General features: G+C 37.2%; 9 protein-coding genes across 18 annotated transcripts; 2 read left to right on the top strand and 7 right to left on the bottom strand.

Moving 5' to 3' along the window:
- Positions 1-3,991: 3,991 nt before the first annotated feature.
- eogt (EGF domain-specific O-linked N-acetylglucosamine (GlcNAc) transferase) lies at positions 3,992-19,751 on the bottom strand. Its single transcript, XM_084100428.1, has 16 exons — positions 19,663-19,751; positions 14,216-14,457; positions 13,892-13,992; positions 12,336-12,444; positions 12,088-12,182; positions 11,856-11,960; positions 10,734-10,840; positions 10,533-10,636; positions 8,984-9,076; positions 8,823-8,894; positions 8,428-8,514; positions 7,256-7,324; positions 7,003-7,064; positions 6,801-6,920; positions 5,300-5,402; positions 3,992-4,918 (listed from the first exon to the last, which is right to left on the bottom strand). Exons 2-16 carry the CDS (start codon positions 14,411-14,413, stop codon positions 4,772-4,774), a joined length of 1,572 nt encoding a protein of 523 aa, XP_083956554.1. The 5' UTR covers positions 14,414-14,457; positions 19,663-19,751; the 3' UTR covers positions 3,992-4,771.
- A 1,036-nt stretch (positions 19,752-20,787) lies between these two features.
- tmf1 (TATA element modulatory factor 1) lies at positions 20,788-32,010 on the bottom strand. 4 transcript variants are annotated; one of them, XM_084101885.1, is made up of 17 exons: positions 31,478-32,010; positions 28,889-30,189; positions 28,224-28,327; positions 27,655-27,781; positions 27,454-27,559; positions 27,183-27,325; positions 26,871-27,037; positions 26,590-26,746; positions 26,230-26,322; positions 25,394-25,550; positions 25,079-25,271; positions 24,854-24,923; positions 24,676-24,768; positions 24,353-24,475; positions 24,096-24,251; positions 23,822-23,947; positions 20,788-21,636 (listed from the first exon to the last, which is right to left on the bottom strand). In XM_084101885.1, the coding sequence occupies exons 1-17, from the start codon at positions 31,611-31,613 to the stop codon at positions 21,496-21,498; spliced, it is 3,393 nt and encodes a 1,130-aa protein (XP_083958011.1). In that variant the 5' UTR covers positions 31,614-32,010; the 3' UTR covers positions 20,788-21,495. The 4 variants fall into 4 exon arrangements, with proteins under 4 accessions (XP_083958011.1, XP_083958009.1, XP_083958010.1 ...); XM_084101883.1 differs by having other exon boundaries at positions 28,868-30,189; positions 31,478-31,993; XM_084101884.1 differs by having other exon boundaries at positions 24,096-24,248; positions 28,868-30,189; positions 31,478-31,993.
- A 686-nt stretch (positions 32,011-32,696) lies between these two features.
- uba3 (ubiquitin-like modifier activating enzyme 3) lies at positions 32,697-41,145 on the bottom strand (the record flags this gene model as incomplete). Of its 3 annotated transcripts, XM_084101673.1 has the most annotated exons (18): positions 32,697-33,333; positions 33,439-33,493; positions 33,614-33,677; positions 35,600-35,700; positions 35,812-35,893; positions 35,982-36,018; positions 36,135-36,188; positions 37,661-37,774; positions 37,892-37,994; positions 38,077-38,232; positions 38,371-38,435; positions 38,602-38,645; positions 39,031-39,111; positions 39,199-39,281; positions 39,442-39,522; positions 40,170-40,290; positions 40,716-40,754; positions 40,888-40,948. In XM_084101673.1, 18 exons carry the CDS (start codon positions 40,905-40,907, stop codon positions 33,245-33,247), a joined length of 1,389 nt encoding a protein of 462 aa, XP_083957799.1. In that variant the 3' UTR covers positions 32,697-33,244. The 3 variants fall into 3 exon arrangements, with proteins under 3 accessions (XP_083957799.1, XP_083957800.1, XP_083957798.1); XM_084101674.1 differs by lacking the exon at positions 40,716-40,754 and having other exon boundaries at positions 40,888-41,145; XM_084101672.1 differs by lacking the exon at positions 40,888-40,948 and having other exon boundaries at positions 40,716-40,783.
- A 1,671-nt stretch (positions 41,146-42,816) lies between these two features.
- cishb (cytokine inducible SH2-containing protein b) lies at positions 42,817-47,779 on the bottom strand. Its single transcript, XM_084101567.1, has 3 exons — positions 47,260-47,779; positions 45,988-46,147; positions 42,817-44,660 (listed from the first exon to the last, which is right to left on the bottom strand). The coding sequence occupies exons 1-3, from the start codon at positions 47,269-47,271 to the stop codon at positions 44,185-44,187; spliced, it is 648 nt and encodes a 215-aa protein (XP_083957693.1). The 5' UTR covers positions 47,272-47,779; the 3' UTR covers positions 42,817-44,184.
- Positions 47,780-48,332: 553 nt separating this feature from the next.
- On the bottom strand, positions 48,333-57,186 carry twf2b (twinfilin actin-binding protein 2b). 4 transcript variants are annotated; one of them, XM_084101563.1, is made up of 11 exons: positions 57,065-57,186; positions 56,218-56,429; positions 55,376-55,453; positions 52,876-53,054; positions 52,636-52,731; positions 51,881-51,985; positions 51,625-51,666; positions 51,408-51,527; positions 50,467-50,617; positions 50,218-50,339; positions 48,333-48,834 (listed from the first exon to the last, which is right to left on the bottom strand). In XM_084101563.1, the coding sequence occupies exons 2-11, from the start codon at positions 56,240-56,242 to the stop codon at positions 48,667-48,669; spliced, it is 1,086 nt and encodes a 361-aa protein (XP_083957689.1). In that variant the 5' UTR covers positions 56,243-56,429; positions 57,065-57,186; the 3' UTR covers positions 48,333-48,666. The 4 variants fall into 4 exon arrangements, with proteins under 4 accessions (XP_083957689.1, XP_083957688.1, XP_083957687.1 ...); XM_084101561.1 differs by lacking the exon at positions 57,065-57,186 and adding an exon at positions 51,753-51,767 and having other exon boundaries at positions 48,418-48,834; positions 56,218-56,608; XM_084101564.1 differs by lacking the exon at positions 57,065-57,186 and adding an exon at positions 51,753-51,767 and having other exon boundaries at positions 48,418-48,834; positions 52,876-53,049; positions 56,218-56,270.
- A 741-nt stretch (positions 57,187-57,927) lies between these two features.
- rpusd4 (RNA pseudouridine synthase D4) lies at positions 57,928-62,689 on the top strand. Its single transcript, XM_084101566.1, has 7 exons — positions 57,928-58,291; positions 58,388-58,553; positions 58,801-59,005; positions 59,209-59,302; positions 60,528-60,678; positions 60,848-60,945; positions 62,210-62,689. The coding sequence occupies exons 1-7, from the start codon at positions 58,127-58,129 to the stop codon at positions 62,426-62,428; spliced, it is 1,098 nt and encodes a 365-aa protein (XP_083957692.1). The 5' UTR covers positions 57,928-58,126; the 3' UTR covers positions 62,429-62,689.
- Positions 62,690-64,484: 1,795 nt separating this feature from the next.
- LOC311074629 (THAP domain-containing protein 6-like) lies at positions 64,485-68,462 on the bottom strand. 2 transcript variants are annotated; one of them, XM_084101353.1, is made up of 6 exons: positions 68,271-68,462; positions 67,017-67,121; positions 66,476-66,668; positions 66,230-66,319; positions 65,264-65,745; positions 64,485-65,090 (listed from the first exon to the last, which is right to left on the bottom strand). In XM_084101353.1, exons 2-5 carry the CDS (start codon positions 67,094-67,096, stop codon positions 65,539-65,541), a joined length of 570 nt encoding a protein of 189 aa, XP_083957479.1. In that variant the 5' UTR covers positions 67,097-67,121; positions 68,271-68,462; the 3' UTR covers positions 64,485-65,090; positions 65,264-65,538. The 2 variants fall into 2 exon arrangements, with proteins under 2 accessions (XP_083957479.1, XP_083957480.1); XM_084101354.1 differs by lacking the exon at positions 68,271-68,462 and having other exon boundaries at positions 67,017-67,901.
- A 1,024-nt stretch (positions 68,463-69,486) lies between these two features.
- qrich1 (glutamine-rich 1) lies at positions 69,487-83,327 on the bottom strand. Its single transcript, XM_084101147.1, has 12 exons — positions 83,127-83,327; positions 81,628-81,904; positions 81,458-81,538; positions 77,973-78,098; positions 77,173-77,892; positions 76,850-77,009; positions 71,539-71,693; positions 71,320-71,434; positions 71,131-71,239; positions 70,903-71,054; positions 70,435-70,525; positions 69,487-70,352 (listed from the first exon to the last, which is right to left on the bottom strand). Exons 2-12 carry the CDS (start codon positions 81,874-81,876, stop codon positions 70,163-70,165), a joined length of 2,148 nt encoding a protein of 715 aa, XP_083957273.1. The 5' UTR covers positions 81,877-81,904; positions 83,127-83,327; the 3' UTR covers positions 69,487-70,162.
- Positions 83,328-87,934: 4,607 nt separating this feature from the next.
- On the top strand, positions 87,935-92,202 carry LOC311074950 (uncharacterized protein). The gene is made up of 4 exons (XM_084101994.1): positions 87,935-88,157; positions 89,005-89,907; positions 90,047-90,154; positions 90,270-92,202. The coding sequence occupies exons 2-4, from the start codon at positions 89,040-89,042 to the stop codon at positions 91,922-91,924; spliced, it is 2,631 nt and encodes an 876-aa protein (XP_083958120.1). The 5' UTR covers positions 87,935-88,157; positions 89,005-89,039; the 3' UTR covers positions 91,925-92,202.
- Positions 92,203-115,817: the final 23,615 nt, after the last annotated feature.

Below are 115,817 nucleotides of genomic sequence, written 5' to 3'. Positions count from 1 at the left end.
TTCTATCATGTGGCAAATGATTTTATCAATAGCCAATCACAGCCTGACACCCCTCAAAGTTGAGCCTGGCAGGTGAAATTAAATCTCCATCAACGGTTTCCATCATAAATACCAGTTCTGGATGCCCCTATACCATATCCTACACCAAAAGGTCATTTAGAGGTTTAACATCTGATACCCCTGACATTTTTTTTTTATTTTCTCATTATCGCACTACGTCTGACTTCAGAAGGGATATAAAAGTCCTGGGTTAAGCCAACTACACACCAACTATCCTTTGATATGCGTCTCCAATCCCCGGTCGTCTCGGCTAGGAAATTGGAATCTTTGTCTCCTTCATGTATATAAAAAAAAAAGAGAGATAAAAGGGGTATTCGGTACAACAAGAAATATAACCCATTTGAATCCTCATTTTAAAAGTACTGCCATTGCACTCAATATTCCATGCTATTTATTTTCACCATTGAACATCCTCTTCGGCCCGGACATTTACCTAATAAAATATTAACCACAAACAACCTTGTGAAGCTCTCTAGATGTTCGCTACTTGTTTTCAAGGACCTCGGGCAAAATTGCTGGCCAATTGCACTTTTGCAGAGAGAATGTAAGGAGTCATCACATGTTGTGGCGCCATGTGTAGAATATTTAGATGTGGCTATAGGCTAGTGTACAAGTGATGAAGTGAGAGAAGCACCTGTCTCGGTTGATCAGATCATCAAAGGTATATCAATTAATAAGCCTCCCATAAATGAACCTATTGTAAGTGCATGTGTCAAATATGTAACAGGGAATTGATAACTCCACATTATTCCACTTGTCATTGCATAATATTCTGTAATTTACATCTCTATGAGGAAAGGATAAATAAAATGTAGCCTATAATCTACTAAGCAACAAGGCAGCGACTACAATTGGACATTATGGAGTTCATTTCAGCACCACGGACAGCACACCTTGCTTTCACAATGGACTTCAGTCAAGCAAGTTGGTTGCTTCACAAGAACTGACAGCTCCAAGAATGAATGTTTTGCATATAACTTACAGCATTTAATGTACAACCGGCATATGAGAGAATACAAGTCGTAATAATGCTGACAGAGTCGAATTGGAGGAAAGGGCACAAATGTCTTTTATCAGAGAGCTTGTGTTATAGGATCCCCGCTGAGACTTCTTCCTTCTGAGATTGTTCTCTCGGAGGACTGAGCATTATGGAAATGTCTGATCATAACTTGAGGAATATTTCTTCCAACACAATCAATATTTCCACATTTATCCTCTGAAAGAGAATGTTTTCTTGCTTTGTGGGACGCCTGTAGAAGTGGGTATGTAAGATGAGCCGTTGGTAATTGATTTATTTCTGTTCAGTGGTGAGAATTTTTTTCTTCTTCTTCGTGAGATGAATCAGATTAAGCCACGTTGATACACGCAGGATAATGGATATTATGCATGAAGACAATGGAAATGGGTAATGGATGATAACAAACAAATCTAATCTCGGTTCCAAAGCAGGCAAGAATGGGAGAATCATAACCGAACAGTGCCGAAGGAACATTGCGTAGCACTCTGTCGAAAGTCAGAGCGAAAATTCATTTCCTGAAATATTGACACTAAGGGAAGAAGGATAAAAGAGACTGTGTGTCATATAGAGCCAAAAGACATCAGGGCCAGACAGGAAAGTTGGGCCCACAAACAGCCAGACATATTTTGGCAATAAATATAATTTTTTCATTAAATCATGCACTGCGTTTTTTGGGGGGTCATTAAAAGAGTCTCTAATGTGCAAACAGTGACAATAAAAAGCTAACACCAATGTGTTACTAAAGGCATCAACAAAAAACATTTTAATTTTTTTTATTTAATTTGTATTTATTTAGTAAATAATATGGAGGAAAAAAATAGTAATTTGTACTGATAAATATATTCAATATTAATACAAAATAAAAGCTATTATTTGTAATTTGTCTCTTTATATAATTTTAGATTTTATTTGCACATATTCTATTTAAAAATGTTACACATTGATCCTTTTACACTGTAAAAAGTGGTAACTTGCAATAACTACCATAAAGAGCTATTTCTACCTGACTTAATGCATAAAAAATTCCTTTGTTGGTATAAATCAATGTATTTACTTAGGGATGTTGACTAATATTTTTGACTTTAACAAAAACAGGTCATTTAAATGTTACCATTACCACTTTTTACTGATGTGATGTGTTTTGAGGTTTGTACACTGTAAAAATGTTCCACATATTTTAAATAAAAAACTTACATTCAGTTGCATGTAAACTTAGTTGTGCAAGTCATTTCAACTTAAATTATATAAAACTGACTTGAATCTTGTATAACTTATTAAAATGCTACATTATTTTGATGAGTTCATGTAAAAACATAATTTGCCATGACTTAGCCTACTAATCATGTTGTTTTTTACAACTTACTACTGAAAGTTAGATATCTGTAGGGGTATAATCAAAAATATACATATATTAAATTAAAAATTCTCTTTCTAATAAACACCTTATGTGTCATGACCTTGAGCAAAAGAAAAGCTAATGACTAAATGAACTAAAGCTGTCAACCCTGTTACTTCTTAAAGGCACAAATAAATACATTTAAAAACATTGAAATTTATCCTCAGATGACACCACCATGCTATTTATTTACTCTTATAATAATAATATAATAATTTAAATTAAGAAATTGACTTCATTTACCTTTCCGAAACAGAAAAGACATACATTTCGAGGAAGGAACTTTCATAATCATCATGTTTCCTCAGGGGTAAGAGCAGCGGCGCTCATTTACATGATGCAGTGTGTATGAGGAGGATACAGGGTTTGGGGAGCACATTTCTTCAGCAGAAGAGAGGGGAAGGAGGGCGGTAATAATTGCTCACTCCCAAACAATTCCACCAGTGACATCCCATTACTTTAAACACGACAAAATAAGGCCACCCGCGCGCGGAGAAAGAATTCACTGAATAAGACATGAAGGGAAAAGGCTGGCGTTATTAGCTGTGTGGGGTTCATCATTAGAAAGCACTGAGACGGAGAATAATCCTTCACGCGCGCGACTATAACTCTCCTGTTACTAGCAGTAATTACAGAGCAAGTGCAGCCCGCCGTTTGTAATAAACTGTCTGTGTTCGAGCACACACTCATTTAGCCTCTCTATAACAACCGAGAGACAATGAAAGCAACGTAACTTTATCATTTACCTCTGACAAGTGCGTATACGAGGTACAAGACTGTGAAAAACTGAAGTGAGAGAGCAGTAAGAAGATAATATCTAAAGTGATATATCGAAATAATGTCCTAAATATAAATATATAACGCCATGGATGGATTTCACAAACTTTAATAATCTTTCAGGTAGGATGAATGCAGCGTGTGAGAATGAGAGGGGACATCAGGGGTCATGGTGGAAACTCGAAAGAAATGAGAAGAATTATTAATGGTGTTGTACCGCCATCTAGCGGCCACAATATACAAGTGCAAGTGCGGGATTATTCTGTTATTCGGGACATTTATTTCATGTCTCAATCATATAATATTCATCTTAACATAATGGATAAAATATTACACTCACATTTTTTAAGATGGAAACCTTTTTGGAAATTAATTGTTTTATTTGATTACATTTAAATAAAAATACGGGCGTTTTGTAAATAAATTTTTTTATTATTATTATTATTATTATTATTATTTGTCATGTCTCTGGCTGCTATGCATACAACATGAAAAGCTGGCAATTTATTAAGAAATATTCCAGGTGTTTCTTAATTTTCCCCTAATTAAAATGTTTTGAATTAATATTGTTTCAATATATGTATTCAATTTCATTGGTTTTTCCTGTGTCCTCAAGTCCCCGGGTTTCAGCTTTGAGGTCACAGAGATTAATGGCAGTGACAGCACATCTCAAACCAGTGCACTTTTTGTCTGTCGTATAGAGTCTAACACTATGAAACACAGAGAGAACAGCAGAAATAAGTCAAGTTCTTGTAATGACTGATTTATGATAAAGGCACAATTTTAGTGATATCCATAAATAATGTTTTATGTATTTTTCATTATTTCTCAATGTATGTGAGAAAGATGAAATCTTGTACACAATTTTTTTTTTTTAAATAGCTTCATTTCATTTTCCAAATGCATACACATACAAAACAGATGTTTTCAAAAACAGAGTCAAAAAAATTAAATATCATCATAGGATTTCGATATAGGATTAGGATATACTTTGACTTCAACTCAAACCAGAACTTAAAATTATGATAATTTACAGAAACTTTTGCAACTGTTCAGAAACTTTATGAAGGGGTCTGAGGATAATAATACTGATAAAAAAAATGTAAGCAATACTGAACAAACATCTTAATGTGTGCAACAGGACTGCAGTAATGAATCCCTTAACATAGTTTTGTATTTACAAAATGACTACTTTAACTGGCCAAAGAAATAAAAAAGTAACTGACACTGTAATAAATATGAAGCTGAGGTCATCTCCCTTGCCTAAATGTATTAAAAGGCACAAAAAATGCCTTAAATATGGTTTGACTGTTATAAATAGTGCTACCAAACTATGTGGGTAGACTCAACATTAGTTCAGTACCCAAAGCCTCATCCCCTGTTTTATCTGAAAGTAAAATGTGCTTTCCCATATTAGCCATTTGCTTTTCGTTAGCATGGCTATAGGAGTATAAGAGTGCAGAGAGTTTGTTGGAGTGTGTTCATCTATCTCCTTGCAGAAGACCACCGTGTTTTACAGGTTACAGTTCATCTCGGGCTTGTCTCGCACGCCACTCCGGGTGCCGGGTCACATGTTCAGCCGCTAGAAGGACTAAATGCATGAACTCCTCTACGTCAAAAGTGTAGTTGGTGAACTTAGGATGTTCCCCAAGAGTAGGATGATGACCCTGAGACAGAACAAAATATTCGTCAATAATATACTGTAATATAATGTCAACATGGACCAAAACCTCTGAGGAATGTTTCCAGCACCTTGTTGAAAAATCAAGGTAGTTCTGAAGGCAAAACGGGGTCCAACCTGGTACTAGCAAGATTTACCAAATAAAGTGGCTGGTGGGTGTATATATATTCCTATTAGGGAATTAAAATTCTCTAATAGAAGGTTATGTAACTAGTTTAAAGGTACTAACATTACTCACACGAATGTGATTTTGGTAATGTATAAAGGAATACTGGAATTAAATGATATAAACTGGAATGAATCCAGGCAGTGGTGTACAGGTTTGGCTATGTGTGTGTGTGTGTGTGTGTATGTGTGCTCTCTTCACCTTATCCTGGGGGAACACTTTGTCCCTTTTCTGCCAAGTCATGTAATGGACTCCCCTCAGTCGGGCCAGATCACGGTAGCAGCTCTCATCTTGACAGTTGTACCTGTGGAATACAGAAAGAGGAATGTTTTATGTCCCAAACTTAGCAGGAAGTGGCCCACAAAGCCTCCGCAGACTCAGTTTGATGGATAACTGTTTAATTAGGCTGTATTTCACTGTCACACACACACACACAGACACAGTCAGATGCTTCCCTCCTCCGTAACACATTAAAAAGTACATTGTACAGCACAGAAGCTTGACTGCATCCACGCGAGTGTTGGGTAGATGCTTAACATGACATGGGTGTCAGATGCACACTGTGGAATACATATTAACACATGCAGATGGGTGTCACGGAAAAAAAGAGTCGTGATGTATTCATTTATCAGTGGTAAAACAGAAAGAAACTTTTTTTTTTAAGCAAGAATGCAACCAAATGTCCAAGATTGGTGGTGGTCAGGGGCTAAGATAAAGATTTAAAAAAGATAAAGTCTAAAGATAATATTTTAACAAGTTTAAGTTATTTGAAAACCTATTTTGATCAACCACATTGCTGTTTCTTCTTCAGTGTGTATGGTGGGGATGGTCCTTGTTTTAAGTTCCTGTTTTAAGTTTTAAGTACACTACCATTCAAATGGTTTGGATCAGTAAGATTTTTAAAAAAAATTAAAGAAATGAATAATTTTACTCAGCAAGGACACATTATATTGATCAAAAGTGACATTAAAGACATTTATAATGTTATTAAATATTTCTATTTCAAATAAATGCTATTCTTTTGAACTTTCTACTCATCAAAAAAACCTGAAAAATGAATCATGGTTTCCTGAGAAATATTAAGCAGCACAACTGTTTCTTAATCACCAAATCAGCATATTAGAACGATTTCTGAAGGATCATGTGACACCGAAGACTGAAAATTCAGCTTTGCCATCACAGGAATAAATTACACTTTCAAATTATTTTAAATTGTAATAATATTTCACAACATTAATTTTTTTAACTGTATTTTTGATCAAATAAATGCAGCCTGTGGGAGCATAAGAGACTCCTTTCAAAAACATTTAAAATTGAATGGTAATATTTTAAAAGTATTTATTGCAAAAGTATTTGATTTGTACAAAAAAAATAAAAATTAAAGTCATAATTAAGTCAAACTAAACACATCAGAAAACATAATGCATTTCTTCATAGGATGTCCCTCAACCATGCTATCACTTCTCACATTTGTCATTTATCACTCGCAATAAATGTTTCAACTTTTAACCTTTTTGGTTGTTTTAATACAATCAAGTGGTATAAACATTATTTAAACATCAGACTGTCACCAATAACTGTTTATATAAACTCTGAGGGTTTTAAAGTGACTCTAAAACTTAAAAGTGAAGTGGAGTGAAGAAGTATTTACATTCCTCAGACTGACAGCTCTATAGCACTTAGAAAGCAGAGAGTTACATACAATTCAAATATGACGGCCCAGTCGGGAAGAAAGAGGAGGTGGGTCAGTCCGGCTCCATGCATCCCAATGAAGATGTCAGAGTTGTGTGTGGCGTGGATCTGCTCCAGAAGCGGCATCTCTCTAAGAATACACACCAGCTTTCAATCACGCAAACACCAAAAAAATTGCTACATTTAAAAACAACAAAGACAGAATAACTCACTTGAATTTGTAATCCACCAGCTTGACCTCGAATAAAGGCACTGTCTTCAGGGCATTGATAAGCTGAACACACACATACACACAGCAGGGATTCAGAGGGTGATTAACGAGACCTCACACTCATGTGGACAGAGGCCAAGTAAATCGAGGCTTTTTACCAAGCAGGGGTCTTCAGCAAATAAGAGTTTAAATGGGCAGTTAAGGAAGCAGAGTGATAAATCAATGATGAGCAAAGAGAGAGATGGAGCATTCACCTCCTGCTGGTTTATTATCCTACGGTAGTCAGTGCTTCTTGCCAACAGAGTGACACGGACTTGGCCCACCTGACAGAGCAGAAGGACATCATAGATTTCATACATTTTTCAACACACATTTATATCTTAAGCTATATATTTTGTAACATATATAATCCATTTTCAAAATACATTCAGACATGACAATTTGTTGTTTAAACCTTTATTTAGGTGGGTAAAGAGGAAGTAAATGTCATAATATGTGTGATAAGAAAGAACTGGGCTCCCTCATGACAAAGAACATGTGAAGGAATAAATTGTACAACAGTGCCATCTAGTGGTAGATAGTATAATCATGACAATAAATAAACTATTTTAGTGTGTGACCTTAATTTAAACATTATTGCTAATCTTCCTACACAAAAGCCTAATAATGAAAATATGGCTATAAATATTATAATATTACAATTTAATATTTATGTATTTAAAAGTATAAGAATTAAAATTAATTTAATATTTATAATAAAACAATAAAGAATATAATATGAATGATAAAATAATGATTTAATAAGAAATCTAGTATTAAATAAAATATATATTATATAAAATTATAATTAATTTCTTTTTAAGAATTAAAATCAATTTTATATTTAAAATAAAATGAATAATAAAATATGAAAATTAATTAATATTAATAATTAATAATTATAAAATTATAAGAATTAAAAATATTATAAATGTTTGATATGTCTTTTTTGATATCTATATTTATTTGATAATGCCAGATTTCACTAGGAGGTTATGTGATTTTATGAGCATAACAATTTCCAAATTATCACAAGACACAGTTTATATAGTGCGTAAATTGTGTTTATAAATGTATGGATAAACAATTTACGAATTATATAATCTGTTTCCTGTGCTAATTTTGGCGTTTTTATGCTCATAACATCACACAACAATCTCTTTGTTAAATCACTCTTTCAAAAATCTCTTTTGTTTTTCAGACATTATCAAACACATATAGATATATTAGTATCTCATGCAGAGAGAATGATTGTCTTTCTATTATTAGAATACAGGAATCAAATCATGATCTGTGTGTGTGTATTGTATGATGCGTGTGCGTGTGCGTTTGCATGTGTGTGTGTGTGTGTGTGTGTGTGTGTGTGTGTGAGTTCAAGCATGTTTACCTTCGGTCCATCTTGTGGGACATTGAGTCGATAAAGGACATGCTGGGAAAACGCCTTGAACAGCCCCTTACTGTGGCAGTCAGAGATCTATCAAATTACACACATCTGTCAGTTAAATCTTCTCTTCATGTCATTTGCACACAGAAGGCAGAGGCACACAATCATTAATATGAGGATGATTTGAGCGGCAGCAACAGATGAGTTTAGTCTCACACAAAGCAAATACTCTATATCACATGCACAGCATCCGAAGATGTCACGCAGAGATGCATTAACACAGACAGAAGACAGCAGATGAACATGATGAGATGAACAAATTCTAAATGGAGGGAGGGGGGGGGGGGGGGGGGGGCACTTGAGAGCAACAGATGCACGCCAATTATAAGGATACGTACAAGAGGGGTGTTGTAGAAAAGGCCATATCGCATTCTTGGAAGGAGAGAGAAAAATGCGTCTCTAAAACACACCTGTGAAAAACACATACTTTTAAATAGCAGCAAAACACTGAGATGCTGATAAAAGTGTGAACTGGTGATGTGGTGTAAAAGTCTTTTACCCTTTTGGAGTCAAAGTTTTTGAGGTGAATGATGTCATAATATGTGAAAGCCTGCCACGTTTCACTGAACAGGTCTCCATATCCATACACACTCTGACAGACAAAACAACTCAATTAAATGCATTGAAGATTTTTTTTAAAAGTCCACCTGCAGTCAATCATTGTATCCCTTAAAACTCATCTTTGAAAATCAAAATGACAGTTAAATGTAACCTTTTTTTTTTTTTTTTACCAAATTTTTTAGATGCTCTTTGATACACTGCAGTTTTAAGGAGCAAATATTCAGCAATGGTATTGACTGATGAGTTACTGTATGATAGCGTTGTCTGCATATTCAAAATAGCCATCATGATCAGTCAAAAGTCATGCAATAACCAATTAATTAATCAGACAGGAACTAAGAGTCATTACCTTACCTAAATTTATCTTCTTAACTGGATTAGATTCGAATCCTTATTTTCCTAATCTCTCTTAATCTACGATTGAAACTAAAATCCAAAAGGACCATTCAAAGTCTGGACACACTGGCCACGTTCACACAGCAACAGAATGCATTTGAGTCCTTAATACGGTGACGTTCACACACAGTGACAACCGCATTTTGTAACCGAACTCACACCTGAAAAACTTGAGGACTCACGTACCGCATTCTCGCGCTCTGTGAACGGAACCGGACTGAACTGAACTGAACTGTCGCGAGGGAGCCGCTACGCGCTGCACAAATGCCTGTCTACCGTGTGCTGAGTTGTTTTCATGTGTGGTACAGCGAAGGAGTTATGAGCTGTGTGTCATCTGAAGGTTTTAGATCCACTCACTGATCTCCACCAGAGATCACGTTTTGCTCTACACGCGACTCAAATGCTCCGCAGCCTCCGCTCTCCACCCAGATTTAAACGCTGCTCTCGGTTAATAAAGATTTGACGGATTAACTTGCAACTCGATTGAACTCTTGTCGTGTCAAAAGTAATAAGACTTTTCAGTTTTATGGACGTCGCCATCTTTGATATTACTTGGTCACTATCATGGTTGAGAATACTGGCTTGACTCCCATTTAACGTTCATACAGACAGTATTCGAATTTGAGATGCTAGTGTAAGTTGCTGTGTGAATGGGACATTTCGAGACTCACACCTTCAAGTAAATGCGGTTGTCAAACGTTTCTCAAACAATTCTCAAGTACATAAATATATAATAATATTACAAGGTGGATTTAATTTTGCATTCCATTGTTTCATACAAAAAAAGTCTCCCTCTTTCTACACACCCCTTCATTTTCCCTCTTCCTCAGTTCCTCGCCCTTGAAATACCAGTGTCTGAACAATGGGCAGGATAAGGTTTTCTCGTAAGTCACTTTATTTTCAGCCCACTGTTTCCTTTTTATCTTTCTCTTTTAGGAACCGCACACCTCCTGAAACTGGCAGTCGGTTTAAACAACAAACCTTCCATCAGTGTTTGAAAGAAATGCTCTCTAAGCCCTCATGGTTGATGATTTACTGGAAGACATTAGAAGCAAAGAATGTTTGTGTGTTTAAGAGAGATGAACACTTACTGTGTCCCACATGACAATGTTTATGTCACGGCTGAAGGAATTGTTGATGTGCTGGGAGATGTAGAGGTTGACAAAGTCACAGAAATGATGGTACATGTTCACTCCTGCAAAAGACAGGAGAAGCATGCATTAAAAAAAAAAAAAAAAAAGCCTTTGTGATGACTTAACAAAAAGGTCCCTTAATTCCCACAGAAAAATGACCTGCATCCAGTTTCATGAAGACGGTTGGTCTGTCAATTATAACATCACAATGGCCATCGTCCTGGGGGTGGAAGTCGAGCTCTGAGTATGTCTGCAATTCAGCAAACCTGAGAGAGGAAAAACAAGACATGAACATAAAAGACTGTTTTATATCTTAAAACTTTAATATGGACCCTTGTCGCATTTCTGGGGTTCTCAGAAGCAGAAGTCGTCATAGTTGGGTAAACTTCTATAGCGGGGAATGAGAGACGACAACAAATATAATTTTTGTATTTCCATTTGCTCCAATAGCAAAAGAAAAAATCTGTGATAGAGTTTCCACGATTGAGTTTTGCGATAATGACAACTTGGGAAACGTATTATCACATTCTGTGAAAATGGTCAATTTTCCTGCAAACTATTTGAAAAAACTATTGAATGGATTTTAAAGATAGGAATATAGCTAAAAAAATGATATGGGTCACTTTTGTGGCACTTTCTGGAGGAGGTAGCCATTGATCACGGTCTACTTTTATTGTATGGAAAAGAGCAGCATGAACATTTTTTAAAATATCTCCTTTTGTGAACGAAAAATAAGGTAAGTAAATGATGTGAATGTCAAGAGACATTAGCAGATATATTCTACTGTTCAAATGTTTGGAATCAGAAAGATTTTTTCTAAATTTAAAATAACTGTTTTCTATTATAATATATTTTAGAATTAAATGTATTCCTGTGATGAGTCTTCAGTGTCACATGATCCTTCAGAAATTATTTTAATGTGCAGAGTTTGTGCTCTAGAAACATTTATTATTATTATCAATGTTGAAAACAGACCATGACAGATTGATTCTTTGATCAATAGAAAGTTCAAAAGAACAGCATTTATTAGAAATATATATATATATTTTGTATCATTATACATTTTATTGTCACTTTTGTGCAATTTAATGCATCTATAAAAGTAAAATAAAATAATACCAAGTATATTTTTTCAAAAGAAAAAAATCTTACTGATCCTATAGTAGTTAATCCATCTTGGTTTCTAAAAGTTTTGCCACATATGTTAAGAAATACATTAATGCAATAAATGTCCATGAAGTTTTTTATTTGGACATAAAAGTTATATATAAAGTTATTTACCAAGACTGAAGAGGACTCTTGTGTGCCCCTTCTGCAGCTAGTGCTTTACTATTAAGGCTGCAGTGACCACCGATCTCACCCTGTTCCAGGAAATCCTCTTTATACCTGCAGTGGCATAGAGAAAGAGAGATGGAGAGAGAGAGAGAGAAAGAAAGAGGACTCATTTAGACAGGAAGTTCTCGCAGTTCTGCCAGAGAGAAAACTAATTCACAGGGTTTTGCATTGCACTGACCTCTCGTGACCTCTGCGGGGACTCCTCAGGTCCAGGTACAGGTTTGTGGCCCTGCAGAACCGCATATGACTGGAGCACTTCAGAGAGGAATCACCCTTTTAAAAAAAGTTTCAAACTTGTATTTGCAAGTTTGTTCCCAGTATTGTTTGGACATGTTTAAAACAGCCCTTATGTCTTAAGCTCAGTGCTCATGCTCAAAGCTCTGGAGGACGGTAAAGACGAGGCAAATGAGACAGAGGTAGACTCACAGGACTCGACGGCTTGCACAATGTCTTCATCTCACTGAGACGCTCCCTCACGTAGCCAAAATCTGCCTGCTTCCAGAACAGTTCCTGTGCAGTCTGAATAGAGCCCGCCCTACAGAAAGAAGACAGACAGTGGCACAATGTGGAGTAGATAATAGAAGTCTTTGTATAGAAGGTAAAGTCCTTGAAGTGCTTGAGTGACACAGCGGAAAAACAGCGGTGTTCAAATGTTAGTAACTTGTGTTAGCTTAATATTAGCACTAGATTAAAGGAATTTCCACAGTGAATAGGGTTTGTAGTGCGAATTGAGAAAATATTTGTAAGACACGGATGCAAATAAACAGTTGAATTCAACAATGTTTCACACAATAGTTTATGGAACTACAGTTGACATGAATCTTCAAGTGAAGAAGATTTTATTTCTTAGAAAATAAATAAATTAAACCGTACATGAGAACATTATTATTTAGCATTATGTGCTGGAGCCTGCAGGAGAATGAAATGTCATATATGCGGTCATATATGGTGAAGAACTTTCTATTAATATATATATAGAATGTGTTACACATGGTGTTGCAAAGAATATCTATAGGATATATGGATATATATTGAGAACGGGGCAGAAATCTGGAGCTGCTCCCTGCAGGAAGCTGTTCGGATTCGTTTAATAAAGTGTAAATCTCTGGCATCAAAAATTCCACAATTTTGAGAAGTGATTTTTCACAAAGAGAGAAACCACAACACAAGCAGTGACATACTGTACTTCATCTGAAAATGTAATATAGATATTTAACTTGTTATTACACAAGCATAATTGGGTAACACTTCACAATAAAGTTCAATTTGTTAACATTGCATTTTTTTTATTTCAAGTTGTATTTATTAATGTTAATTAATGCATTATGAATAAAGATGAATTGACAATGAATAAACAGCAGCATATTTATAATTTAACATTCACCTATAGTAATAAATACTGTAAATACTTATTTCATGTAATAATTATATAATATTTATAATTATTACACATATTGTGGTCAATTATTAAATAACAATACTAATTTTATATATTATATTATCAATATTATAATATCATTATATTAACAATATTACTGTTTTTATTGTATTTTTGATCAAATAAATGCCTTGGTGTGCAAAAGAGACTTCTTTCAAAAAACGTAAACAATCTTACCGACCCCAAGCTTTTGCGAATATCTGCTAATATTGCTTGATATTCAACCAAAAATAAAAAATTTCTGCCAACACTTACTCACATCATGTCATTCAAATGTTTGTCATCCACAAAAGGAGATACTTTTAAAGGAGATACTACTTAAAAAAATAGACTGTGATCAATGGCTACCTCCTCCAAAAAGTCTTATAAAAGTGTCCCACACAAATTCTGATCTTTCAATAGCTTTGAGTGTGAGTAAAACTTGATGACAGTTGTTATTTTTGCTGTCCTGCCTATATACATACATATACATGGGTAATTAGATAGTTAGTGGGAAAACACAAAAATGTTAAAGAAAAATTTAGGTCAGTAAAGAAAGGTATACCATCCTGAGTCAACACTGGTGCACACAGGATAGCTGAATCTGTGCTCAGCGGAGCAGCTCTTTTCATACCCCCAGCAGGAATTCGTGAGCAACAGAGCATCCTGTCACAGCCAACAGAGACACAGAGTTAAGAGAACATCCCGTATAATCATCTACTGACAGTAAAGCATTTACACAACACTAGAAATTAGCAATAAAGTCACAAGCTACTGTATACCAAAAAGATCAGTCCCTAATCCACCATTATAGCTCATGTATTACAATGTCTCACCTCTAACCCAACTTTAGCACGCATTCCATAAGAAACAAGAGGAAATAGCTTACTTTATAAGGGCAAAGCGGGTCCTCCTTGCAGAGTTTGACCAATGGTTTGTTGTTGTGCAGAAAGAATGGAATATGCTGCTGAGGCAGCGCCAGGCTGCTGTAGTCCGGCTGTGGCGTGCGGCTGCTGTTCTGGCCACTGTCTGTGGTAGAGATGGTTTTATAAGTGCAGGCCAGGCACAGAGCTACCAGCAGCAGCATAGTCCCTCAAGCCACATGGAAGGAACCACACTGGCTCTCAGCACCTATACTCATTTATGAGAGAGAGAGAGAGAGAGAGAGAGAGAGAGAGAGAGAACAAGCGTGTTTAGAGCTAGAAAACTAATGGTTTACGGGGGAGGACAAACACCAAAGCTCTGGAAGTAACAACAGTGTGGGAACCTGCAAATGAACGGATCTTACTCCATGTGAAACTCCTACCACAGGAAATATTAGTGACCTTTTTCCTTCAATTGTTTAAGCAATAAGGCCAGGATTGAGGGAAATTAATAGAAAAACAAGTGTACATTCGACAGAAATGGTGGTTATGTATGTTCTCTGATATGGGTTGAGAACTAATATTGAACCATAACGGGGAGGATTTCTTTGATTTTCTGATAAGATGATAAGATCTCTGTAAGATCATTAACTATTTATACTTAATCATAATGCCTGCCTCGTTTTGTTATTTTTCACAGCATTACCACAAGTACTTGAATGGAATCGATCACAGCTGATAATTTGTCTAATGCTCTAGAGAAAATAAGCACTTCTTCTTTACACAGATTTTTTAATACTCTAAAAGCAAGCTTTAAAATGATTTCATTTCCCATTTGTGACAAACATTTTTATCAACATTTAAGTAAAGTGATTTACGTCACTTTCTAGGAATAAAATTTAAACATTGACTAAATTAATTAAAAATAATGAAATAAATAAATAAATAAAATTATAACCTATTAATTAAACTATATGTTGGTTTGTTGTAATTGATTTTTTTCTATACATGAAAAAAATATTTGTTTGAGCTTGACAAATGCAGTCAGGCAACGCTACAATTTCTGTAAAATTTACAAAAATTGAATGAGAATAACTGTCACGTTCAGTTTAGTTTTGTTCATGGACTTTCAGTGTTTTCATCGGTCACATGTTTCTTTGTTCAGTTTCCCGCCACTCTTCCGTCTCCTTGGTTACCGTCATTATGAGTTAATGTGTGTCAGCTGTGTTTAGTAATTATCCTCATTCTGTTCACTACTTAAGTTGTTCCTTCTCCTGCAATCCTTGTCTGGTCACTGTAATACTAAACTGTGTAAATGTGAGTTTCCCCTGCCTGTTACCTGATTATTGAGTGTTACTATTAAAGTGTTTGGATCTCATCTTTTGAGTCTTCAGCCTGTTCCTGAGTACACCACAGTGTTACAGATGATCGGACCTCCAAAATGGATATAAGAGCTCAGTTTATTTCGGTGGCTCAGGGGAGCCCTTCACAAGTAGTAACATCCTTCACGAACTTCGGTTGTCTTGCACTTACCAGCCTGCGCGACGACAAGACCCTAAAGACCCTAAAGACCCTGTTCTGGATCGGGGCAAACTTCCACAACCCCATCTACCTTCCAGACACCACCGGATTGAGTTGGAGAAAAGCTGTGGTGAGGTGTCTGGAGAGTGTACGGCCCTGATCCAGAACCCGGCCAGACCCAGAGCCCAGCCCGTCACCACCCCGATCAACGACGCCTGAGCCCCCCGCAGACTGGAGACTTCTGCTTGCAGCGACGATTGACGATTGAGAATGGGAGGGCAGAGCACACCATTGGCCCGGAGTTGAAGCACCACGGAGAGTCTGACCAGGGGTGTGAGCCGGCAAACACGCCCATCGCCGTGGGAATCCTCATCGAGTTCGAGGGGATGGAAGCGAGCCACGCCCGCCCTCCTGCCACTAAGAGCGAGCACCAGCTGGACCTGTTGGACAGTTTGAGTGTGGAGAGTGTAATTCCCTGTCTCCCTTGAACTCATCTGAATCTTCTTCATCAGTCCTGTTATCCTCACCCAGCCTCCCTCTTCCACCACCTCTACATACTGCCATCAGGAATGCTCTATTTTTTGTTGGTTTTTGTGCCACTCTCCATTTTCAGTCCTCAGCCAAGCCTGCCACTGAGTCATCATCACCCCCCATCAGTCCCTCTGTGTCACCTCATCTTCCTCTCAGTGGCGTGGTTACACCGTAGACCTGCTGGGAGCCTATTCCTGGGTGTGATGAGCCCTTGGCTCCGCCTCCAGCCTCGCTGCGCTCTGTCCCACCTCGACTCCAGCGTTGACCATCAGCCATTCGGCCTCACCGGGCTCCCTCGGACCGCCGGCTCCACCTGGGTCGAACATCGCCACACCTCCACTGCGGACTTGCGGGCCGTCCGCTGCTCTCCGGCACTCCACCCCTTCTGACTTCGGCAAGCTCCACCTCCAACCTCGGTCACACCAGCTCGTCCTCAGCCTTCTGGATCCCCACTTCCATCTCTGGGGGTCGTCGCGGAGGCTCTGTCGCAGCCGCCTAGATCACTGGCGTCCCATCACTTCCTCGGACTTCCGTCTGCGCGGTGGGCTCCACCTCCCAAGGCTCCTTCACCATCAGTTGTTCCCCAGATGTCATCACCATCATGGCTCCTCCCGCCATCGACTCCGTCTTGGTCTACCGGCATGGCTGAGCTCTTGGTCGCATCCACCTGGCCACTCCTCCTGTCTTCTCCACCATGGATGCTACCTCCTGCTCCTCCCTGGTCGTCGTTATCTATCACCAGCCCTTCGCCACGTCCTCCTCCTAAACCTCCGCCATCTCTTCATCTGTCAACAATCTTCTACAGTGCGAGGTCGCGCCTTGCCGGGATGGACGTTATGTCACGTTCAGTTTAGTTTTGTTCATGGACTTTCAGTGTTTTCGTCGGGCACATGTTTCTTTGTTCAGTTTCCCGCCACTCTTCTGTCTCCTTGGTTACTGTCATTATGAGTTAATGTGTGTCAGCTGTGTTTAGTAATTATCCTCATTCTGTTCACTACTTAAGTTGTTCCTTCTCCTGCAATCCTTGTCTGGTCACCGTAATACTAGGGGAGACCGGGGACAGTTGCAACACTTTGCATTTCTCTCAGTTACTCAGAGACTATTTGAGCTGATTATATATGACATATCGTTCACAGTATTTATTTGAATGGAAGAAGCCAGATGTTGCAACTGACCCCAACCCAAGGGACAGTTGCAACACAACCCAGGGACGGTTGCAACATGTTAAAAATACCTTAAATTTCATTAATTAACTTAAGCTTTTTGTCTCAATGAGCATAGAATTCTGAAAATATTAAGTGTTTTAGGCATACTATAATATTATAGTATTATTTATTTCAATAATATTATTGTAGCCAATAATTTTAGTCATATTTATCAAATAACAGTTATTGAGTTTTGTTTGTTTATGTGTAGAACATAGGCCTACATAGATTCAGTGTGCAGGTGTTACAGATGCTATTCAATCCCTCCATATTTCAGTGTCAGACAGGAAGAATTGAACCATTTGAAATGCAACAAACTTTTATTAAACATGCAATTTATAACTTGTTGCAACTGTCCCCAACCCTATCAGCCATGACAGAACATCATGTGCCTGCTATACACACTGACTTTGACACATGCTAACCATGTCACTTAGAAGTCAACAAAACAATAATTCAAACTAAGTAAGTTTTGATTAATTCATACAAAATGTCAGGACAGTATGACAAAAATTATATCTCATGAAAAATTTACTTTCATACCTCCAAAACAAGTTTTGTTCAATAAATGCAGCAGCAGATGTTGAATATGTCTACTGTCTTCTTGGTGGGGGGAGGGTCTAACTGCATGTGCAGTATGAGTGTCATCACTCAAGCTTGTTTTTGATTGGAGAAAAATGACATGTTGCAACCATCCCCATGTTGCAACTGTCCCAGGTCTCCCCTACACTGTGTAAATGTGAGTTTCCCCTGCCTGTTACCTGATTATTAAGTGTTACTATTAAAGTGGTGTTTGGATCTCATCTGAGTCTTCAGCCTGTTCCTGAGTACACCAGTGTTACAAACTGTCTTCCTATACCTTGATGTAGAAACAGTTAATAGGATGTTACTACTTGTACAATTTTTTTATTAAAATTAATCCATTTCATTGAATAATAATTCAAAACATGTCAAAATGGCATTGTTCTATTATTTTGGATACAGTCGAACCTCCGATGTGGGACAGGCCACAATCCCCACAGACATTTAATGTTTTAAACTACCTTTCATGGTAGACTAACTTTATATTAGATAATAGTTTAGCAACATAAACATAAGATTTGTGACTTTAAAAATAAGTCATGGGACATCAAAGTGGTATGTGCCATTTACTAAAGTTATTTGTATCTACTTAACATACATAGGCTTACTAATAGTAATATATTAATAAATTAAATGAATATTATCTTTATAACTATGATTTCTAGGTAGCTATGGTGATTTTTTGCAAGGGGAAATGACCAACTGCTTTGCTGTGTTGCCTTATAATTATGACAACGTAATTACAGATTATTACATGATTAAAAACCCGTGGGAAAAAAACACACCCACATTATGCAAATGTGACCGGAGAACGCCAAATGAACCTATTAATTAAGCAATATTTGCACAAATCACCACGATAATCATAGTTTACGTACAAATACTTTAATAAAACTTCTGGAATTACAAGCATTGTGTAGCCTACTAAAAAAAAGATAGGCTACTTAACACAATGACAGAAAGATTATAATAAACTTCTGGCATTCATTGAAAGAGATGTCCCTTTTTAATTACTTATGATTTACAGTAGTAAAAACAGCTAGAGTAACTGTATGACTACCAAGGGATTTTGAACTATTAGATTCGTCACTTCTAAATTCAGTGTCTAATGCGATCTGTCTAGACAGGCCAGATCAAATAGATTAACAAAGGCGCACTGTGTATTCCCAATCTCATTCGCTTCATGGAGCAGCTCAATTAAGTGTCCTACAGAAGAGTAAATGTACCATACTGGATTCCTGTCCATAGATACATGGTAAAAGTTAGTGAAATCTGCACGGGCTTTTTTTTCCCTTTCTTTTCTCCTTGTAAAAGGTAGGCTATAGTCAAACTATAGAGCTGCGATTCCCAGATGCACCGACACACCACAATGTTAAAATAACACACAACAAAAATAATAATGGTGCAAGCTGAGGTGAGGACCGTAACAACCACAAAGACTTGACACGTTGCCAGGGTGAGAAGCTCTTGCAGCTGTCCCACCATCAGTTATATTTTATCAGCTGTCTTTACTAGCTCAAAAACACATATACCCACACAAAAGGAAATTAACTTTGTTCCGACTTTTAGTAGCTCTGAGAAAGTTAAAGTGAATAGTCACAGTTCTAACAAAAAAATAATAATTACATGCTTACCTCCTTGGAGAAACTAAGGAAAGGCAGTGGTTGAATTTAGTGATGCAGTCGCCATACTACCGGAAACTATCAGCCGGCATGTGTTACTGCTATTATTAACCGCAAGAGGGCGCACGAGAAGATCTTAATTTTATACTGATTAAGTGGACGTCCAAGAATGCCCAATAATACTATATTCGTTACTTTATAACTAAAAAATAATAACGTCTTTGTTATAAAAAGAGATTATTAAAGCAGAGATTATTAATAACAATAATATTAATAATATACGCGTTAGGCTACTATATCATTTAAAATAATATTTAGTAACTATTTAACAATAAAAACTTTAATAAAGCTGGAAAACAAATAAAAGCAGAAATTATTATTAATCCTTGTTATATAACTAAAAGTAATATCTTAGTATTTATTAAACATTAAAAAAAGATTAATAAAGCTGGAAAACAAATAAAAGCTGAGATTGTTATCTTTATTATTAAAATAATTCATAACTAAAATAATATCTTAGAAATTATTAAACATTAAAACAATAATAAATCTTGAAAAAAGCAGAGATAATTAATACTACTACTAAAAATAATATATCAATTACTATATAATTTACAATAATATTTCATAATTATTTAACATTAAAAACATTAATACAGCTGGTAAACAAATCAAAGAAGAAATAATAATTACTATTATTAACCCTTGTTATATGACTTAAAATAATATCTTAGTCATTATTAAACATTAAAACAATAATAAAGCTTGAAATATAAAAGCAGAATATTATTAATTATAATAAAAATACATTCATTACTATATAATTAAAATAATAACTTGCTGTAGACAACATTTGAAGTGGATCAAAAAAGTTCATCAAAGTTGTCCTAAGACAAGAACGGGTATTGTTCAAAATGCATGTATAACTTTGATGAAAGGTTTTGATCCACTTCAAATGTTGACTAATAATAATAATTAATAATAAGTAATTAAATACCAAAACAAAGCTGGAAAAATAAAAGCAGAGATTATTAATACTTCTACTACTAATAATAATAGTATATTACTTACTATATAACTACAAGTAATCTTTGTAATTATTAAACATTAAATACAATAATAAGGGTGGAAAACAAATTGAGTCTGCCCAATACATATCTCTTACTTTATTTACATGTGTGCAACAAAAACTGAAGATACACTGGGAGGATCTTACAGTGACATGACTGTAATGTATGATTTACAGAGATCATATCTCATAGAATATTACAGTGGAAGATTTTCATGGACCCCCTCATCACTAAAGCTCAATCAGCATGAGACAAGATAAAAATGAGTGCAAAACTTAACTATTAACTTTAAATATACTAACTTAAGCGGTCTGAAGGACGCGTGGTACCCTGGAGTTGTCTGGAAAGAGACAGTCAACAGCAAATCAACTACTTAGCAGTAAGATGTGCAGTCCAGAGGATGAAGATCAGGGGGAAATATAGCAATTAATTCAAGATTAAAATCCAAACTCCCACTTCATTGTGCAAATTCAAGTGTTAAGAAACAACCATAACCTATACACTGATAGATAGTCATGTCATTTCTTAAACCAAACATGGTTATTTATAGAGATTCTTTTTATTTAAAAAAAAAATCCCACAACTGTGAGAGGAATCATATCTTAAATAACTATATACTATATGACCCTTGAAATATCTTAAACATTTTCTCAGAAAAAAAAAACATTTAAAAGTACTTAGTCTTTTGTTACCAATGCTGAGATGTGAAGCACAGTCACTCCTACAGTAAAGCTCTGTTTACGGTCAGTATGAGCCAGTCCTTTTGCAGAAACTATTATTTTTGATTTTTTAAGAGTTCATCTATTTGCGTTTTGTACATGTTCTTCACATCCTCCAGGTCCAGACGCAGCTCTTCCGCCTCCTCCGCCTTCTCTCCATACATCTGCAGGATTGTGTTGTGCCTTTGTTCTAGATCCTGTGATGCACATAACAGTTGGTCAGTGTTTAACTAACAGGTTAAAGCCTCATACCTATTACTGTGCTTGTTAGGCAAACAGATCATTTATCAGGATCCTCTATGAGGAATGGTGAAATTGGTCTAAGGGGATGAAAAATCAAGACACTGTTTATATTTAGAGGATACAGAGAGTGAACAATTTACTCTGCATGAAAAAGAATTTAAACATTTACACTACAGTTCAAATTTTTTGGTTTTAAAGAAATTAGTACTGTTATTTAGCAAGGACACATTAAATAAATCTAAAGTGACAGTAAAGACTTCATAATGTTACCACAAAAAAAAGTCTATTTAAAAAAATATATTTTGTACTTTCCATTCATCTAAAAAAATGTATCAGGTAAAATGCATTTTTGTACTCCACAAAAAATACTAAGCAGCACAACTGTTTTCAACATTGATAATAACAAGAAATGTTTCTTGTTTCTTATTAGAATGATTTCTGAAGGATCATGTGACACTGAAGACTGGAGAAATTGCTGCTGAAATTTCAGCTTTACCATTACAGGATTAAATTACATTTAAAATGTATTAAAACAGAACAGTTATTTTCACAATATTATTTTGCTGTATTTTTGATCAAATAAATGCAGCCTTGGTGATCATAAGAGATTTCAGTCAAAAACATCAAAAAATACCCCAAACCATTGAATGATAGTATATATCTTATTATAATAATAATAATATTAAGGTGTTTACATGAAGGCAATTCAGTCCAACTGAGCCGTCAATCCAATTACTAATGCATGCGTTTACATGCATTATTTGGTTGCATGTAAATGTAGCCAGTGATATCAATCGGTACAATATGCGTCACATGACAAAATGTGTAATTCTTTTCAAATAGCTCCGTTTTCACAGTCCACACTTCAACATGAAAACAGCGTTTTAGAATTTACCCACTTGGGAGAGTGTCTTCAAAAAGCTCAGTTTTCACAAGACAAAAATGCTATCTCAGTGTGGACTGAAGGCCAAAACATAGAGAAAAGATGCGTTTTCAAATGATTCCGGATTAGTGTAGACCAGTGGTCGGGAACCTATGGCTCGCGAGCCACACCTGGCTCTTTGGCAAAAATCATGTGGCTCGCGAGGTCTCTCACCCTTTACCAACAAACGATCGCTAAAAAAAATAAGACATATCAACAGAGATCGGCTCTCTGCAGAAAAAGCAGCCAATTACAATTCCCTTGTTATAGCCTACAGCCTACTGAAGTTAATTAAACGTTTATGATAATAATAATATTCAAGTTGTACCGGAAAAAGTACGTGTTCAGTGCTGTTCGCGAGTGTCATGAGTCACCACAGCAATCAACTAACCACTTAGGCTATACGTTTGTGGTAACCTACAGCTCCTGCACTGGATTCAAGCAGCTGTAGCTTGTTTAAAGTAATGACGAAAACATTTTTTAGAACAGCAGCGAAAATGTAAAAGTAGGCTATATAAACTTTAATATATCCTTTTATTGAAATGGGTGCTTTGCTGTGCAGAGACATTTCGAAACATTTCACCCGATGGTACTTTCACTTTAGCCGCAGAGACCCTTTATGTCCTATAAATGTGTCGTATTTTTGATAATCCGCGCAGATTTCAGTTGATTCTGTTTAAAGTTATTAATAATAAAACATGAGTGAATGAGAAAGAAAAGAGCAGGATATGTTTTATAGTGAAAATAAATATTAAAAGAGCGATAAGTCGCGAAAGAGAACTGAATTCTACTGACAGGATGCTGTGCGCGCGCTCCGAGCACAACACGGACAAGCATAGTAGGCCTAGCCTTTGTCTTCGGTCGCGCGCCTAAACGGCCAAATAAACACAGAAATATATCAAAATGCAAAGTCGAGTATTCACATAAACACAGTAGATGTAAGTACTGTGTGCATTCTCTCTCTCTCTCTCTCTCTCTCTCTCTCTCTCTCGAAATTTTATTGAAAAAAAGCACGCCTTTAATAATAATATTATATTATTTTTTTACTGTGGCTCTTTTGGAAAAATGCATTAACCAAAAATGAAAAAATGGCTCTTTGATCAAAAAAGGTTCCCAACCCCTGGTGTAGACAAAAAACGGCAGGTAAATTTGTAGCAGTCTGTTATAAACTGCCTACAGTTGTCTCTGCTTTAAAGTAGCATTTTGCTTGTGTTCACCTTCAGTTGCACTTTCAGTTTAGGGATTTCCTTCACTTCATTGTCCATCTCATCGTTCTGATTGGTCAGTCGCACAAGCTCTTCTGTCATCACAGTTCGACCTCTCTCTAGACTAGCAATCTCCATCTTGTGGATAAACAAAAGAATTGAATCCAAATTAGTACATCAAATATTCAGCTTTTAAACACAAAGTTAAATGACTCGTTTTAAACATTACAGTAAATGTATAATCTTCCAAACCCATGATGAAAGACTATTACATTAAAAGGTGTACCTGCAGCTGGGCTATCTCGCCCTCTCTGAGCTTGAGCTGAGACTGCAGGCTCTCAATGATACTGGATCCACCACCCAGTCGAGCCGCTTCATATAGGTTAGTCCCACTGATAGACATGGTCATAGTGCTAAAAGAATGGTCGAGAGAATCCTCCTGCTAAAAAAAAAACAAGTGACTGTGACAAACTGAGAAATATTTAGGAAGAGAAAAGATTCTCTGCATCTCAACAGGTGCGGACAGGGGTGAGATGAATGTACCTGTGAGAACATGGAGGATGGTAAGCCAGCATGCTCAGTTCCACTAACGGAACTAGAGCGGGACAATGAGGGAGTGGAGGACGCTGGGGCATCAGTCACAGACAAACTTAGAGACTTCCTCTCCTGATGAAACAAAAACACAGAGACCCCTCATTTTAAACTCTTGAAATGAGTTGATTTTATGGCACAGTTATTATCATAACTGCTAGGTGTGATTTTTGGATCTTGTATAAAATGATAATTGTAACTATTTTTGGGGGTAAAGATTAATAAAAAGGCAGATTCAGAACACAAGAGCAAAGTCTGGTCTTTTCATGCAAAACCTTTTCTTTGAGGGCCTCTTGTGCAAGGTAGCATTTCTTCTTCTCCTGTTCCACCTTCATTTTCTCCATTTCCAGTTGGTTGGTGAGAAGCAACTGAAGAGGACCAAATAATACAGACATTGAGAATAATTTTTTGTGTATACGTTTTGTCTAAAGTGTTCAAAAAAGCAAATGGTACCTTCTCCTTCTTGGCCTCTTCTGAGACTCGAGTATGTTCCCATTTAAGATTCTCCAGCTCTACACGCTCCCTACAAATACAAAAATCAATTCAATTCACAATAGATGACATTCACATTTCCAGCTTTACAGAAAATGCATGTGTCTGCATTACAATTTAAATCAGTGTGAGAATACAGCAACTTACAATGCCAGCTTCTTTTTCAATATTAAACACATCTCCTACCTGCTAAAGTCATCCTCCAGTTTTTCCCACCGCATCTTCTCCGCATCCAGCTGCCCCTGCAGGCGTCCTTTCTCCTGCCTCAACAATGAAGCCTGGGACTCTAAAGATGCTATTTGTGCTCTGATGGCTAGTAGCTCCTCTGTAGCCGAACGCTCTTTCTCTATAGAAACAGCAAGCTGAGTTTGGGCATCAGCTAAGAAGAGAGAATGATAAGTGAAAACAACTGGTGAATGTCATATATGGTTTACTGTTTGAAATCATCAGATTTAAGATGACATAAGCCACTAATGTTCATTCAAAACAAGCAAGTCTCACCTAAGCGGTCAGAGATGTTCTTCTCTAGTTTTTCCCATGATGCTGTCTGGGCACCAAGTGTGGCCTGGAGGTTCTCAATCTGTCGCAGGAGGGGCCGTGATGCTGACGTAACACTTTGGCTAAGTTCCTGGTTTCTGGACTCCGCTTCTTGTAACCTCTGTTGAAGAGTAAAATGACAGCGTAACCATCACCTACACTGTAGGTAGATTAGTGTCGGTAAGATTTTTGGAAAGAAGTCTCTTATGCTCACAGAGGCAGCATTTATTTGATCAAAATTACAGTATTATTATGAAATATTATCACAATTTAAAACAACTATTTTCTATTTTAAAGTATTTTAAATCTTCAGTGCCACGCGATCCTTCAGAAATTATTCTAATATGCTGATTTGGTGCTCAAGAAACGTATTATCAGTGTTGAAAACAGTTTTCAGGATTCTTTGATGAATATAAAGTTCAAAAGAACAGCATTTATTTGAAATAGAAATCTTTCGTAACATTCTTAATGTCTTTTCTGTCACTTTTGATTAATTCAATGCGTTCTTGAATAAAATATACATTTCTTTAAAAAAAATCTTATTGACCCCAAATGTTTGAATGGTATTGTACATATTTCATGTGCAGAAAAAATTTATTGTTAATTAACTGAATTTTTTTATACCTCTGGGGTTTGTACTAGAACTTGTCTTTTTCTCCTTAAATCAGGGAGATACTTCCTTTAACAAAAATGCAATAGTCATGAGCTTATAGTAGGTTGCCGTAGTTTCTTTACGATGGCTCAAATGAAATAAATAGTGCAATAATTCTTGTAAGCTGGCTGTAAGGTGTTCTAGTTACCTGCTGTAACTCACTGATCTCCTCTCTCAGGTAATCTTCCTTCTTGGCCTGCTGCTGTTCGGCCCTCTGTAGAGCCAGCCTCAAATCTGCCACCTCAACATTAAAAAAAAATATAAAAAAAATACAGTCACACATAGAAAAGCTAGAATTTGGAGATTAATAAGACACTAAAGTAAAGCATGTATAACTGGATAAGTAACCCCAGAATAAAGTGATCAAAGTTCCTCAAAATATTTAAACAAGCATTTAAATACTGCTTTAAGCACAGAGAAATTAAAGTCAGTAAAAATATAAACTAATAATAATATGATAATGACATAAAAAATAGGCATTTTAACAAAACCAACAAAACAAAATTACCTGATTGGCCAGTGCCTCTTGTTGTAAGCGTGACTCTTCTTGGACTTTCTCCAAAGCCAAACTCAGCTCTTCTTTCGCATGTACCTCTCTGCTCAGTGCCAGTTCCTGGGCTTCACTATCCTTGGTGGCATTGGCCTTGTGCAACTCTGCCAACTCTCTATACAGTGAAAAACGAATAAAATCAATAAACTGGGAGAGACCACCGCCAGACCTGCAGTGACAATGGGACAGTGAATAAGTGTACTGTATAGCATCAAGTCAGTTATGTGGCATTTATTTACTTGTAGGAGCTGTCGAGTGCTGCTTGTAAACTGCGATTATTTTCCTGAAGCTCCTCGCTGCTGGTCTGCAGTTTACTCAATTCCTTCTCCTGCCGCTCCACTACAGCATTCAGCTTCTTAATGTTCTCTCTGTGCTGCTTTTCTACTTCCTCCTTACCATCCAAAACCTGCAATTATCATTGTAAAAACCTCAACATTCTCTACTCCTTCTGCTGGCATTTGATATGAACACTGAATATACAGTACTTTACAACAATAAACATGTTTATTCTATAAACAACACAGCTTTGGATTCAAGGTTGTGTTCCAAACCTGCTGCAAATGTTTTAGTTCTTCTTCCTGTTCCTTTAGTTTTTTGGTCTGTTTGGTGATTTGTGCATCACTCTCTCTCTCTTTCACACGCAGTTTCTTTATGATGTTGGAGTGCTGCAACTGCTGCTTGGACAGTTTCTCACCTAATCAGAAAGAAACGAGTAAACAAACACACCCTTAACAAAGAAGCAGTTCCTTGTAAGATCACGCAGTAAAATCTTGATCTGATCATCCATGTCACGTTGAACACATAAAAGACTAGAACACTCACCTTCTTCAAGAAGCTCTCGGATCTGTTCCTCTTTCTCTTTTATCAGTTCCAGAGTCTCATTTGGGTTTAGCCTGCTTGCCAGCTCTTCTCTGAGGCCCTTGATTTCCTGTGACCATGGCATATGATGCATTTCAATGCAAAACAAGACTGGGGTTGTAAGAATTATATAAATTCAAAACAACAATTTAAAAAAATGGACACCTTTTTGGCGATGTCTCTCTCCTTGCAGGCAAGTTGAGCTTTCCTCTCAGCTTCAGCTATGCGCTGAGTGAACTCGTCTTTTAAAGACTGAACAGCAGAGCTTTCTTCCTGCAAGCTGATCATCTCACTGTGAAACACAAGTCTCGTCAATGCTAATTCAACAGGCATGTAAAAAGTTGAAATAAGAAAAATAAAAAAACACTATTGTGTAGAAATGCAGTGGAGTTAAATGTCTTTAACAGAATAAGATTAAAACCCTAAAAACATGCCAACCTACAGACAATTCAAGATGATAATTTGTACAATAAGAAATTATTCAGATCCCATTTTTTATGCAATGTACATGTTGAAAGGTGTGGACACACTGTATATCAAAATTAAGTGTTTTGTTGGCTAATCTCTTCATTTGCCAACAGTGTGTGAACACAGCACCCGGTTTTCCTCAAGCTGTGTAAAAAGGTTTTGCTGCCTCCACCTGTTTCTATACCCTAGTTAGCTATTGCAAACATTTATCATTTAAGAAATCACAACAGCAGATGGTTTTTAGGAGCACATGTTCCTCAACTCACTCTTTGAGATTGTCACACTCCTCCTCAAGTCTGGCCTTGTCTTTACTGACCACAAGCAACTGTGATTCTCTCTTCTCTAGTCGGTTAGAAAGCTCCTCAATAATCTGTGGAGATTATGAAAAACAAAAATAACAGAATATTAATTCAATGACACATGAAAAAATATCAATTAAAAAAAATTGTGTTCAGTAACTTTTTTTTTATTACCGGTAATACTTTTATTCTGCAAGGGTGCATTTAATTGATCGAGTAATGATACAAAAGATTTCAAATAAATGCTGATCTTTTAACCTTTCTATTCGTTAAAAAAATACTGAAAAAATGACAATAATAAGAAATGTTTCTTAAGTTTTAAATCAGCATATCAGAAGGAATTATGAAAGATCATGTGTCGCTAAATACTGTATAGTAATGATGTTGAAAATTCAGCTTTGCTATAACCCGGAAAAGAATACAATTTAAAATATATTAAAATAGAAAACAGTTATTTTAGATTGTAATAATATTTCAAAATGTTACTGCTGTTTTTTATCAAATAAATGCAGCCTTGGTGAGCATAAGAGGCTTTCAAAAACCTTTTAAAAAAATATCACCAACCCAAATGTTTGAACAGTAGTGTATATTTAATAATTATATTATATTACATTTTTATGTATTATTCCAACCTTCTGGAGATCGAAAATCTGACAGGGTGAATCTTCCCGTTTCTCTTCAGTACTCTGTGATGCTGCAGTTTCGTTCACATCAGTTTTTTCTACAACAGTTTCCTGTTCGCCTTCCTGCAGCTCATCCGTCTGCTCACAGTTCACTGGCGTTGCACTGCGGCCGCTCTCCTCCATCTCATTATCATCCAGTGATTGTTCATTAATAGACTCAGTTAGACCCTCCTCTTCCTCCTGTTTAGTCTGTGGCACTGACTGGGGAGGAGCAGGCAAAGGTCCGGCCGTGATGGAGGCTAATGTGCGGTTGCCTGGGATCTCGTCATCAGAATTCACTTCGCTGACACTGCGGCTGTCCAGCGACTGCATGCTAAATGAGTCAATGCGCTCAAAGGCATCAGACGAGGAGCCGCAGCTTTCCGTGAGTTTTGGGTATTCATCCAAACGAGGGAAGTCGCTGCATGTCGAGGCGGAGAGCAGTTGGAAAGAGCCTTGCATTAGGTGCAGACCAGCTTTAGCCTCTGCGTTCTCCTGTCTGGAGCTGGCCGAGCTCTCGCTTAGCACACTCTCGTGGTCCAAAACCTCTATGTCGCTGGTAGTGGAAGTACCAGAAGAGAAGGCACTAACAGGGGGAGACGGGGTGTTGCTTTGTCTGTCCTCTGATTTAGCGTCTTTGGATTCTAACAGGATTTCTTTAGAAGGAACAGGCAAGGCTTTATCTGGATTTTTGGTCTCGATGGTCAAAGCTGGTTCAAACACACCAACAGATTCGGCCTCTGAAGAGGATAAAGGTACATTTGTGAGTGTGACATCTGAAGTTAAAGCCAAGCCATCTGACTCCGTCACGTCCTCGCTGGCCTCCTGTTCGACAGCTTCTTCCGGTGCAACAACCGAAGCAGGAACAACCAGTTCTGGTTGTGACTGCTCATCTGTCGAGGATGAATTTTGCTCCAAAAGCTCTGTCCCAGTTGGCTTTATCTCAAAAGTTTCCTGGCTGCTGCACTTACTGAGGTCTGTCAGACCTTGTGAATCACTGACCTCCAGCTCCTTCTCCTGGTCTGCTTTTTCCCGTAGTCTCCGGTTTGACTTGGCAGGTGGCACAGACACCACTTTAGTGTTGCTTACAGTTTGTATCTCCCCATGAGGCAGAAAGGCACTGAAGAAATCCTCCGATTCATCAACAACGGTCCATGTGACGGGCTTAGTAATGGCCTCAGATGATGGAGGGAGAGTCTTGGTATGCTCCTCAGAGGGCGAGTCCCACTGGTTCATACCCCATCCTGTTGATACCGGCTTGCCTGGTGGATCTGAAGAAAAAAAAAATAACAGTGTTAATGTTGAAAAGTTCATCTTCATCAGTTAAGAAAAATTCAATTTCAGCTATAAGCAGCTTATAGGAATACAAATGTCATCATTATCCAGCTCAATTCAGTACAATTACAATCTCATCCAATAGTATCAATGCACCTGAATTAATAATATAACTCAATATTCATTATTTTGAAAAGAAATGAAATTTCTGTCAATATTTGATCACACTCATGTGGTTCCAAGTTCTAACCCATAAGATTTCCATTCATCATCAGAACACAAATGAAGATATTTTTAATAATCTCTCATCATTTTTGATCACTTTCACAGATCAAAAAGTACAAAAAGTCACCTCAAGCTCATCCATACTTCCTTGGCATTTAAGAACAAACCTGAATTCTTGCACGTCAAGCAAGTACAAATGAGCTTCCTTTTACCACTTCTGATGAGCTCTATGCATGTGCATTGATCAGTGTTTATATCTGAATAAAATCTTAAATTAAATCTGTTCATCATATCATGAGACTTGAATTAAATCACTCAAATCATGGATTACTTTTACCATGTTTTTTTGTTTGTTTGTTTTTTGATCCGTCACATTTTTTGCTTGCATGGACTTTCAATAATGGACATCAATTATGAGAAAATATATTCATTTGTGTTTCGAAGATGAACGAGAGTCTTGTGGGTTTGGAACAACATGAGTCTGAGTAAATGATGACAGAATTTGCATTATTGGGTGGACTATCCCTTTAAAAGAAAGAAGCTTCATAACCAAAACAGATCAAGCCTAAAGCTACTGAATCATAGCCAACATCTCTATTTTATCATTCTAAACATGAGCTAAAGGAAGAAAACAAATCCCACCTTTGGAAACACAATACATCAAAACTGCAAACTCTTTTGTATTCTTTAGTGGCTTTTTTGTGAAATCAGGTGGTTTCCAGTTGGAAACCAAGATCATCTTTGAAGAAGTTTCATGTTGGCCTTGGTTTGTGATTCTGTCTGAATGACTTGGTTGTAAAGGCTTTTGTTTTATTTTTCAGTTCTGCGGGAAGGTTTCCATGTGCGTTTAAAGTTATCTGAGCTATCTGACTGCATATGGATTATGCAAAATGTAACGTTATGTAGTCAGCTGAAAATATGTGTGTAGCCGATTGGTGACTGTAATGTAGCCTGCAGAAATATATGAAGCATAAACAATTATAGATCTAATGCTGTGCAGTAATTGTCACTGATAATGACACCCTGTCTGGACTGTCAATCATCTAATACTAAATTTACCAGCAAAGGACGGGTTGGTCGTGTCACCCCACTGCTCCTCTTCTTGAATGTCCAGAACTCTGTCGATGGATTTCTGAGCAGTTGTCAGAGCTTGTTTGGCAAAACTCGACAGATGAGACGCGTTGAACCAGCTCATATTGATTTACTTCCACCTGGTTGTGTGACGTCTACATAAAACACAACATTATTAAAAGCCTCCCAAATAAGAGCAGGTTTACTCCACACTAACAGCCGGAACAGGTTGGTGTGTTTATGTTAGGCCGCTGTCCACGTTAGCTTGGCGGCTAATTCTGCTCGCAAAACAACTGACAATTCGCTGACAGTCGACATAATTCCATGCTAAAATGAAAGTCAATAATATAAATACATAAACGACGGACTGGACGACATTTTTCTTTGCTTTCGAGCTACTCGGCATCTAGGTTGGACTTCTTCGCATTGTTTTGTTTAGGTTTCCTCTGGCGTGCAGCTCGAGAACTACTTCCCATCCACGTATCATCAACCTATCCTGTAGGTGACGTCGTCAGGGCCACGTCACCGACGTCAAAAGTACAATTATTTATTTATTTTTTATTGTAGAATTATATTATATACTATATAACTTTATACTATATATTACTATAAAATATATTAAGTTATTATTAGATTGGTTGGTAGCAGGTACTACCAATGCCTGGGCGTTGTGTTTTTTTGTTATTCAATAAAAAAGTAAACGTTTAAAGTATCAGTTGTTATTTTAAATCTCTTTAAAAAATAAAAAAAAATTTACCGACTGAACGTAAAATTACTTTTATTGTCAAAGCATAACTAAACACGGTGTCTATTGGCTTTGTAATGAGAACATTATACTTTAGCGAAAATAAATACGTTACAGAAATTACGTCTATATTAATCATAATTATTGACTTGTATGATATTAGTTTTAAAGATTTAATGGGAGACTAGTGAAGCAGTTTATCAAACAAATAATGTAACTGTAGCTTAATTCATTTCAGTTTGTAGCTTGCCAAGCAACATTTGTAGTTTTATCCATTGTTGTATGTGGCCATGTGACTTGTCCAAATGAACTTTTAAATAAACAAAGACACTAAGGTCTGACCTTGTGGATTAGAGTCTGCATTGTATTTCCATATCTGTATTCCATGACAATGCCACATAAATCACACAAACAGTACAGTATACAAAATGACTTTCTTAAGATTACATTGACAATGCAACATTCTGTATTTGTTTACAAAATATTTTTATTCTGGAGATTCCATCAGATTTTGAGCCTTTTTAAATATTTAACCAAGTAAATGTATTCACAAACTGGGTAAAAGGATATTTTAAATTTAAAGTTAGGAAAACATTATAGGACTGGGACTTCATTACTTGTTTAAAATAAGGTTTCCAATTTTAATTCAAAACATGAAAGTTTTTTTTTTTTTCAACAAGACAAGACACTGAACAACATACTGTCAAACTGGTCTGAATGCACAACAACAAAATAAATAGATAAACAGATTGCATAAAAAAAGAAAACCACAAAAATGACTCCTACGGATATAGCAGTGCAAGACAACGAAACAAATGCCTTCTGTAAGTGTCTTTGATGGACAGAGTGGACCAAAAACCCTAAATACAAACCGCAGCTATTCCAACTGAGCATGTGCATGTGATGCTGTTGATGCACTGAAGCATGGAGCTTATAGGCTACATTTCCAAGTCTGCTTCATTTTGATGACGACTGCAATAACCACTGTCCATCAGAATGAAGCATTTGTTCTATGAGATGAAGTTGAGCTTGAAGAGCATTGTCTGAGGAGTGGTGACATCAGCCACTGCCAGCTCTTGGCCATCCACAAGTCCAAGCTCTGCAAACACAAGGGGACATTTAATAGGTTAAACAAAATATTTTGAAATATTCTTATAAAATAAGTTACATATACTACATGATGTCAAAGAAGACTTTCAATCACCTTTCAGTGTTTTGCTTAGATTTGGTCGAGTTCTCTCTTCAATAGATGCCACAGTCTGAAAATAAAACCAAACAGATTCAAATGTACTTTAAATATAATACAGCTAATGCATAAAATGCATGTAAAGAAAATCAAATTATGAGCACTCTGTTAGAAATGTTAGAAAACATTTAACCTGTAAATACAGAGTTTTGTTTTTTCCATCCACAGTTGTAGTGATGGCAGGAGACTTCATTTGGCTAGGAGAAAAAAAAGACAATGATAAATCATAAAATGATTTATATGCATTTGTGTGTGTGTGTGTGTGTGTGTGTGTGTGTGTGCGCATTTAGGGGTGTAACAGTACATGTATTCATCCCGAAAACAAAGACCACTAGATAAGAAGCGAAACGGAGCGTAATGCGAAATATTAAGTATAGGAGGGCTGGGCTTAAGCTTTGAATGTTTACATATAGTTTAAAGTGGAGTAAATTGTAAGACTCCTAATGAACAAGTTTTATTTTTCATTATTCTATTAATTTTAAACTTTTATAACACGAGATGCTTCTCAGTATTGTAGCTGATTGTGACCAAATACCTTTTGTTTTTTTATCAGCCCTGCAAAAAAAAAAGACCTATGCAAGAGTGCATTCTGTTTACTGCTTAGTGCTTAATACAATATAGGAGGCTGTACTGTACCAACTACCTCAGGGGGGACTAAATGTTGCTAGGTCGGTGTAAAAAAAAAACTGTAATTTGCACAACTGTCTGTTCAAAATAAAATAAAATAAACCTAGAATTGCGGATTTGTTGCTTTTTCCGGTAACACTTTAGATTAGGGTCTAAAGACCAATTGGTCTAAAGACCAATTCTCACTATTAACATGTTAGCATGCAAATTGCTAGGATATGTTTATCAGTACTTATAAAGCATATATTAGTGCCTAATTCTGCATGACCATATTCTACATCCCTTAATCCTATCCCATTCCTAAACCTACTACCTAACTAACTATTAATAAGAAGTAATTAGGAGTTTATAGAGGCAAAAGTCGAAGTTAATATTGAGAATTGGACCCTAAACTAAAGTGTGACCATTTTTTCGATTGTACTGAACAGCAGTGCCCCCAAAACCGAGGTACATATCGAACCGTGACTTCTGTGTACCGTTACACCCTAATATCCTATATATGTATATGTATATGTGTGTATATATATATATTTTGAATAAGAAAACAAGCATATATATATTGTTTCATTGTTACTATTAGGCTTTATGTTCATCAACAATGGTTGAACATTAAAGGTCCCGTTCTTCGTGATCCCATGTTTCAAACTTTAGTTAGTGTGTAATGTTGTTGTTAAAGTATAAATAATATCTGTAAAATTATAAAGCTCAAAGTTCAATGTCAAGCGAGATATTTTATTTAACAGAAGTCGCCTACATCGAACGGCCCGTTTGGACTACATCCCTCTATTCCTTCTTTAATGACGTCAGTAGAACAGTTTTTTGACTAACCTCCGCCCACAGGAATGCTCCCTCAACTCTACCGAAATTCGTTTATGTACTTGCGCACTTCTTATAACTTACTGTGTTTACTCAGCTCTTACAGTGATTTTCTGAAGTAAAACTGACGCTTCATCTTTTGTGTGATGTACAATAAACTTTATTAAACTCATCAGTATATGTTTGATCATCATTCGGACCTGGTCAGAAACAGCAGACTTGTAGGCTATTAATAAATAATGGATACATACAAGCAGATGACAAATACGTTATAATAACCGTAATTAAACTACTAAACTATACCTGTTTCATCTCTATACAGCACTCTGACTCTGTAGGCATTATTGTCCGACTCGAAATGAACACCGTTACTGAGATTTTCTGATATTATCATCATTCCGTGAGATGAAATTGTCCTGAGAGACTGAGCGCGAGCTCATGAAGCTCCGCCCCCTGGGTCGTCCAGCAGCAGCTTATTTGCATTTAAAGGGCACACACTAAAACAGCGCGTTTTTCTGAGCCCCAAAAAATGACAATTTAAACATGCTGTAAAAAATGATCTGTTGGGTATTTTGAGCTGAAACTTCACATACACACTCTGGGGACATCAGAGACTTATTTTACATCTTGTGAAAAGGGGCATAATATGGGACCTTTAAGGAACATTGTGACTCACAGAGAGGCGTTCTCAGTCAAGTAGTTCAGAACCTCCTGTAGTTTAGTTGAAGGTGGGAACGGCAGGTCCTGTGGCACCTGACTGCAAGCAGAACAGTTCTCCTACACATGCAACATGGACAACATTTAAGCTGTGTTGATTTTTAGAGACATCTAGTATTAATGTCTCTTTTTTTCTAGTTATGTACTTAAAATCATGTTCATATCACTAACCTTTCTCTCAGCCTCAAAGGTGTACGTGTACAGCCCATCAACATCATTGAACACCAGGTAGTTGTTCAAGGGAACATAGGCGCTGTTCGGCAAAGGTAAAAGAACAAAAGAGATGTGAATGAACGATGAAATCAATGCTCTCTTCTTGAAAATACACTATCATAACTTACCTTGTAGCAATTTTGAAAACCTCTGTGGCACAAGCAGCTGAAATGTGTAAGAAAGAAAGAAATTTTATCTTCAGTCACAACTCAACTTACTGAAAAATATAAAAAAACTTTCAAGCATGCCAAAACCAGAGAACATTTGCAATGTCAGCATACCAGCAATAACAGCATTTGTAGAAGCCACAGCAGGAATTATTCTCTTCACAACCCCTGAAACACAGGTGAGGTGGTTCATCAACATTTGATTGGGGCTTGCCTGTGCAAAAGCAAGCACCATGATGCTAAGATGTTCTGAATGTTTTGGTTTTTGTTTTGTTTTGGTTTTGGAACGCATTGTTAAGGTGTTCAGAATGGTTGTCCCAAGTCAAAAGACTCCCAAAATGAAGCACACTGAAGTCGATCTGATATTCTAATCCCTAAATATGGTTTGGATTCCCAATAAGTGGTCCTGGGACCTATAAAGTAGATTTTTTTAATGTTTTTAAAAGAAGTCTCTTATGCTGCGCTGCGTCTGAAATCGCATACTGTCTGAATACGTACTACATTTGAATTTGAAGTTTGTGACCATTAAAAATGTATGTTCTATATAGTATGAATATAGGTAGTACGAATTAAATTCGAATGAACTATAGCCGCCATGACGCTACTGTCACATGACCTATACCAGCATCAGTTGACTACTGTTTTTCGGATACTATGCATTCTGACATACTACTCTGTTGGCATACTGTTTTTCGCATACTAAATAGTAGGAAAGTTTTCGATTTCGGACACAGCGTTATGCTCACCAAGGCTGAATTTATTTATATTGCAAAATATGATTAAAATTTTTATTTTAATTTTACATTGTTTATTTTAATATATACTTTACATTTTAAAATGTAATTTAATTATGTGATGGCAAAGCTAAATTTACAACAGCCATTACTCCGGTCTTCAGTGTCACATGATCCTTCAGAAATCACTCTAATATACGGTACTGATTTGCTGCTCAAACATTTCTTATTATTATCAGTTGAAAACAGCTGTGCTGCCTAATATTTTTGTTGGAACCATGGTACATTGTTTTCAGGATTCATTAATCAATAGAATGTTCAAAATAAAAGAATTAATTTGAAATAGAGATCTTTAAAAAGGTTTTATATTTGTTGTGTTTTGTTATACGATTTAAATTGGTTCAAAACATTTATTATAGATTGGACCTTTTTAGTTAATATATCAAAAACATATGGAATGTTATATGGTGTTCCTCAAGGATCAATTCTTGGGCCACATTTATTTTCATTATACATGCTCCCTTTGGGAAAAATAATTCAGAAATATGACATGAATTATAATTATATATTTCACTTGATTTCAGAGACACTGTTTTGCATTTGACACAGCATTGTAAAATGGATGAAACTATTATTTTTTTGATTAAGTTGAACAAAGACGAAACTGAAATTCTTATTGTGGGCCCAATAATAATGAGAGGGAGAGGATTGAAGCTGGTTTGGGCACCTTGGTCTTACAACCTAAGAAAGGAATTGTTTACCAAATAAAGTGAAAGAGGCTACAAGCATTCATATTTTTAAAAGGCACATTAGTTCTGTGAAATTGTGTGAAAAATTCTGTCAACAAACGAGAGGATTTCACGAAATGCCTGATAAAGGCCCACTGAGCAGGTCTGTGTCACTCACCCTGAGTGAGTCTGTAAGTCACCCCAGTGATGTTGAACTCTGCTGCTCTCTCCAAAGATTTCTGGTACACCCACTGGATGTGCTTTGGGTCATCACCGTCTAGCACCACACCATCTAAGGAAAATACATAAAAAATTGGAAATATTAGCAGGCTGCCAAGCAGCAATATAACCAAAATATCAGTTTGCGGTTGTACGCCTAGTTCCATGTAAATACCGCAAATTAATGTACCTCCAAAAGGCTTGTCTTTGGGCCAAAGCAGCATGCGGACGTATTCAACACAATGTTCAGGTAACCGTGGCATAGAGGCTATGGTGCACATTGGGAAGTTTATCTGTGTAGGGCAAAAAAAAAAAAAAATGAGTATGACAAAAGGCTTTTAAAAATTCAACATAAAACAAAATCCCAGTATGCACCTGTGGGGGGTAAAGCTCCAGGGTGCAATCAATGCAAGCTGTCATGCCTGGAAGAATGACTCGGGCATTGCCTTTGAAGCCCTCTGTACCACCATCTATTAGAGGAATAATGGAGCTGGGATCCAGTACACCATCTTCATAAATCAGCAGGGATAACTGAAAAAGAGAAAGCCAAATGAATAAAAACACTTCTCACAGTATAGAAACACTTTATTTACATGACATAAAGAAGACTTTATGTCTATAGATTTGAATGAACAAATTGTTGAATGTTTCGGAAAAATAAATACATACCAGCATGCCATTCATCCATCTTCTGGCAACAACAGAGTCCAGGCCACAGACTACTATGTGAAATTCTATGCAGTAACAGAGACACAGTTACATTACTCAGATTTCAAGATAAAAAAAAAAAACTGTCATAATAATTAGTCTCACACTGCAGAACAACAGCGTCACATTTTGTATAGTGCTAGAAAAGTTACGACATTTTAGATGAATGTAAAACAGTTAGGTGGTAATTACGCTTGTAAAATGTCTCATCCAAGTCCTGGATTTTCTTAAAATGTCTGCATTACTGATTAAAGAAAATGGAAATATTTTGACATACATCAATATAACATATACACTGCCAAGTTTGGGGTCTTGAAAAGTTTGGGCTCTATAAGATTTTTAAATGTTTTTGAAGTCAACACAAACAAACAAATTTATTAAATTAAAAAAATCCAGAATTTTTTTCAGGATTCTTTGACAAATAGAAAGTTCAATAGAGCAGCATTTATTTGAAATAGAAATCTTTCGTAACATTATAAATACCTTTTTTGATCAATTTAATGCATCCTTGCTGAATAAAAGTATTAATTTCTTTTATAAATTATAATAATAACAATCTTACTGACCCCAAACTTTTGATTGGTAGTGTATCAAACAATAATTATAGCAGGACAAGGATACGGGACAACATTGCACCCTGGGATCCTGTCATTTACAAAGTCTGCTGCAACCTCTGCCTTTGGTCGGCCCACATCTTTTGGTCTAAAGATACAACAGAAAGCAGTTTACATTACAGAAAAAGAATAAGAAATGTTTCAAAAAGATATCTATCAGCTGACTAAGATTAACCTGAAGAGGAACTGTCTGTTGAGGTTGGAAACATCAATGGTGTCCATGTCCACCACATGAATGTGTCGAAAACCTGACAAAGCCTGGGGGATGAAATTGTATCATACATGAGCATAAGACAAAAAAAAAAACCACATTAGCAAGTAGCCTTTTTGCAACTAGAGTATTGCAGCTATCATTCAAGAATAGGAACAAACAAGAATCCGTCTAAAGTTAACAAATGCAGCACAACAAGGGCCATACCAGATCTTTGAGCAGCTCACATCCAAGTCCACCAGCTCCAATAACCAGAATTTTGCATGTGTCTAACAGAAACTGGAGTGACTGGAAGAAGACGTGCACAATTTATGGAAAGAAAAGAGAGTAAAGTAACATTCAGGTTTTACAACAAACTGACTGATCTTGGATCAGACGCTCATGAAGCTAAATGGCTCAAAAACTATAGTCACATTGGTTCTAAACCTTTTTGACTCAATTCTCCACAGCAATGTTTGATAAATAATGGCCCCATGAATCTTCCAGTTGTTTGAAATTTACTGGGAAAAAATGTAAAATTAAAAATGATGCTCTCATAATCTTCAAATCAAAATAAATCCCCCTCCCTCTTGAAGTGACATATCTATTTTCTGATGACATATTTTTGGCAGGAGGGCGGGACAACCTGTCACTCACATGGCATCACAGCCCACAGTGGGGGGTTGTGTGTACAATTGCTTTTTTTTTTTTTGTGAGAAGTAGACCACGGTGTGCATAGTCAGTGTAGTAATTATGAACCATAAAATAGCGGCCAGTCTGTTCTTTTTAAAGCAGTCATTCTGTACTTCAGGCAGAGAAAAACATTATTAATTGTTCTGATAATATGAATTCACAGCTGTGCTTCTCTCCCTAAAAGTGGGCATAGATTTATACATTTATAAAAGGGGTGTGGAATGTATATGTTATGATGTGTTATGTTATGTTTTACATCTTACCTCAGTGCTGGGCTCAAAATCCGGATGAGTGAAGGGTCCAGCTCTCTCTAAGAACTTTTTGACATGGTCCCATCTTCCCTGCCAGCCACTGCTGTCCCCACTCCCTCCATCCACAACCATTCTGTGAAAAAAATATAGAGATTTAACTACACAGCACACACATCACCAAGATTATTAAATAATTATAAAACACATTCACACATAACATAATCTACAATACATTATATATACAACAATTAATTGGGTTGGTTTGGATGGCACTGACTTTATGTAAGTTTCATAATTAATACAAAGAAGGTGTCTTATAAATTATATATTAAGAAAGAACATTATGGCACGTGTGCAAACAGCAGTGTTTGGAGGTTTTGCAAGCTTTCACCTAGGTTTCAGACAGATTATATATATATACAGTATATGCGGAGAGCTCTTCAAAATAATGTCTGAACAGTATCTGGATTATAGATAAAGCTAACTTTAAGAATTAACACCTCCCAAAGCAAACCTGCTGGCTGCCACATCTAAATTCTCATCTTTCATTTCACTAACTTCTCATTCAGCTCCTCTATTCTCCTTCTTTTCTTCTCCCTAAAAAGAGAGAATAAAAGAAGGTTCATTCATGCTCTGCTACCCGCAAGTTAACGTTCTTGCGTCCTGTTGATTGAACTACAAGCACTGTTACGAGGGATTTATGAACAGTTGTGTGTAAAATTTCACTTACGGCTCCTCTCCTTCCGCCATATTGTCATTCGGATTCAAGTGAAATGCGCAACCAGAAAAAAACTGCTATCCACTTGTCGCACATTGTTATTTTCAACATAAAAGTCTCGAGTCTTTCATTCCAGCCTTTTGTCAGGTAATTCATATATTCTAGTAACATGTATTTTAATGTGAATAAACAAAAAATTACGGCACAAATGAGGCTTTTTTTTAACAATTCAAAAAGACGAATTACCGGTTTGAATCTATGGTTTGAATCAGCCTGACGAATCCTTCACTGAACTGAATCAATCAGAGCGCAGCGATCAACATCCGCTCTATGAACAGTATGGAAGGAAGCCTATTCCACCAAAAAATTGCTTTGGTGAATTAAAATATGGCACAATTATGAAATAAAACGTCCGAAATTAGGACATACTAAGTCATAAGTATGACATTTGTCCCGGTTTTGCAGACAAGCCTAGTCCCACACTAAAATGCATGTCTTGAGCTGTTAACTGAAAGCAACTTGCACTGGCATAGGCTATCTTAAAATATGTCAGTGCCATTGTTTTGTATCAAGATGCATAATGTTTTTTTCTAAGGCACGTTTATAAAAGCTACTTAGTTGTGCCATTAATTACTTATCCTCATGCCATTCCAAACCCTTAAGAATTTCGTTCATCTTCGGAACACAAATGAAGATCTTTTTGATGAAATCTGAGAGCTTTCTGTCCCTTCATTGACAGCTACGCAACTACCACTTTGACGCTTCTAAAAGTTCATAAAGAGATCATAAAACTAATCCATATGAATTTAGCGGTACAGTTCAAATTTTTTGAAACACGATCGCTTTATATGATAAATAGATATTGAATTTAGTGTTTTATTCACATATAAACATTGTTCAGAGAGCAAAAACAAGCTCAACCAAACATGCCTGACGCACGAGAACAATCCTCATTGCAAACCTCTTGCGGAAGCTCAAACGTACTGCGTAACATGAGAATGATCCTTATTAACATGCTTGATCTTCCATTTACCACATGTGTGAGTTGATTAATGTTTGTGAATAAAAGCCTAAATTCAATCTGTTCATCATATAAAGCGGTCGAGTCTCTTCAGAAAATTTGGACTAAGCTCAATTCATATGGATTAGTGTTACAATCTCTTTATGAACTTTTTGAAGCGTCAAAGTGCTAGTTGTGTAGTTGTCTAGAGACAGAATCTCTCAGTCAGATTTCACCAATAAGATCTTCATTTGTGTTCCAAAGATGAACGAAAGTCTTACAGGGTTTGGAAAGACATGAGGGTGAGTAATTAATGACAGAATTTTCATTTTTTGGATGAAAAAGTGTCCTAATTGAACTAAGGCCAAATCATCTAAGCCCTGACTGAATCAGGCCATTAAGTCATAATTATGAGATTAAAAAGTCAAATTTATGACGTACTAAGTTAATTTTGACATTTTATGTTATGACCAGTGTTTGGAAAAGTTACTTTTAAAAGTAATGCGTTACAATATTGCATTATTCCATAAAAAAAGTAACTAATTTCACCACTTAGTTACTTTTTATGGAAAGTAATGTGCTAAGTTACTTTTGCATTGCTTTTTCCCACCAGGGCTGAGCTTGCTTGATTGTTTTTAATAACAAAAAAACAAGTTCTATTTTTGCCAAATTTAAAAGGCCCTTTCATGCCAAAAGTGAATTGAATAAGCCTCAGGCTGAAGGAAATGCAAATTCACATCTGTAAAGTAAAAAGCGCAGCTCAGACAAACCTTTCAGCTGTGCTGCAATTCTGGATCGCAGAAGAATAAGATTTAAAAGAAAGTTCAACACTTTCTTCAACAATAAAAAAGAAACACAAATGTGGTTTAACTAAAGATCATCGAAAGTCAGCAGCAAAGACATTGTTTAATAAAGTTAGATTAAGTACTAACGCATATTTTAATTGTTTAACATGTTTAATTATTGCAGGTTTGCATTTCAGTGTTTTTATTCATTTTATGCAAGTGAGATGAGTAAAAGCATGCTGACATTTAGTCTCGAACTACAATAACCATCATGTTTACACAGTGCACACAATGTCTCTGCACTTACTCCCAATTTCTCTTAACATGAGGATGGGAGAGCTGTCAGTCAATAAATGGAAAAACAAAGTAACTTGCATTACTTATTTGAAAAAACGAACTCAGATATTTAGTAGGAAATTTGTAATACGTTACTTTAGTAGTTACTTCAACTTGTAAAAAAGTAATCTGATTACTTAACTCGCCTTACTCATAATGCATTACCCCCAAAACTGATTATGACATAAAAAGTCAAAATTAGTCGAAATTATGACATACTACATCATAATTATGTCATACCAAGTTATAATTAGGAGATAAAAAAGTGAGGTGCTTGTATTTTAATTTTTTATTGTATTATAAAATAAAAAAGTTTTTTAAACACATACATGGCTGCAGACATGTACACAACATAACATGTGGTGCAAAGAACTTCTGTGTTCCTTGTTTTATTATAAAGAACCCAAGAATGTCCCTAATTTTCCTCTGTTGAAGTTGGCAACCCTAGACTATTGAAAATAAGAAAGTTACATTATAAGATGATATGCCTATCAAATGTCATCATGTGGATCAAAATATAACATGCTTGTAAGGGTGTTTGAAAAAAATTAAATTGAAGTTTATTGCCCTGCACACATTCAAAGATACATAAATTATTTTAAATTAATTTATTCATTTGTTTTTTATGTTTTATCCTAAATGTTATTAGTGTGTTTGGTGTGTGGAAAAAAGTCCTTAGGTTTTCTTGGAATGATGTTGTCTGATTAAATGTATGTGTCAAATAAAAGCCTAGGGACTGACAGCATGTCCAGTATTGGACATATCCATATCCATATCCAGGACATCTGTGATGGTTTCTGACAAATATGTAACTGAAATCTAGTTCCTTTATCAGCTTGTTTCTAAATAAATAAATACAAAAATGCTTTCTGACACAGTATAACTCAGAATACTGGTTTTGATATTTTATTTTTTTCAATGTTGTGGTGATATTAGTATGTATGTAGAGTTGGAGTTGGAAGCACAGAAAGATATAGAAACATTTTGGTTTACTAAAAAGAGATATATTTACAGATATTTAAAAATAAAAATGTACACAAAGTAGTCCTTTTTTATTTGCACAAATGCACACCCCTTCATATGACAATAACAAAAGCAGGAAGGAAGCAGGAAGGTTTGCGACTTCATGGCTGATTCATCCGCAAAAACGAACCCCCTAAAATGCACCGGTGCCCTCCCCAAGTGTCCTCACACCTGAAAGGGATATTCTTGCAAGTAAAGCAACAACGGCCGTGGCAGCTGCAGCTGTGTATGGCAATCAGTGTGTCTGTTTATAGTGAGGCGTGTGAGGTGCTGTAATGTTGGAAAATCCTGAGGCCTGTGGAGAGGTTTCCTGAGCTTCAGCAGAACGCCTTTGTCCTTTGACACCATGAAATGTTCTTCTGCTATCCTCTCCTTCTCTTGACTCGTGGATGCGTAGTGCTGCACAAGACTAGGAAGAGCAGAAAAGGACAACAGGCAAGATCGTGCAGGAAAACTGGAATCGAGGCGGAATCGGCCACTGTCGTATTCTACGCGGACGTTAGTAGGCCCTCTCTGGGTCTTCACGGAGAGGGTAAAGAGGTAGAGTGGATGGCTGCTGTCCCGCACAAGGAAAGTACCTTCTGGAGCTCCAATGAGGGCATCTCTTGCCTCACTGGCTGTCATACCACCCCAGTACCATCCTAAAACATAAAGAAACTATTTATTAATATGACACACACACACTACTGTTTGGGCTCAGTTAAGATGGAGCCCCTAAAGGGACATGGTGTGAGATGGGAGGATAAATAAATGATTTGTTTTATTTATTAATCATTTATCAGAACAGAGATAAACTGTTGCTGTACACGTATATAATATAAAATATAAAAAGATCATGATCTTTTGAGACTCTGTACATTGTTTTGTTTTGTTTTGTTTTGTCATGTTTGTTCTGAATCAGAATCTGATTAGGGTTTTATTGGCCAGTTAGGATGGAAGGAATTTGACATGACAGTTGCTGACACTGGACAGATGTAATAAGAATTATAATATATATATACTCCTGAGACACAGAAAAAAAACATTTTTTGAATTTAGTTTTTTTTTTTATGTCATCACATTTTAGACCATAAGAAACAAATGGTAAAAAAAAAAAAAACATTTTTGAAAAATGATATTTTATTCATATGTTATGCTATGTCCTCTGTAGTGGACACCAGGACTCAGTTGTTTAAAAAATAAAATGACATGAAATTATATGTATAGGCAAAAACAATTGGATTTTTTTTTCAATCACCAATCAATTTTGGGGTTTCACGATTTATTTTAACTAAAATTTGTATAAACATGATTCTCAACTATGTTATGAAAGATATAACAGAATGAATTGATACACCATTTTACTATTTCAATATGTGGGTAAAATGGCCATAAATTAATTTTCCCATTCAATGCAATGTATCTATACACTGTTTCTAATGTTACACTGTTACATTAATGTGTTCTTGGAGCAACATTTAATGAAAAAAGAAGTGTAATAATTAGCAACATTTTAATAATAATATCTAATATTTCATAGGAATATTGCTGTATAATTTATTTCCATATTCACTTGTTGTGTCTCACAAAATGCCTGATAAACATGATTTAAGTCCTGATGTCCTCTACAGTGGACATGTATGAAATCAATGCCCTGTTTTGTAACATTAGTCATTTTTTTATTTGAAACCCCATAACGTTTTCCTGAGATGTTGGTTTATGATAATACAATTTGAAGTCGATTTAAATTATAATTACAATATATTATCATGTTTCCATAAGAGTGCTACATTTTAAAGACCAAGGATAAGTTGTTTTCATGGTGAAACCTCCAAACATTTGGTATCTCTGAAAAGTATATATAACAAATATAAACTAAATTGATTGATTGTTCTCTTTATATTTGTTGTGCCTTGTCTTTGATATATTTTATATTTTGTAAAATATTAGCTAGTGTCTGCTGGTCTTTTTTTAAGACTATAGCCGTACCTGAAGTGTGAAGGTGCTGAAAGGTGGTGGTGATGAAACGCAGGTCCTCAGCCGGGGTCCATGGGTAGAGAGCTGCTTGGGACTGCTGGATTTCTTGAACTTCTGATTCGTCCCTCTCATGTTGAGCTCTTGTACCCCTTTCAACCATTCCTGAAGGTTTCTTCATATGGAAGAAAAAACACATCTTGATATGTAACCAACAGATTTTTTTTTCTACATGTCAAAATGACCTGAGGTGAGATAGCAGAGCTAAAAGTTCAAAGGTTAAAAATTGCTGTGCTTCTCTTTCTATCAGTCTTTTGTCATTTAAAATTTCAACTGAACTCAAAGAACGAATAAACAAAGGAAGTGTACTTCAATGAGTCAGAATCTGCATGTCCTTTCTTGAGAAAATAAATATCATGACATAGATGGTTAAGTCAGCATTTAAAACAGATCTCTTTTCTGAGAAGACCGACTAGGTGACATTTAGGTAAATGTGGCTTTCCATGTAAATGAGAGCAACAGAATTTACAAACAGAGCTTTTATAACTGTGTTTCTCAAAATATTGAATTGTTTTCTTTTATAGACACTAGTTGTGAAATGTAAAATATAATCACGGGCATGTTATTAAGTCTTTAAAATGTTATAAATCAGGTTAAAATTCAAGAATGCTGGTGTTAGAAATAAAATAAAAGCTGAATGTGCTTGTAGGCTATAGGTCAGAGAAATGTAAAGGCTACGTTTAAAATGTAGCCTATAGGCTACGTGTTTAAATGTAGGCTATGTTTAATTTACTGCTAAAGTGTTAGCCTACTAAACAAAATGCTGCTCCATAAAACGACAGATTAATAGATTTTATTTTAATCATAAAATATAAATCACATGTTATTAAGTCTATAAAATGTTATAAATCAGATCAAAATTATAGAATGCTGGCGTTAGAAAATGGCAGAACCGCAACTTAAAACATTTTCAAAAATACATTTATTTCATTAATAACAAAATAAAAACTGAATTGTGTGCCTGTTTACGTCAGATAAATTTAATGTATTTAAATTTATGTTTAAAAAAGCACTTAGATGAGAGCAAACTGTTTAATTTCGAAACAGCAGCAGCAGAATTTTAACAGGATGTTTTCAACAACATCGAAACAAATTAATTATTGCGTATCTATGTAACAACTCCTCAGTTCATCAAAAACTAATGAACCCATCAAACAGGTCTGGCCACTTCACGGTATCTAAGACACTAAAAAGATTTTCAACAAGACAAATAGACAGATTTCTTACCTTTGTCTGCATAAAATCGTCACCTTTGGTAGGCTGTAAAATTTACGCGAATCCAAGTCTGGTCCTGTGCCAAAGCTGCTGACATTGTTCCAGGCCAGCAGCGATAAAGCGCCACAACCTCGTTAAAACATTTTACAAAAAGAATATTCCCTAATGTTGTCTAACCCGAACGAGCCTTCTTTACCAACTATTCTCCAGGGAATCGAAATGAGGGCGAAATTGACGGAAAAATAACAAAACAGCTTTATAGCAGTAATCTAATGAGAGTGAAAGGTCGTTTGGCGAGGTGGATTATTATTTTCCTGAAATAAGAGCAGTATGAAACGCCTTTGGTCGTTTTATGAGTTCACGCGCGTTCTAGGAATCTCATTCCAAGAAATGCATCTCAGCGCTCGCGGCCTCATCGTGCGCTGCGTTTCTATTGGCTGCGGCGTGCCGTTGACGAAGCGCCCGGGCCGGTTTCAGCTGCGGATGACTTTCCCAGTACAGACTTTCCAGGAATGCTTAAACTGACCTCTGCGCCAGCAGCATGGACTGAGAGATCTGTGAGCTATAGATCTCTGGGGCTGTGATGAGAGGTGACTGCAAGGTAAGCATTGTAAGTCTAATTCCAGAAAATGTGTATTGCCAGAATGTTAGTCATATAGTTAATAACATCTAACATCCTGGTAACTGATCAGGTCCTGGATCAGCGCTAGCATTAACCCTTTAATAGACATACCCAGAAAACAAAAACAATGGAAAAATGTTTATAATAAATAAAATTATATTAATAAAATAAATAATAAATTCAAAGGTTCCAAAAAATGTATAATGTGCTTCTACTAAACATTTGTGACCCTGGACCACAAAACCAGTCTTATGGGTGAATTTACTTCTACTAAACATTTAAACTAATAAGTAGCTATCTATTTCTAGGGCTACTATAATTTATTCTTATTCCATTATAGCCTATATTAGGTGAAAATGGTGTATTGTTTTAAACTGCAGTTATAACTAATGATTTTTGATTACCTGAAAGGTAGGCTACAGATATCTTAGTAAGGTTTAGTTAAATAAAGAAAAAACATTCAACAGTCAAAATGTGCTTTACCAAATGGCTGCTAAAGTGTTAACTAAACAAAATGCTGTTCCAACGTAAAACAAAAACTGAGATTTAATAAGACAGATTAATAGATTTTATTTTAATTATAACATAAAAATCGTCACCTAAACAACACATTTATGTGGCCTTGAAAACCGTGTGAGAATGAGTTTCAGAGTGAAAGAAGACTTGTTAAAATCTAACATAAAAAATAATAAAACAATGAAATGGAAAGCTCAGATAAGAAAATATAGGCTATAGATCATTGAGGGTGAAATTAAACGTGTATCAGGTGTCATTTTACATTTGGTGACTGTAAAAATCTAGCTCTCATCTCCATTCTCTCCCGCTCCTCTGATTAGACGTTTGTTCCCTCGTTTCCCTGTAGGGCCCTTTGGCTTGGTGAAGGCTTGTTTCAGAGCATGCTGCATCGGGTACACCTCTTCATACAGGAAATCCTCCGTCAGCCCCTCTCCACTATCAATCTCCATCTACACACATGACACATAAATATATTAACGGAAATGTGCATGAATATATGCATTTGATTAGATTTGATTTGATTGATACTTCTATTCAGCAAGGATGCATTAAATTGAGTGCACAAAATTGACATTTATAATGTTACAAAAGATATCTATTTCAAATAAATGCTGTTCTTTTGAACTTTATTGATCAAAGAATCCTGAAAACTATGAATCATGGTTTAAAATATTAAGCAGCAAAACCGTGTTTAACATTAAAAATAATAACATGTTTCCTGAGCACCAAATCCAAATAGAATGATTTTGAACAATAGTATTCTAATAGCATATATTCACTAATGTAGGTTTTACTTTTAAAATGTAATGTATGTAGCCAACAACATACACATAAGTGGTCACATTAACTGTTCTTAAGAATTTAAAAGTAACATTTTCTAAGCTTTTAAAAATTTACTGATGAAAGGATAAACTGGGGTGTTTCTCATTAAAGAAATCTCAAGCACAAACTGTGCAAAGTAACCTGTTTAACCACAGGCACATCATGTTCTCACTTCGAAAGTCATACCATATGTTCACTTGAAACCAATATCCTGAAACGTGGTAACGGATATTTTCTTAGCTGATTATAGACGGATCATTGAATATGGATGAATAACCACAGTTGTGGCCAATTGCAATTTGTGACCCTGGACCACAAAACCTTTTATTATTGAGATTTATACATAATCTGAAAGCTGAATAAACAAGAGTTCCATTGATGTATGGTTTGTTAGGATAGGACAATATTTGGCCGAGATACAACTATTTGAAAATCTGGAATCTGAGGGTGCAAAAAAATCGAAACATTGAGAAAATCGCCCTTTAAAGTTGTCTATGTTCGCGATTGTGCTGCATTCACTCACAAAAATAAATGTTTCATATATTTACATTAGGAAATTTACAAAATATCTTCATGGAATATGATCTTTACTTAATATCCTAATAATTTTTGGCATAAAAGAAAAATCGATAATTTTGACCCATACAATGTATTGTAGGCTTTTGCCACAAATATACCCGTGCGACTTGTGACTGGTTTTGTGATCCAGGGTCACATATCTTAATAAAAGTTAGATGAGGATAGATAGACAGACAGACAGACAGACAGACAGATAGATAGACAGATAGATAGATAGATAGATAGATAGATAGATAGATAGATAGATAGATAGATAGATAGATAGATAGATAGACACATAGACAGACACATAGACAGACAGACATGATGACCAGTCCAGTAAAATATGTACTTTGTACTTTAGAGGCCTACTCTTCTACTCGGGTCAAAGCTTCTACTCAGCTAACTTGAAAAACATACTGTATTAGGACCAGTTGTTGTTGTCAGTGTACCTTTTTGGCGATCTCTATGTGATAGTCTCTCTCTACCTCATCCAGCAGTCGATTCTTACAGCTGGAGTAGAGCATCCTTTCTTTGATGCTACAACTATACCCGGGCATGGAGTAGATGAAAACTGGTCCACATATTCAAGCACAAACATGACATTAGCTTTGTAGAAACATTACTAATCATAAGAAGCCAACTCCGCTTATTGTGAAATAATAAGTTGAAAAAAAGTTAATTAATATCTTGACACTAACCTACAGCTTCCAGTGCCTGTCCTTGATGGGTGTGTTTGTACAGGAAGAAGTGGTATCGTGGGGCATCAGTGGGGATTCTGCTTGGCAGCTCTTTGGTCTCTGTAGGACTAGTGTGGACCAGCTCAATTGTCTCTCGTTCGGTGTCCAGTCTCTTAAAGATGAAACAGTAAAAAAATTGCTTTGTGATTGGGCTTATGAAGATGATATAAAGTGCAGCAGGCTTAATATTCTTTGTGGTAATATAAATATGAACACAACTATTCAAAAGTTTGGGATCTGTACGTTTTATTATTATTATTATTATTACTATTTAAATAAATTAATTTTGTTCAGCAAGGATGCATTAAATTGATCAAATGTGGCAGTTAAAATATTTATAATGTTACAAAATGTTCTGTTTTCAACATTGATAATGATAAGAAATATTTCTTGAGCTCCAAATCAGTATATTAAAATGAAAAACTGAAGAAATAGCTGTTGAAAATTCAGCTTTGACAACACAGGAATAAATTACATTGTAATATATTAAAACAGAAAAACGTTATTTTAGATTGTAATAATATTTCAAAATATTACTGTATTTTTGATCAAATAAATGCAGCCTCATTGAGCATAAGAGACTTTTATTTAAAAACATTTAAAAATCGTACCGACCCCAAACTTTTGAATGCTAGTATACGCTTACTGCATTATGCATGTTTTGAATTTAGGTGTATCGTTTCCTAATTTATTCCAAAATGTAATATTATGCAGAGAATCCTGTTTTTAAAATCTGCAATATAAACTGCCTATTCAATGCCAGCATTATGAAAAGGAATCCATTGCATAATGCATATGTTATGTGCTTATTTAGTGGCAGTCTGAACATTTTGCTTTTGAACCTACATATAATACATGTGTAATAAATACATGTGTGTATAGTGTATGTGTGTGGGACTTACTAGTTGAATGTAATTGATGCGTTTGTGTTTAAGTTGTTGTAAAGCATGTTTAGCCTCCTCTTGCAATGGGAACGCCAAACCCTGTAAAGTCGGATTTTTACTCTCCACACTGATCTCTGTCTGTATCAGAAAGACACACACACACATATGTTATATATATGTTTATAAACTGTAATTTTACTCTGTAATTTTAATGCAAATAGAGAGCTGAGGCTACCTTTGCTTGTCCACTTACAGTGGCAACCCGTCTTCGCTCATCCTAAATAGAAAAGTACAATAGTTTAGTGTAAATCCACTTAGTAGTACTCACACACTTGAAAACAAAATGAATCACAGGACACTTACCCGTGCCACTCTGTCCTGTTAGGTGCATTGTTAAGGAATACATTCATTTATTAGACATTAAAGTCAGACAAACTGATAGATATTCAGTTGTGGTATGCTGCGATTTACACATTTTGGGCCTTCCTCACCTCTGTTATTTTAATCTGATGGAGTTGTTGCTCAGCAGTGGTGAGGGGGGCCGGGATGGAGGAGGAGGACAGATGTCGTAGATAACCTTGGAAACAGATGTCTTCCTGCAGGTCACAACAGTAAATAGTGCTTAGATGACACATCATCACACTTCTTAACATGTGACCTGAAGGAACCTGAGCAAAGGTGAGTAGGTTTACTGTTGTAAACCCAGTAAAAAAGAAAAATCACACTTTGGTCACTATTAAAATCACATTATTAGGTCATATTAAATCATTCATATTACATAACTCTCTGCATGTTCTATTCTGATTTGTCAGTCGTGACATTCAGGCATCACATAATGATGAACTCTCTGGTTTACTTGATTCTGATTGGTCAATTGTGGAATTTTAGAATCTCAGATGATATGATTTTTGCATTCCCAAAAGGAAATGTTTACCATGATAGCATTTCCATGACTTTCCAAAAAGGGAAAATAGAGAGATTGATCGGAATGGAATTCGAAAACGAGAAGGATTCAGTCAATATACCGTCACTCCCTCAGCTGTTGTAGTATAAGCACCCTTGATGGAAAAAAAATAAAATAAAAAAAAATAAAAAAATAATGATAATAATAAAATAAAGTTGTCCTACGAAGAGGTGGGCAAAAAAAAAAAGAAAAAAAAAAGAAGCACCCTTGATAACTAGTTTATAGATGATATACAGGTAAAATTATAAAATAAAATCATGCCAAGCAAACCCGTCTACACACCTGGACTGTTCCGAACAGTTCATCATTTATGTGACTTCCCCCGAACTCTTTCTTCAGTGTGGCTCTGGTAGCAGCATACACCATCTTTAACCTCACCTGTGTGGTGTAGAATGAACGTTGTCACTCAGAAGGGTAATTCACAGTATTTTAAACCCAAGGGGCTACAGGGAACATTATTTATGGAGTGAGAGGGTGAGAGCTTGTGCACACATTTCACTTTATCATGTGTTTTCTACTTACTGGTGACTGGTCTGGTGACCAGGAGATAAACAGCCACTCATATCCCAGCTGGTTCTGTGAGTCGAGGCGGAAAAGGATATAACAGGGTTCTAGGCCGTCCAGCATGGGCAGGACACATGCGTCATAGTCCTGATCCCAGCTCTGAGAAACCTCTCTGTACCCTCCCAACACCAGCTGCTCTGAAACACACACAGACAGATACACACACATACACACCTCATAACACACACCTTGACTAGCAGTAGCCCCAGATAAATGCACTGACTATCAGTCAGGGTCCAAAAACAGCATGGTGCCACTGTTATCACACACTGCATGTATAACATTCCACAGTCCAATTTATCTTCACCATTTACTTGACATTATTTAGGGTCAGCAAGTGACTAACATTTGTTAAGCTATAAGTTGTTACTCTATATATATAAATGATAAAACAATCTAAATGATGAACACATGTGTGAACATGAGTTGTGAAAAAGAATTACACTTAAGTGTGCTTATTTAAGTGTGAGTACTTATTACGGAAATAATATGCTTTAAAACAATGAACTGAATGTATGTTTCCGGACACTTAATTACATGTTAAAGTGACAATGAAGTCAAAACTGAAACCTCTCTATCTGAAATGAAAATTCTTGTTTTGTTTTATTATGGAATATTGCAGTATTTATTATAAATTATTTATCATGCACATCATTATTTTTTAAATTCATGTGCCTCCGTAATATTAAATCAAAATAACTTTTCCCTCCCACTTGCACTCTTCTCTAATGATGTGTTTACTGGTGCGAAGGCGGGACAACCTGTCACTCACATGAGATCGACCAATAGCAAACCACAACCATCCAAAGATCCAATCAATTCCCGATTAACACAATAAAGTCCCAGCCTATATGTTTTCTTGTTTGAGAAGCCGTTTCACTAAGATAAACGTCACAATAGGAAAGAAAAGACTAGTGCAACTTCTGCTTCTTGCCAACTTTCACTGCATTTAAATAAATAAAAAATGCAATTATCTGAACTTCAGACTTTTTTTGACCCTCTTAAGTAGGACTATGTACATATTTATTGGCCTGGTTTCACAGACAGGGCTTAAATTAAGCCAGGATTAGGCCATAGTTCAATTAGGCCATAATAAGTTTTTATAAATCTGCCTCAGAAAAAAACATTAGCCTACTGGTGTTGGCAAAACAATGGCACTGCATGTTTTAAGATATGCCAGTGCAAGTTGCTTTCAGTTAAAACAGCTCAAACGTGCATTTTAGTCTGGGACTACCTTAAGCCTTATCTGTATAACAAGGGGGTTAATGTAATTTCCTAATGACTTCTATAATGTCTGATGAAGTTGCAATGTAGAACATATAAAATATATTAACTTTAAAAAGTAAATTCAACATTTTCTTTTTCACAAGGGTATTAACTTCATTCATCCACTAAAATGACCTTGCAAAAAAGATTGAAAAATGTAAAGGACTTGCATAATTGACTACTTGCACAACTACTTCCGAGTTCTAGTACATCGGGAGTTTCCGGTCTCTGTATTAATTATCTTGAGCCTGCTGAAATGTTCCTATAAATATATTTTCTTTCCAACTGTGCATTCTGAATAATAAATAGGCTAAATATATGTATCCACCAAGCTGCAGCAGTCCTATGGTCGTCTTCTCATTAACAGTTTTTTTCTCTCTCTCTCTTTCTGACATTTCATACCTGCTGGGTTTACATTTTTAAATTAAATTGACTATTAAAACGATTGCTTGTGTGCGCTGGTGTTTATTCCAGTCTTTTAAAATAGTTGAATGAATGAATGCTCGTGAGGCACGATGTTAAATAGGCTAGCTAAGGCTATTTAATCAATAACGTACACAGCGTAGAGGAGAATGACAGTCAACTACTTTGAATAGCATTTTGGGCATAAACATGTAAATAGTGAAAAGACTGACATTGAAAAATGACACAGAATGATTAAAATATTTAATCCAAATAATAAATGTTCGTGGTTCGTACTGATGTTATTCATCTGTTCTCATACAATTCAGCGCGATGGTCAGTTTAGACGAACACTGACACCCTCCTGTGGTGAAAAAAATGGCGTATTTTTAACACCCGCTGCTTTCTCAGATTGGCTTGGGTTGGATTAAAACTTCATGATAAATTTGTAAAAATTCTGCACACAGTAAACATCAGAATATACCTTCTCCTGTCAATAAAAATTGCCACATTTTTAAATCTTATTGCAGACACTCATTTTAGGTGGCGTTTGTTCAACTCATTGACCACACAGTACATTGAAAGTAAACATAACCGGAAATAAATGAGACGTACTACTATTTCCAAACGGAAGTGCGTCACGAGGCTCAGTGCAAGTGGTCCATTTGTTGCTTGTAGATAGTTTTGATATTTTATCTAATGCAATGACGTTCATAAATTAAAAATAAAAGCTTGAACCAAACCATCCTCAGTGTATTAGAAGTTCTCAAAAACAAATGCTCCTACTCACCGCTCCTTATCACAATCTTCATCACTCTGACAGCTCCTCTTCTCGCCTTCACGAGGAACTCTCTCAAGTCTGGAGATGCTGGTTTCAGAATACAGCAGGGAAAATACACAGTGGTTAAAACTGATAATTATTTAATGTCATATATTCTAATACTAAAAGTGACAATCCCATCATATTTCATATTATAAATTCTTACATACGACTAGAGCACTTAGTTTAAAAACAAAAGAAAATTTACTGAAACAAAGGAAATTTTACACTGCGTCCACACTGCGTGGCCTGTGCCTCATTCTTGGCCTCACCATGGTAACGGGGCATCAGGACTCATAAATGATGTAGGTGCAGGTGAGATGGATGAGGACCGGCGCTTCCGCCCGTAAGCTTAAATTACCTCCCATCATCATTCACATAAAACACAGTCTAATATGATCACTCCTATATAATTATATACCACTAAATTACTATATATACACCTCTTTAACCAAATGTCTGTTTGCTAAAACCAAAAGTTAGGCAATTTAAAGTATTATTTTTTAATAGATAATTCCCTTTGCCTTCAAATGTGTACATTTGCACATAGACTCCAAGGAAATCTGAGAAAGGTTAACACAAGGTTTTGATGCACTAGACTAGTAGACTAATTTTTTATCTGGAGCTTTTACAGGTGTCATTCCAAGCATCTTTATTGTGTATCTTCATAGTTTATATTGCACTTCTAACTAAAAAAATTATGTTTCCCATTCACTAAAAGGAGAAGAGTAAAAATATAAAGTGGTTTTACACAAATATTATAAATCCATATGGGCTGCGGGGCATTGAAATAAAGATTTGCTTGTGCTTACCGTGGATACCAGTCTGATGCGACATCCCAAGTCCTTGTGATGCTCCAGCTCAGTCCGAATTCCTGTTGAAACTCCCACGTTGTCCTCCTATTGTCTTCAGTGGCACTGCTATCTGTGCCCAGCAGTGTGGTCCAACTCACTTCCGTACAATGACATCAACGCCCCTTAAGCATCTTACCTGGGGAATCCTGTTTGAAACTCGATCTGCGGAACTGAGGAAGATGTGTAGCCTAATATTACACCTGTCAGGGGATGGGTTCCAGCACACCACCTATCTAGTATTATTCACCCATCACCGGTGGCCCTAATGGGGTATAAAGTGGATGACAACATCTGTTATCTGTGATGAGCTGCATTATAATGCTGTAGGTTTGCTCTGGTGTCAAATAAAAGACAGGACCCCTATTGTAACTGAGAGTCTGGACATTATCTATCTGTCTCACTCTTCTACAAACAGTTATGCAACGCTCCATTTGTGAAAAGAAATGGCACATTATCACTCACACACATCGAGGACCTGATAGGAGCATACAAACCAGCGGCCTGTGGGAGCTCAAATTCCACAGGGCTGACATGAGATACCGTGCAGGCGGCTGCTGACCCCCAACCAGCAGGACAGGCTGTTCATTTAGACGACCTAACCAGCTACCCAAAAGCCATTTCAAATAGTGAACCGCCTCTACCGATCTTTAAGATTTTACATGAGGTTTATGAGATTTGATTGAAGGAAAAAGTGCAGTATAAAAAGTTTTTCAGGGGGGTTTCTTTTGTCAGGGCATCTAACGGACAAAAAGGTTTAAATCCGATAATATTTATGTGTCTAAAGACAGAAAGAGAGAGAACATACCTGTGAGTTTGCTAGTGTTGGCTTCATGTTTAATTCACTCAGCTGTGAGCACAAACCCAGCCATTATTCATTATTCAGCGCAGCCCTCCCTCCAAAGATGCTCTGCACACATAGATTCTCTTTCTTCTTCACACACCACACACTTTTTATTTCAGAATTAACTATAGACTTGTCCGTATGCGTTGCTAAATAATATTTAGAAGGAATTCGTCCTGTTTTCCATCTCAGCCATTTTTAAGAAAGCACGCATATTGACAAACTACACAATAGCCTATAGGTTGCTGTTCATATTATGCTACATTTTGCAAGTATTTACTGACAAATAGTGCTGAAAACACATTCAGAACCAGTTCCATGTTTTTATGACTCGTATGAGTGGTTATTTTTGGTGAATCAGAAACACAGCAGGACCGGTGTAGTCTGATTCTCTGACTCTTACTCTTGTGAATCAAAACATTTTGTGAATAAAATAGCCTATAAGTCTATAAGGTATTTTTTATGTAATAGTATTTATTTTGCCCAATTACTTTAATTGTATACTGTACTAATGTCATATATCCACTACTTTTTTTTTTTTCTTTTTTTGGTGAAACGAAATTGCTCAAATGGCTCAGAAGCATAATTTGTCGTTTGCAGAGGGTTAAAGTATTTATTTAATGCAATTACAAATTGATCTGAGGCAAGATTCATGAATTGAAAATAGCAAATAGCACCGACCTATTCTTTTTTTAATGAATCAAAATCTTATCCAGAATTACTCTTTTGAGGCCCTTATTTTTAATGGATCAACCAGTGTAATTAGATTCCGGAACGAATTACTAAGCAGATTTTAGTGAATCAAAACATTTGAAACGTCACTGCCTATAGTGACTTTTATTTTGAACTGTTGTGCATTGTTTCTTCATGCTCATCTATTCTTATGTGTTTAGTGTCCACTTGATTACGCGGCTTTAGCTGTCATACTCGCGTTTTTAATCGGATATATACAGCAATGAATTATGTAAGATCTCGGGGCGCAGGTTTTTAGAAAGAGAGTTACTTTTGAACTGCTAATCTGTGAAAATGCGACACGCACGTGAGGTTACATATACGATGCTCATGAGAGCGTACGCCACAGCTTCAAAGACCGAAACCCTCGCTTCTAACCGGAAAACGGGACTGAAAGCAGCAGATATCGCGAACAGACTTCGGAGTGAACACGAAAAACGGATAAATGACAAAAATGAGGTTGGCTTCGTTGTTTATGCATGTATTGTCTGTTTAGACTAAAGTGAGTTTATGTGCAACCATTTAGGTTCCGTCTTTTTTCGTTCCACTCCAAAGGTTCCGGTGTCACCTCTACAGAACAGAGTGAATGAACTCAAACAGTTCTCTCAGCAACTGCAGTCTATTCACCCTAGTGTGCTCGCAAAAGCTCTTTACAGGAGCATGCTGTATGAAGACCAAAACATAATGGCCATAAATAAACCATATGGTGTGCCTTTGCATAGTGAGTATTTTTCATCTTTTTTTTTTTAAATGAATGTACTATATTTCGTTTCATTATTATTTATTGAAAACATTTTTTATAATTATTCTGTAATATTTTGTATATTGATGCGATTTTATGGCCCAAGATAATTTTAATATGATTTAATAATATTTTTTTAAATAATGGCCCTGTTTCATATCAGCTGTGTTGAAGACATACTAATATTACTAAAATAATCCTTCATTTGCCTGCTCCATTCTTATAGATGTAAATGGCATCAGAAACAGCATTTCAGATTGTCTGCCTTTGCTGGCCAAGATAACTGATGGCATGCAGGCAGGATCACAGTTGCATTTTTGCCACAGTCTGGAAAAGGAATGTACTGGAGTTTTGATCCTGGCTAAAACAGAGGAAGCAGCAGAACATGTACAAACACTCATCAGATCACACAAAGTGGAAAGGACATTCTTGTAAGTTAAACTTCAAAACCTTTTGTTGTTGCGTGTCTTAATTGAATGCAATTGTTTTCTGAGAAAGGCTAATTTGATAGTAAGGCAGTGTGGCATCTCATAAACTTCAAGTGCTTGTCTAGTGCAACATTTTTTCCTTATTTTCAATTGATTCCCATGTTCCAGCATAACCTACACAAACTTAAACCTATTATTTTGTTCAGGGCGGTCACTGTAGGTGTGCCTGTTCCATCCGAGGGAGTGATTGACATTCCCATTATAGAGAAGGAGGTCATGGGACCTCAGCCGCATTTTAAGGTAATATAACATTGTATTCATAAAAAAAAATCCTATTCTAACCTGTTTTTAAAGACTGCTTAAAAAGACAAATTTGATTTATTACAGTCGAGAAGTAATATAACATTTAAAAAAATTCTGTATTGTGACACATCTGAGTGAAACGGAGTATTGAAAAAATAATCAAATGTAGGGTGGGGCTTGGTTCTATCCATTGGATGATGATTGGATGGAGGCAGATCTGAATGTGAGCTTGCAGCCAATAGAGTGCTTTAGCGGCGCTGGTTCCGGAAGTATTTTTTCCATTCATTTTTTTTCATTGACATTAAAAAAAAAAGTCTTTGTTAAAGTGTTATAAACTAAGTTTTATATGAAGCAAAAAAGTATTTGAAAACCAGACAAAAAGACAAAGGTACAAGACTTCAGTAGGGAAAGAACTACAATCCCATGAAGCATTGCAAACAACATAATCAAATTGAAAACAACGGAAAAACTATTGATTATATCTATAGAAATAATTAAAGTCCAACTGAAATCAAAATTGAACCTATTTACTTTGTTAGCGCATATTACTAGTCTTGTGGTGAACAATTAATCTGTGCAAGTTAATACACAGAAAAAAATTGTTTGCCGTCGTAATCTTTAATCAAAGTCTGAAAAGTTACTTCCGGTCTGGAATGGCGTTCCTTCTCTGATGATGTAGGTTTGACGGCTTGGGTTGGGAAACGCTTAACCAATCCCCTCAAACCGTTAGTCTGCTATGAGCGAGAGATGGAGAGGAGGAGCGCTAGAGTAAAACCCTGCCCTCTGTTCAATATTCCGTTTCACTGGGAAATACGTCACAACACTGGAGAAAAGTCGTTTGCAACTTCCGGTTCACGCGGACTTTAAAATTCATTGCAAAATATATTCAAAACAAGTATTTTGAGAGCAGATGGACTCAACATCATTCGTAGCGCTTCACGAGAGTGGGTGGAGCTAAATAGCTCTTTTGGCTGGGTTTGTTTGTTTCAGCTGTCTGATTGGTGTAATATTCTGTACAGCATCATGGGTAATGCAGTTTTTCTCCACAAATTGTTAAACTTTTTTTTTTTATACGTTGAAAATGCATACAGATAGCTACAACAAAAGCATATACCAAAAGCATATAAATTAAATCATTAAATCATACGATGCTGCATTTAGAAAATAGTTGACTTGTCAACTTTAAGAATAGGATCTTAATTAATGTGTTTATTCTGCTCAGATGGGTCTGAGCCCATTGTTCAAAGTGAATGAGGAGGGAGATGGAGTGACCAGGGTGAGAGCTCATCGGCAGGCAGAAAGTGCAGTCACACCGTATCGGGTTCTGGACAGCACCAGTGGCTGCAGCTTGGTGGAACTGCAGCCTGTCACAGGTACTGACTGACCATGACGTGTGAAAGCATACCCGACTCGGAACGTTATTCCTAATTGTGCCTTATACTGCAGAATTATTATAAATGTAGCAAGCATTGCCTTTTTATTTATTTAAATGAAGAAATGTAAGCATATGATGACTAGAGCCTCTTATAATGTTTGTTTTAGGTGTAAAAAACCAACTTCGAGTGCACATGGCTCTTGCTTTGACCTGCCCCATTCTCGGAGACCATAAATATGCTCACTGGAACAAACTAGCACCCCAGGTATGCTAAATATAACAATGTTAGAGTGTTGTAGCACTGGTTCCTTCAATGATAATCTAATCTGCACTACCATTCAAAAGTTTGTGGTCGGTAAAATTTCTTAATGTTTTTGAAAGAAGTCACTTATGCTCACCAAGGCTGCATTTATTTTATCATAAAACAGTAATAACTGTAGTATTGTGGAATATTATTACATTTTAAATAACAGTTTATATATATATAATATATATATATATTTGCAGTGTATGTCATTGTTTTTCGGAAAAATTTGCACGTTGGTGTGTATTTTTATTTTTTGTAAAAGAAAAAATATATATTTTTAATGAACCAAAAATGTAGTGTTCAAAAAAAAATTCTTATCAATGTTTAAAACTGTTATATATATATATATATAATTATTATTATTTTTTTGAGCAAACCGCAATACAAGTTTTTCTGGATTTTATTTATATATATATATATATAAACAGTTTAAACATTGATAAGAAATTTTATTTTCAAAGTTGACAAGTTGTGCTGCTTTATATTTTTGTGGAAACCGCAATACATTTTTTCAGGATTCTTTGATGAATAAAATTTTTGAAAGAAGAGCATTTGTTTGAAATGGAAATCTTTTGTAACATTATTTATTAATGCCTTTACTGTCTTTTTTGATTAATTTAAAGGGACAGTTCACCCAAAAATAAATGTTTTGTCATCATTTACTCACCCTCAAGTTGTTCACAACCTGTACGAGTTTCTTTCTTCAGTTGAACACAAAAGATATTTTGAAGAATGTCAATAACCAAACAGTTTCTGATTCCGATTGACTTCCATATTATTTTTTTTCATAGTATGGTAGTCAATGGTGTATTGCAACTTTTTGCTTACCCATATTCTTCAAAAGATTTTCTTTTATGTTAAACAGAACAAAGAAACTCATACAGGTTTAGAACAACTTGAGGGTGAGTAAATGATGACAGAATATACATTTTAAGTGAACTATTCCTTACCAAAAAATCCCCAAACTTTTGACCGGTATTGTATTTCCAGATCAAAAAGCATATTTATTTTAATAAATAATTGCTTAATCCAAGCTTGTTGGCACACAACCACAGTGAGCCACTAGTCAAATCGTGGGCCAGCTTTTACAAGAGTATTATGAACATAGTAAGTGTTGTGTTAATAATGAATAATCAAGAGGTGGTGTAGTGTTTTCTTGAGACATGACTCATTGTTACATTTGAAGACTGACCACATGTGGGTCTCATGTTTCGGATTACAGAAGCTGCCAGAGGGCACACTGCGACGGCTGGGCCTGGTCCAGAGTAAAACACGATATCTCCCTCTTCACCTGCACTCCCGAAGGATCGTTCTGCCACGGGTCAAAGGTCACGGCGACATTACAGTGTCCTGCCCCCTTCCTAAATACTTCACCAATGCCTTGAAGAGACTACAGATCCCACTACCAGGAAAAGAATTAAGTGAATCACACAGCTATTAACTACTTTTGAAAAGTTGCATTGGACTTGACTTTGTAGAAGAGGTCATGTACATACCGGATATTTTGTTGTTGTACGTTCTGAAGGTTTTGGTTTCAGACTTTGTAATAAAATATCAGTCAAGTCAAGTTATCTTGTTTTATATAGAGCTTTTAACAATGTAGATTGTTCCAAAGCGGTTTTACAGTGATAATAGGAAATTAAAGTAACAGAGATTGTTTTGGCTTACAGCAGCTCTAGAATAAAATTGTCCTGCTAAAGTTAGTTTGATTGATTCATTTCCGTCGCAACGATCATTAGTTATTAACTTAGGGGCCGCTAACACGACACCGTGTTAACAGAAAACTCTTAAGTTCTCTCTGTGCAAACTTTAAACGCGAACCTGTGAGAACGCTAATGGCGTGCACATGCGTTCAGTCTATAGGTATGCACGTTTGAATATACAGACCCTTTCCAAAAAATTAGAATATCATGGAAAAGTTTATTTCCATAATTCCATTCAAAACGTTAAACTTCCATAGATTATAGATTCAGGGCCCACAACTTAAACGATTTCAAGTATTTAGTTGTTTATTTGTACATAATTTGGGCTTCCAGCTCATAAAACCCATGAAAACAGGATTTCAAAAAATTTGAATATTACATGAAATCACACAGTAATTACACAGTGATACCATGGTCATTGAACCAGGTTTTGGTTCTTTTGGCAGTGTGGGCAGGTGCAAATCCTGCTGGAAAATGAAGGAAGCATGAAGTGCTCTGAACATGTCCTGGTAGACGGCTGCGTTGACTCTGGATTTAATAAAGCACAGTGGACCAAAGTCCTCTTTTCTGATGAGAGCAAATTTTGCATCTCAGTTGGAAACCAAGGTCCCAGAGTCTGGAGGAAGAATGGAGAGGCACACAATCCAAGATGCTTGAAGTCCAGTGTGAAGTTTCCACAGTCTGTGTTGGTTTGGGGAGCCACGCAGCCATCTACCAGGACATTTTCAGAGCACTTCATGCTTCCTTCATTTTCCAGCAGGATTTGCACCTGCCCACACTGCCAAAAGAACCAAAACCTGGTTCAATGACCATGGTATCACTGTGTAATTACTGTGTGATTTCATGTAATATTCTAATTTTTTGAAATCCTGTTTTCGTGGGTTTTATGAGCTGGAAGCCCAAATTATGTACAAATAAACAACTAAATACTTGAAATCGTTTAAGTTGTGGGCCCTGAATCTATAATCTATGGAAGTTTAACGTTTTGAATGGAATTATGGAAATAAATAAACTTTTCCATGATATTCTAATTTTTTGGAAAGGGTCTGTATGTATATATATATATATATATACACATACATACATACATACATATACATATATATACACACACTTTTGTAATATGAATATTACTATTATAATAAAATAATTTGAATTATTACATGTTTTTGCTTTCTGCCGGATAACAAACATCTCTGAACTGACCATATTTCAGCCCTCTAGGTCAATTGATATGATTTTAGAAACACAACTGAGCCCTAGCACCAGGTCTTGTGAAGCTGTGTGCAAAAGCAGATCAATATAGAATGAAAATGAGTACTTTAGACCAGGGTTCACCAATCTCGGTCCTGGAGGGCCGCTGTCCCTGCAGAGTTTAGCTCCAACCAGCTCCAACACACCTGTTTGAAAGTTTCTAGTATGCCTAGTGAGACCTTGATTAGCTGGTTCAGGTGTGTTTAATTTGGGTTGGAGCTAAACTCTGCAGGACAGCGGCCCTCCAGGACCGAGATTGGTGAACCCTGCTTTAGACCATTATTTGCCAAGGTATGGTCATGCGTATTGTAAAATGCCCTATGGAGACTCCCCATATAGGACTTTTGGTTACCCAAAATGCATACTGACAATAAAAGGCTTACTGTGTGGCAACCTCTTCGTGTAGAATCATAATGAAATGAAATCAAATGAAAGGTAACACTCATGTTACTTGTAGACTATTTAGATTGTATGTCAGGGGTTCTGATATAGAATATAGAATATACAAAATATGGAATAATTACACAAAAGTCTCTATTTGTAAACTATTATACGTGTCATTTATTTGCACAAAAAAAAATAGGTACATGATTCCCCTTTACAAATATCCAAAAAGAGAGTTCTCTGCTGTAGAGAGAACTACACTACTGTTGAAGTAAAAGAGGACAGAAAAAACAACTTGGGCTAATGCCCTTTGAAAAGGACAGTTTTATTAAGCTTCTGTCGCATGTTGTTGCTCTGTAAGCTGAGGTTTGTAATTCTGGCGATGTGGTGCAGCCTTAACTTAAAAAACAGGGACACAATTAATTTTAACAGCATATGGTGGTGGCTGTCTATCCCATACTGCGTCTCGCCAATGTGCTCCCCTAACACAAACACATCCTCTGAACCGATCCTTTTTCGGACAATGTAAACAACCTCAAGCAGTTTGATGGGCTGTGATCGTCTGGTACTTCCTGATGCCTGCCGAATGACCCACTCTGCTGCCCTGACGACCCTCACGGTTCCCTCTGATGGAATCACCAGACCTCCATTGTTTTTTAAAGTGGTAGCTCTGGTCCTTGATGGCAGATGCAGCATCTGTCACCAGGCTGGCACGGCAGACATCACAGGACAGCTTCTTCAGAGCCCGTCGCACAACAAATCCTGAAATTTGAGTTAATATAGTAATATCATAACTTATAACAATAATCAGTAATAAGCATGGGGAAATTAAGGGAACACTTCTCTTTTTGGACTATCGTGAGATTGTTTTTCCCCAGATTTTGACTATTGGCACTTTCGGTTATAGGGAAAACCGACTTTCAGTTAGCCTTTACCTGAAATGTACACGAGAGCGTTGTCCACAAGACCATCGAAGCGGACGGGAAGGTAGCTGTGGTCATGTACTAGGGCAGGAATGTCAGCAAACGGGGATGGAAGATCTTCTCCTCCTGCTGCAGAGGACATATCTACAGCTGACAGGCTTGTAGAGGTGTCGATGACAGCTGGTAGGCACTCTGTGTCATCCTGTGCCGTCACATTGCCTCTGCATGGTTTAACAACCCCACACCGAGCCATCAGCTTCCTAAAAATGTACTTGAAATGGCTGGCATTAGGGTTGTTCTTCTAGAAGAGCCCGCACGTTCATCTTGGCCCTCTTTTCTCTCCTCAAGGCATTACTCTTCTCCCGCTGCAGTTTCCTCACTCTCGCTGAGGCTTCTTCAAGTTTGGCCTTTACAGCCTTAGGGCAAGCAGGCAATGAATACAAGTGGTCAGTGGCCTGCTGCTTGCAGCTCAAACTCCTCTCTCCAGCGGCTCCCTGTTGTTTTGCCAAAATATACAAATATATAAATTATATATGGAAATTAATAAGTTACTTTTTTAACAATTCAATCTTCACTTTTAGATTCTGTGAGCCTAAATACATGTTTAGGTTCTCCAATTCTCCAACAGAAAACATTTAAGAAATTGTATAGGCTTGTCCACTTATAAGGCAAAAATATGTTTTGTGGCTCTGGACAAAAATGGCTCTTTTGATTGTAAAGGTTGCCTACCCCTGGTTTAAGTTTCAATGTTCACACGTTTATTCATTTAAGTGTATAAGCGACGGAGCAAGTGAGATAGCCAGTAGTTCTCAAACTTTTGAGAACTACCACCTCAAATAATATTGGGCTCTTAGACTACTAACACCATATATCTTTAAAGATAAAGGATTTAATATAACAAGCCACATGACTCTCATTTGTTTGTAACAAGCCATATGATGGTCTCATTTGTTTGACATTCCACATGCAAACACTCACAACATCAGGTTGACGTACACCCTGAGACAAGTCCAATGGCAGGTTGTCTTCCGCTTTTCTAGAGGTGGTTGTGCTTCTTTTTGCTACCAGCTGAAATAAAGTAAAGAAGTTTTGAGTGTCTAACATGTGTTGTAATAAACTACACATTATATAACTCACAGAAAAAAAACTAAAGTGACATTTAATCACATATTGATATATCAATCTTATACACCTTGAATTATTGTTGGTCAATGATACACATACCCTTTGAAGATGAGCTGGAAAGTTGAAAATGCTTGGCACAACACCATCTTTAAGCCGGACAGTCTGCCCCGTTCTGTCAAAGTCCTCACTCCTGAAGTGCTCACTGCAAAGCAGTGTCCTGTCAGAGGCAACAAATCCATCCCTTCTCAGGGCAAGTTCCCACTGCCTCCTTATCTTTTCAGTTTTGGGAAACCTTAAAACAAGAGAAACATTTCCAACCCTTTTTTCCTTCTTTCAACATTAAGGGTAAGGACAAAAATACACACCTAAATTATCATACGTTTAGGGTAATTGTATGTAGTCTTGTATGTGTGCATGTATGTACTTTAGAATAAGACAACCACACTAAACAAGTTATAAAAAGGTTTGCAAAAGAAACATTGAGCGACTGTGTAAACAAACTTTAAAAAGCTTTGGGTCAAAAACAAAACTATTATGTCATAGCCCCTCTTTTCCTGTGTAACAGGACCTGTATTGTACATACACCCACTAAGTAACTAACGATTATCCCAAATATAATCACAATATTGTCATATCTTACAGGTGAAAGGTGATCCCACGGGCTTTCGTTTTGAGACTACGTACATTGGAGCATCCGTAGGCTGCACAATAGTCTGGCATCTTCTCTTATAAAGCCAGCAATTTCCTGTATCATAATGCAAGATGTTTTTAACAAACCAACCTGATTGAAAATCATGTGCAACTTAAGTTATATTGAAAAGAAAGAAATATTCTGCCTCTCCCACTGATGTAAAATAGCTGGGTAGCAGAAACTATAAGAGCTGGTAAGTCCCGCCCATCCGTAAAACCCCACTGGACCTCTAGTTGAAAAATCGTCAATGCAAGTGAATGTGAGAAAATAATTATTTTCTGGTCCCGTTTGAATTGTGCCATGAATGTGAACATATGTTGTCTGTGAATTTTTTATATCATTTTTCATGTTACGAGTTTGACAATATATTGTATGATTCTTTGGCTAGAAGTTGTGGAAAAGACATAACGAGAAAGACTACATGTCGCCTATGTGACGTCACAGACAACATGTGTTCACATTCATGGCAAAATTCAAATGGGACCAGAAAATAATTATTTTCTCACATTCACTTGCATTGACGATTTTTCAACTAGAGGTCCAGTGGGGTTATGTAGCCCCGCCCCTTTTCAGCGCTGCGCTCGTTGTCTTTCTTTTGACTTCTGGTCTGTATTTTCACAGCGATTTTGCGTTTATTAATGAACGGCTCGTTTTAAAATCTTCCCGGTCGACTGACATTTGTTTAGTCATCTGCTTTAAACATTACAGTCCTCATGATAACTTTCGTTAACTTTACATTAAGTAAATCCACTTCAAAAGCTAATTACTCCTGGACAGCAATGCCATAGAAATATACAGAGCGACTGCAAAACGGAAGTAAAAAGACAATATTCTAAAGATGGCGGCGCCCTCGTTTCTCTGGCGCATAAGGTCTATAGGTCTCACTCAAAGCTTATTGTTATTAGCCAGCAACTAACTACAACCACATCCACAAATATTGTAATTTAGACAAAAGATTAGTTGTCATAAAATCGTTAATGGTGTCAGTAAAACCTTTATAATCGAACAGCTCGATTGTGATATCTGCCTTGATAACTTGCGCAAGTAGCCGTGATTCACAACTATGCTGCACGATTAAGTCGTTTTTCGAAAAGAAAATCTGCAATTTCAACATGTTCCAGCATTCAGAATTATAGCCACGTTTGTAAGAAACCAACCCGTTTGTAAATCCGTCAAGATTTCAGCGAGATAAGAATCACTCACCTTACTTCAGATACCACAGAGCTCGCTAGAAAGCTTCCCTGTGGCAAGATGGCCGCCGGAAGAGACTCCGCCTTAAAGCCCTCATTATACTTCTGCGTCGGACCTACGCCGGAGCCTATACGCCGTAGGCTGCAGGCAACGTGTTGGTTTTAATTTATACTTCTGCGTCGTTGTCCGCGTTGACGCGCACCTAGGGAGCATGTGAAACCCCGAGGGAGGGGTTCTGGCAGACCAATCACAGCGCTTGCGTCCGCGTAGAATTGACGCGTTGTTACATTTTTGGAGAGGTGCACGTCATGGTACGCCGTAGGGTACGCGCGCTACACACAGCCTACGACGTAGCTACGGCGGCAGTTCGACGCAGAAGTATAAATAGGCCTTAACATGGAATTATATAAGTCTATAACGTGTTATGTGTATGCTAGGTCAAAGAGATGTTTTTAGTCTAGCTTTGAACTGACAAGAGTGTGTCTGCTTCCCGGACAATGTTAGGAAGACTGTTCCAAAGTTTTGGTGCTAAATAGGAAAAGGATCTACCGCCAGCTGTCGATATTCTAGGTATTATTCATTGAAAATGTTTTACGGAGAAAAATTACATCATCTTTGCCCAACCTGTAAGACTTGAGTAAATAATGACTTCACAAACTAGAGGTCTATCTCTATATGTATCATCTGCCAATATTAGATTAATTACTCCGTATTAGTCAATATTGTAAATTTAATTACATTTATATCACCTTCACTGTCGTCTCATGCTGACAAAAATACTGTTAAATGTAATCTTAAGCAAATTTTGACTATCCAATTTTCATTAATGTTCATTGTATTGATGAGATGCATGAATTCATATGTAGCATCTAAAACATTGGTTCTCAACCTTTTTGACTCCCATTCTCCACCACAATATTTGAAGGCCACAGGACTTTTCCAGTTGTTTTTGATTTTTCACAAGAAGATTGAGGACAATTTCTACACAATAAAATGTTTTAGAGCGTGGCATAAATAGACAAATGTATATTCATAAAATGTATCAAAATTATAAAATGTTATTACATTTTCCAGATCTAGAAAAAAGCAACAAAAAAACGTAACTGCAGTTTAACTGAAGCCCGCTGGTTGAGAACCACTGTTTAAAAAATATATTATAGTTTTGTGAACTAGTGTAGAAATGTGTGTTTGTGTGACCGAATGGGTCAAAGACGACACATACAGGTAATTCACTGTACAAAAAAGCATGTTTGAAAAGACAGGCTTCAATTCTCCAGCACCACTATAATATCAATACATATCAGGTTACCATAGATGCATGTATATATATAAAAAAAATAAAAACAGAACCAAAAAGTCTTCATGTATAATACACTCCTCAGGTACGTGAACTCTGCTACTGCAAGCTCCTGAGGGTGAGCGGGGGTTGTGTTACAGGTTGATGAGGCCATGTTTTTAAATGTAAATTCCTGACAATCACATGGTATATTCCAGACCACTGCCAAAAATGACCTCAGTCTAGCCACCAGATCCTTACAGTTCAGAAAATAAACAGAGAGAGGATAGTGGGAAGAGGTATGGAGCGTAACATACATGGCAGAAAGAGAAAATGCACACATCAAGGGATCTGGGCAAATACGTTTCAATGGTCATCAGGCGAACAAACAGAAATAGGTTCCTGTATCTAAAACAAAAAAAAAGGCCCGTACGCATGTCCAGTTCATTGAAACCCCTCTTGAACCTCTCCCTTTCCTTTTAATCATGAATGAATATAAGGAGAGGCTGCAGAGGCAACGTGATTCAGTCTCTTTGAGAAAGGAGAGGATGATGGCAGGATGGAGCGCTGGAGAAAGCTGGTTTCTCTCATTCCATCTTGATTTCTTTTTATTTGCCCTCATCTTCTCTCAGTGTACATTGGCCTGCGCAATGGAGATTATCTCCTGGATTTCCCGCACCATCATGATGCGTGTTAGCATGTGTTCCAGTTGCTCGCTCGTGATTGGCTGAGTGGAGTACCATATAGGGCTGTTTGGTGCCACAACCGGCTCTGGTGTCAGGTAATACGTGTCATTACGACCCTTGGCAGTCTGAGGGCTGATGACAGACAACAGAAAAATCAGGGAGAGGCAGAAAAGGAAAGTTATATTATACGTATTTGATCAAATCAGTGGCTCACCATTTGAAGAGATAAAAGTCATAGAGCTTGATAGGACAACGCAGCGGGTTCTCTGGGTCCTCAGCCTGTTCTGCGTACATGTCATCTGTCACTAGAACAAAAAAAGATGAGATTCATAACTTTCCACAGCTTTTGACCAATGAATTTAATGACTTCCTATCCAGTTGTTCACGGTAAAATTACCCATCATACAAACAAAAGTATTTCTAACCAATATTTTCAATTATATTATAGGCATTATCATCTCGTCAAAGGCATCAGCGATATCTGATTTCTGAAGGATAATGTGACACTGAAAAAGTAATAAATTACAATTTAACATATATTAAAATAGAAAACTATTTTAAATCGTAATATTTCAATACAAATAAATGCAGCCTTGTTGAGCAAAGGAGATTTGGAGAATTGTAAGTTTAAAATATTTATCTTGTAACATGTGACAACATCCAGCCTAATATAATGGCTAACCTTTCTGTCCAACATGATGGGGCCCGACTCCTTTCAGGTAGCGGATGCTGGTGCTCTTGTCTTTAGGGTTGGTGGGGTTCTTCTTGGTGTGTCTGAGCACTTTGGAGAAGGCCACTTTCAAATGCTGCTCCACTGTGGTCAAGTGGAAGTACCTGTGCAGAGACAACATTTAGCCCTGAACACTCACTGCCAGCATGCTTAAAGAATTGAGAATGGAAGGAGACACACTTGGTGTTGAAGTACATCAGTGTAGTAAGGAGAGTGGATGGAGAATGAGCTCCCAGCTGCTTACACTCCCACAGCATCTCCTCTGTCACATGACTTGGGATAATATAGCCTGGCAAATACAACGAAAATTAGCATACACTCCACAAGACTCCAAAGCAGATGATTTCAAATCACACACATACTTCTTACCAAGAGGGTGAACACTGGGCCTCCACTCCTCGAGAATTTTGTGTAAACACTGACAAAACCGGCTGTAGTACTGATCAGAGAAGATGTCATCTACCCTACCGTTCTCAAACATGTACTAAACGTAAACAAGAAAAGGAAATCAGCTTATTAAAACTAAAGATCCAAAAGGAATCAGTAGAAACAAAAAGAAGGCATTACATAAGGAGATATACGACATACTTTCTGTATACATAAAAATACATAGTATAGTGAATCAGGCTCAAACGGCTCCCCCTCCAGCCCACGAGACTCTTGGGTCATCAGAGACAGAGCCAAGTTCAACTCGCCCACTGAACTTGAGACAAGATCGTCCTGGAAGCGCAGTGGCTGTCGACCTGCAGAGACAGATATTAATAAACATCACTAGAGGCTTGACAAAAATAGTTTAGTTCTGGCCATGGACATGTTTAAGGGAATGAAATTTAAGACTTGAATAGATATGAAAAAAATGTAAAGCAATTTTGCAACAAAAAAAATATTTTATATGCACTACTGTTCAAAAGTTTGGGGTCACTAAGATTTTTTTGTTGTTGTTGTTGAAAAGATTCTTATCTTGTGAAATATTACATTTTAAAATTAGATTTTAGTTATTTATTAATTTGGCACTCAATGTTTGATTTTTATTATCAATGTTGAAAATTGTGCTGCTTTATATTTTAGTCACATTTTTTTTTCAGGAAACTTTGATGACTAGAAAGAACAAAAGAAAAATAACAGCATTTATTTGAAATCTTTTGTAACATTATAAATGTCTTTACTGTCACCTTTGGTCAATTTATTGCATCTTTGCAGAATAAAAGTAATTAATTTCTCTTCATGTTTTCTAGTTACAGTTCTTAGCTGGATTAAATTCATGAATTACACTATTCATGCTTATACATGAAAACAGCAAACAACATTTTTTACAAGTTTACTTTTTCTATACTTTTCAAGATATTTAAGATATTGAATAGTGACTATAAAACATATACTATAAAAAAATGTAATACATTTTAAACGGATGCGTAAACACTCTAGTGACCATACAGAATTAAAACACATCAATAAGAAAGAACTACTAATAGAGGGTATATGCACATTATGTCACCGTCGGCCGGAGTGACTGCGGTTACGCCCACTGAGTGGCAAAAAGATATCTAAAACAGGAAAGAGCTTTGTGATTGACTGTACAAATAGATTTGACAAGCAATCTGAGGTATATTTTTACAGACTGCCGTTTTGAGACTATCATTTTGAATAAATTTAGGGGTAAAATCATACCCTTTATATTGTATTGTTATATATTGTATGGACAACTTCATATAATTAAATATTTAACATGTATTTATTTAATATTTAAATAAACACTGACAAAAACTATACACGTTTTAAAGCTGGGCGATAAATATAACATTGATACAAGTTAGGGCTGCACGATTAATCGCAATTTCCATGTAAATCGCACTAAAACCGATTTAGCTTATCGCGATTTTGAAATTGCAAAGGCTGCGATTATTTTTTTATACGTAGCTTGTCATTGATGTACGGCTCTGTAAACGCTGATCCATATTAGTGTTGGGCGATATGTTCCATTTTTATATCGTCCTATCATCAGCCTGTGAGATCGGCGATACACGATATTATCGTGAGGGGGGCGGGGCTTACTTATTTGATTATTAACTTGCTTATTTACTCGTTAATTTGCTTGTTTTATTAGTTCGTTTTATATATGAGAATTGTTTTCTATTTTGCTAGCAAAGGTGGAGTGTTTATTAATAGGCTAAATCAGGTTATTTCCCGGTATAGTGAGGTAAAAAAAGATCTTAATCATTCTTGTATCTGACTCAGAGTATTTCAACATGTCAGTGGGAAATTTACGGACACACATTATCCTCTCATGCCGTTACAGATGCAGCATTTTGAGTGCACTTCTGCACGAGATGGGAACACGTTTTAATTATTTCTTAGGTCAAGAAAGAGTCGGAGTTTGTGATGCATGTCCTCCTACCAGTGCTCTCTCTGTCTGTATGCACTTCACATATCGCACTTCAATAAGCCCAGGGGCCGGTTTCACAAAGATAGACTTTGACTATGGCTTAGATATAGTAGATAGTCAGACTTCAGATAAACATCTAAATCAGACCGTTGCACAAAGCACTTAAGACTCTGACTATCTTAAGTAGGACTACACTGCAATGCATTCTGGGTAAAATAAGACACTTTTCAAAACAAAAAACATGGCGGATCGAGTAAGCGCATTCAACCGCTCAGTGCAGTTTACCCCAGTGGAAAATATGTGTTTGTTGGAGGAGTATAAATGACGGCGTATGTTTTTATGTTTCCACTGTTCGATCGCGCCCGTGCCTCTCTCTCTCTGACACACACACACATCAGCATTGCAATCTTGACATCGCAGCCTGTTATTATGCAGCATTCACACCAAACGCGAATACAGCGTCAAATTCGCGTCTATCGCGTCTAGTTCGACGCTTGAACATTTTGAATCCATTCGCGCGTCCAAGGCGAATAGGACGCGCGTATAAAGCGAGCGTTTGAAGCGAAATAGACGGGCGTTCAGAGCTATGACTCCATATGACTCTACTAAGTTACCCCCTGTTGCGTGAGTAGTGTATTGCATTTCACGCATCGCCCGTGACGCTTGCGTCTACTGTTTGAAAGGGAGCGCGTCGATCGTTGCTCGCGTTGACTATGTAACGGCCCTACAGTTACAAGGACATTTTACTTGGGAATGTAGTAACAAGAAGAAATGTTTAAATTATGAGCCATTTTCCCTTTTCTTTTGGCAGTTTGTAATGTAACTGGTTGTTACTGCTGGTTGCCAAGGTAACAGAGTCTTAGACCTAAGTTAGCCTGGGGGTAAGGTGTCTAATTTTTTGGTCTAAATTATGTCAGTCTTTATTTTTGTGAAACAGTCTAACTTGCATTAGACTAGTCTATGAGCAAATTTTAGACTTGTCTAACACTATAGACCGGTCTAAAATAGCTTTGTGAAACCGGCCCCTGAACGCGGGTTAATGCGTTTTAAATGCCGGGAGAAATCAAAGGCAAAAATCTAAAAGTCGATCGGTTTATACTTAAACTTATGACTTGACTCCGATAAAGGAAAATGGGTTAATGTGTTTACATGACATGCATTGTCAGTTTATTCAGCATAATCGAGTTAATAACGTGCACGTAAACGCGCTCATTCCCTGAAAGTGAAATCAGAAACGGACTGAGCTTTCACTGCATTAACGGCGCGTTCTCTCAGAGACGACGATGGATATAACGGTATAGCAACTATCTTAATTTACTGGCTTAATATTTCTCTTGTGGACTTACATTATTGACAGTGAAACAATAAGAAGAATATTACTTGTTAAACAAGTGTTTGAAGTTGCTTTTGATTTTCACAGACGGCAGAGTTGTGCTGCGTTCGTGAACTAAAGACTGTTATTAGGCCTGTATAATTTTAGAGATATTATCATTAATATTTTGTAATTGTATTGTTTTTAGTGTTATTAGTGTCATTCAATGTTTTGTTAATGTGCTATGGAAACAAAATACTGACGAACAACGATGCCGTCTTCATCTTGGCTCTGTATAAGAATGATGCATCTGTTAAAACAAGCACTCTTGACAATTTGTGAATGGATCTCATACGCGCGTCGGTGATGTCGCAAGTGTGGTTATGTGGTGATGTCGTTATGAATTTAGGCAAGGCAAATTAATTGTAGTTCATAAATAATTTAATAACAATACTAGCTTCATAATAATAATAATAATAATGATTTAATACATTAATGGGAAAACGAGCTAATTATCGTATTGATATCGTCAAAGGCATCTGCCAGCAGCGATATCTCTGACTATCGTCGATACACGATACTATCGTCTATCGGCACAACCCTAATCCATATGTGCATTTTAAAGACCAACACGGGTCAAACATCTTTCCAAACATGAGAAGCATTTATGAACCTCTTGTCCAACAAAAGACAACATTTAATAACATGCTTCTATTCCAAACTCACTTCATAACGACAGTTGAGCATCCTTCTGTGAGATAATGTGGCTTCTTTCACAGAATAAGGCAGTTGTGAGTTTATTAGTCATGTTTAATTAATCAATCAAAACGTTTCAATCTTCTGTTTATTCAGCTACAGCGATGATGCCCAATAGGGATTTCCTAGAACGATGTGTGCACGGTAGCTTAGAAATCTAGACGCACCCTAGCGGCAGCAAAATTTATTTTGCAGCCAGGGTAGTCTAGCAACTCTCCATTGACTTTCGAGCTGGAAAAACCAAAATTAGGTCAGGCCAATCACATCGTGTATAGAGCAGGCGGGGCGGGCTTAACATAATGACGACAGAGTTGCGACGGTTCCTGCTACTTGAAAACAAAGAATGGCTGCTGTTGCTGGCGAACAGTCTTTCGAATCGGGTTTGGCCGCGACTCTGGAGGACTTGGGAGTTAAGTTTTTCTTTGAGAAAAGAACAAAGAACATCACTTAAGTCATTCTTAAAAAAGGAAGATGTGTTCGTAGTTTTGCCGGCCAGATATGGCAAAAGTTGAATCTATCATCAACTAACGTTAGCTCCGCTGGTGGGAAAACGCTCTGGTTGGTTGAAGCGCTGTCCTATTGCGTGCAGAGGAAATTTGAAAGACAGCCGTTTATCCCGCCCTTCGGATTGAGCCGTGTCTATGGTGAGTTACCAGACCTAACATCTTGATGTAGGTCTGGCTTGCCAGGCTATGTGCACGGGGCATATTTGGCGTGTCTGTACGAGAGCGCCCTCTGGCGTTCAGATGGAGCAGCATTTACTACCGATCAGCCGTGCTGCACTGACAAGCTGTACATAAAATAAATCGCAGCCTTTGCCAAATCGCGTGTGGTTTCATTGCGATTAATTGTGCAGCCCTAACAAATGATCACCCAGATTTAGACCTACATATAATGTATTTATATAAAGCGTTTACAGACCAATTTGCTTTATGTATTTCCCCCGTGTCGAAATCAGGCACATATAAAAGTCAGGAAACATGATTCCTGGCTGCATGTCAATATCCATGGATCACTGGATCTTTGGTAAATTGTAAGGAACACTATAACGAGTCCAACTTTTAATTTAAACTGATAATTGTTTGTTTTACTAGCGTTTTCGCTGTTTCCCCTATTAAATCCAGTCATGGCTCTTTTGCCACTCAGTCCACCTGAAGGGGCGTGTTCCGGCGGGAAAGTGATGTCAGTGCATACACTATACTAAAACTGACAAACAAACAAATAAATATATATATAAATAAATAGTGCAGATTGGTAGCTGCTTTTGAATACTTCCAGGTGCATGTGTACACATTATTGATAAATTCTTGAAGGCTATTGCTTTATTTTGTCATGAAATTTCACTCGTATTGCTATCAACTACTGAAATTTTAGTATAGTGATAACCCTATATTGAGCGGTGGTATATAAAAAGAGAAATCGCACACGAGACAGAAACGTAAACTCACGTCCAATCGGTGCCAGCTTATTTTGTTCATTCTTGTCCAGCTCAGCATTTTTGCGCTGAACCCAAAGCCTCCACACCTCCAGTCCTTCCTCAGGCTTCAGCGTGTTGGGAAGGATCAGCTCAGGAGGAGGTTCCACTTGTGGCTCCGCCTCTGTCTGCGCCTGATAAACATAGAACATCATCATTGACACATTACTTTGCCAAAGAAGTTATGCGCATTTTTCACTATGGTTAAATGCACCACTAAAACCTGCAAAAATACTTGAGATGGCCTGAGAGCTATGAATACTTAAGCATGCAGGATTCCTCCTAGAATGTGTTCACCTGTAGGTGGAGCTGTTGTTCCTGAGCCTCCCCATCTTGTATGTGCTGATGCTGTTGCTGCGGATCCCATATATGAAGGGCCTGCGTCGTCCCAGAGTAAGCGCCCCCTACAGTCTGCACTGCTACAGGGATGTGAATGTTTCCATTCATAAACTGTGCTGGGAACAGCGAATGTACAACTTCCTCCTGAGTGGTCAATCCTGAGCCAGTGGACACTGGAACGGCCACTGCTCCGCCAGCCTGAGACGCACCAATTATCATCTTGTCTTTGTCTTTATCGGTATGCGAGGCCTGTACCTGCACGGTGCTGTAGGCCTCCTGAGGTATGGCAATGTGGGCCACGCCTTGCTGCTGTGGGCTCGAGTACACAGGTATGGTCCAGGTCTCACCGGCTGGGCCTGTGATGGTACCGGTGGCACTGTAGAGATGAGTGCTATCAACGGTCAGCAGGTCTGGTCGAAGTGACAAGTAGCCCTGCTGTTGGCCCTGTGGGATGGCCAGTACAGTAGCCAGCTGCTGCCCTTGAGGAAGCGAGTAGGACACAACTGTCGGAACGTCCACCTTGCGTTTCTTCGCAGGCTGGAGGACAGCAGGTGAGACTCCAGGTCGTCTCTCTATCTCCCTGGGGGAGCCCTGCTGCTGAGGGGGGGACAGAGCCTCCACAGTCTGAATCTGAATCTGCTGGCCTCCGGCAACCGCTGCCACCAGCTGGGCCTGGATCTGAGAAACACACCCACGTTACAAATATGAATCTAAAATGCATAAACTGTAGAAGGTGATCATGTTTTGGTGTGCATTACCTGTTGGTGTTGTTCCTCTGTAAGTTCGCCCTGTTGTACCAGCTGTGTTGTGGTAATTCCTTGTAGCTGCTGATGGGTGGGAGACGCCACCTGAAGCACCTGACCCTGCTCACCCTGGATCTGCACCTGCCAATGGGGAGATGGAGAGGCATTTACAGCAGGGAACAACAAGAAGGATGGCCCGCTGGCCTGGAGTAAGGTGGTTTGCAGTGCATGTCATTGTGTTTTCGGAAAAATGTTGGTGTGTATTTTTACTCTTTGTTAAAGAAAAAATATATATTTTTAATGAACAAAAAAATTTAATGTTCAAAAAAAAATTCTTATCAATGTTTAAAACAGTTATATATATATATATAACATGTATATATACACTACCGGTCAAAAGTTTTAGATAGGATTTTTTATGTTTTTAAAAGAAGTCTCTTCTGCTCACCAAGGCTGCATTTATTTGATAATTATTTTTTTATTTTTTTAAGTATTATTGTGAAATATTATGACAATTTAAAATGACTGTTTTCTATTTCAATATATTTTAAAGTGTAATTTATTCCTGTGATCAAAGCTGAATTTTCAGCATCATTACTCCAGTCTTCAGTGTCACATGATCCTTCAGAAATCATTCTAATATGATGATTTGATTAATATGACATTCAAACATTCATTATTATTATCAATGTTGAAAACAGTTGTGTACACATTTTTTTTCAAAATTCTTTGATGAATAGAAAGTTCAAAAGAACAGCATTTATTTAAAATAGAATATTTTCTAACATTATAAATGTCTTTACTGTCACTTTTGATCAGTTTAAAGGTCCCGTATTATGCCCCTTTTCACAAGATGTAAAATAAGTCTCTGATGTCCCCAGAGTGTGTATGTGAAGTTTCAGCTCAAAATACCCAACAGATCATTTTTTACAGCATGTTTAAATCGTCATTTTTTGGGGCTCAGAAAAACGCGCTGTTTTAGTGTGTGCCCTTTAAATGCAAATGAGCTGCTGCTGGACGACCCAGGGGGCGGAGCTTCATGAGCTCACGCTCAGTCTCTCAGGACAATTTCATCTCACGGAATGATGATAATATCAGAAAATCTCAGTAATGGTGTTCATTTCGAGTTGGACAATAATGCCTACAGAGTCAGAGTGCTGTATAGAGATGAAACAGGTATAGTTTAGTAGTTTAATTACGGTTATTATAACGTATTTGTCATCTGCTTGTATGTATCCATTATTTATTAATAGCCTACAAGTCTGCTGTTTCTGACCAGGTCCGAATGATGATCAAACATATACTGATGAGTTTAATAAAGTTTATTGTACATAACACAAAAGATGAAGCGTCAGTTTTACTTCAGAAAATCACCGTAAGAGCTGAGTAAACACAGTAAGTTATAAGAAGTGCGCAAGTACATAAACGAATTTCGGTAGAGCTGAGGGAGCATTCCTGTGGGCGGAGGTCAGTCAAAAAACTGTTCTACTGACGTCATTAAAGAAGGAAGTAGAGGGATGTAGTCCAAACGGGCCGTTCGATGTAGACGACTTCAGTTAAATAAAATATCTCGCTTGGCATTGAACTTTGAGCTTTATAATTTTACAGATATTATTTATACTCTAACAGCAACATTACACACTAACTAAAGTTTGAAACATGGGATCACGAAGAACGGGACCTTTAACTCATCCTTGATGAATAAAAGTATTGATTTATTTTATTTCTTTCCCCAAAAAATTAAATTAAAATTCTTACTGACCCCAAACTTTCAACGGTAGAGTTTAATGTTACAAAAGCTTTAGATTTCAGATAAATGCTGTTCTTTTGAACTTTATATACATCAAAGCATCATGAAATAAAAATGTAAAAAACTGTTTTCAACACTGATAATAATCATAAATGTTTCTTGAGCATCAAATCATCATATTAGAGTGATTTCTGAAGGATCATGTGACACTGAAGACTGGAGTAATGATGCTGAAAATTCAGCTTTGATCACAGGAATAAATTACACTTTACTATATATTCACATAGAAAACAGCTAATTTACATTATAATAATATTTCACAATATTACTGTTTTTGTTTGTATTTTTAATCAAATAAATACAGCCTTGGTGAGCAGAAGAGACTTCTTTTAAAAACATTAAAAATCTTACCGATCTAAAACTTTTGACCAGTAGTGTATATGGGGGGGGGGGGTTTCTTTACAAGTTTTTCTGGATTGTTTTTTTTTTTGAGGAATATAAAGTAAATATTCTGAGACAATACATTGAGCTTAATTTCAATAAAAGCTGTTTTTGGACTAACAAGGAAGTTTTGAGTTCTGAAACTTACAGGATATTTTCATAGTACAAAATTTGACTTCTCAATTCATGACCCCTTTAAATGTTATTTCTTTACTTCTAGAACAATACATGGCCAACATCTTTCTGTAAAAGGTGCTAAGTTCACACTGCACTTGAGATGTCCACAAATTATAACATTATCCTTAAAATGCAAGCAGCTCCAAAGCAACTATAAGGGCAATTAAAATGTTACAGTCCCAGGACAGAAAAATCTGATCCAAATCAGTTAATGATTTTTTCTGTGGTAAAAAAAAAATACATTCAAATTTCTAAATTGCACAACACAAAGCAGACATTCTATCAACAAAGGAAGGATAATCAGCATGATTGGGAGCACCGTCCGTCATGCCTGAAACTCATGATCTACACTGTAACAAAATAAATAAATAAAAATTACACTCAGAGGGGAAAAAATGCCCTGCAGGAAACTTATAACATGCACTTCTTCATAGTTCATCCAAAAGTGAAAATCCAGTCAGCATTTACTCATTGTTTTAAACCTGTATGACTGTCTTCTGTGAAACACAACAGAAGATATTTTAAGAAATGTCTGTGTTCTTTCATTCAAACATTCAATGTCAACTCTCACCAAAACTGTTTGGTAACCAGCATTCTTCAAAACATCTTATTATGTGTTCCTAACAAGAAAAGTCATACTGGTTTGGAACGACATGATGGTAAGTAAATGACAGAATTTTCATTTTTAGGTGAACTGTCTCTTTTTTTTAATGTAATATTACAGTATTTATTATAAATGCTTTATCCATGCACATTGTTGTTATTTTATTTTTTTCAAAATTCCTGTGCCCTCGTGATTTTTTTAATCAAAATAACTTCCACTTCCTCTTGCAGTGACTTCTTTTCTCTTCTCTTTTGATGTGTTTTCTGGCAGGAGGGTGGAACAACCTGTCACTTACATGAGATCACAGTAATAGCAAACCACAATGATCCAATCAATTCTCAATGGACATAATCAAGTCACACCCTACATTTGTTCTTGTTCAAGGCTCCGTTTCACTCGGATATACGTCACAATAGGGAAGAAAAGACTATCGCAACTTGCGTTTCATGCCGACTTTTGTCCAACAACCACAGTTTGCCTGGTAATCATTGTATAATTGCAAAAAAAAACAGAATGACAGAGTCATACCTGTACTTGGATCTGCTGTTCAGATGCCTGATGCACAGCTGCAGCCAGCTGGGGGGAGATCTGTGTAGACGTCACCTGCACCTGCGCAAAGATAAAACAGAAATGTGACTACTAGTTTTAACTTATAAAATCACAACTAAAACAACAATGAAAAGTGATTCCATTCATACCGGACATGCCAGCTCCAACAATGACCCTGCCACCTCTGTGCTGTCCGTGTAGATGCAGTTGGCACCCTGCTGGTACACCATAGTGGTGGTGGTGCCGGTGCTCTGCTGACTGAACTCCTGCAGCACCTCTGGGCCTTTGGAGGCCAGCGACTCCAGAAACTCTTTCATGCGGTGCTGAGGTATAGTGCGTGCCTTTTGCCGCACATACTCGTCGAACGAGATCGCACCGCCTTCAATGGGCTCATTCATGACAGGTCAATCCACCCTGCACAGGAGCCTGGAACACAAGGAAGGGGTTTAAATGATGGCACACTACCAGTCAAAATTTGACAAAAAAACTAATTTATGTTTCCCATGATCTTCCAAGCACTTCAAATTAAAAGCATTATTATTCTTTGGGATAATACAGTCCTAATTATTCATGAATTTTGGCATTTATGTTTTTATAGATTATTAATGAACTAATTTAGTCACAGATCAAAACCAACCTACATAAACATGAAAAAAGCTTATAAGCTTAAAAAAAAAAAGTCAATACAGGCAAATAATATTAAGCATTTTAAGTGAACATGTTAAACAGTAATAAGATATTTTGTATCACTGCTAGTTCTACATTAGCATATGAAGTATTCAGTACAATCTCTCCACATGATGTAGATTTAATTTAATTTTGAATAATGCACCAGCAGCCAATCCAACCATAAACATGAAATCTGCATGCATCCTTGTGCATTTTAGGTATAACTGTATAAACTGAAGTTTCATGTATAAAATGTGTTTCATGTGATTTAGTAGTGATGAAGAGCTCTGTGTATTAAACATGCAGATGAAAATAGCCTATAACCTTGCTGGACTTTGGACCCCCTCGAGCAAAATAAATGAGTTGCATTGAGGTTGTCCTCAAATCACAAAGCAAATTCCTAACAATCAAATATTACCTTTTTTGAATCAGAAGACATGAGCAATAATTAAGATTATATGTGACTGTAAACTAGCTCTGTTTATGGTCAATCGCATACTGGACCACTCAGTGCTTTTGCCTAGAAAATATGCTAGCATCAATGCTAACTCGCTACCCTTTGTCAAATGAAACTTCGAAACTACAAAAAACGTGCAAGGACTTGGATTACGGCATCAAATATATTTATGATATGCTGCTATGTGATACTAGCCGTTATTCCCAGGGTAAATGCGGTAATGCGCGCGCAGTTGAATGGCTAGCGTGAGCTCGCGTGCTAATCATCCCATGCTACCTTAAATAAAAGCCAAAGCAATTTCCGCCAAAACACGCCGTTCAAAAAACAAAAACCCCACTAAAGCTCATCTAAATCTGACCGTGCACATGTAAAGTCCGTTTGCTTTGCTATATCTCGTTATTTTTGCACTCAAACACATTTGTCTTTATTTAAGTGCGATTTATGTCGTGACGTGTGCTTATTCTGCTACACACAAATGAAACGGTTAAAACCCCGCTGCGGCCGACTGCAAATATGTCCTACCGTATTGAAAAATACACAAACGCGCTGCTTGGACGGCTTGGAAGGCTGTAAATGTTATTTTTTTAATAATGATGTTTGCGATAGAGCTGACGGAAGTAGGCCTGCTGTGACAGCGCAAGACCCCGGGCTGTCCTGTAGCGTGAAGGCGGGGACGGAATCGCAGCTCCCCCTTCCGGCTCCACTGCTGCCGCACGCACATTCACAATGCCATGAACGCGGAGCACAGTGTTGCCAGATCATGCCAGATCGCGAAAATTTCATTTATGCAATTTTCTTTATAAGTAATTAAAAAAAGTTTGTAGTGTTAAAAAGAAGAAAATCAAGGAGTACATTGATCGGGAACCCATGTATTCTGCTCAATAATCAACTGAGAAACGATTCAATTTGTAACACTTAGCCTATATAGAAAAACAGAATGAACAATTTGATAATCAAAAAGCATAATAATAAAACCATTAATATTTAGACAACTTAAAAATACAATATTTAGTAAAAAATTATTATATAGAAATTCTAAAGTAATAAAGTGACTGATAAATGCATTTTAAAACGCCTTTTTTCTAACAATCTTCAAAAACTTGAGGCTGTTGTTGTTGTTGTTAGTAGTAGTAGTAGCATTAATGTTGAGTATACAGAACTTATTTATGAACTAAACTAAGTATTATATTTTTAATTTATGTTTTATTTAATTTATTTTGTATTTATGGTTATCTTTAGATTAGCCTAACAAATTTCAGACTTTGATCTATTTTTCAACAGCATCATAATTCAATACTTGATTAACAGATTTTTCAATTAATCTACTGGGTTCTCAGTTAATTTCACATTTTCTAAATTGATTTTTATAATTATTATTGCGTCAACAGTAGGCCTTGGTAAGGATATTTCATTCACTGAACACTGATTCACTGTTGGTCACTTTATCATCATGCTATGGGTGGCCAAAACACCCCATAGTTAGAACACTCTTAAGGTGATGATACACAGGGCAACTTTTTGAGCAATGTTGCCGTCAATGGGCAACCAGATGAGACACAGGGCCCACGACCTATCTAAATTATCCAGATAGAAATGTATTGCCCATCTCCAATGGGAAAGTGGCCTAGCAACAATTGCTCGGCAAGATTGCCCAGCAACATTGCTCAAAAAGTTGCCCTGTGTATCATCACCTTTAGAACCAAAGCTTAACCAGGTAGTGACTGATAATTATAATGAATAATAATAATATGATCATTCTAATCACAGTCCATGATTCTAATATATATATATATATATATATATATATAGGCTATATATTTAACAGTCCACATTCGCTTATAATGTAGCGGACATGGCAACACTAGTTCAGCTCGTCAGCAACCTGCACGGGTGCGCGCATTCGCTCTGTATGGCACTTTATGTTAAACGGCTTCACTGTAACAAAATACAGACCTACTACGCTGCCATTGCTATGATTTTGGGATAACTTATGCTACACTAATATGATGAAATACATTATAAAGGCAGTAAATGTGACGCTTCCCCCCATGTGTTTGTTTTCCATACTCTCTGTGGAACAACTGCTTATGATTGCATTGTAAAGTACTTTGCTTTTATTAATGAGAGTAAGGTTTTAAAAATAAATATATAGAAAAGACTGACATCAAAATCTTTTTTTATTTTTTTTATTTTTTATTTAGCCTATTATAAATACGTTGCATATCATAATGTAGGCTACGTAACAGAGCTAGATGAAGTTGAAAAAAAGTCATTCAGTAGGCTACAGTCTAGTCATTTCAGCGTGCTTGTGCCTTTAAGCGAATCTTTATTCGCTCCAGTCCGCCTTAAAGTGCTAAGCATGTGTCTGTGAGGGCCTCCCCCTGGTTGCCCTGCAAAAGCCTGCCTGACTGAGCTCTTAAGGTGGACCGGGTGAGATATGCTGTGTGTCGTATGTCAAATGACTGTTATGAGTTCAGAAAGAGTTAATTCCCACGGTCTCTCTCTTAACCCCACAATGACCCTGTCCAATAATTTGGATAAATGTATGACTCTTCACAAGTCATTTAATAATTCACATATTATTTCTCAGTAGAGCACATTTATAAATATCAGAAAATCAGTATGTGAAATCGAAAATCTAATTCTATATCCTCGTTTTTGCAAAGAGCAAAAACGTTTTAAAAGCAGCTGCACATTCAATTATTTATGACAGTATCCAATAAATGGTTAATAATTAAATGCACAAATAATTCAATTTAACAAGCACATGCCAAACAAACTGAATGTAGAAACTGTTTTTTAGACTGCAGTACACAATTGGATAAAACGGGAGAAAAAACTGCTTGGAATATTGTGAAATATTATGTTTATTATTTTTATTTATTTAAATATATTTATATGTGTGTGTGTGTGTGTGTGTGTGTGTGTGTGTGTGTGTGTGTGTGTGTGTGTGTGTGTGTGTATTTGAAAGCATCACTCGAGCTCATCTGTTGCCCCAATATATTTATGCCTTAATATGATGAAAAGACCTCAAGCCAATAACTTATACCAGTCTGAAATTGTCATCGTAGGTGCATGTCCACTGTGAGAGACATAATCTAAAAAAAAAAATCCAGAAATCACAATATATGATTTTTTAACTATTTATTTGTATGATACAGCTGCAAATAAGTATTTGAACACCTGTCTATCAGCTAGAATTCTGACCCTCAAAGACCTGTTAGTCTGCCTTTAAAATGTCCACCTCCACTCTATTTATTATCCTAAATTAGATGCACCTGTTTGAGGTCGTTAGCTGCATAAAGACACCTGTCCACCCCATACAATCAGTAAGAATCCAACTACTAACATGGCCAAGACCAAAGAGCTGTCCAAAGACACTAGAGACAAAATTGTACACCTCCACAAGGCTGGAAAGGGCTACGGGGAAATTTCCAAGCAGCTTGGTGAAAAAAGGTCCACTGTTGGAGCAATCATTAGAAAATGGAAGAAGCTAAACATGACTGTCAATCTCCCTCGGACTGGGGCTCCATGCAAGATCTCACCTCGTGGGGTCTCAATGATCCTAAGAAAGGTGAGAAATCAGCCCAGAACTACACGGGAGGAGCTGGTCAATGACCTGAAAAGAGCTGGGACCACCGTTTCCAAGGTTACTGTTGGTAATACACTAAGACGTCATGGTTTGAAATCATGCATGGCACGGAAGGTTCCCCTGCTTAAACCAGCACATGTCAAGGCCCGTCTTAAGTTTGCCCATGACCATTTGGATGATCCAGAGGAGTCATGGGAGAAAGTCATGTGGTCAGATGAGACCAAAATAGAACTTTTTGGTCATAATTCCACTAAACGTGTTTGGAGGAAGAAGAATGATGAGTACCATCCCAAGAGCACCATACCTACTGTGAAGCATGGGGGTGGTAGCATCATGCTTTGGGGGTGTTTTTCTGCACATGGGACAGGGCGACTGCACTGTATTAAGGAGAGGATGACCGGGGCCATGTATTGCGAGATTTTGGGGAACAACCTCCTTCCCTCAGTTAGAGCATTGAAGATGGGTCGAGGCTGGGTCTTCCAACATGACAATGACCCGAAGCACACAGCCAGGATAACCAAGGAGTGGCTCTGTAAGAAGCATATCAAGGTTCTGGCGTGGCCTAGCCAGTCTCCAGACCTAAACCCAATAGAGAATGGAGGGAGCTCAAACTCCGTGTTTCTCAGCGACAGCCCAGAAACCTGACTGATCTAGAGAAGATCTGTGTGGAGGAGTGGGCCAAAATCCCTCCTGCAGTGTGTGCAAACCTGGTGAAAAACTACAGGAAACGTTTGACCTCTGTAATTGCAAACAAAGGCTACTGTACCAAATATTAACATTGATTTTCTCAGGTGTTCAAATACTTATTTGCAGCTGTATCATACAAATAAATAGTTAAAAAATCATACATTGTGATTTCTGGATTTTTTTTTTTAGATTATGTCTCTCACAGTGGACATGCACCTACGATGACAATTTCAGACCCCTCCATGATTTCTAAGTGGGAGAACTCGCAAAATAGCAGGGTGTTCAAATACTTATTTTCCTCACTGTATACATATATATATATATATATATATATATGTATGTGTGTGTTTTTATTTGCATACAATTTGTGTAGAACCTCTTTGAACACCTACAAAAGAATAATATACTCATAGCATTATTGGTTTTACTTCAATATGATTTTTGCCATACAAGTATTATGTAAAATAATGTACATTAATTAAAAACTATTTTTACTTTTTTAAATGTTTTAAGAAGGCAAAATCCCTCTTCTCTGTGTAGTTTTGTGTGTGAGTGTTTGACATTCAAAGATCTGGTTAAATGTTTTCTCTGCTGTAAGTAACATGTTAAGCCTCACATGGCAGGTTATCAAAAACCAAGTAGTGATGGGTATTAGCCTAACATGGTCGAACTGGCAAAGGGGAACTGGCACTAGTGATTTCAATAAAAAATAAAAAAAACAATTAGGTGTGACAGAATAATATTTCATGGTAAATATATTATGTCAGCTGTGTGATGGGATTTTTCTTGTTGTGTTTGCCTTCAGTATGCTTTGTCATGTAGGAACAGACTGGTTTAATGAACTAATGGTCTTACTGAAATCCCTTATATTGAAGAGATTACCTTTAAACATCTTTGATACAAAGGAACAGAGACACAAAATTGAAAGAGTAAGGTGCCTGTATTTTTTAAAGACTACAAATATATATTTTATGACCTTGACTTGACATCATTTTATTTAAATTTAAACTGTCATTTCAAAGCTCCTGAGATTTGTAGCTTTTGTTGTTAGGATTGGGGATCAGAACCCTGTTCAAAGGTGTAAGTTCAGCAGGACATCAACCAGATGGCAGCAAGATTACAGTGAAACGTCAGGCAGGCATCAGCACACAGATGCAGCAGTTTTAAGAAGACAACATTCAATGACGACAGCACCAGTAATACCTCAAAGTGATTCACATCTGAGAAATACTGAACCGTGATATTCACTTTACGGCTGACCTCAGGAACTTCAGGTAAGTGTTCAAAGGCTTCTGTGAGATGTATTTGGAGTTTCTGTTTTAATTCTAACACATCTTTGTAGTCAATTTTGCATAATAGTAAGCTGGAAAGATAGACATTTACACAAACATTTAAACAAATATTTACTGTATCAAAACAATAGGAATAAAAAAAATATGAATGGTTGAATCTAGTTTTTGACGATGTTACCTTTTCTATTTTGTATATATAATGTTGTATATTGCTGTTTGTTGCACACTTAAGTCATCATTACAGTTATAGCCTCTGTTTTATATTTTAATATATAAACGATATATAGGATGGCACTACATTTTTAAAGGTAATTTGTCAATTTCAGTAACAGCTTTCACACCTAAACCTATTTAATTTAAGTAAACCTTTTAAATTATTGGTTCATCAAATCTTAGCAGGTCATGTTCACTTGAGAATGCTGTTCACTCAAGAATGCTTTTTCAAATGTTGTATGCTATAAACAAATCAAAAGTTATTGTAAAATAAAGTTATACATACATTGTAAAATTGGATATAAATTGACAAATGGCACAATGCAGACGCTGTAAGAAGCACTTGTTAGGTAAAAAAAAAAAAAAAAAAGTAAAAAGTGTACCAAATATTATTGTAGCTGACTGTAGTCCCTGGTTGGGACCTAAATTTGGACCAAACTTTCAACCTTTACATTATTTTTCACTTTTTTCATATCCCGTATCTACATCCTATATTAATATACTGTACATTTATCCAGGTTTTGATTTGGGGAATGCTATTCACCTTTACTTTGAAAAGCGTATAGCTTCTAAAAGTCTTTTTAATTCATGTATATCCTGTTCTGTCTCGATTCAGCTCCTGGCACCGTTTTTGCTTGACGGCCTTTGGAAATGGCTTGGCTCCTCACTCTGATCTTTGGACTGCCTCTTCTCCAGAAACCTGTCACTTCCCTTGGCGCTAACTCAACACAACCCTTAAAACATAACAACCTGAGCATTCAGGCAATTGATGGCTTTTCAAAAACTCTACCCGCGACACATCACTCAAGCTGGAATGAGGAAAGAGTTGACAATAGGTTGTCCAAAGACTTGCTTTTACCTCTTTGGCCCAACTTTAGCATAAATGATGGCTCAGGGGAAGGAAGTGGACTTCAGCAGAGCCTTGAGGTTATGATGCCCCCTAGTGGTCCACTGGAGATGGACGTGTTCGTTCCAGACAGAGTCGAGAAACAAGATTTTGAGGTGGAAGAGTTAGGTGCTCCACATTCCCCTCCAATTCCACTAAAACTAACCAAGTATATTGATGATGATGATAATGATGATGAAGAAGATGAAGATATCATTTTAGCAAACAATAGCAGTGCCCCTGATGAAGCCACGTCCACAGTGGTTGTTCAGTTGACTACACACACCCACATTAATAATGACAGAATAAACAAAGACCACCCTTTGTTGACAACCATCAAACCAATTACAGAGAAAAACACTGCTGAAAACTCTCCAGTCAATATGTATTTAGAGACATTTAATAAAAATGTAGAGGTGAACAACAAAGAAAACTGGAAGACTTCTCAAGATACAAAGTATATTGCATTCAGACAGATTTTAAGTTCCATCACAAAGCCTGAAACATCAGGACACAATGGCACGCTTGTGACGCAGTCTGGCTCCATTCAAGGGTCCTTTGAGAATCTCATGGTGGGAGAGGAACGTTATGTCACCAGCCATCTGCCTGCAGCCACACCTCCATTAAAGACTGGTGAGTATTTTCTTCTGTTTCTTCTGTGTTTTTTTTTTTTAAAAACACTGCATTGTCAGTACTGAATAATAATAAAAAAACTGAGCAAGAATGTAAGCAAATCAAGGAAAGAAACAGTGATTATTTGTATGAATTTTAGGTATGAACAGTCATGAAGGGACTACCTCTGTTTTACCTGTGGGGTCATCATCCACAACTACATCTGTTTTGCAGGCAAAAAACAAAGCCACAAACTCAAAAAACAAAGGTAGTCATAAATATTGCCATTTTCACTAAAACTGTAGACAACTTTTACACACTTTTATTAGAGTAAAACAACTTGTTGAGTGTTCTAACTAAAATGTTCTCCATTTTCATTATAGATTACGAAAGGCCAGAATGGTTTGGACGTTTGTTTGGACCATTAACAGAGAGTGATTTATCTAGTGTCATAGGTACATGCATACTAGGCCCATGCGTGGTCTCCACCGGTGGCAATGTGACCCGGCTACAGTGGGAGGATTTAAAACGGACACTAAGCTTTGCTTGGGAGGTCCATGTGTTTGGCTCAGCTGCACTGTTCCTGTTGGTAGCGGTTGCTGCAACTTTTGGAGTGATCAGTGGGACTAATATGCTCCACCCCTTTTGCAAGACATTCACTCTTGCTAACATCCTGCTTCTGCTAACAGGTCTGCTTCGATTTGTACAGCTCATTATTGACCCGTATGGTACCAGAAACATTCTGTCTCGCCCTGCCCTCACTGCTTTGTATAACTTACCAATTCCCTTACTGCTCTGGGCCCAAGCCACCTTGGCACTTTTTGCTCTGAGGGAAGAAACATCTCCTCAACGGCTTTCAGTTACTGGGGGACTGGCAGCACTGCACTGTATCTCCCTCCTGTTGGCTGACCTTCTATCCAAAACCTTGTTGCCAGCACTGCCATTAATGTTACAGACATTTACTATTTGCTGGGGATTACTGCTTTGTTTAGGAATCTTTTTCCAGTGTCTAAAGCATCTCTGCATCTCCCACAGGTCTGCTCTACCAAGGTGGAGTGCTCCGAAAAGTTTAGAAAACAGTGTCAGGCGCGTACTGTTGCTGTGCGCCCTCCTTGGGATGTTCTCCTGCGCTCTGCAAATCTATAGTTTCCTCTGGCTTTATGGGTTACTTGGGGACTGGCGCAGATTTGGGTGGGGCTGGTGGTTCGGGCAACTCTCAGCAAGACTGTTTGAGCTGGCCTGGAGTTTCTCTCTTCTACTACTGGGATCTAGGGTGTTCTGGAGACCACAAGGGAGTAAGCAGACAGCTAAGAGAGGAGGGAAGGGGAAACACAGGAACAAGCTGTTGGACAGGTTACAAATGGGGTATTGGTGGAGCCCGGAAAAGAAATGGGCTGAACTGTTGCCAAATAACTGGAAAGGTTACAGGCAGTCGTGTGCAAATGTCAGCCAGTCTGTCAGCCAGTCGGTGATCCGAAACCATGTAACTCCAGCGACCTCAATCATGACTGTGCATGAAAATGTGGGAGTTATTGGCGGAGGTGTCCTGTTTAACAGCAGTTACGACCACCATGCCTCTCCTCTGTGGACTAGCGGTGTGGAATGGCAAGAACACGACTGCATTCTCTCACTTATTGAGTTTGACCTTCATCCCCCTTCACCCATCAACCTCCATCATAGCATTGACAACGCCCTCCATCATGCCCACTTGCTTGGTGTGGGTAACCTTTTCTCCCCTTCTTCACCCTCCTGGACCCAAAATGAGGGGTCAGGTGGACCACTCTTCGAAAATGTTGTGTCCCCGACCACCTCAGCTAGCAAAGCCTATAGGTGGGCTTTAGATACTGGCTCGAGTTCTAACTCCCCTGAGCATCTTGGGACTGCAGTACAACATACTGAAGTGTCTGTGATTGAGCCCCTGGCTTCCTTGACTCCAGAGACCATTAGGAAAGTGTGGGAGAGAGATACGGTCATCCCAAGAGTCACTGTGGAAGATGACTGCACCATAGCGAGTGAAGATGACGTCACTAGTCTTTGAACTACTAAGAAGTTTAGCACTTTAGCACTTTCCACATGCAAAATAATGTTTTTAAATAGACAATGGACACAATAATCTATACTATTTAAGTAGTTTAATGGATAAAATACATTAAAAATGTATTATTAGTCATTTTTAAAAAAACTCTCTCTGTTTGTCTGTGTATGTATATTACTGTGTCCCATACATACAACTTATATGTGGTTAATGTATGTACTGTGCTGCCTCTGAATCCTGTTTTTATAAACTGCATCATAATAAATAAAGGGATTATTGTACCTTATTGTAACTTATTGTGTCCTATCAGCAAGGACACCAGCCCCCGGTTTCACAGAAAAGGCTTAAGCCAAGTCCCAGACTAAAATGCAAGTTTGAGCTGTTTTAACTGAAAGCAACTTGCACTGACATATCTTAAAATATGTCAGTAACATTGTTTTTTCTAGGGCACATTTATGAGGGCCAACTCCAATAGAGGCATGGACTCCTCCTGGGCATGGTCAAACGGAGTATCCATTGGTGACATCTGTGCGGCGGCTGGCTGGATTCTTCACTGTCCACCTTTGCCAGATGTTACAGCTTGGACGTCCCTGCTCTACAAGCACGGGTCCTGTCTGTTAAGCTGGGCTTTGACCTCTACGCGAGCTCAGCCCGTTTGAAACTTTTCCCTCGAGTACCTCGCCCTATCTTAGCCTTGCTGCCTTCAAGGGCCTTACCCCATGTGTCTTAGTTGTTACTTCTTTTTTTATTACATGTTGCCCCAAGTACACATTAATATGCAAATTAGATAGATATGTTGTATTGAATGGAACTACATATTTATGGCCATTTTATCCACATATTGAATAAAGTAAAATGGCATATAAATTCATTCTATTATATCTTTCATAACATAGTTGAGAATCATGTTTATACAAAGATTGGTTAAAAAAGATCCTGAAACCTGAAAATTGAGGGAAAAAAACAAAAAACATTGTTTTTGCCTATACATGTCATTTTATTTGTTAAACAACTGTCAACTATAGTGGACATAGCATAACATATGAGTAAAATATCACACAAACAAGGTTTTTGTTTCATATAAAAATTTAATGGCATGAAAAAATTATTATTTCAAAAAACTTTTATTTCTGGGTTTAGGAGGTTATATATCTACTGCTGAATTTGTTATCAGATCAACAGAGAACACATCACAGTTTTGATGTTAGTATATTAATAAAAATATAAATATGTATACATGATACAAATGTTTGACTAGTTTTAAAGTTTTATTATTTTTATTCCTGAAATCCACCCTTCTACTGAGATCAGGATAATTCTGATTTTTAAATTTACAATACAAAAATTACAATACAAATTCGCAATTTGATCCAGATCAAAACTAAGATTGCATTTTGAGATCTTATCCGATTCCAGAACCCCCTTTTTTCTTTTGAACAACCCATTTTCAAGATTTGAACCAATACGATAAATGAAATCGGATCAGGTTACTTTTGAATAACTGTGTGCAGAAACCATTAGAAAAGTGTGGGAGAGAGATACGGCCATCCCAAGGGTCACTGTGAGATGACTGCACCAGCATAGCGAGTGGAGGTGACGTCAGTCTTTTAGTTTAGCACTTTCCACATGCAAAATAGCAGATTAATATTTTTTTTTAATGGAAACAATAATCTATAGTATTCAAGTAATGTGATTCTTATATTATTTTGACTAGATTTTTAAATAGACAATGGACACAAAAAATGTATACTATTAAACAAAACAAAAGCGTAATGGATAAAGTACATTAATGAATCATTTTTAAAAGCTCTCTCTCTGTTTGACTCTGTATGTATAATCATGTGCCCCAGACACATGATTAAAATTTGTTTGTTATTTTTTATCATACAATAACATTTGTATTGTTGTCTATGTATTGTGACACTTCTGAATCTTGCATTATAATAACTAAAGTGATTATTGTACCTTATTGTAACTTATTGAGTCCTTTCAACAAAGACACCAAATGTTCAGAATTTTGGCATCACTTGACTGAATTGTCAATAGCATACACACATACTACTCTGCAGTGTTTGCTAGTATGCTATTCCAAATTAAGCCCTTGTGTTAACTGTCAGCTTAATGAGGCACAGGTGAAAACAACAAGCTGATTGAGGAATAGGTCAACCTGTATTAGCGAGTGATTCAAAAGTGAGTACAAATAGCATAGTATGTCTCAATAAGCTTGTCAATGTTTATAGTCAAGAGTCTTTCAGTAACTGTTTTTTTTTGAGGGGGTACTCTGTTGAATAGTACAACAAACTCACCATGCCTTGGACAAAGGGCATCTTACTTTTCATGATATCTGTGACCATGTTGATGTCTTTAAGGGCTAGTCCTGAGTCCTTTTCTGAAACTGGGACTGCTTACAGAGCAGTCTCTGAAAACACCATCCATTTTGGCAAACTTTTATTTGGTGCTCAAGGTGTAGTATCTGATAAAGAAATGGAAATATCTGGGCTGAGGTCAGCAGAACAGTCTGATGAATACCGGTCAAATGAAGAAGGTAATTTGAGATCTAATTTAAAGTGGACCTACTTTTAAATGCAACTTAACTTGAATTATTTTTAAGAGCGGTTCGAGCTTGCTAAAGCTAAGCTGCGACGTCTGGGTCCCTTTGTGCACTGTGGAAGTGATTCAATGACCTTGCGCATTCCAGGACAAATAAGGATGCCACACTTTCTGGTTGATCGAGGTAAGTTGTTTTGGAGGTGTGTGCGTGTGCGTGTGCGTGTGCGTGTGCGTGTGCGTGTGCGTGTGCGTGTGCGTGTGCGTGTGCGTGTGCGTGTGCGTGTGCGTGTGCGTGTGCGTGTGTTTTTTTAAATCATTCTAACATTTCTTTAATAGGAGTTGAGTCACCAGTGCCTTTGTCTGAGATGCCATCCAGCTGTGGTTTCTCACTGAAGCGGGCACGCAGAGCTGTTTCTCTTGATGCTCCATACCAGGGCTGTCATGTCAGACAACAGGTTAGTCTGCATGATAAAGATGACAAGTGCACTGTAGCTCTCCAAGTGAAAAGTGGGCCATGCATGATTTTTTTTTTTTTGTATTTTTTTTTTATTTATTTTTTTATCCCCAAATCACCTAACAGGGTGGACGTTATGTTCTGCCACTCTTTATGATGGGGGCTCCAGTGGAAATGTCTTGCCCTGTGAGTCCTCCCCTCCCTAAAGTGTCCTGCCTCCCTTCTGGCATGATTATCTCTCTTGCCGGCAGAGCAGATAATGTTAAAGTTCGAGGCAAGTCACTTAATTCTTTGTTTAATCTAAGAGGTGAATGAGCTTTGTTTTAGTTATTTTTCTCTTTCCTCTTAGTTGATGGATCATGGCAGCCTCTGCTTCTAGCATATTCTAAATGTTCATTCACATTGGAGACTGTTGATGGTTCACTGGTTATCACTGCGCCATTCACAGGAAGCTGTTGGGAAATGAAGGTACGAATAACCGAGTGCCCTTGTCTGATTCAGCTATGTATGCTAGTTGATGGTTCATGTCTTTCTCAGGATACTGATATGCAGCTCCCTTTAATGTACGGTGACCGGGAAGTGACTCTTTCTTGTCCTGTGACACAACCAACGCTGGCCCCAACAACCATTGATCCGGTCCAGGACCCAGCTGACAGTCAACAAATGTTTTACCCTTTCCCAATTGGAAAACCTTGGGGGTATCCTCCATATTTTCATGGTCGCCCTGGTGTAAGACATGTACCTCCCACTGTGCCACCGACTACTACTCTTCAAGACCCTTACCAACAAATGTTACAACAAATGGATCCCATGTCAAAGTTTTATCCGTATTACTTTAATTCTAGAGATTCACCTGCCGCAACACAACTTCAAAAGCCCAGGTACCCGATGTTTCATCATCCCCATATGTACCACTTCAAGAGACCAGTTGAAGCAGCAACTACACCTTCCACAACCACTGCTGCCCAGTTTGATCAGTTCGCAGCACCTCCGCATCAACCGTTCATGTACCCGGTGCATCATCCCCATCATCCCCATCATCCCCATCATCCCCATCATCCCCATCATCCCCATCATCCCCATCATCCCCATCATCCCCATCATCCCCATCATCCCCATCATCCCCATTTTCAGAATCCCTATATGTACCACTTTAAGAGACCAGTTGAAGCAACAACTAAACTTTCCACGACCACTGCTGCCCATTTTGAGCAGGTTGCAGGCTATCCTCCACTCTACCCAAAGTTTTATGGCCCTCAATCTTTTGTTCCTCCTAGTGTTCAATACCCATTCATGCCCCAGCATCCTCAGGATCCAGTCTTTTCTCCTGCTCGGTCAAAATCTATCTACTGGTCTCGCAAACAATGAATGCGATGAGTAATTGGAGTTATTCCAAAGTGGCAATTGATACTGGAGACTCTGACTTTAGTTTTTTTTTTTTCAGGGTTAAAAGCCTAATAAAATTTCATGACACTAATTGTGTTTTTGTTCCCTTCCTTAAACTGGTTTACAAGTGTTTTTTTGTTTTGTTTTTATCGCAAATTTGCAAATGCTTAAAGCCAGCATGATAGAAATTAAGACCTAATGTTCCAAATCTTAAATGTAGTATAAAGTCTCTACTTGTGCAACAGCAGCTCAATTACTAAAATATTACACATTGAAACCTTAAAGCTGCAGTTGGTAACTTCTGTAAAAATGTATTTTTTACATATTTGTTAAAACTGTCATTATGTCCTGACAGTAGAATATGAGACAGATAATCTGTGAAAAAATCAAGCTCCTCAGGCTCCTCCCAGTGGTCCTATTGCCATTTGCAGAAATACACCGCTCCCGGTAAGAAACAACCAATCAGAGCCAGGAGGAGTGTCTTAGCAGTGTCAATCAAGCTCGTGTACATGCTGATCACACCCCTCTCTCGCACAGCGCGCACCGTCGTTCAAAATCTAGATAGCCGGTGTGCCGCAGCTGTGCTAATGGTGGACAAACAACCAAAACTGCCAATTTCTCGAGTGGCACCTGCTCATACAACAAAGACAGGTAAACGGAAAAAGACAGATGACGATAAACAAGCCCGTCGGAGCCCATTGACTCAGTGTCAAAACTCTAGCCGCATAACATACAGATAAAATGTCACGCACTGTGCAAAGCAACAGTTGAAACCTGCTAATTCACTGGCTTGTCATGTTGCTGAAATAATGTACTAGCAAACCTTATTTAGCATTACACATCGCTAGAATAATTACTTGCATACTGTAACGTTACCATTATATTATCTTGCTAGCTATTTATAACTTATAGAAAGAGTGCAACGTTATGAAGTTACATTACATGTATTGCAAAATACGGATCCAATCTCAGATGGAGGCATAGTAAGGTGAAGTTCTTTCCATTACTTGGACATACAAAGAAAGGGACTCTTTGAATTGGTTTTGTTCAATGTGGAAGCCAAACAACTCAGAAACAGAGAGAATAAATGTCTGGGAGAGGAATAGTTGGAGGGGAGAAGTAATTAAGACCAGGACAAAGAAGAGATGAGGAAGAATGTGTGCTTGACTGCATCTTTGCTTTCCCCCTTACACCCTTTCTTTGTATGTCCAAGTAATGGAAAGAACTTCAACACATTACTATGCCTCCATCTGAGACTGGATCCAGCTATTTCTTAAAGGGCACCTATTATGACCCTTTTCACAAGATGTAAAATAAGTCTCTGATGTCCCCAGAGTGTGTATGTGAAGTTTTAGCTCAAAATACCCAACAGATATTTTTTTACAGCATGTTTAAATTGTCATTTTTTGGGGCTCAGAAAAACGTGCTGTTTTAGTGTGTGCCCTTTAAATGCAAATTAACTGCTGCTGCCGGCCCAGGGGGCGGAGCCTCACGAGCTCGCGCTTCAGTCAGGACAATCTCATCTGATAATATCAGAACAGAAACTCTCAGTTGCATGTTCATTTTGACTCGGAGTCGGACAATAATGCCCACAGAGCCAGAGAATATATGCTGTATGGAGATAGAACAGGTATAGTTTAGCTTAATTATGGTTATAACTTATTTGTCATCTGCTTTTATCCACTGTTAATACAAGCCTGCTGTAGCAGACCTCGTCCGAATAATGACCAAAATATACTGATGAGTTCAATTAAGTTTATTGTACCTCACACAAAAGATGAAGCATTAGTTTTACTCCAGAAAATCACTGTAAGAGCTTAATAAACACAGTATAAGAAGTGAGCATTAAAGTCTTATCCATAAACTCTCTCTCTCTCTCTCCATTTCATTAGCATGGAACATACACAGCGAAGTACACAAAACACTCATTACAACTAACAGTAAACAAATATATACACACCTTTTCAGTCTGTGCTTAATAACATTATATCCGTAAAACGACTCGATGTGCGCGCTCTCACTTTCATTTCTGCCGTGGTCAGTAACGTTAGGCCTGTCGCTCCGGAGACTGTAAGCTTGATCAGAAACAGTACAGATCCATCCTCGAGTAACACCGAGAGTAAATGAAGACTGATATGTTCATTCTTACATCCAACAACAACACACCTCAATCGCTTAGGAGACATTCTTGTCTACAGCTGCTCAAGCGTCAAAACAATGGCGGACTCTGTGTCCACCTCACTCAGGGCGGGTCTATGCTCAAACTGAAGTGTCAGTCAACCGTCGTGGGAGGGGCTTGTGCAATTCTACGTCACATTGCATAGAATCTGAGAACAGCTCATTCTGAGACAGTGCTTATGATTTATAGAGATTGTAAAAAAAACACTGGGTGGATTTTTATCATTCTAGGGTGGTTTTGCTCACACACTGCCAACACAAATTTATGTTCAAACACCATGTAAAAGTGAATTTTGAATAATAGGTGCCCTTTAATATTTCAGTGGTCCTCTTTTAATTTGTTTCAATATTTCAGTAATTGAGATGTTGTTGCACAAGTAGAGGCTTTATACTACATTTAATATTTAGAACAAGATTTAGGCGAGCGAATAAGTCTGTCTGAATCCTAGTATCCATAAAGAGTAGGCGAGAGTTACCTGGGTGATACTAATTCTTGCAAGATTCGGACTTGCGTATACTAATAGTGCGTCCAAATATTCATACTATATATGAGAAAACAGTATGTGAAAGTAGTATGTCCGAAACCTCAGTACTCATAAAAGAGTAGGCGAGAAGTTCCCGGATGGCTTACTGCTTCTGTCCAGATTCTGAAGAGCTCGTAGATCGATACTTTTCTATCCCACGAGGCCACGGGAGAGGATGCGTCATTATCAAACATCACAGAGATCAGCGTTTGTGTTTAAAATGCGAGTAAACATGGTTCCTTGTGTTAAAATCGCATGTGTTGAACTACTGTAGAGTGAACTGTTGAAGGTGTAAAGATGTTAGACCGTATATAGTATAGTTGTGATTTTGCTGTATAACTAACAGGGGAGCTTCAGTAAGTCTCTAAATTGGATTTACAGAAACCATAAAGACGATTATTTTAAATGTCTATTAACATCTGACAGGAAAACTGTCGATAGCCTATCACAGATGAGCATATCACAACATGAAATAGACATCTTAGTGAGTGATGGGAGCGCGGGGCACAACACATTTTGGTTTTGACTCAATTATTAAAAAAAGAATTAAGTTAGATTAATCTTTTTTTTTACTCAAGCAACATACTCATCTCTGCTATAAATGAACACTTAAAAAAAAATTCTAGGACCTACCATTTTCGTACAGTTGCACTGAATGTAACAGAAGTGCAAATGTTACAACTTACCCCATATGCGGGGTTAATTGTAACACTTGTGTGTAACACATAATTCAGTACTATTTTATCTGTATAGATTGATATTGTTTGTACATCTGTATAGATAGATATCCATACATCCATCTCTCATCCAATCATCCTTCTATTATGGATCAATATCATGGATAGCAATATATGAAAGGGCTGCACAGTTTTGCAATGAATAAATAAATAAAATTATCAAATATTGTAATTGCTGTAATTGCTATTGAATTATATTTGTGAGTGGCAGCTGCATGCAAAATTATTAGTATTAATAATAACAGTAGCCTAATAATAATAAAAAAGGATTTTAAATAAATAAACTAGTGATCAATGTGTTAAACATAGTTAAAGTCCGCGTGAACCGGAAGTTTCAAACGACTTTTCTCCAGTGTTGTGATGTATTTCCCAGTGAAAAGGAATATTGAACAGAGGGCAGGGTTTTACTCTAGCGCTCCTCCTCTCCATCTCTCGCTCATAACAGACTAACGGTTTGAGGGGAATGGTTAAGTGTTTCCCAACCCAAGTCCTCAAACCTACGTCATCAGGGAAGGTCCTCCAATGCAGAGGGGAGGGGCATTTTCAGATTTTGATTAAAGATTACGAAGCCCAAAAAATTTTTTTGTGTGGATTGACTTGCATGGATGAATTGTTCACCACAAAACGATCAATTTAGGCAAACAAAGTAAATATGGTCAATTTTGATTTCATGTGGACTTTAACAAATGTGAAAAAAATTAATACTTTGACATTTAAATTCCAACATTGTGAAAGTCCAACAAAGTTAAATGTGGCAAAATAAATAAAAATAAATACTCAAACCTGAAAAGTTGTGTGGCTTCCTGTTTTCATTCATTATCGTTGTACACTTGGCGGCTTAGTTGTAACACTGTGCAACAACTAACCCCACTGTGTAAAAAATATTTTAAGCCTAGCTAACAGTTGCTAGGAGTTGCTGATATGTTTCAAAACAGTGCTATGTTTTAGCCAACAAGACAGTGATTAAGGTAATATAAAGTTAGATTTGATGACGTACACACCCAAAACAAAATGTATGAAGAAAAAATTTACTTGCATAGTGTCAAAACACTCTTTGTCTTCTTTAAGTATCTTCTAAGTATTCTAAGTATCTTCACGAAATCTTATCAAATCTTTCCACAAATCCGCTGGAGACCGTCTTCTGGCAGCGAGAGAAAAAGAGCAGAAACACAACCTTGACCCTGACTAACTATGTAAAAGGTCCGTGTTATATTTAACCCCGCGTTCCCCTATGTGTCCTATTGTGTAGGAGAATTTACTGTTGTCAACACTGCTTATATCACATGATAAACAAATCTACATAAAGTAACTAAACATATGTTTCCCATTTTATTTGTCCATTGGTACTGTTGATAAATTGAGGAATATTTATGCTGCATAAAAAGTGAGTTAACACATCAGCATCAACTTCAACATGTAAATGTTTATTGAGCTCATAAATCACAGAAGTAACTTGAATCTTGTAAGATAATTAAGATAATACAAAAGTAAGATAATTTTGTTACTTGTAATACAGAAATCAAATGACATTGTGCTGTTAACACCATGTCTGTTTTTTATTATGTTTTGTGCATTTTATCATCATCACTGAGGATGAGGAGCCCAGAGCTGAATCCTGGAAATGGTGCCATGGATGAGACCCTCCATCACTCCAGAGCACCAGTGTGTTTTCAGCATGTTATATATAATATCCATAATGTGAGCGCAGTAACCTGGTTCCCTAAGGATTCAACCCCAATCCCAATGAAGACGAAAACGTTAATTTTCTGGCTGTCATACAGTCATAACTATCATTAAGTTAGTGAGTCCATGCTAATGTACAAACCTAAATATAGCTTACTGTTCTCACGTAATGTACAGTAATGTAGTGCAATGTACAAAACACCCGATGGCTCAAAAACAGCCATCTGCGATCATGGCGATCATGAGGTTTCTCCCACTTGCATTGTGATCTGTAAACCCTCGCTTCCAAACGAATCATGTTACGTACCATATTTGAAAATCTTTTATATATCCCTCCATAAGTCCCACTTGAATGTTCCTTCTGCTACAAAAACAGTACATACTTTTAGGGCATAATATTGGGACGCAGCAAGTGGAACTGAACTGAAAATGGCTTTTGTTTCAATCGGACTAAATTCATTCCAATTGATGATTCTGAATGTAGTTTTTACATGAACGCTAAACAAGTGATTGGGTTTATGTGTGCGTTTATGTCACAAGCTTCAAATCCGAATTGATTTTTTGACATGCGCACACTGCACAGATATAGAGTTTCCCACTGTTTGCGCATAATAAACATTCTCCTACATTAGTTCTTTATTTGTTTCAAGCAGCAAACTTAATATTTATCCATTTCTGGTCATAATTTGGAGACAATTAACATTATGAACCATTGTGCCGTGCTGCTTATATTTATCACGCAGTAAAAATGCGACTGTGGATGAGAATCCGAAAGAACAAGGACTGGTAGGATGTTTTCCTGCTCCACTTCACAGATGCTGAGTGAAATGAGAATTTTAGAATGACGGGACACTCATTTACAGTCATGGTCATTGAAGTAAAATATTTGAAAGTGGGGGGGAAATCACATTATGAAATAAATGTTTTTCTCCAAAACAACTTGGCCACAATTATTGGAACCCCTAGAATTTTTTTTATATCTTCAATATCAGAGTAAAATATCTCTGTAGTATATAATATTTACCTTTTTTTAGCACACCAGGGTGACTAGGAACATGAAATTGTCTAGCTATGACTTCTTGTTTCACAGGAGTTTAAATATGAGGAAACACAAAGGCCAAATTCCTTTAATCATCCATCACAACGAGTAAAACCAAAGAATATAGTTCTCATGTGCATCAAAAGATTGTTGAGCATCACAAAGTTGAAAGTGGCTGTAGGAAAATAGCTAAAGAATTGGAAATCCCCATTTCCCCATTGGAAATCCCCATCATCAAGAATTGGAAATCCCCACTTTTCAAATCCCAATGGTAATTATTACCATCAGGGCAATAATTAAGAAGTTCCAATCAACTAAAGATGTTACGAATCTGACAGGAAGAGGACGTGTGTCTATATTGTCTTAATGGACGGTGAGGAGGAAAGTTTGAGTGGCCAAAGACTCTCCAAGGATCACAGATGGAGAATTGCAGAGATTAGTTGAGTCTTGGGGTCAGAAGCCTACCAAAATAAAAAAAATCAAACAACCCCTACATCCCCACATGTTGTTTGGGAGTGTTTCAAGAAAAATCCTTCCCGCTCCTCCAAAAACAAACTCCAGCATATTCAGTTGTCAGACACGACTGGAACTTCAAACGATACAGGGTTCTGTGGTCAGATGAAACTAAAAAAAGAGCTTTTTGGCAGCAAACACGCTAGATGGATTTGATGCGCACAAGGATAAAAAGTACCCCATGTGTACAATTTAATATACCATTGGATCTTTAATGTTGTGGGCATATTTTTCTGCTTGAGGTGCTGGACATCTTGTTCAGATACATGGCATCGTGGATTCTATAAAATATCAACAGATAAAAAATCAAAACCTGACGGCTTCTGCTAGAAATCTTATAATGGGCCATGGTTGGATCTTCAATTAGGACAATGATCCAAAAAAAAACTCAAAATCAACACAAAAATGTCTCAATGAGCACAAAATGAAGCTTCTGCCATGGCTGTCCCAGTTCCCTGAGCTGAACCCTATAGAAAATGAGTGGGTTGAACTGAAGAGGAGAAGCACCAACATGGATCTGGGAATCTGCAGGATCTGGAGAGATTCTGTATGGAGGAATGGTCTCTGATCTCTTGTCAGATGTTCTCCAAACTCTTCAGGCATTATAGGAGAAGACTCAGAGCTGTTATCTTGGCAAAAGGAGATTGCAACAAGTATTTAATAAAAGGGTGCCAATATTTGTGGCCAACGTGTTTTGAAGAAAAACATTTCATAATGTGATTTCCCCCGCACTTTCAATTCTTTTACTTCAATGAAAGGTTAGATTTTTGCAGTTTCTTTTAATGAAAGATCAAAAGGATAAACAATGCAGATTTATTTTTACAGCCATTTTTGATCATATTTACCAGGGGTGCCATTAATTCTTACCACAACTGTATATGACACTTTATTCAGCAGGAAGTACAGCTCGTTCCTCACGTGACATCATACGTCATTACGCTATTTCTGAATCATTGCACATGTGCAGCCCTTTCAGTTTCGATTTTCAATCCGATCAAGTGTTTACATGTTCTCTCGATCGGATTAGAAAAGGAATAAACCACCCCTTTCAATCCGAGCGAAATTTTATTCGAATCGAGCCAATCAACAAACATTGTGGCATTTTCAAACGCTTTACCCAATTTGCTCTAATCCACTGGGTGCTTGGTGTACGGGTGGGCCTTCATGAGTTCAGCAGTTATGTTGAAAAATTGTTGAAAAACACCCATTGTAGTTTGAAAATGCCCACTGATTGGTAAATGCCCATTTTGGTTTTGCATGTGCACTTCTCAGTAGTCTAATTGATGCTTCCTCATTAGAGAGAAAACAAAGGTGCATCCTATACAGAAGTCTTGCGTTGAACCACCTGACACACTTACATGACTTATTTAGCACAGTTTCAAACCGTGGTGCATCTACCTTATTATTTCTCTGTTCCTTTGTTTTGCATGCTTGTTATTTGTGTTTGATTTGTATTGTTACTGACTGCAATGAGTTATTGTACATTAACTGTACAAAAACAGTCCATTATGCTGCTTTAAATTGCAAACTTTCATATCATATTTTAATTTCATTATAATCATAAACATACTGGCTTGTGGCATAAATAGTTTTCTGTTTACTGCAGTTTGTTACTCTTCCAGTTTTTTTCCTGTTGCGGCTCATGAATCGTAAGTCTTGCACATAAGAGCTTATTTCCACATTGCAAAATAAAATAGATACCAAAAAATGGTTCTGAAAACCATCCAAAAAAACGTTTGGTTCTGCTACCAAATTATACTGTATGTAAAATCTAATTAATTTAACTTACACTGTAAAGTGTAACATGATGAACATGATGAATGATAGCACTAAAATGCCACTCTGATTGCGTGTTACAGATAGTGTGGATTTAACAAAAAAGACTGTGTTTGTAGGTCTGTAAACTATGTAAGTCCTGGTTGTGTAAATATGAGAAAAACTAAATGGATCGGACCGATCCATGGAGCCCTAAAACACTTTTGTTGGGGGAGGAGAGAGAGTGAGTAAGCAGGGCATTTTCTAAAAAGACGGTAGAAAGAGAGAAGGACATTAAGTACTTCCGGCTCTGTGTGGCTCTGCGTAGACACGTTGCATTTTGCTCCTCGCCTAATTAAGCAATTACTTCTCTAAAACCTTTGTTACTGATTTTGCATGTTGACTGAAATGTGTATAAAAAGTGCAAAATGTCATTGAAGACACTTTGGAACCAATCTGACCCTACTGTGAAAGTACAACAAAGAACAACTCATCAAACCAAGAGCGCGGATTATGGGCCTGAGGTAGAAAATGAGGCATGCTCTTAGACTGCCATCCTTACTGAAGATGCAGCATTGTTGAAAGAATATCTGAAGTAACATGTCTACAAAAATCTGAAAAACTGGACATGAAATTGCGGAAACATCATAAGCCAATTGCCGATATGTCTATAAAAATCAGCAGTAGGTGAGCAGCACATTTCTGATCTCGAAGTCAAGAGCACACCAACGGTCACCCGGGTCTCAGAAAAGGGTTTGGAAAAAGTGATGGAACATCTGGAGGATTTAGAAAATAGGCGCAGATAGAATGTATGAATTTTAGGCATGAAAGAAGGAATAGAAGGTACTGACCCAACTAAATTCTTTGAGCCTTGATATCTTCAGTACGTCGACCAAAGATAACCGAATTAAGCTTGAGCGCGCTCATCGTACTGGTCCTCCAGTCTGTTTGATGCAAAATATCGCACCACAATTGTAGCTTGGACATCGCTTGCCTGGGACACGCCGTGACTGCACTCACTGAGACCAGCTGCTCGCACTGTGAGAATGAGAATGGTGCTGACAACACTGCAGCTGAGAACAGCTTTGACAACTCGACAGCTGAGAATGCTGCTTCTCCTCTGCAACTATCAGGACATATTGCACTCTAAAAGATCATATTTTTGCAGGCATTTGTTTCAAAACGACACACCTTGGGGCACGTTGCTTGCCCGGGCGAGCTGAGAGGAAGAAACAAAAGTTTCAAAAGTCAAAAGTTGCAGGGCTGAGCGGACGGGACTAAGTGAGCTTACGCCGGTTCATATCCCATGTGCCTCACTCTCCATGCAGTGAGGGGATTCAGTGGTGCTCTCCACCCGCGATGACCAGTGCCAGTGGCGTGCGTTTTTGGTATTTTTTAAGGGTGCCAAGGAGTAATATGTGTCAATAACATGGCTAGTTTTAAATACAGGGGTGTGGTCAGACTCCTTGCAGGACTCCGCCCCCTACCACCCAAGGAGCCAAGCGATGTTAAGGGCCTGGCCTGAACTTGTCATAAAAGCTCAGTTTGGAGTGGTTGACCCTGGAAGTGCATGCTCAGAGCCGCTTCGACGAATGGTTCCTGCAGCTGAGGCGCCATTAGCGAGCCCACCGCAAGGAACCTATCCCATTCGTTCATAATTAACTGTTTGCCGTCCGATTCTGTTTGTTGTAATATAGTAATTTGCCAATAGGTGTCATTGTTGTATTGCCATCTAATGTGTCACTACAGTTCGGTTTTTCATTCTTCTTTGTTGTATATAATAAAATCACATGAAACTTCAATAGGTTATGGCAATAATCTAATCTAAAGCAAAGAAGAGGTGCTTTTACACAGGATTTGTTGTGTGTAATAGACAGTTTTGTAGAACTCACAATGGAGGATAAACTGTTTATTGAAAAGCTGAGCAGGCCAGAGAACTGGGCAACGTGGAAATTTCACATGGAACATTTGATGAAAGCTAAAAGACTATGAAGCAAATGCACAGGCAAGAGCAAGAATTTGAAAAACAGAAAGAAAATGTGTATTCTCTGTTGGTGCTGAATGTGAGTATGTCCCAGTTGTACCTGATAAGAAGCTGTAAGACCCCTAAGGAAGCGTGGGACACACTAAAAGGACAATTTGAGAGAGAAACTCTTGCAAACATGCTGTTTATGTAGAAAAAATACTTCAAATGTGAAATGAAGGAAGGAGAAAACATAACTGAACATTTGAAACGGATGAAGGAGTTAACTGACCAGCTAGGAGCAATAGGTGCGGTGATTGAAGAGGAGGACCAGGTTGTAACACTGCTGGGTAGCTTGCCACCAAGCTGTGCTACAATTGTCACTGCACTGGAAACTAAGTTGGACAGTTTAACGCTGCAGTTTGTTCAGCAAGCATAAATAAATGAAGAACAAAAGTGAGCGTCTGCTGATGGTAACTGGTGGTGCAATGTCCGGCGGTGTTATGTCCAGTGGTGCTGCGTCCAGTTGCGTGTCAGCGATGTCAGCACAAGTTTGCGGTGATATGCAGACTAAGGCAGTGAGAGCTGACAGATCCGGTTCGTGGAGATGTCAGAATTGTGGGAAAGAAGGACATATCAAGCGTGACTGTCCAAGTAAAAAAAAAAAACAGACTAAAACTCACAAAGCCAAAAATGTAACGTGAACATGAAGAAGACTCATCTGAGAGTGCCTTCGTCGCTAGAGAGGCAAACCAGGTCGAGTAGTTGATCTACTCTGGGGCCTCAAAGCACACGACGTGTCCCCAAGTTATCCGTAAATCTCTCCGGAACAGGAAGTGGAACAGGTTGAATCCTTTACATATTTAGGTACTGTGATTGACAGCCAACTGTCCTTTATGAAGTAAAAGAGTAGCAAAACTCGAGAGCACGCAGATGAGAATTTGAGAACTTGTACAATATTCGTACTTGTACAATAAATATTCGTACTTGTACGTGAACATTTACGCTCACAGCTCCAATGTGAAAACCTGTAAAATAAAAATCTGAAGTTGAATGTTGAAATTTGCACTCGCAGACAATAATCACAAACCTGTATTCTGAATTTGAAGCTGCAGACAAGTAGTCACAAATGTGTAAAATGCCATTCACAGAAATACAATGACAGACACAAACTTGTAATATATATTTGCATTTATTCTTACATTCACATTCGCTACATTCATCAACACCTCTCATTATGGGGGTGGGGGAATGGATTCTGACAGCTGGACTGTTTGCCGTCAGATTATGTTCCCCCCATGTTTCTTACACAGTGAGGTTCTAATATTAACAAAACTGGTGCAGGATAGGTTGGACGATAGCCTTGTGGGCAGTGCGCTGACATCTGGTGCTTTTATGTTTCGAGTGACCCGAGTTTGAGTCCCGGCTCATGAACTTTTTATGATCCCGTCGCCCTATCTCTGTCTCTCCCACTTTGCTTCCTTTCTACATACTGCTATAACATGATAAAAGGAAAAACTGTAAAAAAAAAAAAAAAAAATCTTTAAACTGATACTGGTTAAGCTCCATCCAAATACAGAATAGAATCAATGTCTTTTAAGTCACTACATCAACACATATCATATGGGTGGGGGAACGGATTCCAACACCTGGATTGTTTGCCGTCGAATTCTGTTTCCCCCATGTTTCTTAAAAAATTAGGTTCTAATATTTACAAAACTGTTGCAGAATGGTTGTTGCTGATAGCCTTGTGGTCAATACACAGAGTGGTGCCAGATGGGTTTGAGGATTACTAAAATTTGTTCTTTTCCTCTTGGAGATTATGGATCAAAACCCTTACCAAATAAGTCTTCTTTAAACAAATGAAGAGGACTGTGGAAAAGTTGGTGCACAAGTCTTTAATCAAAACCAAAGGAACACTCAAAAATGCAGTATGACAGCAGGCAAAACTTCATAATGACTGCGATAACCAGGCTTATATAGGCAGAGGTAATGAGCTAATGAGACACAGCTGAAGACAATCATGGAGGATGAGACCGGGCAATGAGTTATGGGAAATATAGTCCTTGATTGAGTGGCATTAGTCTGAGGTAGAGTGCCCTCTGGTGGCTATCAAGGGCATTCCAGCTGGTGATCGTGACAGCGACATGATGATAAGAATAAATGGTAGAAAAATCATATATTTTAATGCTTTTGCATTCTCCAAGAAAATTTGCATTCATTTGCAAAGAATTCAAAAGTTTTGAGAGTGAATGAAAAGGTTCTTGGGGGACCACAAAATGTTTTCGAGAGAACGCATAATCATTCAAAAGAATTTTTCCTCCCATCTCATATTTTTCCTTCCATCACCATGACCCTTTAGTTTAGAGTTGCCGTATAAATATATATTCAATAAGGGATGCAACTGTTAGAAACTACTTTTGACTGGTTCATGTCTGATTGTGCCAATGTAGTTTATGTTATAATAATATATTAAAAAACACTAAAAATTACATATATTGTTTTTGTTTGATATTGACAGCTGTTTGAGGGATTATTTTATGCCGCCAAAATCTAATTTTATTTTTTAATTTACTGTATTTAAAGGGTTAAGCCTAATTTCTACTTCTACTTTATTACTTTACAAAAAATATTAATATTAAATTACAAAAATATAAATATGCATATATATTACATCATAAAAAATTTTGTTTTTACATTTTTGTTCCTGAAATCCCTTCTGCTGCCAATTTTTTGGGGGATCAAAGCTATCCCAATCTTACTAAAAAAAAGTAAGTTGAAGTTACTTTTTTCAAAAGTTTTGAAAAACCCTTTTTTTTTTTGAAGAACTGGGTGCAGGGACCATTAGAAAAGTGTGGGAGAGAGATACCAGGGGTGCGTTTCCCGAAAGCATCGTTGGCCAACTATGGTCGCAAGTTCATCGCAATGTCCATTGAACTCTATTGGTAACGACGGAACTTGCGACCATAGTTGGCCAACGATGCTTTCGGGAAACGCACCCCAGCATAGCAAGTGGAGGTGACATCAGTCTTTTAGTTTAGCACTTTCAACATGCAAAATAGCAGATTCTTTTTTTCTTTTTTTTTAAATAGACAGAATGTGATTCTTATTTTCTTTTTTTACTGCGGATTTATAGGCCCATGTTTTTTAAATAGGCAATGGACACAATAATCTATACTATTTAACTGGAGTGGAATGGATAAAATACATTAATGAATATTTTTTTTAAACTCTCTATCTGTTTGACTCTGTATGTATATTCACGTGTCCCAGACACATGACAACAATTTGTATGTTATTTGTATCATACAATACAATTTGCATTGTTGTCTATGTACTGTGACACCCCTGAATCCTGCATTATAATAAATAAAGTGATTATTGTACCTTATTGTAACTTATTGAGTCTTATCAACAAAGACACCACATGTTCTGAATTTTGGCATCACTTGACTGAATTGTCAATAGCATACACACATACTACTCTGCAGTGTTTGCTAGTATGCTATTCCAAATTCAGCCCTTGTGTTAACTGTCAGCTTAATGAGGCACAGGTGAAAACAACAAGCTGATTGAGGAATAGATTTGATTGGTCAATCTGTATCAGCGAACGATTCGAAAGTGAGTACAAATAGCACATTATGTCTCAATAAGCTTGTCAATGTTTATAGACAAGAGTTGTTTAGTAGTTTTCAGTTGTTTTTTCCTTGTGGTGTTTTGTTGAGTAGTACAACAAACTCACCATGCTTTGGACAAATGGCATCTTACTTTTCACGATGTCTGTGACCATGTTGACGTCTTTAAGGGCTAGTCCTGAGTCCTTTTCTGAAACTGGGACTGCTCACAGAGCAGTCTCTGAAAATACCATTCATTTTGGCAAACTTTTATTTGGTGCTCAAGGTGTAGTATCTGATAAAGAAATGGAAATATCTGGGCTGAGGTCAGCAGAACAGTCTGATGAATACCGGTCAAATGAAGAAGGTAATTTGATTTTCTAATTTAAAGTGGGACCTACTTTTAAGTGGGAAGTACAACTTAAATTGAATTGTTTTTAAGAGCGTTTCCAGCTTGCTAAAGCTAAGCTGCGACGTCTGGGTCCCTTTGTGCACTGTGGAAATGATTCAATGACCTTGCGCATTCCAGGACAAATAAGAATGTCACACTTTCTGGTTGATCGAGGTAAGTTATTTTTGGAGGGGTGTGGTGTGTGTGTGTGGTTTTTTTTTTTTTTTTTTTTTTTTTTTTTTAAATCATTCTAACATTTCTTTAATAGGAGTTGAGTCACCAGTGCCTTTGTCTGAGATGCCATCCAGCTGTGGTTTCTCACTGAAGCGGGCACGCAGAGATGTTTCTCTTGATGCTCCATACCAGGGCTGTCATGTCAGACAACAGGTTAGTCTGCATGATAAAGATGACAAGTGCACTGTAGCTCTGCTTCAACCAAGTGAAAAGTGGGCCATGCATTTTTTTTTTTTTTCTCTACCCAAATCTCCTAACAGGGTGGACGTTATGTTCTGCCACTCTTTATAATGGGGGCTCCAGTGCAAATGTCTTGCCCTGTGAGTCCTCCCCTCCCTAAAGTGTCCTGCCTCCCTTCTGGCATGATTATCTCTCTTGCCGGCAGAGCAGATAATGTTAAAGTTCGAGGCAAGTCACTTAATTCTTTGAGTTTAATCTAAGAGGTGAGTGAGCTTTGTTTTATTTGTTTTTCTCTTTCTTCTTAGTTGATGGATCATGGCAGCCTCTGCTTCTAGCATATTCTAAATGTTCATTCACATTGGAGACTGTTGATGGTTCACTGATTGTCACTGCGCCATTCACAGGAAGCTGTTGGGAAATTAAGGTACGAATAACCGAGTGCCCTTGTCTGATTCAACTACAGTAGTCAACATTTGAATTGGATCAAAAAAGTTAAAGTTGTCTTAAGACAAGAGCGGCTATTGTTCAAAATCCATGTATAACTTTGAAAGGTTTGATCCATTTCAAACGTTAACTACTGTATATACATGCTAGTTGATGGTTCATGTCTTCCTCAGGATACTGATATACAGCTCCATTTCATGTACTGTGACCGGGAAGTGACTCTTTCTTGTCCTGTGACACAACCAACGCTGGCCCCAACAACCATTGTTCCGGTCCAGGACCCAACTGATGCTCAACAAATGTTTTACCCTTTCCCAATTGGAAACCCCTGGTGGTATTCTCATGGTCGCCCTGGTGTACGACCTGTACCTCCCACTGTGCCACCGACGACTCTTCAAGACCCTAACCAACAAATGTTCAATCAAATGTATCCTATGCCAATGTTTGATCCATATCACTTTAATTCTAGAGGTTCCCCTGTAGCACCGAGGCCCCAACAGTCCAGGTATCCAAAGTTTCCTCCCTATATGTACCCCTTCAAGAGCCCAGTTGAAGCAACCACTACACCTTCCACGACCTCTGCTCTCTGGTTTGAGCAGTTTGCAGGTTATCCTCCACTCTACCCAAAGTTTTATGGCCCTCAACCTTTTGTGCCTCCTGGTGTGCAATACCCATTCATGCCCCAGTATCCTCAGGATCCAGTCTTTCCTCTTCACAGCCACAAACCTGTGTCTTCTCCTGCTTGGTCATCCTCTATCAACTGGTCTCACAAACAATGAATGAGATGAGTAATTGTGGAGGTATACCAAGTGGCAATTAATACTGGATGAGACTTCAATGACTTGGTGCTTAATAAAACTTCATGAGATTCTAATGTTGCTGGGTTTTTTTTTTTTTTTTTTTTAATCCCTCAACTGGTTATGCTAAGTTCATTTTTGCAGTCTTGTCCTTCAATCTAAGACTACAACTGTGGAACAAACTGAGCAACATTCTGTCAAAGTGCTTTTTGAATGACTTACTGGTTCCCTAATTGCGGTGTCGTTCCTCCTGCAGGACCCCACTAGCAAAGTTGAGGTCCCCAAAAGCTTAAACTGTCATGCATGTTGCTGTGTGACCCCTATGTGTTCTCCTGCTCTAAAAATCTACAGATAGCAGAGACCTTGATACAATGAGTATTGTATAAAACATCATTAGCATAAAACATCGTTTCACATACTACCTGTTTTAATTAGTGTGTCCCAAATCATATGTTGAAATATTTCAAAGATGCCATGGTCTACTTTTTCCACATAAAATCTGAAGTGTGGATCCATGGCATGCACACTCTAATGGCTTATATTGCCTCACAATCTATTGTGTGTTGGATGAGGATTAGAACTACAAACCGTGTCCCGTATTCAACCAAGATATTTAATGTTATCCACATATTTAATCTGCAACAGCATTGTGAACTTGTGATACATTTGGTCATTAACTTTTAAATGCATTATTGTACAAATTGCAAATTTCTATTCTACATATAGAAGTTCTACATATAGAAACCCAATACTGGCAGATCAATGTGCTACATTTCTCTCGTAAATGGTAGGAAATACAATTTAATTGAATGTGGAGGATTTTAACTGTGACAAGATGATTGACAGGGCAGTTTAAATGGTGAGTTGATGGTCCTTAGTCATCCTCTTGTAGAAATTAGGCTATATATCTGAAATTTGAAAGTTCTCCAAACTCAACTGCTCTCAAAACTGCTCTCTTGGTTTTACAAAAATCACATGAACTTTTGTGTACCATTTTTCCAAACACAACAAACAAAATTGTTATTTGTTAAAATTTCAATTAGCCCCAAATTGATATCTGCTGGTTTAGCAATACACATTGAAGGCAAATGTCCTAATTGTTTACACAGATCTCTCAAATACAACATCTATAAAAGGAGGAAAACAACTAAGAATAAGAATGACAAGGGTGTAAGAGCTCTAGTTTGTTCAAATATGTGAGCCATGCAATTACTGCACTTTTAATGTAAACAAACCAGTGTTTCCCCTACCATTATATAAGGGGGGCGCCCCGCCCTCCTAACGGCTCCCCCCGCCCCCCTTGAAGTCAAGTAAATTTGATTTGATTTTCTTTATAGCGCCAGATTACGATTTGTTATTTTATTAAAAAAAACTAAATAGCCCTTAAGTAATATGTTATTTATCTTATTTCCACGATGGCATGTCTTTTCTGTCTGTGTTTGCGCGTTTACAATTATCCCAATGAGTGCGCAAGCGCGCACACTCACACACAAACAAACACTTGCGTCAAATACAGATGAGCACTAGCGGACAGAGAGCGCGCGGCGGGAAATATGTCGCTGAACTGAAGATGGCAACACTCGCTCTACTGCGAGTAGCAGCCGGAGTAGCTCTCCTGCTCCAAGTCTACGCCCGTTTCACACATATTTAGTTTGCAGTGCGTGTGCGGTGAGTATTTTTTTCCGTACCCATGTTTACAGAGCTTTCACACTGCACGCAGATGCAGTCCGTCGATGATCGATCCGTTCCAGTTGCGGTGCGTATACAGCAGTGCAGCGATCGTTTCCGCACCGAGTCTACTTTTGCCGTTTATATACTGTCTATGATTTCTGCTGTGCTGCAAACGCTGAATTAAAGTGACAGCGCATGTTTCGTGGTCAAAATGAACACAGATTGACCTGAAAATGTAGTAATTTCACCATAAGTGCGATTAATTAAATAAAATGTAGTAATCTCACCATAAATTTATTTAATTAAGTACTACTTTTTTCACTTTAAGACCGGGGTAAAGCAAGGAAAACTACAATTTACCTCAACAAGGCGACATAATGACATTCGTGGAGGTGGAAAAACAAGTTCTTTGTGACATGCAAGATTTATTGTATTAAAATTTAAATGCAAAAGATTTTAATATAAATACATGGTTAAATATTTTACCACTTGCTTGAGCAACTTTATATATATATATATATATATATATATATATATATATATATATATATATATATATATATATATGTAATGCATTGAATAATACATTGTTTAAATTGTGTTTAAACGTGAACGCGCGTTCACAGCAGTGCTGCATCTGACAGGATTATTCTCTCCAATAAATGCATCATAGAAATAAAAACTTCTCACAAAAAAAGCCCATTTAAAATTTGTTTGTCATATAAATGTATTAACTAACATTAACGAACAATGAATGAGCAATATATTTGTTAGTATTTATAAATCTTTTTTTAGTTGTTAGTTAAAAAATAAAACTATTTAAGCTCTGGTCCATTAATATTAACAAATACTTCTATAAATTTAACAAAGGTTATTTGCAAAAGTCAATTTTAAAAATATTTAAATATGTTTTTTTTATTTTTTTAAAGAGATATCTTATGTTAACTTTTTTTTTTACATTTGTGTTTTATGTTAACTTTTACAAAGCATTACCCTCCCAGACAACCAATTAATGAGAGATAGATAGATAGATAGATAGATAGATAGATAGATAGATAGATAGATAGATAGATAGATGATAGTGTCTGTGTCAATTTTCCCCAACCAACCCCCCCCCCCCCAAACCTGTAAACCTAGGGGAAACACTGCAAACATATTATTTTCCTGGATATCCATATGGAAAAGGTTTGCTAAAAACACCTGTGATTCTTGTATGTTCCAACAGAATATTGTAAGGGAAATATATGCTGCAAAAACCACATATATAAATTGCATAATATTTTAATCATATTATGTCATATATGTCCTACATACAACTAAAGCCATATAGATTTTCATGATGTAAAAACATAGGAAAATAATGCTAATTTAATATGAATGTCCAGCATGGACATGTATAAAACAGTGCAGTTTACCAATCAGTATAAGGCTGTACTTCACTCATGCTCTTGTTCTTATCTTGTCCTAAGTGGAGCCTATACGCCTATAGTCAATCATGGTTATATGTATAATCAACCTTAGATGAAACACAACATTTAAACTATACACACAAGAACACATTTTAATTTCAAAATTAATTATTAGAGTGTATTCTACAAGATACAGTTGCATATTTCACATATCAATATTTTTCATTTTAAATCCTGCATCACCAGATTTCATTTTCATTTGTGACAATTTCTCTAAACTTTATCACAGTACTAAGTTTAGTATACAACAGTTCTATTCTTAACCTACAAACATAAAACTTTCCTAAATGTCGAAGTGATTCTTATGCATATAC

This window comes from Abramis brama (genome assembly GCF_963993115.1).
Source record: "Abramis brama genome assembly, chromosome: 23".
NCBI lineage: Eukaryota > Metazoa > Chordata > Actinopteri > Cypriniformes > Leuciscidae > Abramis > Abramis brama.
The sequence above is the reverse complement of the archived record's forward strand: the minus strand, read 5'-3'. Positions and strand labels throughout refer to the sequence as shown.

Excerpts from the sequence above, each read along its gene's own strand:
- eogt (XM_084100428.1), bottom strand. The coding sequence starts at position 14,413 with ATGCTGCTGCTGGTAGCTCTGTGCCTGGCCTGCACTTATAAAACCATC. Across the intron at positions 13,993-14,215 it reads ACCCGCTTTGCCCTTATAAA|GATGCTCTGTTGCTCACGAA; the intron begins GTAAGCTATTTC and ends TGGCTGTGACAG. Across the intron at positions 11,961-12,087 it reads CCCCGCAGAGGTCACGAGAG|GTATAAAGAGGATTTCCTGG; the intron begins GTCAGTGCAATG and ends ATGCCACTGCAG.
- tmf1 (XM_084101883.1), bottom strand. The coding sequence starts at position 31,613 with ATGAGCTGGTTCAACGCGTCTCATCTGTCGAGTTTTGCCAAACAAGCT. Across the intron at positions 27,326-27,453 it reads CCGAGAGCTTCTTGAAGAAG|GTGAGAAACTGTCCAAGCAG; the intron begins GTGAGTGTTCTA and ends CTTTCTGATTAG. Across the intron at positions 24,769-24,853 it reads AAGAGGCCAAGAAGGAGAAG|TTGCTTCTCACCAACCAACT; the intron begins GTACCATTTGCT and ends GGTCCTCTTCAG.
- cishb (XM_084101567.1), bottom strand. Across the intron at positions 44,661-45,987 it reads TCAGCACCTTCACACTTCAG|GATGGTACTGGGGTGGTATG; the intron begins GTACGGCTATAG and ends TTTATGTTTTAG.
- twf2b (XM_084101561.1), bottom strand. The coding sequence starts at position 56,242 with ATGTCGCATCAGACTGGTATCCACG. Across the intron at positions 50,340-50,466 it reads ACAGGCACTGGAAGCTGTAG|TTTTCATCTACTCCATGCCC; the intron begins GTTAGTGTCAAG and ends TATGTGGACCAG. Across the intron at positions 48,835-50,217 it reads ACATAGAGATCGCCAAAAAG|ATGGAGATTGATAGTGGAGA; the intron begins GTACACTGACAA and ends TCATGTGTGTAG.
- rpusd4 (XM_084101566.1), top strand. The coding sequence starts at position 58,127 with ATGCGACACGCACGTGAGGTTACATATACGATGCTCATGAGAGCGTAC. Across the intron at positions 58,554-58,800 it reads ATATGGTGTGCCTTTGCATA|ATGTAAATGGCATCAGAAAC; the intron begins GTGAGTATTTTT and ends CCATTCTTATAG. Across the intron at positions 59,006-59,208 it reads AAAGTGGAAAGGACATTCTT|GGCGGTCACTGTAGGTGTGC; the intron begins GTAAGTTAAACT and ends TATTTTGTTCAG.
- LOC311074629 (XM_084101353.1), bottom strand. The coding sequence starts at position 67,096 with ATGCCAGACTATTGTGCAGCCTACGGATGCTCCAATGTACGTAGTCTC. Across the intron at positions 66,320-66,475 it reads TTCCAGCTCATCTTCAAAGG|CTGGTAGCAAAAAGAAGCAC; the intron begins GTATGTGTATCA and ends ACTTTATTTCAG. Across the intron at positions 65,746-66,229 it reads GTGTACGTCAACCTGATGTT|GGAGCCGCTGGAGAGAGGAG; the intron begins GTGAGTGTTTGC and ends GCAAAACAACAG.
- qrich1 (XM_084101147.1), bottom strand. The coding sequence starts at position 81,876 with ATGAATGAGCCCATTGAAGGCGGTGCGATCTCGTTCGACGAGTATGTG. Across the intron at positions 78,099-81,457 it reads AACAGCAGATCCAAGTACAG|GTGCAGATCCAGGGTGAGCA; the intron begins GTATGACTCTGT and ends CCCCATTGGCAG. Across the intron at positions 71,435-71,538 it reads TATTTTTATGTATACAGAAA|TACATGTTTGAGAACGGTAG; the intron begins GTATGTCGTATA and ends GTTTACGTTTAG.
- LOC311074950 (XM_084101994.1), top strand. The coding sequence starts at position 89,040 with ATGGCTTGGCTCCTCACTCTGATCTTTGGACTGCCTCTTCTCCAGAAA. Across the intron at positions 89,908-90,046 it reads CACACCTCCATTAAAGACTG|GTATGAACAGTCATGAAGGG; the intron begins GTGAGTATTTTC and ends TATGAATTTTAG. Across the intron at positions 90,155-90,269 it reads CACAAACTCAAAAAACAAAG|ATTACGAAAGGCCAGAATGG; the intron begins GTAGTCATAAAT and ends TTTTCATTATAG.